This window comes from Schistocerca gregaria, chromosome 7 (assembly GCF_023897955.1).
Source record: "Schistocerca gregaria isolate iqSchGreg1 chromosome 7, iqSchGreg1.2, whole genome shotgun sequence".
Taxonomy (NCBI): Eukaryota; Metazoa; Arthropoda; class Insecta; order Orthoptera; family Acrididae; genus Schistocerca; species Schistocerca gregaria.
The window spans coordinates 215,052,270-215,196,448 of record NC_064926.1 but is presented as its reverse complement, the minus strand read 5'-3'; the positions used below and the strand labels follow the sequence as shown (position 1 = coordinate 215,196,448).

General features: G+C 43.9%; 1 protein-coding gene across 1 annotated transcript; it reads right to left on the bottom strand.

Annotated features, from left to right (window-relative positions):
- Nucleotides 1-31,391: 31,391 nt before the first annotated feature.
- LOC126281478 (glycogen-binding subunit 76A) lies at nt 31,392-98,438 on the bottom strand. The gene is made up of 4 exons (XM_049980474.1): nt 98,249-98,438; nt 47,540-47,762; nt 41,244-42,468; nt 31,392-33,098 (listed from the first exon to the last, which is right to left on the bottom strand). Exons 2-3 carry the CDS (start codon nt 47,729-47,731, stop codon nt 41,413-41,415), a joined length of 1,248 nt encoding a protein of 415 aa, XP_049836431.1. The 5' UTR covers nt 47,732-47,762; nt 98,249-98,438; the 3' UTR covers nt 31,392-33,098; nt 41,244-41,412.
- Between the last annotated feature and the right edge of the window lie 45,741 nt (nt 98,439-144,179).

Here is a 144,179-nt window from a genome sequence, read left to right as displayed (position 1 = left end):
TTGCTATTTCTACGAGAGTGTCGGATATTGGCGGCGAATTCGTTTCTGCCGCCCGCTCAAAATGGCTCAAATGGCTCTAAACTCTATGGGACTTAATATCTGAGGTCGTCAGTACCCTAGACTTAGAACTACTTAAACCTAACTAACCTAAGGACATCACACACATCCATGCCCCAGGCAGGATTCGAACCTACGATCCTGTACCACCTGCATAATGTTGACCATGAAGGATCAGGGCAGCCTGTAGATTCGGTACAATTGGAGAGAGGGCGGCATTCCACTGGCTGAGCCAGCAGGCCTAACATTCAGTCGTTATGCTCCAATTTTGATTTCTGGTTTCTACGCCCCATCCGTCTTGTTCCACTAAAGTGTGTAGGAGCATACCAGCCACCTCAGGTAGATCCGCAATTTCGTCTCCATAGTCGCAGCGTGCGCCATTACGAAGCTTTGAGTTTGTGTGTTGCTTGTGGGTCCAGATATTCCACTTGACAAACTTCCTCGTAGATAACTGAGCGGACTGACCCATAAGCAATTTCTTGAAAAACCAACACATTAGCACTCGGCCTCCCCAAGGTGTCGCTGCTATATTCCGTCTCAACGTCATGTTAAATGGTGTTAACTAGGAGATAGGGCTTATCAAAGAAGGAGACGTATGTTTTAACTGTGGCTTTATTCCGTTCGACTTTCATGTTTCAAAGAATGTAACACACCCTGCAACAAACCTTTATTAGTCTAAATCAAATAAGCAGAGGGTAAATGCACGCTTCTAACGGTATGTTTATTCTGTCGGTCTGAGAGGTCGATTTGCGTCAGTCCAACCATACTTTACTCCTGACTATAAACCAAACTTAAATTAGCCAAATCTACGGTGAATTTATGTATTCATTATCGTTGCCCTAGCTATAAACGTTGAGCTAGACATTAATTATACGATGCAGCAATCCGGTCCCACATCTTACCAACCACATATGACTACTGATTCCTTGGACGGTCCATAACGAACTGAGCGAAGATACAACATCGTGAACGCTCACAAGCTCCTGTACAAAGTTAAGTTGTTATGGTCATTCTCAACCTAGTTTTGTGGCGGTCGTTTAAACGTCGATCGTTCTAGAGCATAGCTGGACTGGAGTTTTTACGCCGCTAATTATTAAAGCTCCTTTGTTTCCAGCATTTGAAAACTACACACTTTCCCGTACAACAGAGTTGAGCATCACAGTTGCAGATCAGTCTACACACACACAACCTTAGTGCCTCTTGTAGACATACCAATTCATCTCGTCTTCTGCTCATTAGAGCTTTTAATAACCGCCAATTACCTGACTTAACAGGAGTTCTCTATCATCCGAGGTGTAATTTCAAGAACTTGTGGCATCATAATACGATTGCGTAGCATGTCAAAGATGGACTAACATTCTATTAGATAGCTGACTTGTGAGGGGATATGGTGTCCTCTGGTCACCCTGATGTGGAATTTCTGTGTTTCATTAAACTACTTTCGCTTACTACGACAGTGTTCCTGGGACCAGATCACAGCTGGTCCGTTACCATGTTTCTGTCACACGAAGCTGCTCCTCTTTCTCCAGCGACATCGATAACAAATCGTTGAAATTTCCAGTTTTCCCGTTCTAACAGTTTCACCTATTTTGTGCAGAAACTGTCTGATAAAGCAAGTGAATTTATCACATTTTTTTGTCTTTTACGAGAAGCGTGGCCACGTACTTAACCATGATTTTAACATTTGATTATTGCTTACAGTCTCCAAACAATTTATCCATTATCGTTGAAACTCTGCGGCTTTCGTAGAAGAGAGGAGGTCATCAGTAGACTGTAGGTTGAAATATCTTCCATTATCTACTGCAGCTGTTTCTCTTAGATCACACGTGGTTAAAATGGACTCCGTCATATAGTCTCCGCCGAGAACACTTCGCACTGGGTCTCCTCAACACATTGACGCTTTCCTTAAAATTAACAGATTTATCTCGTTTGAAACTATCCGGAAAGAGAATCTTTTCTCGTAACAACGGCCCTGTGTCCCCATTCTGTCGTCTTATCTCAGATAGTACTTTGTAGGTATCTGAGATAAGGGCCGAGATACTTCTTTCTTAGGGCGTGGTAACTGTAAAAAAAACGCAATCCCGAGTGTGTACGCGGAGGATGTGTTGCTTACATTTCAAGGATTTAGCAGTAATTTCCTGGTAAGAAACAGTTTACAAATCCAACGTCTGAAAATTACAGCAGAATTAATGCCTCGTGTTTCATGGCGTCATTTGCTTATAGGGATGCCACCACACACAGAATTTACGTGGCTTTACTATTCTGACATAGTTGCAGTTTACTTCCAGTGATGAGTGAAATCTGTTGTGAGGTTATACAGATAATTTAAGTCTGACGCAACAGTTACTGTTTGTGTCACTTTCGGATGCTGAACGCGTTCTCTTGCTTCAGCTAAAGAAGACTAACTCGATAAGCACGAATTAACTAACACAGTAGGTGAAGAAATAATTAATAGAAATCTAATTTATGATGCGCTAATGGTAAAGTAATAGCGGTAGTGTATGATTGGTACCACTGGTTTATATATATCCTTGTCATCGAAACGCATCACGCATAGTAATGCCACAACGAATGAGTGGAGAAATACAATCACCAGCATATTATCACGCTAGCTGCTTTTTTTTTTTTTAGAAGTAAAGCTTAATATTTTACTAACAAATATTATTTTAACTCTTCCTCCGTCCAGATAATAAAATAAGACTTTCAGTTCAGTTGCCAAATTACTTTAGGCAGTATCTACTGTGCAGCCAATAAAGAGATCATGTGCAGCGTGGTGTTCAAATGCCCAGTATGTGGCTAGAATTATCTGTACAGGAAGACGTTGAGATTTTTGGAAAAATGTTGAAGAAGTCGGCTGTTTCCCCATCAGAGGAAGCAACTTAGGGAACAAGGAAAAACCCAAATTTGGATGCGCAAAAGGCCTTCCGAATGGGAGTTTAGCGAAGTAACCACTGCGCCAACTGATCAGTGTGTATCTGTTCTGCCACTGGTGTTCATTTCGCAGACACAGGGCACGTAAATGACAGTGCACAGGGCTCCGTTTCATATTTCTGTCTCATTTCCCCCGAAACACAGTGAGTAATTCCTAGCTCCATTCCAACAGCAAGGTAATCGATGGAGTTCATATAGGACCTTGAAAGACCTGTCCAGCAGGTTCACTTGATTTTCTTCGAACCAACAAGCAACGTTGCTACCTTTCTGGAAGCGAGGTTCATATCGCTACAGTAGGAAAGGCCCAATATCATACTGTAGACTCATTATGTTAAACAAGCGAGTCTGTAAGATTTTACAAGATCATGTAACTTCATCTTTCACTCTAGCAAAAGCAATAGTCCGAATCCAAACCTATATTGTAAACTAGCGTTAAGGAATAAGCAACTCTCGATCGTTGGGATCTGTGATGGCTCTAAGCAAGTGATTCTACCTGTCACAGAGAACTGTAACTCTAATCATGAACATACCCGACCATGGTGTGTAAGTGTACATTGACATGCGATCATGTCTTCTGAGTGCTTCACTTCTTTTATCAGGCAGCGTATTTTATTATTAATAGCGTTCTTATGGGGTGTTGGTTTCATTAATAAGCACCTTATCCTCTTGCTGCTAGCTGTGTTGTTATGCCCACCCGCTGCCTAGAGTCCAACCAGACTGTTGTAGTCCAGACGGCGAGTACGCGTAACAATGTAGCTTCCTGAATAAGGTGACTGGCCCGGTCGTCGAAACATCGCGCGTAAAAATGAAATGGACACCTCTCCTGAACACCAGGAAGCACGCCAGGAAAATCAGCGTGGTCACAACTGTAATTATTGCGGCACACTGAGGAGAAAGGTAAGACCAAGAAGAAGAGCTTGCCAACGTGCTTTAGGCAATCAGAGCGACGGAATGCGGGGCAACTAAGATGCGCTACAAAACATTGCTTCACGAAAAGAAAAAAATACACAGGGAGAAGTTTCTATGAAGGCAACTGTAATTTGAAATAAGGGAAAGGCCGTATAAGTTACTGACTGGAAAGGCTAAGGGATCTATTGTCACGTCCACAATTCGTAAAAAGTATGGCTCAATGACGACTCGATGGAGGGATTCAGCAGAATACCTGCTAAACGCACTGCTTCCTGATGATAACACTAATACAGACACTGCAATACAAGTACAACTTAGAAGTAAACTAGATAACGAATACGTCAGTCAGTGATACCTTTCGCTCAAGAAGAAGTTGCTATCGCAATTTCCAAGCCCAAACCTAGAAAGGCACCTGGTCCAAATGGCGTGCGGATGCTAGGTCCAGTGATAGTGCCATATTTGATAACATTACTAAAAGATGCAGTGCAAATAGACAGGATTTCAACGGTGTGGAAAACAGCTAGAGCAGTAGTGATCAAAGAGGGGAAAAATAAAGACCCGGCAACACCGAAAATGTATAAATCTATTTTCTTATTAAATGTCTTGGCCAAAGTTGAGGAGTATCTGCTCTGAGATCGGTTGCAGGCGCACAGGTAGGCCTCGGGTATAAACCAATATGGATTCAAAAAGGGGAGTCTACAGTTGATGCGGTTAATAGAGCTCTTCAGATAGCAGACATTTCGACAACGATGCAGTCGCGTTCATGACTGACATCGTAGGCGCATTCGATAATCTTTGTGGCCTGCGATGTTCGCTCGCCCCCGGGATCTAAGGATCCCCAAATGTCTGTAGAAGAGCTCTGTAAATTATTGCAGTGGACATAGCATTCAGTGGCTTGAGGGGCAGAACAATGTAATCAAAAAGATTACCAAGGGCTTTCCTCAAGCTCCATAAGTCCTGGGATCTTACTATTGAACCCCTATTGACCTACACTAAGTTATGAAAAGTATCCGGACACCTGGCTGAAAATTACTTACAAGTTCGTGATGCCCTCCATCGGTAATGCTGGAATTCTATATATGGTGTTGGCCCACCCTTAGCCTTGATGACAGCTTCCACTCTCGCAGGCATACGCTCAATCAGATGCTGGAAGGCTTCTTGGGGAATGGCAGGCCATTCTTCACGGAGTGGTGTACTGAAGAGAACTATCGATGTCGGTCGGTGAGACCTGGCACGTAGTTGGCGTTCTTTTTTTTTAAAAAAAAAAAGTCAAATGGCTCTTAGCACTATGGGACTTAATTTCTGAGGTCATCAGTCCCCTAGAACTGAGAACTACTTAAACCTAATTTACCTAAGGACATCACACACATCCATGCCCGAGGCAGGACTGTAGCACCTAGAACCGCTCGGTCACCCCGGCCGGCGTTTAAAAACATCGTAAAGGTATTCTATAGGACTCTGTGCAGGCGAGTTCATTGCAGGGATGTTATTGTCGTGTAACCACTCCGCCACACGCCGTGCATTATGAACAGGTGTTCGATCGTGTTGAAAGATGCAGTCGTTATCTCCGCATTGCTCTTCAACAGTGGGAAGCAAGAACGTGCTCAGAATATCAATGTAGGCCTGTTCTGTGATAGTGCCACGCAAAACGACAAGGGGCGCAAGCCCCCTCCATGATAAATACGACCACACCATAACACCAACGCCTCCGAATTTTTACGCTGGCAGATGACGTTCACTGGGCATTCTCCATACCCACACCATGCCATCGTCGCCACATTGTGTATCGTGATTCGTGACTCCACACAAAGCTTTTCCATTGTTCAGTCGTGGAATGTTTACGCTCCTTACACCAAGCGAGGCGTCGTTTGGCATTTATCGGCGTCATGTGTGGCTTATGAGCAGCCGCTCCGCTGTGAAATCTAAGTTTTCTCACCTCCCGCCTAACTGTCATAGTACTTGCAGTGGATCCTGACGCAGTTTGGAATTACGGTGTGATGGTCTGGATAGATATTTGCCTATTACACATTACGACTGTTTTCAACTGTTGCCAGTCTCTGTCAGTCAACAGACGAGGTCGGCCTGTACGCTTTTGTGCTGCACGTGTTCCTTCACGTTTCCACTTCACTATCACATCGGAAACAGTGGACCTTGCGATGTTTAGGAGTGTGGAAATCTCGCGTACAGAAGTATGACACAAGTGAGACCCAGATACTTGACCACGTTCGAAGGTCGGAGTTCCGCGGAGCGCCCCATTCTGCTCTCTCATGATGTCTAATGACTACTGAGGTCGCTGATATGGAGTACCTGGTAATAGGTGGCAGCACAATGTACCTAATATGAAAAACGTATGTATTTGGGGGTGTTCAGATACTTTTGATCACACAGTGTATGTACAGGGTGGTTATAACTAAACATTCGCTGCTTGAGCCAGTGTAGACGGAATGCTTAACTAACTTCATGGGAATGATATTCAGACTGTGCGCTGCACGTTTTGCGTTGTTAGTTATGTTACTGTCATGCAATAATGGTGCTGCTCTTCGCGAGTATACTCAGAACTCCTCTTTCAGCACCAGAATTTAGAACATGATTCGGAAGATCGATTAACTGACAATTTGGGAACTGTGTCACAAGTTGTTAAAAATTAACTGTTGTCACGGCTCAGAATGCTGGACGCAATGTGCAAGCAGTGCATGGTCTGTGTCATGACAGCTCAACACTGCACGGTCCACCGTTCGAAAAGTACTGTGAAAATTGTGAACTGATATTCGTAGAAACTTCAAGGCTATCGTGGGCACCGATGTCACAGTGGGCAACGTTTACAAACTGGAAAGTAAACATGGAACGCATTTAACAGATGTTACTGTGGAAGTTAGAACGTCTTTCTTTCAATGGTTCACGCTATTTCTCTTCCGCATGTCCTTACAAATGTTTCCATGAAGCTACATTGTCTTACGATGACTTTTGTCATGGGGCCCTCCCAAGTATCGAAAGTTTAATAATAACCAGCTTGTATTTCGGTATTGCCTGTTGTGCTTGTAAAGTAGCATGGTATATCAGAAATAAGAGCGCCGAGTTTTCCCGATACAGAAGACAAACTCAGTTTAGGGATCATTGTAAAGAGCCATCTTCTAAAAGCTCTCTTAAGAAACTTCGTTAACTTACTACAATGAATTTTCCTTTGCAGATGCACCTCAATCAACACAAAGAAAACTACTAAAATTCATTATCACAAGGCTGGACCGTAATGAAAACATGGTACTTCACGGAGTAGATACAAAATAGCAAAGATTCAGAGGCGGCGCAAGGATGTTGACACAGAGCTTTTATCCAAGAAGACTACGAATTTCGTGGACTCATTGCTGAACTATTACATTTAATTGAAGATAAATCTGTCATCAACTCGAAGTTTGGTTTGAACAACTCAATGATTTACGAGGCATTGTTCTATTGGAGGCAGTATGTTTGCCTTTTTCCATGCTACCAGTCCAAAATAGTGTTGGTGGTTCGAGGAGCATGAAAATTATTTAGAAATTGCTGTCTTGGTTACTAAATTTTACAAATGTTATAGACAACCGTCCTAGAGCTTAAAAACCACATTACATACGTAGACTCTTTGTTAAAGACGTATGGAATTTTCTGTCTGGCTTTGAGTCATGCTCAGGCAGCCAAATGGTAAGGAAGCAGCTCGCGATAAGCAGGAAATCCGGGTTCGAGTTACGGTCCGGCACAAATTTTCATTGTCGTCATTCCAATATACAGCTGCTGGTTGTCCATATTTGCAACTGCGAGTGCATTTCATGTACACTACATACGTGTCTTAAGATACGATCTATGTCTGTCCTCAACGTGAAGTTGGTTCGAACACAGTGCTGTACTAACAAGCATGCCGCAATCGGGGGTGATGTCCCCAAGTCGTAGTAATACACGGCAAATCATCGAGTAAAACTGAAGTGATATCAGGTGTTCCCTAAGGAAGCGTCCTGGGACCTCTGCTGTTCCTGATCTACACTCCTGGAAATTGAAATAAGAACACCGTGAATTCATTGTTCCAGGAAGGGGAAACTTTATTGACACACTCCTGGGGTCAGATACATCACGTGATCACACTGACAGAAACACAGGCACATAGACACAGGCAACAGAGCATGCACAATGTCGGCACTAGTACAGTGTATATCCACCTTTCGCAGCAATGCAGGCTGCTATTCTCCCATGGAGACGATCGTAGAGATGCTGGATGTAGTCCTGTGGAACGGCTTGCCATGCCATTTCCACCTGACGCCTCAGTTGGACCAGCGTTAGTGCTGGACGTGCAGACCGCGTGAGACGACGCTTCATCCAGTCCCAAACATGCTCAATGGGGGACAGATCCGGAGATCTTGCTGGCCAGGGTAGTTGACTTACACCTTCTAGAGCACGTTGGGTGGCATGGGATACATGCGGACGTGCATTGTCCTGTTGGAACAGCAAGTTCCCTTGCCGGTCTAGGAATGGTAGAACGATGGGTTCGATGACGGTTTGGATGTACCGTGCACTATTCAGTGTCCCCTCAACGATCACCAGAGGTGTACGGCCAGTGTAGGAGATCGCTCCCCACACCATGATGCCGGGTGTTGGCCCTGTGTGCCTCGGTCGTATGCAGTCCTGATTGTGGCGCCCACCTGCACGGCGCCAAACACGCATACGACCATCATTGGCACCAAGGCAGAAGCGACTCTCATCGCTGAAGACGACACGTCCCCATTCGTCCCTCCATTCACACCTGTCGCGACACCACTGGAGGCGAGCTGCACGATGTTGGGGCGTAAGCGGAAGACGGCCTAACGGTGTGCGGGACTGTAGCCCAGCTTCATGGAGACGGTTGCGAATGGTCCGCGCCGATACCCCAGGAGCAACAGTGTCCCTAATTTGCTGGGAAGTGGCGGTGCGGTTCCCTACGGCACTGCGTAGGATCCTACGGTCTTGGCGTGCATCCGTGCCTCGCTGCTGTCCGGTCCCAGGTCGACGGGCACGTGCACCTTCCGCCGACCACTGGCGACAACATCGATGTACTGTGGAGACCTCACGCCTCACGTGTTGAGCAATTCGGCGGTACGTCCACCCGGCCTCCCGCATGCCCACTATACGCCCTCGCTCAAAGTCCGTCAACTGCACATACGGTTCACGTCCACGCTGTCGCGGCATGCTACCAGTGTTAAAGACTGCGATGGAGCTCCGTATGCCACGGCAAACTGGCTGACACTGACGGCGGCGGTGCACAAATGCTGCGGAGCTAGCGCCATTCGACGGCCAACACCGCGGTTCCTGGTGTGTGCGCTGTGCCGTGCGTGTGATCATTGCTTGTACAGCCCTCTCGCAGTGTCCGGAGCAAGTATGGTGGGTCTGACACACCGGTGTCAATGTGTTCTTTTTTCCATTTCCAGGAGTGTATATAAATGACCTGGGTGACAATCTGAGCAGTTCTCTCAGTTTGTTCGCAGATGATGCTGTAATTTACCGTCTAGTAAGGTCATCCAGAGACCAGTATGAGTTGCAAAGCCATTTAGAAAAGATTGCTGTATGGTGTGGCAGGTGGCAGTTGACGCTAAATAACGAAAAGTGTGAGGTGATCCACATGAGTTCCCAAAGAAATCCGTTGGAATTCGATTACTCGATAAATAGTACAATTCTCAAGGCTGTCAATTCAACTAAGTACCTGGGTGTTAAAATTACGAACAACTCAGTTGGAAAGACAACATAGATAATATTGTGGGGAAGGCGAGCTAAAGGTTGCGTTTCATTAGCAGGACACTTAAAAGATGCAACAAGTCCACTAAAGAAACAGCTTACACTACACTCGTTCGTCCTCTGTTAGAATATTGCTGCGCGGTGTGGGATCCTTACCAGGTGGGATTGACGAAGGACATCGAAAGGGTGCAAAAAAAGGGCAACTCGTTTAGTATCATCGCGAGTGTGACAGATATGATACGCGAGTTGGGATGGAAGTCATTAAAGCAAAGACGTTTTTCGTCGCAGCGAGATCTATTTACGTAATTTCAGTCACCAACTTTCTCGTCCCAATGCGAAAATATTTTGTTGAGCCCAACCTACATAGGTAGGAATGATCATCAAAATAAAATAAGAGAAATCAGAGCTCGAACAGAAAGGTTTAGGTGTTCGTTTTTCCCGCGCGCTGTTCGGGAGTGGAATGGTAGAGAGATAGTATGATTGTGGTTCGATGAACCCTCTGCCAAGCACTTAAATGTGAATTGCGGATTAATCATGTAGATGTAGATGTAGATGGCTGCAGCCGCCTTTTGTACTGACTTACAAAACAGGTACATGATGGCCCACAGCTGAACTTGGATTCTAAACCACGCTTTTCACATTAATAACGATTGAAAGAGGTGAAAGATCGATAAGTGATAGAAAAAAAACCAAGGTCTGATCACGTACCGATTACCACACATTTTGATACATAGTATGGGGCTTATAACACTAGGTACTCGTGTGCTACGACACTAACTTGCCTGTCGTGACACAAAACTAGTGTTACCCTCTGTGAGGATTTTGAGTTTTTTTGACCGCGTGTTTGTCTAATGGATAAAGGCTATCGGACAATAATTTTGAATATATTTAGTGGAAACGTGATATCCTTGTAATAACTGAACCGCAAAGTGACGATTCTACTTGATAGACAAACAAGGGAAACAAAAATTCCTTCTGAATTAAAATCTGTTGTAGTGCCGAATTCTCTTCAAATGTAAGCAGTCTTAATAATAAATCTTCCTGGCACCACTTTTCTCGAAAGACTAAATCTTCCTGGATGCTAAAACTTCGTCATGAAATTGAAACCTTTTCTGCACACCGAAGGAAAGGCAAATGCAGATATTCTGAAAAAAACTAAAATATTTCTTTGAGACTAATATTCCGCTTAAGGGCGAAAAAATGTACTGAAACGTCCATGGGCATACTGTCCGGTTATTGAATAGAAACTTGGCACAATCCGTGACATCATCCCCTTGTACTGATGTGAAGTTCTTCGTTCCGAAAATGGACGCCTACGCAACTATTAAAGCGCTTTTCTCCCGGTGGTTTCGCTATCTCCCTTCTCTTATTGTATTGCTTATTATTTACGCAACCAGACAGTTTAGGTAATTTAATTTTTGGTAAGATTAAAAGCCTAGATCGCTTGATGAGAAGTAGATTATTTCATGACGAGTTTCGACAGTGACTAGCTTTTATATTCAGATTCTGAGATCTCCCATAAATATAACTACACATCAGTTTCTGCTACATACTGAGAACACGCTCCTTTACAATAATTCAGCTTCACTCTGGTTTGCCATATATTGAAAACTTGCTTTGACAAACCAGTGTGGAGCTGTATCACTGTAACTGGACTGTGTTCTCCGTACGTCGACGAAACTGATGTGTAGTTGTACATCTGGGAGATCTGAGATTCTGAAGATGACAGCTAGTTACTGTCGAAACTGATCATTAAATAAACTATTTCACATCAATCGATCTTAACTTCTAATAACACAAATCACAACATTAGATTGCCCCGACAACATGAGTAAATTTTAATTTGATTTTATCACATTAACTTTTTCTGGACGGCAACTTATTGATCGTATGTCATCTTATTAATTTTGCGTAAGTACATAGCCAAGCCCCCCAGTGAACCATGGACCTTCCCGTTGGTGGGGAGGCTTGCGTGCCTCAGCGATACAGATGGCCGTACCGTAGGTGCAACCACAACGGAGGGGTATCTGTTGAGAGGCCAGACAAACATGTGGTTCCTGAAGAGGGGCAGCAGCCTTTTCTGTAGTTGCAGGGGCAACAGTCTGGATAATTGACTGATCTGGCCTTGCAACATTAACCAAAACGGCCTTGCTGTTCTGGTACTGCGAATGGCTGAAAGCAGGAGGAAACTACAGCCGTAATTTTTCCCGAGGACATGCAGCTTTACTGTATGATTAAATGATGGTGGCGTCCTCTTGGGTAAAATATTTCGGAGGTAAAATAGTCCCCCATTCGGATCTCCGGGCGGAGACTACTCAGGAGGACGTCGTTGTCAGGAGAAAGAAAACTGGCGTTCTACGGATCGGAGCGTGGAATGTCAGATCCCTTAATCGGGCAGATAGGTTAGAAAATCTAAAAAGGGAAAAGGATAGGTTAAAGTTAGATATAGTGGGAATTAGTGAAATTCGGTGGCAGGAGGAACAAGACTTTTGGTTTGGTGAATACAGGATTATAAATACAAAATCAAATAGGCGTAATGCAGGAGTAGGTTTAATAATGAATAAAAAAATAGTATTGAGGGTAAGCTACTACAAACAGCATAGTGAACGCATTATTGTGGCCAAGATAGACACAAAGCCCATGCCTACCACAGTAGTACAAGTTTATATGCCAACTAGCTCTGCAGATAATGAAGAAATTGATGAAATGTATGATGAGATAAAGTAAATTATTCAGGTAGTGAAGGGAGACGAAAATTTAATAGTCATGGGTGACTGCAATTCGTCAGTAGGAAAAGGGAGAGAAGGAAACATAGTGGGTGAATATGGATAGGGGCTAAGAAATGAAAGAGGAAGCCGTCTGGTAGAATTTAGCACAGAGCATAACTTAGTCATAGCTACCACTTGGTTCAAGAATCATAAAAGAAGGTTGTATACATGGAAGAATCCTGGAGATACTAAAAGGTATCAGATAGATTATATAATGGTAAGACAGAGATTTAGGAATCCGGTTTTAAATTGTAATACATTTCCAGGGGCAGATGTGGACTCTGACCACAATCTATTGGTTATGACCTGTAGATTAAAACTGAAGAAACTGCAAAAAGGTGGGAATTTAAGGACATGGGATCTGGATAAGCTGAAAGAACCAGAGGTTGTACAGAGTTTCAAGGAGAGCATAAGGGAACAATTGACAGGAATGGGGAAAAGAAACACAGTAGAAGAACAATTGGTAGCTCTCAGGGATGAAGTAGTGAAGGCAGCAGAGGATAAAGTAGGTAAAAAGTCGATGGCTGTTAGAAATTCTTGGGTAACAGAAGAAATATTGAATTTAATTGATGAAAGGAGAAAATATAAAAATGCAGTAAATGAAGAAGGCAAAAAGGAATACAAACGTCTCAAAAATGAGATCGACAGAAAGTGCAAAATGGCTAAGCAGAAATTCCTAGAAGACAAATGTAAGGATGTAGAAGCTTATCTCACTAGGGGTAAGATAGATACTGCCTACAGGAAAATTAAAGAGGCTTTTGGAGAGGAGACAACCACTTGTATGAATATCAAGAGCTCAGATAGCAACCCAGACCTTTGGAGAAAAGAGAGCCACTTGTATGAATATCAAGAGCTCAGATAGCAACCCAGTTCTAAGCAAAGAAGGGAAGGCAGAAAGGTGGAAGGAGTATATAGAGGGTTTATACAAGGGCGATGTACTTGAGGACAATATTATAAATGGAAGAGGATGTAGATGAAGACGAAATGGGAGATAAGATACTGCGTGAAGAGTTTGACAGAGTACTGAAAGACCTCAGAAAGACCTCAGATAGCAACCCAGTTCTAAGCAAAGAAGGGAAGGCAGAAAGGTGGAAGGAGTATAAAGAGGGTTTATACAAGGGCGATGTACTTGAGGACAATATTATAAATGGAAGAGGATGTAGATGAAGACGAAATGGGAGATAAGATACTGCGTGAAGAGTTTGACAGAGCACTGAAAGACCTGGTTCGAAACAAGGCCCCGGGAGTAGACAACATTCCATTAGAACTACTGACGGCCTTGGGAGAGCCAGTCATGACAAAACTATACCAGCTGATGAGCAAGATGTATGAGACAGGCGAAATACCCTCAGACTTCAAGAAGAATATAATAATTCCAATCCCAAAGAAAGCAGGTGTTGACAGATGTGAAAATTACCGAACTATCAGTTTAATAAGTCACAGCTGCAAAATACTAACACGAATTCTTTACAGACGAATGGAAAAACTGGTAGATGCAGACTTCGGGTAGGATCAGTTTGGATTCCGTAGAAATGTTGGAACACGTGAGGCAATACTGACCTTACGACTTATCTGAGAAGAAAGATTAAGAAAAGGCAAACCTACGTTTCCAGCATTTGTAGACTTGGAGAAAGCTTTTGACAATGTTGACTGGAATATTCTCTTTCAAATTCTTAAGGTGGCAGGGGTAAAATACAGGGAGCGAAAGGCTATTTACAATTTGTACAGAAACCAGATGGCAGTCATAAGAGTCGAGGGGCATGAAAGGGAAGTAGTGTTTGGGAAAGGAGTGAGACAGGGTTGTAGCCTTTCCCCGATGTTATTCAATCTGTATATTGAGCAAGCAGTAAAGGAAACAAAAGAAAAATTCGGAGTAGGTATTAAAATTCATGGAGAAGAAATAAAAACTTTGAGGTTCGCCGATGACATTGTAATTTTGTCAGAGACAGCAATGGACCTGGAAGAGCAGTTGAACGGAATGGACAGTGTCTTGAAAGGAGGATATAAGATGAACATCAACAGAAGCAAAACGAGGATAATGGAATGTAGTCAAATTAAATCGGGTGATGCTGAGGGAATTAGATTAGGAAATGAGACACTTAAAGTGGTAAAGCAGTTTTGCTATTTAGGAAGTAAAATAACTGATGATGGTCGAAGTAGAGAGGATATAAAATGTAGACTGGCAATGGCAAGGAAAGCGTTTCTGAAAAAGAGAAATTTTTTAACATCGAGTATAGATTTATGTATCAGGAAGTCGTTTCTGAAAGTATTTGTATGGAGTGTAGCCATGTATGGAAGTGAAAGATGGATGATAACTAGTTTGGACAAGAAGAGAATAGAAGCTTTCGAAATGTGGTGCTACAGAAGACTACTGAAGATAAGGTGGATAGATCACGTAACTAATGAGGAGGTATTGAATAGGATTGGGGAGAAGAGAAGTTTGTGGCACAACTTGACTAGAAGAAGGGATCGGTTGGTAGGACATGTTTTGAGGCATCAAGGGATCACAAGTTTAGCATTGGAGGGGAGCGTGGAGGGTAAAAATCGTAGAGGGAGACCAAGAGATGAATACACTAAGCAGATTCAGAAGGATGTAGGTTGCAGTAGGTACTGGGAGATGAAGAAGCTTGCACAGGACAGAGTAGCATGGAGAGCTGCATCAAACCAGTCTCAGGACTGAAGACCACAACAACAACACATAGCCAAGTATGATCTACGTTTTTAATGTCATAATTTGAATTTTAAGCTATTTTAGCATAATAATGTTCATCCAGCATTGCACAACATCTTCAGCGCATACTATTAGTGCCATTTTTCGACGGAAGCTTTCCTTAGTCCAAGAGTTACGTACGCAACGCTAGTGCATTAGCTGTACGTTGTTGAAGTACTACTCAATGACGGTTGCCTTGTTGTGCATATTTTTAATATTATGGAGTGAAATTTTACATTTTACTGACGTCATTCGGCTATATTTCAACGTATCTACAACACGTAAACCAGGAATTTTGAACAATTTTTGTATTATCAGTTTATTTTATTTCCGCCAACGATCACAAAACTTTTGGTCCTTAGATCACCGGTTTCAGTCAGCAATGACCATCTTGAGATCTGCAACAGATTATGGGAAATGGAACACAACTAGTGAAGAGATTAAGTCTTAGAACGATAAAATATGCCATAACGAAAAATTATTTCTTTCATGGATGTGAAAACATGCGCTTGAAATATAATGATGCATTTATTATACTTTATTATTGTAATACCTTATACATGTGGCTACTATACTATACATTTTATCTATTGTACTCTTCACTTATTGCCTACTGTACAGTTTTTATAATTGACAAATATGTGTAGACTTACAGCAGCGATATCTAACGAGTTTTCGGCACGAACATGCGTTGTGGCTACTGAATTGAAGTTTGTTATGACCAGAAGCGATAGAGAGAGTATGACTGCCAGAACTGTGGCCTAGATTACATCACATTTTAAATATGTGTGACAATGCTAAGCTGATTTTGTGTATATTTTCTGACGGTGCCACAATAGCTTTATTATTTTAGGAGAAGTTATAAAACAGGTACGCCTCGTTATGTTTAAAGTGCCTGTTTTCATATCCACGTATGTAACAATTTTTCGTTGTGGCATATTTTATTATTCCAAGAGATAATCTTTTCACTTGGTGTACTCAAAGGCGGTTCGCAGGTACACATTAGGGGCGTTTGCAAATTTTTAAATTGAGGTAAATATGGGAGTGCGAAATTAATTGCAACTGCTATATAACAATTACACCTGTCAGCATATTTATACTTCACGCACTGTCAGTAATAATAATATGCGTAACTTGTCTGAAAAAAGAAGAATTATTTTATGGAATTTTGTTAGTTTGTATGTAATTAAGTACAGTTTATGGCAAGAACGAAATAATGTTTAAGCTTTCCCTACACTCCGTTCGCATTTTTGTGTAAGTGATAGTTTCTCGTGCTTTTTTATTTTTTCGGACAAATGTACAAGATCCCTAATTTATGTATTAGTTTGCGAATTAACTTGTGGGCTGAAAATCAGACAATCTTACATAATAACTTATTATACACTTCTTTGTTAAATGTTCGCTTGTAATCATGCTTATTTGTTTTCGTCACTTCCTCAGACAACGGATCTGGTCTGGAGTGCCCTAGTCTCTATGCGGCTAAGTTTTCCTGGTAAGTTTCTTTTCTGTTAGCGCTTAATACAGATTCAACAGAGTTCATGTTGACACCCACAGGAAAACTCCATTCACAAACTGCCATTTGTGGAAATGATTAAATTCAAGTAGAACTGTCTACGAACAAGGCCACTTCACTAGAACACAGCCGTGCGCGATTAGCCGAGCGGTCTCGGCGCTGCAGTCATGGGCTGTGCGGCTGGTACCAGCGGAGGTTCGAGTCCTCCCTCGGGCATGGGTGTGTATGTTTGTCCTTAGGATAATTTAGGTTAAATAGTGTGTACGCTTAGGGACTGATGACCTTAGCAGTTAAGTCCCATTTCACACACATTTGAACATTTTTTTAACTAGAACACAAATGAGGCGCTGAGAGCCATTAGAGACAAAAGCACAAGGTCTTCGACTACCCTCCCCCTCCCCCGCCATATTTAAGTGAATATCATAGAAATCAATGTGACAGCTTTTCGTGAATGTTTAGATATAAGGGGCGTTCAAAAAGAAACGAACCGGAGGCATTATTACAGAAACCAGTACCTGTATGTTTGAAGTATTGACCCCGGCTGTTGAGGCACTTGTCCCACTGTGACATAAAGCTGTGAATGGCTGTCTCATAAAATTCCCGGGGCTACGATGTCAACTAGTTTTGCACGTACAGCTGGAAGTCGTCGTCTGAGTTTGCCCCTATGCTAATGTTCTTCCTTGACCAAGATGGCCCCCTTCTGATTCACTTCCTGCAGCGCAGAACAACAGTGAATTTCCAGCATTACTCGCAAACCTGGGGCATCCTTCGCCCAGCGATCAAATCAAAACGACCAGGCAATCTCACCTGTGTGGTCATTCTGCTCCACGACAAAGTAAAGCTCATACGGCCAACACAGCCGCAGTACTCGTGCAGAAATTGAAATGGGAGGTTCTCGACCACCCTCGATACAGTCCGGACCTCTCTACGTGTGATTACGCCATTTTTGGTCCCCTTTAAAGACTCCGAAGAGTGAACGGTTCACCTCGGACGATGACGTCCAGCTATACGTGCGGAACTGGTTAACATCGCAGCAACGGGAATTTTATGAGACAGGTAATCACCGCCTTGTGTCACAGTGGGACAAGTGTCTCAACAATACTTCTAACACACAGGTACTGGTTTCTGTAATTATGCCTCCGGCTCGCTAGTTTCGGAATGCCCCTTGTATACATACAATGTGCAGTGTGGACCACAGTACATATAAACCTGACACACCACAACATCAACAGACGTCAGTCACAAGTATGAATAAATGCTACAGTCTCGTAGTTGATGATTAAGTGCTTTATGCTTCTCAGCGCCTCAAATGGATTACTCTATGATAAAATCCAAAACTTAATATAATATGTCTCATTCAGAACTGCACAAAATAGGTTTTTCTTTCAGTATAACTACAACAGATACTGATGTCCGATCTAATTTTACTATGTGGAGAGTGAATTTGCATATCAGTGGTGTGTGCTACCGCCTAGCGGGATTTATGCCAAGCGAGTGTAGATAAAAGTCTGTTGCAATGTGCTACCACCTGGTGACATTGGCGTAAACTTGTAGTTGAGTGGTAAGGGCTAGCAGGGCACGCTGTGAACCGTGCACATTATTTATCAAATCCGTATGTATTTGATCTGTAAGCCAATTATGTCACGGCAGTCACGGATGCGCAGAAGCTGCTTAAAACGTGCACAAGTGAAGTTGCGCTCGCGACCCTGATGCCACATTTCACCGAGTTGAGAGGAGCAATATGTTGCACAGCGCAGTAGATTTAGTGCTGTGTATTTAAGATTACCACATCTACACAACTTTTTTTTGTCATCAATCTACTGACTGGTTTGATGCGGCCCGCCACGAATTCCTTTTCTTTGCCAACCTCTTCATCTCAGAGTAGCACTTGCAACCTACGTCCTCAATTATTTGCTTGACGTATTCCAATCTCTGTCTTCCTCTACAGTTTTTGCCCTCTACAGCTCCCTCTAGTACCATGGAAGTCATTCCCTCATGTCTTAACAGATGTCCTATCATCCTGTCCCTTCTCCTTATCAGTGTTTTCCACATATTCCTTTCCTATCCGATTCTGCGTAGAACCTCTTCATTCCTCACCTTATCAGTCCACTTAATTTTCAAAATTCGTCTATAGCACCACATCTCAAATGCTTCGATTCTCTTCTGTTCCGGTATTCCCACAGTCCATGTTTCACTACCATACAATGCTTTACTCCAGACGTACATCCTCAGAAATTTCTTCCTCAAATTAAGGCCGGTATTTGCTATTAGTAGACTTCTCTTGGCCAGAAATGCCTTTTTTGCCATAGCGAGTCTGCTTTTGATGTCCTCCTTGCTCCGTCCGTCATTGGTTATTTTACTGCCTAGGTAGCAGAATTCCTTAACTTCATTGACTTCGTGACCATCAATCCTGATGTTAAGTTTCTCGCTGTTCTCATTTCTACTACTTCTCATTACCTTCGTCTTTCTCCGATTTACTCTCAAACCATACTGTGTACTCATTAGACTGTTCATTCCGTTCAGCAGATCATTTATTTCTTCTTCACTTTCACTCAGGATAGCAATGTCATCAGCGAATCGTATCATTGATATCCTTTCACCTTGTATTTTAATTCCATTCCTGAACCTTTCTTTTATTTCCATCATTGCTTCCTCGATGTACAGATTGAAGAGTAGGGGCGAAAGGCTACAGCCTTGTCTTACTCCCTTCTTAATACGAGAACTTCGTTCTTGATCGTCCACTCTTATTATTCCCTTTTGGTTGTTGTACATAATGTATATGACCCGTCTCTCCCTATAGCTTACCCCAACTTTTTTCAGAATCTTGAACAGCTTGCACCATTTTATATTGCCGAACGCTTTTTCCAGGTCGACAAATCCTATGAACGTGTCTTGATTTTTCTTTAGCCTTGCTTCCATTATTAGCCGTAACGTCAGAATTGCCTCTCTCGTGCCTTTACTTTTCCTAAAGCCAAACTGATCGTCACCTAGCGCATTCTCAATTTTCTTTTCCATTCTTCTGTATATTATTCTTGTAAGCAGCTTCGATGCATGAGCTGTTAAGCTGATTGTGCGATAATTCTCGCACTTGTCAGCTCTTACCGTCTTCGGAATTGTGTGGATGATGGTTTTCCGAAAGTCAGATGGTATGTCGCCAGACTCATATATTCTACACACCAACGTGAATAGTCGTTTTCTTGCCACTTCCCCTAATGATTTTAGAAATTCTGATGGAATGTTATCTATCCCTTCTGCCTTATTTGACCGTAAGTCCTCCAAAGCTCTTTTAAATTCCGATTCTAATACTGGATCCCCTATCTCTTCTAAATCGACTCCTGTTTCTTCTTCTATCACATCAGACAAATCTTCACCCTCATAGAGGCTTTCAATGTATTCTTTCCACCTGTCTGCTCTCTCCTCTGCATTTAACAGTGGAATTCCCGTTGCGCTCTTAATGTTACCACCGTTGCTTTTATTGTCACCAAATGTTGTTTTGACTTTCCTGTATGCTGAGTCTGTCCTTCCGACAATCATATCTTTTTCGATGTCTTCACATTTTTCCTGCAGCCATTTCGTCTTAGCTTCCCTGGACTTCCCATTTACTTCATTCCTCAGCGACTTGTATTTCTGTATTCCTGATTTTCCCGTAACATGTTTGTACTTCCTCCTTTCATCAATCAACTGAAGTATTTCTTCTGTTACCCATGGTTTCTTCGCAGCTACCTTCATTGTACCTATGTTTTCCTTCCCAACTCCTGTGATGGCCTTTTTTAGAGATGTCCATTCCTCTTCAAACCTGGGTACGCCTTACAATCCAGTATCTGATTTCGGAATCTCTGTCTGACCATGATGTAATCTAATTGAAATCTTCCCGTATCTCCCGGCCTTTTCCAAGTATACCTCCTCCTCTGGTGATTCTTGAACAGGGTATTTGCTATTACTAGCTGAAACTTGTTACAGAACTCAATTAGTCTTTCTCCTCTTTCATTCCTTGTCCCAAGCCCATATTCTCCTGTAACCTTTTCTTCTACTCCTTCCCCTACAACTGCATTCCAGTCGCCCATGACTATTAGATTTGCGTCCCCCTTTACATATTGCATTACCCTTTGAATATCCTCATACACTTTCTCTATCTGTTCATCTTCAGCTTGCGACGTCGGCATGTATACCTGAACTATCGTTGTCGGTGTTGGTCTGCTGTCGATTCTGATTAGAACAACCCGGTCACTGAAGTGTTCACAGTAACACACCCTCTGCCCTACCTTCCTATTCATAACGAATCCTACACCTGTTATACCATTTTCTGCTGCTGTTGATATTACCCGATACTCATCTGACCAGAAATCCTTGTCTTCCTTCCACTTCATTTCACTGACCCCTACTATATCAAGATTGAGCCTTTGCATTTCCCTTTTCAGATTTTCTAGTTTCCCTACCACGTTCAAGCTTCTGACATTCCACGCCCCGACTCGTAGAACATTATCCTTTCGTTGGTTATTCAATCTTTTTCTCATGGTAACCTCCCCATTGGCAGTCCCCTCGCGGAGATCCGAATGGGGGACTATTCCGGAATCTTTTGCCAATGGAGAGATCATCATGACACTTCTTCAACTACAGGCCACATGTCCTGTGGATACACGTTACGTGTCTTTAATGCACTGGTTTCCATTGCCTTCTGCATCCTCATGTCGTTGATCATTGCTGATTCTTCCGACTTTAGGGGTAATTTCCCACCCCTAGGACAAGAGAGTGCCCTGAACCTCTATCCGCTCCACCACCCTCTTTGATAAGGCCGTTGGCAGAATGAGGCTGACTTCTTATGCCGGAAGTATTCGGCCGCCAATGCTGATTATTTATCAAACTTTAGGCAGTGGCGGGAATCGAACCCGGGGCCGAAGACGTTTTGATTATGAATCAAAGACGCTACCCCTAGACCACGTTTAACACCACTCAAAGAAAAATAACTAATAAATAGGTACAGTGTCAAAAGTTAGGGAGTTCATGTGCTCTTGTGCTCTTACACAGCAGCCGCCAATGGTTCTACCGTATTACCAACGATTTACTGCACATCTGAAGATAGTCGTTGCTGACTGAAATTGGTAATCGAAGGGCCAAAATTTTGTAATCATTGGCAGATATAAAAGGAATTCGTTCCACACTTCCTGGAGCACTTGTGAAATTTTTATATTAGTAACTAGTTATAATTGTTGCTGTTAACCTATTTACGTTGTCACTATTTTCCTTGCGAATAAGATTTTTTTTGTAAACATTGGAACATTGGAAACAATGCTTGGGGTTTAAATAAACCTTCCATTTTGTAACTGGTTGGTTGTTTATTATTCTTTCACGAAGATGTTACACATATTCGTGAATTATAATATCGGCTCTAAATTAACGATTTAGATGTATACTTCTGGCCATTAAAATTGCTGCACCACGAAGATGACGTGCTACAGACGCGAAACTTAACCGACAGGAAAAAGATGTGATATGCAAATGATAACCTTTTCAGAGCATTCACACAAGGCTGGCGCCGGTGGCGACACCTACAACGTGCTGACATGAGGAAAGTTTCCAACCGATTTATCATACACAAACAGCAGTTGATCGGTGTTGCCTGGTGAAACGTGTACGGAGGAGAAATGCGTACCATCACGTTTCAGACTTTGATAAAGGTCAGATTGTGGCTTATCGCGATTGCGGTTTATCATATCGCGACATTGCTGCTCGCGTTGGTCGAGATCCAATGACTGTTAGCAGATTATGGAATCGGTGGCTTCAAGAACTTAGTACGGAACACCGTGCTGGATCCCAACGACCTCGTATCACTAGCAGTCGAGATGACATGCATCTTATCCGCATGGCTGTAACGGATCGTACAGCCACGTCTCGATCCCTGAGTCAACAGAAGAGGACGTTTACAAGACAACAACCATCTGCACGAACAGTTCGACGAAGTTTGCAGCAGCATGGACTATCAGCTCAGAGACCATGGCTGCGGTTAACTTTGACACTGCATCACAGACAGGAGCGCCTGCGATGGTGTACTCATCGACGAACCTGGGTGCACGAATGGCAAAACGTCATTTTTTTCGATGAATCCAGGTTCTGTTTACAGCATCATGATGGTCGCATGCGTGTTTGGCGACATCGCGGTGAATGCACATTGGAAGCGTGTACTCGTCATCGCCATACTGGCGTATCACCCGGCGTGATGGTATAGGGTGCCACTAGTACACGTCTCGGTCACCTCTTGTTCGCATTGACGGCACTTTGAACAGTGGACGTTACATTTCAGATGTGTTACGACCCGTGGCTCTACCCTTCATTCGATCCCTGCGAAACCCTACATCTCAGTGGGATAATGCACAACCACATGTTGCAGGTACTATCTGGCCTTTCTGGATACAGAAAATGCTCGTCTGCTGCCCTGTCCAGCATCTCTCATCAATTGAAAACGTCGGGTCAATGGTGGCCGAGCAACTGGCTCGTGACAATACGCCAGTCACTACTGTTGATGAACTGGGATATCGTGTTGAAGATACATGGTCAGCTGTACCTGTACACGCCATCCAAGCTCTGACTCAATGCCCAGGCGCATAATGGTCGTTATTACGGCCAGAGGTGGTTGTTCTGGGCACTGATTTCTCAGGATCTATGCACCCAAATTGCGTGAAAATGTAATCACATGTCAGTTCTAGTATAATATCTTTGTCCAATGAATATCCGTTTATCATCTGCATTTCTTCTTGGTGCAGCAATTTTAATGGCCAGTAGTGTAAAGGTCCTCATACATAGTGCTAGGAAGACAAACACACTTTGCAGTCTTTTGTTTCTCGTCCGTATTTTTGCTGATTGAGCCGCTCTATATAAACCGTTTCTAGCAAAAATCGCAGTAAGAGCGTATCATTAATCTCCTTCATACTCTATTTCCGAACTCGTGCTAAGGCTGTTGTGCCACACAACTTAGTATAGTTATGCACACGCCTTTTAGAAACTACCCAGTCCTGTTGATTAATGTAATGAAATTACTGTCTTTATTGTAAAGGCTACAAAATGCCCCAACATCAAGGCATATGCATTTTTCTGTCTTCTGTTTGAATGCAGCTCCTTAATGCTAATTTCTTACGCATACAGTTCTAAACCTGGACAAGGCAAGCAAAAAGATGGGCCAGTAATCACAAATTCGGTAGTCTGCCAATGTATTTAAGACTTTCCTTTCTCACGGCTGCTTTGTCACAGTGTTACACCAACGACTAAGAATGTCTGCAGGAAATAAAAGACGATGTATGTGAACATACTTGTTGACAGTTTTGGTACCAAGCCACACCATATACATCTCAGTTGCTGGAAGGGCTCCGACTTCGCAGATATTGTTTTTAACATGCTGCAGTTTGTGTTACCAGTAGTGGTCGAACATACGTCTGTCAGGGCGTTAACTTGGTGGCCATAACCACCAGATGTGGAATGAATGGACATTTTCTCTTGAGGCATTGTCAAAAGCCTTCAGCAGACGCGGCTGCATTTGTCACTCCCATTAGCCTGATTGCTTGTAATGCTACTTTTGATGAAGAAGTGAGTTAGATCGGACTGCAGTTAACTGCTTCCAAGACACTGATCAGTTGTTCCTCAGTCTGGACTCGGCTCATCTCAGAGGATCAGACGGTGTGAGGCCGAAAGATGGCAAGTCATGAAGGAGAAGTTCATTTGAAGGGTATTTTAGATAGCGGCAGCCATATCGCCACCATATCGGAGAAGGTGTATCAAAGATGTACAGAAAATAGATGTTAGCCGACACTGCTGCTTAAGAAGCCAAGAATCAGAGGGGCATCAGCACACAAATATTGAGAGGCAAATCTCCAGGATCGTTTAGAATTCGTGTGGCGGATTAGGCAATTAGTCTGATCACTGACATGAATTTTCTGAAACAAAACCAAGCAATACTAGAGCCTGGAAGAGGTGATCACACTGCAGAAGGGTTCGGCCATTTTATACGCTTTTTAGAACGTGCTATTCAAGCACAGATTTCAGCCCACTGTTTAAAACTGAGTTATGTTAAAGTGAAGATGGGGGGCGAAACCAGGTTCAGACGGTACGACCATGAAAAAGAAAACAAACTCAGATAAAATGACAGGATTGAAGAGAAGATACGGATCCTGCATGGTATTAGACTTAGAAAGATAGAGGAATTATCAAACTTTTGTTGAAAAATGCGGAAGTGATGTTGCCAAAACCCCGCACCATAAAAAGCTTCCTATACGAATTCAGAGTGCGCGAGAGCAAAAGAAATTCTTTGTACCACGATAAACTATCCCATTCGCCTATAGGTACAAGCTGTTCCTCGAGCTTCATAGGATGTTAGACGATGGTCTCGAAATTCTTAGGATGTTAGGCGATGGTGTAATTCAACCTATTAGGTCAACGTATAATAGGCCCTTCAGGGTGGCCGAGAAGAAGGACGGTTCCATTCACGTTGTCTTAGACTCATGACAAATAAATACAATAATAGATTCGGAAGCAGATAGACACAAGAAACTTGAAGAACTTTTGCAGAATTTTCATGGAGTCAATGCCTTCTCATCTATCGATTTATGATCCAGTTTCTGGGAAATAGAACTGCATCCAGAGCATTCCTATGACTTAGCAGGTGTTACTAATTTAAGTGGCTATCGTTTGACTTGAGTATATCGTCATCTGCCTTTAGATGTAGATTCCACAATATATTGAGTGATTCTCTTAAATGGTATGTGGACCAACTGTTGGGAGGATCATAATCAACTTCTTATGAAAAACTAAGAACTTTCAAAGAACACAGTGTTACAGCTAACATCGAAAAATCCTGCTTTCAGACCTCCAGAGTAAAATTTCTGTAGAACATTATCACAGAGGCTTGTATCTCTCTGAACCCAGGTAAAATGGATACCACTCAGAATTTGTGATGTCAGCTCCTCAGAATAATTAATTTTTATAAAAGATTTACAAATGTAGACACACTGGTAACACTTCGACTCTGCCAACTACCAGCCAAGAAGGCTAAAATCGGCTTGTGATGCCGTGGCAGAACATGAAGTCAGCATTAATAAGAGGCCGATTCTGTCATATCCTGATATATCGCAGGACATCTGTATGGTCACTGGATTGGATAATGTGGTGTTCCAAGAGTAGGAAGAAAATGGGAGCATGCAACGATAAACTTTTGGTAGCCGAGTTTTAACAATGTGTGAGGTGAACCATTCAGTCAACAAGTTGGAGGCTCTGGATGTGGTCTGGGGGTTTCAGAAGTTAAGGTTTTTATGTTTGGTAGAAAGAAGAGGATTTTCATAGACCATAAAGCACAGGAATTCCTATTAACAGCAAAATTGATGCATAAGGGATCAGCGATATAGGATTTTACATCCATAAAAAACAATGGGAGACAGCAGAGCAGGGATCGAGCGCTTTTGCATTAAAACTTACGTTGAAAGACCGAAGCCAAGTAGTCATTAGATAGATCTATAGCACAAAGGAGTTTTATTCCTCTGCAGCAATGTGGAAGATCCGTCTTGCCACCTGAATTTACCTGAAGATCTAATCAACAAAGTAGTCTGGCACACACTTCTTGGCTATGGTCATTTTGGACCGAGAAAACGCTTTTTTTAAAAAAGATGCCTTGTTATTTTAATAACTTGGAGAAAAGATTTCAGAGAGTCTTGTCTGTTTGTAAATCCCGCCAGGCAGGAAAGCATTCGACGATAACAATGCAGGCACTGTTGCACCCTATCATGCCCAAGAAACTAAAGCAATTAACCACGACTGACTTAATGGGACATCTGCCATGCTCGCACAGAGGTTTCGGCTACATAATGGTAGTTGTGCAGCTAACATCTAAATTCCTCAGTCTCACGTCACGGAAGAAGGCCCCAGCTGTGGCAGTAGCACGTGCTTTATGCAAGCACTTCTTGCCACAAACAGGACACGTGGATTAGATGATTTCAGATAACAGTCCTTAGTTTAGATTGGAGAGCTAGAAGGCTGCATTGAAAAGGCTCAAATGGTTCTGAGCACTATGGAACTTAACATCTGAGGTCATTAGTCCCCTAGATCTTAGAACTACTTAAACCTAACCAACCTAAGGACATCACACACATTCATGCCCGAGGCAGGATTCGAACCTGCAAATGTAGCAGTCGCGCGGTTCCAGACTGAAGCGCCTAGAACTGCTCGGCGATAGCGGCCGGCATTTGATGAGGCACAGGATAAAACCTATAATACGTATCCTCATGTTACCCAGCCCCAAACCCAGCAGTACGAATAATTAAACAACTAGGCAGTTTACATAGAATATATTTGCACAAAGCAGCACAGTAAACGAGATATTTTCCTGAGAGATTTCAAGGATATTATGAATGAAATGGCCCATGGTATCTAAATTCTGGATCCTGTTACAGTATTAAGCAACCGCCAACCAAGAAATCTTATCTCAGGAGTTGTCAACTTTCTACCAAGGCCAAGAGCAGCACAAAAAGAGAGTGGGGAAGCACTCCACAAGATCCAGATCACAGTCAGGAAATGGAAGGGACGGTTGGAAGAGAAGGCATGAGCAAGCATATTCCATATTGGTCAGAAAGTTCTGATAACGTGTTTTCAGCTCTCAAGTAGGCAAAAACAAGTGTTATCACACATGTTGCATTAAACCATACACTGAGTAAAGTAAAAGGACATAGTTTCAGATATGCTAGGAGTATTACACTATAGTTTATATGTTATGGTTTAATAACAAGCTGAATACCCAATTGGTTTTAATATGTGGTTACATTGTAGTTAATAACGAGCAACATCAGAATGTTATTTTTAGTTGTATGCGATGTTATGCAGGTCGCAAGAAATGGTTCAAATGGCTCTGAGCACTATGGGACTCAACTGCTGTGGTCATTAGTCTCCTAGAACTTAGAACTACTTAAACCTAACTAACCTAAGGACATCACACACATCCATGCCCGAGGCAGGATTCGAACCTGCGATCGTAGCAGTCGCACAGGTCGCAAGAACCTAATCAAGACACACATTCTGAATCTTCCTGTTAATCCCAATGTTTCAACAGAAAGGATTAATGGATGTGATGCAGACTGATTAGTATGATACTGGAAACTAACCGTTTGCGACTTGATCACACAAATGTGTGTTCACTGCTTTCTTTTTATTAGCCAGACTGTTACATGGGAGAAGTTATAATACTGCCCCAGGTTAGGGGTGTCTAGTTAATTTCAGTTTCCAAGATTTGGTTGTCCTTTCGCTCGTCGGTAGCAACATTGGTGCTTTTGTTGTTGTACCATTGTGTTAGGGTGTACCTAAGATGTATTGTACTAGAGTTGTTTTCCCGCAAGAGTTAGTTTTGTACCCACGCTGTGGTTACGTGCCTGACATATGAGACGTTGGTATTTATCGCGAGTCCCATGCCGCAGTATATGTGCGGTGCCATCAGCTTTTTAGTCGCAGAGAAGTACGTTATGTTTCATGGAGAGTGTGAGCGATTGTGAGTAGCAACTGCCTGTTTTATCATAGGGAATCTTCCACCAAGAATAGGAACCATGGAGAGCATACCCAATAGCGGCAATTATCTTCTCGATCTACTAATATACAGTAATCATGGACAATGTTGTGCATTCAAAGTCTAATTGTGTATCCATTACCAGTTTGTACAGTATAATTGATGCACATACTTCAGTTACTGGTATCAGAATATGTGACGATAGAATATTACAGATAATCTGTTCACTTTGTCACCATTATTTTGTGCCCGGAAATATTTCAACTGCTTTAAGTGCTAAGAGATGGAAAAAAGCCATCAGACGAATGTTGTGAGTATTCATCTGTGGAAGATACGTAACCTCTCGTTTTTGAGTCCATGTCAGTTCAACTATGTGTATGAAATCCCATGTACTCACCTCGTGAATGTCTAAGATGAAACCTTTTGTTTTTTGTCGTCGTTTGTGTTATTAAAGAGATGTTCGCAGGTTATTCAGTAGATGAATTATGTGTGAATCGTCGTGTATGTCGTTGACTTAAAAAAGTATGTTGGTAATCAGGTAAGTATTGTTCAGTACATTGGATCGTATTTTATTTGAGCTTCTGTTCAGCATGTTAGGCTACATCATGTTTAAAACTTCCTGGCAGATTAAGACTGTGCCAGACCGAGACTCAAACTCGGGAAGATTGCCTTTCGAGGGCAAGTTTCTTATCAGCGCACACTCCGCTGCAGAGTGAAAATCTCATTCTGGAAACATCCCCCAGGCTGTAGCAAAGCCATTCTCCGTAATATCCTTTCTTCCAGCAGTACTAGTTCTGCAAGTTTCGCAGAGCAGCTTCCGTGAAGTTTGGAAGGTAGGAGGCGAGGTACTGGCAGAATTAAAGCCCTGAGGACAGATCGTGCCCCATGCTTGGGTAGCTCAATATGTAGAGCAGTTGCCAGCGAAAGGCAAAGGTCGCGAGTCTCGGTCCCACACACAGTTTTAATCTGCCAAAAATCTCATTCTGGATACATCATGCTTACTTTATTTAAAGATGGTCTATAGCGATGCTATACTCTCTTTAGAGGTGATGTTACAGTTAAGTACTTTGCATGCATGATAAACGCTACTATACTGACAGTTGGGACCTACAATCATATGCGTGGACTAAGGTACTAACTTACACTGAACACTATTACCACCATGCTCAATGAGTATTCTCTTTGACTTGCGGCGCCAGATTTACAAGTCAGAATTGATACATGCTAAATGGAAGACAAGCTGTTTGTATGATGACTTATGTAAGTGTATTATCAAATAGGTTACAGTTTATGTTGATTTTGTGTATTGCCGCCTTTACTATAATTCATGTGTACCTTGTGTAAAGTTTTGGACAATCGCCGATTTGGCATATATGAGGCATGTGCACACCCAGACCAGAACTGATGCGACATGGGCATGCTACATATATATGGTTTCCAGAGAGTGAAGAAATGCAGGTACATAAATCAAAAAAGTTTTGCATCACCCTGGTTCTCAGAACTCTGGAAGATAGACAGTCTCTTTTTTTTTGGAGTGTGTGTGTGTGTGTGTGTGTGTGTGTGTGTGTGTGTGTGTGTGTGTGTGTGTGTGTGTGTGTGTGTGTCTTAAAACATTTCTCCTCAGACTCTGAAATGGCACCACACTGCTTGGTGCTTGACACACACACACACCCCTTTTTTTAGCTCTTTAGTTCAGTACCCAGCAACTTCCTACACAGAAAAAACATTGTCATTGGAAATCAGTCACTTCAGAAGACGAACCATGGGTGTTTGTAATTTTTGGTAGCAAGCCCCTCTGCTACAGGGAGTGATTTTGCCATTTTATGGAGGGAGACTGCATGTCTGTATATGTTCATGCTGTTGGCCTAGAGAACCTGCTGTGTGTCCACTGGTAGTGTGTATATTCTGCGGTGCTCCATATGATGTGTATCCTGGGAAAGTAGGTAGTTTTCAGAAAATTATGGAAGTAGTTTGTTACAGGACCCCAATTAAGAGAGTCAGTGCAAGGATGACATGGAGAGAGGAGAGGAAATAGGAGCATACATCCATGCTCTGACCATTGCACTGGAGTCAATGGTTTGAGCCCATCCAGCAGTGCACTAGGTCACACACTTGCAGATTAGTGGTGGCAAGCAGGGGCTACTCATGAGACATTTGTTTATGGTAAGCATTTTTTTTGCAGCTCAGCATGTTTGGAGTTTTCCAGGTGCTCTGTCACACACTGCAGCATGTTCTTTCAACCTGCAACAGCACCTGCTTACCTAATGTATGTACCATACTATTACAGTTTTGTGGTTCATACTCTTTTCATAGAAGCATTCTAGTAGCATTAATATTGATACACAGAAAGGGGAAGGTGTGATGCAGAGTGTTCCATCCTTCATGCTGAATTAGTCAGTCTCATTAGTACTTTCATGATTTTGACATTTTTGTTTCAAATCAATGTGTGTTCTATTTTTGTATTTAAATGTCAAATTACATCTGATTTATTTAATAAATCCATTGTCATGATGAATAACATATAAATTAGTTTCCTTGGTCACTTAGGAGATTTTTTTTCTCTGGGGCATTGTGTGTTATTTCTCACTCTCCCCCTCCCCCCCCCCCCTCCATCTCTGTCACCTTGTCCAATAGACAGTGCCAGAGGTTACCCAAAAGTCTTAACATCACAAACATGCCTTATTAATCCACATGGAGGTTTGAGCCTCCAAAATATGTTGCAGAAATAAATGTGACTTAACTGTAAACTTCCTTCATTCTGTATCAGTAAGTCATGGTAAATCCTAAAAAAATGCTTTGACATAGATAATTGAGCTTCGGTCATTATGTTTAGCAACTGACATAATATTCACTAATATATGAGACTTGTTGCCCCAACTAAAAAAAAAGAGGCATTTTCTCCTCTCTAAAAATTAAACAGCAATCACTGATATAGCTAATAGAGTACATCGTTCAGGTGAAATATGCAAGTACTTACAGTCCATCAAAAGTATGGAGGTTTCACTGCTGAGCTTACAGATCTGTCAGTTAAAACTGGAGCAGTCACAATGTAATCATCTTACTAATGTTTCACCATCCTAGGATACACACACACACTCCGAGTCTGGCTTGTTCTGTTATTCACAGGAGATACTCACTACTACTGTGAACAGCACCTCTTGTAATCCCTGCTCATTCAGTAACTGTAACAATGATCCAGCACTGTCTGAAATATAGAGGGTTGATCTGAGAAATTAATTGAAACAATCATTTGTAACACCTGATTTATTTAGCTGCAATCCAAGTATATACAGAAGCAGAAAACTTCATACCAAAAGAGGAACATGTATTTTTCTGCAAGAAGTCTATACAGCTGTATAATAATCTCTGTCTAACTTCCATTAACATGTGTATGTCTTTACAATGGGCATAATGTGTGTGGTTTCGTATAGAAAAAGCAAAATAAAGAAAAATGTAGCTGCAATGGCAATAGCCATGCATTAAAAGTAGAACTTAGCAGATTCTTAATTCAGGAACAATAATTATTATGCTCTGTAATCAGTCTCAAAAGTTAATGACTTACTAAAAATTGATGTGATCATGTACCACCTGCTCCTCTCAGACTCATACAACACAGATTCACATTAAATACAATCATAAAAACCAAACATTTACTCCTGATGACTTATACGTTGACCACATCTTTTTACACTGACAATTTCAGTCATGTTTAACAATGTAGCTTCCAGGTTCAAAGCTATGGCTATGTATAGATTCCTTTAAAATGGTTTTGCTTATTGTAAATCTTTTGACACGGTAACATTGCTGTATAAAGGCTAGAATAGATGACAGACAGTACAAGCAACACAACTAAGATGCTGCTACAGAAATGTGAATAATTTTCCCCGTTATTGGACATGTTAGCCGTTGTTACCCGTTACCATGTGGAAGCAACTAAGCTGCTAGCTGAAGGGAAAAATATCAGAAATTAAATATTGAACATGTTTCCTCTCAGACAATATTTTCTGGCAGAGCAGTAAATCTTTCTACAAAATACAGAAATTACCCTCAGAGATGGTTTGTGAAGGCTATATATTCAATATGAAAATTTCCATAATAGCTTCTAAAACTATTTTCTTTCATTGAAAGATGTACATAAAACGTTAGACAACAATCCATGAACACGCAAATATGCTTCTGTGAATTACGAAAATAATATTATTCATTATGTATGACTTGACATCGAGGGATTGCTATACATATCAGTTCAGTAAAAAATGAAAGCAATACAATAGTATACAGCTCTTCATGAATTCGTACAACATCCACGTATTTGTTGAGCACTATGTACAATTAATGCAAATAGCATTTCACATTGTCTTCTCTCTCTATGTGGAAATATTTACAAGAGCTCCGAAGCAGATGAGAGTTTCGAAACTAAAACTCGTTTCGCGGGCGAAAAAATCGATCAGTCTTTCTGTTCTCAATTGTCTTATTTACAGCCTCAATCACACACTGCAACCACTTTGTCCAAACGTTCTCTTGCATACCACTGCTCTCAGGACGATACAGTAATCGACTGCTTAAAAAAATAAAAAATAAAGCGATCCGGTCACAGAACGAATCACACCGACAACGAAAGCCAATAAATATGACACTGTAAACAGAGGACAGCAACAACGCGGTTTCGTATACTATCTCGTCACTTCTCACAGCTCACTCGCGCCAACACTGCTTCTTTCTCGTGGTTGTTCGACGATGCTGTCACTACGAATTTCCGTTAGCAGGTGGCGGCGCATTTGACGACGTTCCCAACTGCAGTGTGGTCTGCAGCTTACTCTGGTCCGCTGGCTTGGCAGCTGGTCGACTATGGTTGGCAGTCCTGCGGTGTGGGACTCTGCAGCAGGCTGGCCATCGGACGTCTGCAACGGCGGCTTGCTCGTAGTGTTGCCAGAATGCTGCTCAGGCGGTCCTCTGGAATCAAAAGGAACAAGCAGTGGTAAATGTTAGCCCACAAGGAACCTAAGTAGAACAGCAGAGGTGACAGCAAAGGAAGGAAAAAAAAAGCACAGATGTATAGTGTGTGGATGCAGTTCCTAAGCTGAAGGCAAAGAAAAATGACATACAAGCGTCGGACGTTAGCGTATAAACCAAGAGGGAAGATTGCAGGCGCACGAAGGAAAACTGGACGAACAGAACACTTACAGAGAAAAACAGAACGAGGCAGCATTCAACAGCGACTGTGAAGGTAAACGAAGTACAAGGTAACGAAAAGAGGACAATGCCGGAAACGAGACTTTTTTTGGAAGAAATTAACTATCAAAAGGAGAAAATTGAAGGTGTTATGAAAACACTTAAACACAGTAAGTACGAAGTCTTTCAAAAATGCCACATATGGAGCCTCAATTTAGCTTTAAACGGGAAGTTCAGATGAATAAATGTGAATGCATCGGCAATGAAAATAGAAGAAACGTAATGGTAACTGACCAATGCAAATGTGTAATGGGCGCCAGCGACGCCGAGTAGTTAAGATTATACTCAAATTTCCAAATAGTGTTTACAGGGATCCCGTATAAGTAATACCAATCTACTAACACCGTATGCAGTATGTCTGTGTCACACGGAGGATACTTTTTCTGTATTAGTTACCGGTCGTTGAGGGGCACTGAGTAACTTGTTACAATTATCTTTTAACAACTTTCAAGTCTTACTTTCTCTATTGTTTCATGATGAGTATCTTCATATAGCGAAACGTAATACGGAATCAAGTGAAGCAAATAAAAACAAAATTACACAAACAGACTCTTATGATGGAGCCCTATGCCTCATTTGGGCAAAGGAATGCAGGACGGAATCAGTAGTGGTCTTCTTTAAAGAGCATTAAGTGATAATACACTAAGGAAAACACGAATCAGGATAACTAGATTTTAAGCCAGCCTTCCGCTGTACGGGTTCATTAAGCAGTTCTTTATACCACTCAGTCGCTAGGCAATGGACATGATGGAGCAGGACGTATCTATTTGGCGTCGAGGTGGCTGAAATTCGGCAATGCTAATAAACGTTTCTGAAGTGTACAATCCTTCGAATGAATGTGTGACCTTTTAGGTGACTTCAGCGAATACATAAATATCTGTTTCAGAGCTCCTACACGATCGAAAAGTAGAACTACAGCAACTGAAGATGAGCACTCATCATTTACATTGTGTGCAAAAAAAGAAATGGCGGGGCGGATCCTGGGTATCAAACTCAGGGACGAGATAAAAGAAAGAGGGATGCCGATAAAAGACACAGTGAAAATAGTTAGGGGGCTGAATGGCAATGGTGTGGACTGTAGTGCTGTACGATCCCAATAGGTCGAGCAATGAGGTGGTTCATTTGCCACACGAAAGAGTCACTGGAAGACACCAGAAGAGATTTCTCTGTGAGAAATGTTTGAAATGTTGCTGACGCGATAGCACAGATGTGACGTGGAGGAATGTGGAAGAGGCCGCCATCAGCTGTGGATAAATAATGCTCAAAGAACAAAAACGTAGGTGAACAAAGAATCAGGGCTGTTTGCCGGTGATCAGATCGCTTGGGACACTGACTTCCTCATGTAAGATGACAGCCAGCTGGTGCCAGAATTCTGGGACGAGGAACGCGATTCCGGCGCCAAGTGCGATATCTGCGGGTTGACAGAATGTTGCGTAATTGGCACGCGTCGGCTGCCGTCGCTCCGGCGTGTTCTGCTGCTGAGGGGTCAGGGGTTATCTCGGCGCCAATTCTGCCATGCGCCGCTCAGGTCCCCAACATGGCAAACTCCGGAGCATCGCTCCAACTTGATGACCCTCTTCGACCGCCGCAGACAAGTCAATGCTCTAGGAAAAGCTGAACTGCCTCTCCGATTATTTTTCACACACGCAATCGGACCACTGTAGGCAGTAGCAAGAACTGTTAGGTTATTTGCTTTCACCACTGTATAGTACGGTCACGCAATTGCAGCTCGGTTGCTCATGTGACTAAATAACCCCAGGGCGTTCAATAAGTAAAACATTTTTTTCTCGACCAGTTTCGGTTGAAAAAATTTCGAATTTGTTCTGGGACATAGTGGAATATTCCCGTTTCAGCCCTTATCGTTTCATGAAGGGGGGGAGGAGGGGTGCTACACGTTGCCTTCAAAATAGCGTCTGTAGTGGAGGTCCGTTCCAAGCAGAGGTGTCGATGTTTTTTGGCGGTAAACCAAAGCCTCGCAGATATTCAGGCGCTTGCAGAACGTCCACGGGGACCTGGCAGTGAACAAAAGCAAGGTGAGTCGATGGGCAAGGCGTCTGTCGTCATCTCAACAAGGTCGTGCAATTCTGCTGAGAATCCTGCAGTGTTGGAACGTAACGACACTCAGAAGATCGACGGATCACAAACACCTCATTGCTCAAACGGACACCTGTGCTGGCAGTGCTCCCACACAGGTCCGCCAATTGCGGTACTGAAAGACTTGTGCCCGCAGGGTTCCTCAGCGCCTGACAGATGAGTGTGAAGACCAACGAAGGACCATCCGAATGAAGGATGCGCTCCACGGGAAGCAGTACGTGGTTGATGAGCAGGTTATTTATGCAGAAAGACGTTGGCACCGACGTCGACCAGTAGATGGTTCCATATGGGCATAACGGTCCTCCCTTTACGGCACCGTAAGATCGCCGTATTGAACGGGGATTACGTTGAAAAATAGGGTTTTGTAGCCGGAAGAGTGGAGAATAATGCGGTGTATTTTAATCCTGAATAGAACCTAGTTGCTTTCAGAAAGAAAAAGTGCTCAATTATTTATTTAACTCCCCTCGTATTAATAATGCAGCTTCTGACTTGAATTCACTTTGGTCGGAGGTTTGTGTATGTCAGTATGTGGAGCAAGAATCAACTCGCAAATTGCTATTATGGTTTAGCGTCAGCTGCAGAATATTGCAGAGCAAATTAACGTTTCTGCCGAACCGGGACTAACCCGGATTTCTCGCCTGTTGCCAGCGTCCAGTGTAGCCACTTCGGCTATCCGTGCACGATTCCAGGACGGTCCAGATCTATTTGTCCTGGTGTGTGTACATTACCTAGATCGCGCACTATATTCCCGCAATTCTCGCTCTGTTTGGCACACTTTTTTTCCACATCTTATTCCCGTGTCACGGCATGAAATGCTGTAAGCACGTGCAAAAGGGTGTCGCTTCGGACTATAAAGGCCGATTCTTATTAACGTCTAAAAACCACTCAAGCGGCTTAGTTGTAATCAGAAACGTCGGGAAACACGCCAGACATTTTGATACTGAAGGTCTACTAATTCAGCACATGTTGCCACTTACGTCTACCTAAGGATGGTGAAATTTCAAGTATGCCATGTCCAGTTTTTTTAACCGCTCCTCCGACCTTAGCAGCACCCTCCACGCACTGCAGGTTGAACGTCGGATTGGCTATAGGTGCACTGTGACAAATTCCTGACTAATCTGACAGAACTACACACATCCTGACACTTCCTGGCAGATTAAAACTGTGTGCCGGACCGAGACTAACTCGGGACCTTTGCCTTTCGCGGGCAAGTGCTCTACCGACTGAGCTACCCAAGCACGACTGATGCCCCGTCCTCACAGCTTTAATTCAGACAGTACCTCGTCGCCTATCTTCCAAACTTAACAGAAGCTCTCCTGCGAACCTAGTAACCATGTCTCCGCAATATCCTTCCTTTCAGGAGTGCTAGTTTTGCAAGATTCGCAGGAGAGCTTCTGTAAATTTTGGAAGGTAGGAGACGAGGTACTGGCGGAAATAAAGCTGTGAGGACGGGGCACGAGTCGTGGTTGGGTAGCTCAGTCGGTAGAGCACTTGCCCGCGAAAGGCAAAGGTCTCGAGTTCGAGTCTCGGTCCGGCACACAGTTTTAATCTGCCAGGAAGTTTCATATTAGCGCACACTCCGCTGTAGAGAGAAAATTTCATTCTAGATACACATATCCTGTCACCCACTGCCCTATATCCGTGTTTTGCCCACTAATGCTTGGTGTGTCTTAAGCAACAGGGTTTTACGTTGCAACCGTCTATAAATCTCAATTTTATGCAGCCCCCTTTTACAATATTCGCTCAGGAACTGGACGAGATGGACTTGAATTCACCGACAGCAAGGATTTATTGGGTTTGTCTATGACAAGATGTGATAATCGTCTTCAGCTCGTGCTGGTTGCTACCGCTTTACGAGCACTGTTTGTATCAACAAATCGGGAGACTTCTTACACAGTGTCGTCATGTGCACGCCCAAAGATGACCGGTGCTTTGTGCTATTGTCGTGTCTCCATGGCGATTCAGCACACTGTGCTGATTCCGTGTAGCTGACTAATACGTACACACATACATATACCATTTCACTGCCATGGTAGTCAGGTGTACAGCGACCAGTGTGCTCTTTAACGAAGCGACAAATCTTGTTTGTTGAGCGTCATAACCATCTTCAAGGTCAACGGTACATTTAAGGCCGAAGTGTAAATTGTAATCTCAGTGTAGCTTCGACCTAAGCAGGTGTCACGAACTGCTAAAAAATACTGCTAGTATTTGTTTATAATCCATCTCTTATCTCAAGAAGAGTTTTAAATTTACAAATTATGGTGCTGTTGCTAAACCTACGAGATTTCATTATAGGCATTCTTGTTGATTTTTCCCGAACTGAAGGCTATTGTATGTTAAGCCGATCCTCAAATGATGGTACAATGCAGGCATATCGTAGAACTTCGGTGAAGATTGCGAGGTAGGAGAAGAGGTACAGGGGGAAGCAACGCTGTGCTGGCTGGCGAGTCGTTGAGTCGCGCTTAGGTAACTCAGCCCGCAAGAGCTAAAGATCCAGAGTTCGAGTTTCTGTCTAGCACAGAAACTACATCTGCCAGGAAGTTTCAGTATTCAAAATCCTTTAAGCTTGCTTCCAAAACGATTTTGTAGTTCTGTGTGCACATCGAAACCCCGGTACACGTACCCAACTGTAAGTTTCGCAAGACTTGTCATATTACGTTAAGAGGGCTACTATTTCTGGACAATGCGGCATGAGGAAATTTGAGATGATAGTTACGAAGGAGGGAAGCGGCGCTTTCGTTTGACCTGACCTAGTTCCTCAAGCTCTAAGTGGGGCAGAAAAATATCTTAAATGACCAAACCAAAAGCGCGAGAAGCAACTTGAGAACATCTGCGGAATTTCGGACAGAATGGACTAGTTCTCTTTCAGCGCAGGACAGATTTCTGATCCAAGAAGTAAGAGAAGCGCGTTTACTGCCTTCATTACTGTGAACTGGTCAGGCAGACACGATTTACCTCCCGTCGACGACTGTTTCGGAGAGAACAAAAGCTCATGTTGTATAAGAATGAGGAAGGAAAGCGGCCGTATTCAGTTTAAAGGTCCATTATTTCGTGTTTGTTTCTTCAGAAGAGAATTCGATCAAAAAAACTACTACTCTTGGACTGAAAAAATGACCAGTTTTATTTACCAGGAGTTATTCACTCATATATACACGCTGAAACCGAGTTTTTCGCAACTGAAGCAGATGTGCAGGCGCCTTTGGGGAAGGGGGTGGAAATACGTCAGTTTTACTAAATATGTGGTCTATAGTTTGAAACTGTGCAGCACAAAAGTTCTATGCAAAATAAAATAATAGTTATTAATAGTAACTAAATTGCTACCAGCAGATATTAAAGAGCAGACGATCATTTGCGGGATGACATTAAGAACTTTATATATACTGTATGCAAGAAGGAAATGGTGTATGATTACAGGCTCCCACAGCTGCAATAAATATTTACAGACACAAACTAGCAAGACTTGCTAGTAAACAGTTCCGTTTTAGCACTTTTAGACAAAGGTGAACAACTTAATTGTTGATTCACAGAATATTTTTAAATGAATTACTTTTTAATCACGAATTATCGTAAAAATCGGGTGTTATTAAAAAGGCAGTTTTTTTACCCATAACGGTCAAACAAACAATTGTTTTAACTGACAGCTGTAACACATTGAGATAGTCTGCTCTTTAGGCAATAATATGCGTTCTTTCAGCCATAAAAGTTAATATTAAGACTTGGTTACCGAGGAATAGTGATCGTTTTAGTTACTGGGAAACGTGCTACGAAGGAAAGACGTCCAGTATCAGAATCTAGAACACAACAGAGGACAACAGGATGGCCACCCACAACAAAATGGTTCCTACCCACGTACTCTTACGTCCCAAATGACTGTTTTGTAAAGACTAAGGTAAAATGCAGTTTAGTAAGGAAGTTACTGTTACTCAGCACCCTTTTTAATCCAACTGTTTTCCATTCAAAATGGATGAATAACATCAATATAAAAAATAACTTAATATTATACTTTGCATTATGGAAAGTGTTCGAATGTAAAATGTTCTGCTGTGCTGGTACACGATGAAAGAAACGGCACAGTTATCGTATTGCTGAAGGAATTTTCTATTCTGTAATAAGCACTACATGCGTGATGAGAGAGTAACTTCATTGTCCTGTATTGCGTCATACCGATTTAATGGTAATTACTGTTTTTATATGCTATCAACTGGCGCTAAAATAAAGGTGCAAGCATTTAGTAGAGTGGAAATGCTGGTTCATACTAGGTCCGTAATTTACTCCGGTGGAGAGTGTTTCAGTTACTCAACGAGTTCAGACAAATTCAATACTGGTAGCCACATGCTACAGCATCACTGTACCCCCCCCCCCCCCCCCCCGTTCCCCATTCTGTACCCAAAAAGGAGCTATTCGGCACCACACCAGACAGGTGAGAATGGCATGTGCTTGGTCTTCGCTGTCCCTTACCAATGACCTGTTTCTTGTGGATTGGTAACGTGGTTACAAGAGCTTGTAACACCGATAGATTTGTCGTCGATTACATGGAACAGTGCTTATAAGATGTAAAGAGTTCTCTGCGTGGTACACATCCCTTATGCCAGAATGCAGCAGCACGCAGGTGTCGTTCTTTCAACTTTGTGCAGTTGACAACAGATTTTACTGCGTCAGTTTTCTAAAAGGAAATTTAGGCAAGAAAACGACAATCTCATTGCGGAGAACCATTTTTCATACTAACTGCAGGTTTATTAAGCAGCACAACCGAGGCTCCACAACCTATCTCTTCAAGCAGTCTTTTCATATCTTTATCAAAATCTTTTCGTTTTAGGTTTCTTACGAGATCGATTGCTTGTTATTAATTATGAAATGCATTTGCAAACTGCAAATACGATTGGAAAACTGCTGTACGATTTACTAGTAACATAAGGAAATTTGTGCCGGACCGAGAATAATGCGGATTTCCCATTTTACGCGAGCGGTCGCGGTTGCCTTAACTGCTGCATCAGGCAAACGAAAACTACTCCAGGACGCACCCAAACTTCCAAATGTTCTAGTGTACGTCCCATAGTGCTCGCATATGAATCACGAGACCCACACAGGGAGGGACTTCGTTTTACTCGTCAGATTGCCTTGTCTTGACATGAGAAAGTAGGGCAGTGTGTGTATTTTTTTCAGAGCATGCATTTTTGCTAAATACAGACACTCCCCTACTGTATTTGTTTGAATTGTCTTGGTTCTCGGGACGAGCTTACAGTACACACACTGTAGTGGGATATTCTGAACCTACCGGTATCTCTAGTATCATTTGACTCATGATATCAAGTTGCTGGACAGAACACACGCATCGAAATCCAAAATGCGTCAAATATGCGCCGTATCAACAATTTTAATTACTCTCATGACGTCACATTCGTTGACATCGCAAAATCATTACAAAACGAAACCTTTCAACCCATACTCATCCTCGAGCTACGCAATTTGCATTCCAAGTAAATACAGAAGCAAATCAATATTGTCCGTTTTCTATCTACTTTGTCCTCGTATACGTCACGAAATTCGCCGACGTACAGTATCATTAGAGTCGGCCTATCGCTAGTTAAGAATTTATGGGAAACTAAATTGCGTCTTCTACAACGTGTGTATTTCGTTGAGTCACTCTTCACAGAAATTAATTACAGGCCAGTTTGAACCAACCTTATCCGAAAGGCAACTAAAGGACTTCTCTAGACAGAATGTATAGAGAGTGAACCCAGAACACCAATCCACCACAGAACAGCTTCCTACCTTTCAGTCGTCTCGCAGACGACACCATCCAGTTGTCCAAGCAACGCTTCCCAGTACATCAATCGGTTTTGCGACGGGTGAAGCGACAGCAGTTTTAGCCCGAGTCCCAACGAGAGCGCACAACGTGAGCTGGTCTCCGGTCTTCTGACGATCGAGCGCGGCTGTCGCTTCACCAGTAAGGCCCTTCGGTAACCAGGTGGTTCCAGCTGGCAAACTCTGACCACGAGTCGAGCTTAGCGTGAAGGGCGTCTCTGAACTTACCGGCGCCCTGGGCAGGCCCAGGCCCGGCGCCGGCGGGGACCGACGCCACCGCCACCGCCGCGGGGGCGGCTGCGGGGGCGGGCGTCGCGACGGCGGGCGCCCGCCGCACCAGCGCGTAGTTGGCTCCGCCGTTGCTGTCCCAGTACTCGTGGCCGCCGCAGCGGAAACACACGCAGAACTCCACTCGCCGCGAAGGTTCCCGTGGTCGAGCTGGCTCGGTGGTGGTGGTCGCTGCTTTAGTGTCACTAGCGCTGGAAGAACAGGATGTCGTGGGCGCAGGGGAAGAAGCGTTAGAGGCAGGTGAAGGAGAGGATGCGGAGGAACAAGTGGTTGAGCCAGGAGAAGAAGCTGATGCGGAGGAAGAATCGGACGATGAAGCTGGCGTCGCAGAGGCGGGAGACGAGGTGGACGGCGACGACTCCGACGACGACGAGGAGGAGGAGGAGGAGGAGGAGGAGGAGGAAGAGGAGGAAGGGGAGGATTCGTCCCGCGGATTCGCAGGTGGGAGAGACACGCGGAAGGAGAAGGTGTCGTAGAGCACGTAGGCGGAAGAGCACGCCACCTGGTTCTCCACGTAGGAGCACGGCTCGTCCGTGTACGTCTTCCAGCCATCCGCCGTCCAGCGCAGCTTCACCTCCTTGTGGAAGTCGAGGTTGCGCACCTTGACTGTGCCCGTGAAGACGCCCTCGGCGTCGCGCACTATCACATTCTCCAAGGAGACGTTGCCCGAGTCGAGCCGCTCGCGGAACTGCAGGTAGTCGGAGGCGGGCTGCGCGAACTCCGGCACCCAGCGCTCGGGTTCGGAGGCGGTGACTGCGGCGGGCGAAGAAGCGGCGCTCGGGACGGAGGCGGCCTCGTTGGCGGCGGCTGCGACGGCGGCGGGCTCCAGGTCGCGCATCACCTGCGCGAGGAACTGCAAGCTCCACGTGGGCGGCGCATTTGACGGTTCGCGCATCACTCGCACCTGCACAGCCAGAGGCAACGCAGCGTTAGTCAATGCCGCTCTGGGTTCTGCCGAACTTTTTATTCAGCTTTACAGGAGAGCGTGAAGAGGAAGGTGCAGTCCTTACAGTACGTCCTTAAATTCCCTGATCTCAAAACGGGCGTTGGGGGGGGGGGGGGAGGGAGAGGGAGGGAGGGAGGGAGGAAAAGGAGGCGGAGGAGCAAAGTAGGAGGGGAGGGCGTGGGTAAGGGGTCCGCCAAAATCTCACCAAATCTCATTTAAAGAACCTAGGGCATGAAGATATCACGTGAGGCAATACTGACCCTACGACTTATTTTAGAAGCTAGATTAAAAAAGGCAAACCTACGTTTCTAGCATTTGTAGACTTAGAGGAAGCGTTTGACAATGTTGACTGGAATACTCTCTTTCAAACTCTGAAGGTGGCAGAGGTAAAATACAGGGAGCGAAAGGCTATTTACAATTTGTGCAGAAACCAGATGGCAGTTATAAGAGTCGAGGGACATGAAAGGGAAGCAGTGGTTGGGAAGAGAGCGAGACAGGGCTATCCCCGATGTTACTCAATCTTTATATTGAGCGAGCAGTGAAGGAAACAAAAGAAAAATTCGGAGTAAGTACAAAAATCCATGGAGAAGTAATAAAAACTGTTTGCCTATGACATCGTAATTCTGTCAGATACAGCAAAGGACTTTGAAGAGCAGTTGAATGGAATGGATAGCGTCTTGAAAGGAGGATATAAGATGAAAATCAACAAAAGCAAAACGAGGATAATGGAATGTAGTCGAATTAAGTCGAGTGATGCTGATGGAATTAGATTAGGAAATGATACACTTAAAGTAGTAAATGAGTTTTGCTATTTAGGGAGCAAAATAACTGATGATGGTCGAACTAGGGAGGATATAAAATGTAGAGTGACAATGGCAAGGAAAGCATTTCTGACGAAGAGAAATTTGTTAACACTGAATATAGATTTAAGTGTCAGGAAGTCATTTCTGAAAGTATTTGTATGGAGCGTAGCCATGTATGGAAGTGAAACATGGACGATAAATAGTTTGGACAAGAAGAGAATAAAAGCTTTCGAAACGTGGTGCTACAGAAGAATGCTGAAGATTAGATGGGTAGATCACGTAACTAATAAGGAAGTATTGAATAGGACTGGGGAGAAGAGAAGTTTGTGGCACAACTTGACTAGAAGAAGGGATCGGTTGGTAGGACATGTTCTGAGGCATCAAGGGATCACCAATTTAGTATTGGAGGGCAGCGTGGAGGGTAAAAATCGAACTGAACTGACCGCTTTACAGGTGTGCATGCCAGGGACTCTCAGCTTTACACAAGTGCCGTGTAACTAGCAGTTTTCATCGAGGAAGTTCCCTGCCAAGCCAGTCGAAACCGCTGCGTACCAGTCGTGATATTCTGCAAGGAACATAAAGCGGATGTAATTCTGTTCAACTGACTTCGTATCAAAACTCTCACGATTTGTATGTTAAGCGGCATGCCGAAGTCTAAACACACGTGCGAGCAAGAAGTTGATCGCTTGTGGAAGGAAGGTAAGCTGAGGTTCAACCACGAGAGTTTTCTTAGTGGTTATATAAATCAAGGGAATGGAAAGCGACGTAATCTTAAGGTTCGAAGGAACCTAGAAACAATGTTTTCTCATCTGCGAAGTAAGTGAAGCTTGAACAACATTCAGTGCCAATTTTTAGGGATCGGTCAAAATGGTCCTAGCACGTTCGTGATTCCTTTTGATCCGTCCGTCCATCCAGATAGTATACACTGCGCGCACTCTGTTATATTGATGTTTGAAACCTACTTTTAAGTCACGCGACAGAATAAAGCCGCTCTTTGTACTTTACACCCGATGCGCAGTGTAGCCGATATTTTCTTATTCTCATTCATAACTTGAATTAAAAACTGGTGTAGACAATTTAACGACTTTTCTTAGGATTATACATGCAGTAATACGGTTAATTTCTCCGATGTGCCCGATATTAATACAAGTTACAGAAGTACAGTTGAGGCAATACCTTTATTGCGAGTCACTCACCCCTTCCACACGAGTATTTTAGACAAAATTAGTGTGTTTTATGCTTCCGTTATACCAGTAGAAATACTGAAACAATATCAAGATAAGCATTAGATATTCGGAAACTGATTTCTGAGAAAACTCAGTGAGTTGGATATTGACGTTCTGACATCTTTGATCAAAAATTGCGTAAGGATTTGCGGTCCATTGTATTTTTATGAGAGAGATAAAATGCCACGCACAGTTTGATGATGTGTCACAGACCTTCTTCCCCCCCCCCCCCCCCCCCCATATATATAGAATTATTTAACATGTCCGAAAGAACAGATGCCGTGTTAGTATATTCACTAATACAACAGATCGCCTGGAGGATTTATCAGCAGACCCTGGCGGAAGATAGTGCCCCTTAGACTCTGTTCTGTTAAGGAAATAATAGGGTTTTACGTCCCTTCTGCAGCGAGATCAGAGACGGAGAACAAACTGAGTGTGAAAGGAAATAGACCGTGTACTTTTAGAGGGATCCATGCTGGACTACCTAATGAATGTCCTGTGTCCTAACACAGCAGTATCTAGCAAGGCTACATAATGCTAAGTCGCGGCAATGACTTTCCACGCACAGGGCGTTGCGAGAAAGGGACACCTCGCAAGCGGTGGGCCGAATGTAACTAAGCTGGAGACGCTGGAATGTTGACAGTAGTAGTAGTCCCTCCAGCGGGCGCAGCTGCTGTGTGTTAACGAGTTGGGCCAACTAATCGCCATGGCTGTGCAAGCGCCGTGGCTGTGCCAGCAAGGTCGCAGGCGAGCGGAGTGCTGCACTAGACGTGGAGGCGAGGTCGGCCGGCATTGGCTGCTGGGTCGGCGGGGCTGTGCGAAGCGCCCGCTAATCAGCTAATCGTTGCGCCCTTAGTCCTAGACCCCATACAGCCGAAGGAAATTAGCACTAGTGGGCGCTCGGGGTCTCGCCTTCAGCGCTTCCTCACCAAGGACGTTTCAGCCCACGAAATATCACCGTGGGCGTGGGACAGCTTACTGAGGACTGCCGTAGGCATTAATTCATATTGCGTACCAGCTACAGCACGCTCTATAACATTAAAACTGTTTACCACCTAAGGATCAACAGCAAATGGAACACCAGAATACTGTAGTTTGGAAAACATTTACCGAGAGTACTATCAAATACTCTACACCGAATCTGTATCATCCCTACAGTAGACTATATGTTGACTGTAACGACTGTTAACTTCGTTATATAATGCGCAACTGCAAACAATATTTTGTCCGATTCTGTGTAATATTTCCCCTGATGGTACCAAACGCTGTAAAGATGCCCTCAAGTACTGCTGCTGTTAAGTATGCAAGGGGCTTTAACTCCAAACGAAAAGTCAAGAGCGATGTGGTTAGAGGAATGCACAGGACATGCCACTCGGGATCACCTTCCTATTGCACTTTGCCTGTCGTTGTCTGTGAGATATGCCCTGGCTCGAAGGTCAAAGTGCGCTGGAGCACCATCATTCTGAAATCACGAACTAGTGTCAGTTGCTAGGTAACGTCCCCCGCAAGTTCAGCCAAAGCCTTGTCCAGGAAGTTCAAATCTTCCGATGACGACCAGCAACGCCGTAGTAGCCAGTTCCAGCCCCCTTCAGAAGCCTTTGTACTTACCGCAGAGTTCACTGCTATATTAGAGGCACTGGTTTTTTTACCACGGGGTACATAATGGGACACTCCTTCTGGCAGACTCGCGATCAGTATTGCTGCTCCTAGGAAACTTGCGGTCAAAAATATCATCATTGTGTGCAGGACTGTAGGTCCTATTTCTGAACTGTAGCGCCTCAACAACAAAAATGACCATTCATTGGGTACAGAGGCGCTATGATATTACTGAATGAAATCGTCTACATTCTTGCTAAGAGTGGTGTCCACCAGGGAAAGAGAAAGTATCAACATGTTCCTTAGAAATACCTTCTGAAAGCCAGCAAGTAAGATCCTTATAGGATCTAAGTGGCTAATGGGATGTTCGTTATGCAACCTTACTACTGAGCATCAATGCCGACTGTGGTTCTTCCTCGGTATGTACCACAGTTTCTGGTCACCAAATTCCACCTTCTCTTTAACCACAGATGGTTCTCATTTCATCTCTATCAGCTGCAACTGATGGCCCCACCTCTATGCGATTGTAGCGTGGAGACGTGCGAGCGTCTCTGATCTCCTCCCAAAATCGAGGACGAATTTCAAGGCATTTGGCACAAACAGCAAGCCTCAACAGTACCAGAACTATGGGGTTCATAAATTCTTAGCTCCAATAGGAGCAAATATATGAGCAAAAACTGTTTCCAGTCCCCGAGGTATAGGATGACCAGCATGACAGGAATGTTGTGTGGGACTATCGGCCTGCCAAATCAACCTGTGTTGAAGGGCAGCCTATATTCCAGGGGCGGGGGGGTGGGGGGTCCGAAACTTTTTCGGAGCCCAAACATGTAGGCTGCTGTGTGTGGTGTGGGAGTAGTATTTGTCTGCTTTACTGAAGTGTATTGGAGAGACTACATACGCCGATCATGGCTGGTGAGAGAGATAAATGATGGGATGGAGGTGGAAGGCTTAGGTGGGCAGAGAGGAAAGAAGTGGTGGACATAAAGTAGGGTGGGGGCCGGAAGGATTCAATATGTGGGTCAAATGCATATGCAAGCAAAGCTGCAGAGAAAAGCATTATACAGAAATGAAACTTTACTGGCTAAAAAGTCAGTATACAATTACTATATTTCCAACACATATCAGTGTGTGTGTGTGTGTGTGTGTGTGTGTGTGTGTGTGTGTGTGTGTGGTTTTTTATGGACAGGGAATTGCAGTTACACAAAGGCATGATTATAGTAAGTAGGTTCAAACGGACAGATTATTGTAGCTACACGAGATGAATAGGCTCTCATGTGATAGCCTAGTGTGGACAGCGGCATCAAACAAGTCTTTGGGCAGAAGACTATCAGTAGTAGTAGTAGTAGTAGTAGTATAGCGATAGAGGGAATGCAGTAAGTATACGAGTAAATTCTCGTGTCGTACCTGTGTGAGCGAGTAGCCCTTGTCATCGGCGAAGACGACCTTCTTCTTGGCGGCTCTGGGCGGCGGAGAGGCGAGGCACGGCCTGGTAGGGGCTGGCTTGGGCGGCGGGGGCGGCGTGTAGCGGCTGCGGTAGAAGTAGTCCGGCGGGCTGTGCGACACCAGCACCTCGGGCATGGCGGCCAGCGAGCACATGGCGGCGGTGGAGCTGTTACTGCTTCCCGGGCTGCAACATGGCCACACATCGCTCACACTTAGCAGCAGGCACTGAGATCCTCCACACTACTAAACACATTCCGTCAAATTTCGGTTCCACGATAAACCGTGCAAGGCTGTCGATTCACCACCTAGGAATCACAATTAATAACAGCTTAAACTGCAACGATCCCATAGAAAAAGGACGAACCCAACACTACGTTCTACAGGTAGAATACTCTGAAGGTGCCAAAGATCTACTAATTTGGCTATGTACACTACGTTCGTCCGCTCTCCTTTGGTTTATTGTTGCGATGTATGGTATACAAACTAGATTAACTATTTACACGAGGCGAGTATAGACCGTGTGTGCTCGCATCGTCAAAAACAGTTACAGTACATACGTGACGATATCCCAGGAGTAATCGTGCCGCGGTAATAGATTGGAAGGTAATCAGTGTTGACGCAAGCAGAAGAAAGCAGGCAAGTGACTGCCATACAGCGAAGTAGTGACTACACTTAGCCAGTGTAATAGCAAAATACACTACTGGAAATGGAAAAAAGAACACATTGACACCGGTGTGTCAGACCCACCATACTTGCTCCGGACACTGCGAGAGGGCTGTACAAGCAATGATCACACGCACGGCACAGCGGACACACCAGGAACCGCGGTGTTGGCCGTCGAATGGCGCTAGCTGCGCAGCATTTGTGCACCGCCGCCGTCAGTGTCAGCCAGTTTGCCGTGGCATACGGAGCTCCATCGCAGTCTTTAACACTGGTAGCATGCCGCGACAGCGTGGACGTGAACCGTATGTGCAGTTGACGGACTTTGAGCGAGGGCGTATAGTGGGCATGCGGGAGGCCGGCTGGACGTACCGCCGAATTGCTCAACACGTGGGGCGTGAGGTCTCCACAGTACATCGATGTTGTCGCCAGTGGTCGGCGGAAGGTGCACGTGCCCGTCGACCTGGGACCAGACCGCAGCGACGCACGGATGCACGACAAGACCGTAGGATCCTACGCAGTGCCGTAGGGGACCGCACCGCCACTTCCCAGCAAATTAGGGACACTGTTGCTCCTGGGGTATCGGCGAGGACCATTCGCAACCGTCTCCAGGAAGCTGGGCTACGGTCCCGCACACCGTTAGGCCGTCTTCCGCTCACGCCCCAACATCGTGCAGCCCCCCTCCAGTGGTGTCGCGACAGGCGTGAATGGATGGACGAATGGAGACGTGTCGTCTTCAGCGATGAGAGTCGCTTCTGCCTTGGTGCCAATGATGGTCGTATGCGTGTTTGGCGCCGTGCAGGTGAGCGCCACAATCAGGACTGCATACGACCAAGGCACACAGGGCCAACACCCGGCATCATGGTGTGGGGAGCGATCTCCTACACTGGCCGTACACCTCTGGTGATCGTCGAGGGGACACTGAATAGTGCACGGTACATCCAAACCGTCATCGAACCTATCGTTCTACCATTCCTAGACCGGCAAGGGAACTTGCTGTTCCAACAGGACAATGCACGTCCGCATGTATCCCGTGCCACCCAACGTGCTCTAGAAGGTGTAAGTCAACTACCCTGGCCAGCAAGATCTCCGGATCTGTCCCCCATTGAGCATGTTTGGGACTGGATGAAGCGTCGTCTCACGCGGTCTGCACGTCCAGCACGAACGCTGGTCCAACTGAGGCGCCAGGTGGAAATGGCATGGCAAGCCGTTCCACAGGACTACATCCAGCATCTCTACGATCGTCTCCATGGGAGAATAGCAGCCTGCATTGCTGCGAAAGGTGGATATACACTGTACTAGTGCCTACATTGTGCATGCTCTGTTGCCTGTGTCTATGTGCCTGTGGTTCTGTCAGTGTGATCATGTGATGTATCTGACCCCAGGAATGTGTCAATAAAGTTTCCCCTTTCTGGGACAATGAATTCACGGTGTTCTTATTTCAATTTCCAGTAGTGTATATTCTGAACTGTTATTCAAGGATGATGTGTACATCAAGCTGGAAGGGCTCTCGCCAGGGAGCAAAGCATATTCTGCTCAGGGCTGTGAAGTTTTAAATGTGCCTATTCCAGCAAAGCGCAACGACGAGGATACAATGATACATGCTTCCATAATTTCGCTATTGATCCTGCTTCGCAGAGCAAACCGCTCGCAGAACGTTTTGCACACTTGAGACCACGATCATGCTACTCCCTCCGAGGTGTGCCCCATAATTTAGGGCATTTCTTCGACCCTTCAATAAGTAAGTCCGAATCCAAACAGGCTGTATCCACGGCAAATCCAAACAGGCTGTATCCACGGCAAGCCGACGGCAGTTCCTGCTAGAGTTACCAACAGCTGTGCCTGGCCAATTCTACCACAGTCAGAGATGGCTACGAAGCTGAAGTGGTTGGCGAACACAACGCGGAGAATTCGCGACTTCGCTGTCATTCTGTATGTTGCTCCATACTGTCATTCTGTATGTTGCTCCATTGCTTCAAATTTACTACTAAAACGCCCGAGGAAATGATGTGAGCTCGCGATAATACCCTACTCGTGTCCAGCGAGCCATGTGAGTCACGGAAAACAACGGAAGTTCAGAGAAACGCAGCTCGTTTAGTGTTATCACCTAGTAGGAAAGTGAGTGTCATGGAAGTAATATGCGAATTGCGACGGCAGTCTATAGAAAGCAGGCGTTTTTCGTTTCGGCGAGATCTTTTTACGACATTTCCATCACCAACATTCTTTTCCACGTGTCAAGATATTTTGTTGACCCCTGCAAACTGAAGTACGTCAAGGAATTGGGATACTGAGGGAATTTTAGAGGGCAAAAATTGTAAGGGAAGACAGACTGAAATACATCCAGAACGTAGGTTGCAAGTGCTACTCTCAGATGAAGAGGTTTGTACAGGAGAGAAATTCGTGGCGGCATCATAATACCAGTCAGAAGGTAGAAGAAATATGTAGGAAGCGTTGGAAGCTTTTTAACACTGTTCGCAAATGGTATGGTTGTCTATAGGAAAGTAGCAACACCAGAAGACAATATAGACTTGCAGAGGACTTCTGAGTGGCACAGGCTCTGACAGTTGAACCTGAACGTATTTACAATATTTCACATACATTGTAAAGATATCCACTATTGTAGAACTACACTGTTTATTAGAAATTGCTGGAAACAGAGTCAAGCGTAAAAAATTAGCAGCGACCTTAAGTGAATGAGCGTATAAAATAAATTGCAGGAAAGCCAGATGCCCGACAGATTCGTAGGAAGAATGTTAACGAAATGTAATTCATCCACTAAAGAAGTGGCTTAATCGGCGCTCTTTGGACTGGTTCTAGAGTACTGGATCATTTAGTCCGCCCGCGAGCTTTAACATCCTGAACGAACTTAACTGGCAGGAGTTACATGAGCGGCTTTATGGATCACTAAGAGGTTTACTATTGAAATTTCAAGGAAGCATTTCTCGGGAAGAGAACGTGTTACTTCCTCCCGCATAAATCTCGCGAAATGGCCACGACGACAACATTCGAGGAATTGGGGCTAATACAGATGCTTACAATCATTATTCTTACGCATCATTCACGGGAGGGAGGGGTACCAGAAGTATCCTCTGCCACACACCGTTAGGTCGCTTGCGAAGTGTTTTGAAGTAATAAAAACATCTCTTAAGTGAAGATTTAAAAGCTCATTTTTTTGCGAAGTGGTATTAGAGAGTGGGACTTTCGAGCAAGCGTCTGGAACATTGTTCTATCCTCTGCTACACACCTAAGTCTGAATAGTAGGAGTATTCATGTAGAATTTTTTTCTCGTTTTATAAGGTTAAAGTCCGATGTCGCGGGAATATATCATCGCTTCAGAAGAATGCGCTTATTTCCTTCAAGTGATGTGCTGCTGTTCTACGAAGAATCCTAAGGACATAATGTTAACACGTAACAGCTTCCTGCAAACTACTACTTTTAATTATAATGTCATTGATTTACTTTTGTGTACTGCCGCTCGCACAAGCTTCTCACGACCAGACACGATCTAGGTACCAGTTTCTGCGGCAATACTTCTCTACGGGCAATAAAACAGCCAGATATTAGATTGATCTTGATGTCTGGCGTGTGCAATTAAACAGCAGTGCTTTCGGCCCGCGCTTTGCTCCTGTGTGAACTTAACCGCTCACGATTGTTATCTTTATCCACGGCATCGTTTATTCTCACAAAAAAGAAACTAATGTAGTGGAACGAGAACGAAAACAAGACGCGACCAGAGAAGCTATAAGTGGCACGGAATGTGGAACACACGCCGCGCGCAGTACACGTATGAGATACAGAGAGCGATAGACTGCCGGGGACGGGCGATCAAAGAGCTGTGCGAAGCAGAGCGTGTCGGCGCCATGAGGCCAAACCAGCCAGGAAGAGCCCAGGAGTCGAACTCGTGGCCGGAGGCAAAGAGTGTGTGCGCGTACGCGTGTGTGTGTAACGGTGAGTGCTTCTGGGTCCACGCCGAGCATGCACGCACAGCTTCAGCGTGAATCAGCCGAAGCTTACTCTGTTCGAATTTCCCATTAACAAATAATGCATTAACAAAGCTTCACGTTACTGTCTTAATTTGTTTCTGTTCACTTGCGTAACATCGAAATTACAGTAAAGAAACAATGTAATTTTGGTTTCGAGAAATTCAGTTGTTTGTGAACAACACATGCTTAGTATAATCTCTGATACGCGTAATTTTTTCTAGATAGCTGTATTATACAGTTGAATATTTCGTCGACATGTAGTTCATTGGACACGAGTAGCCCAATTTCGTATGAGGAGGAGGAGGAGGAGGAGGAGGAGGAGGAGGATATTGTGTATTTTCTTCGTGAAACTTGTGTGATTCGCTCATATAATTTACTTCAACAGCGTACAGTCCAAATTTGTGCTTTAAGTACGTTAACTCGCTCTGCAACGGTTTCCAGTTTATGCTCGAAAGTGTTCAGTATTCGGCTGCTTATTACACCGATTTCGTAAGCCATCTCCATTTCTACCTGGATCTCAGCGGATTATGTACTACTGGTTGATAAGTCAGAAACAAGTCATCAGTAAAGTTTGTCTGTGATAATGATTGAAGCAGAAGAAACGGATTAAAATTTGTGCTGCCAACGGGACTCGAACCGAGGTCCTGTTTGTTGGGCAGAAATGCTAACCATTACATTACCACAGCACTATGGCTAGCGTTGCTGAACGAACTACTCAAGTAGAGTGCCTTCCCAACACAAACTTCAATTCGTATCTTCTGCTTATTTTCCCCTACACTGTCACTACTGCCAGGGCTCTCCGGCGTGGAATAGCACCCTAGCGTTGGACATAATGGGAAAGTCCTGTACCATCGTGAAGCAATGCTAACCATAGTGCTGTGGTGGTGTAATGGTTAGCATTTCGAAGACCCGGGTTCCAGTCCCGGCCGCAGCACAAATTTTAATCCATTTCTTCTGCTTCGATCATTATCGCAGATAAAGAGGAGACGTATGTCTCAGAGAAAAATATAAGATCAGTAAGGCTTGTAAAAACCAAGCAGAAGTTGCTCTGTTTTCCTGTTTACCAACAATGCCTATGGAAAAATTGATTACCATGACCGCGCCACTAATAAATGGACGCGTTTTGTAAAGACGTTTGCAACTTTACTATTGATACGGGAAATTGGGCTCTCGGTCCTAACAGCAATTCTCAGACTAATGATAATTACAATCAGTAACTAGACTATCTTTAGCAGACAGCTCATCTGGTGCTAACCCAAGCGAAGACTCAGATCCATAATTTACGTGTGACGGAATTCGCAAGGGTTTACTCCCAGTCTTTCAACAATGCTAACAGTTCTTAGGGGTTTTGGTACAGTCCTCTCCATTTGTCAGCCTGCGCTGTAACTGAACTCCCAGAGTTCAGCAAGGTTGAGGTCAACTCATTGCGTAGCCATTCACTTTCATTCATATCCCGTGGGAAGCTGTGTTAAGGTCCACACTTCATGAACAAAAGATGTTTCAAATTGAAAATGTTAAGAGCCGTAGGTACAGGATAGCAACAAACAGTATCGTCAGAAACACATTGGCATTAAGAACGTCTGATTGCAAGTAGGGGAGGAGACAAAAAGGTTATAGATAGCCAACTGTTCAGAGTTCTCATCGAGGTCATTGGACACTATCATTTCATCTGAACGATGGGGGTGGAAGGAAACTGCTGTGGCATCTGCCCGACTGTGGAGAGACCACGTTTAAGCTACATCGAAACTGTCTAAACGCACTCGTCCACAACAGTACAGGGTCGTAACCGCTGCGCTACCTCTTTCCTAACATATAATTAAGATCGGTAATATATTCATCGCAAGCTGCCTAAGAACCATTACTTTTTAGCCCATGTCTCATTTCACTACTTTCGCACACTAAAACCGCAAGCTGTGTGCTGCCTGCCATGTAGAAGCTTCTGGTGTCGAGAAGGTCGACGAAGTGGCAGAAGGTGAGCCCGTCTAGTCACAACCTGGCACCTGTCCTCTGCAAGCGACCCTGGGCTCGCCAATTTCTGCACGTTGGCCCGCTAGAGGGCAGGGCTGGTGATAAATGGGCTATAAATAGGAGCGCCGGCCGCGTTCGTCCGAGACCTACTTGCGTGGAGGTTCCAGCAGCTTACACCGTAGAGTTCCTCAGCGTACGGCCGATTGTAGTCACGTCAGGCGCGAACGTGATGTGTGTGGCCTATACGAGCAACCGAGCGGGTCGAACAAGCCCCCATGATGTATCCTTCACGGGCTAACGCTCAATATGTGCAATCAGCGTTCGTCGTCTAAGGCGCTACGCAGCTATTTCCATGGCCTGTGTACACTACTGTAAGCTTCTAATACCCTCATGGTCCACGCGAACGAAGAAACGAAGTATGTTCTGATAGATTTTTTTCAAATTTTCTTGGCACGTCTTTGAGAGACGTAGGTTTACTTGAGAGACGTAGGTTTACTATGATATAATACGTGCTCTTCCTGGGTCATCTGAAGAGGGTAGAGAGGAAAGTACGTCATTACATGATTAAAAAAATGGTTGCTAGGTTTAAGGGCACAGAGAAGAAAAACGCAATTTTTTTTATCTTTACCACACAACACGGCTAATTTATTTTCTCCGTTGCAATGCTTAAAATCGCTAGTGAACGCCTATCGCTTCTGATTATTCATTGTTGTTTCATTGAAGAGCAGTAATTTATTAAGGAACAAATTACCTAAATTGCCAGTTCGCACGGGTCTAGTTGAACCAGTAGAGTAAAACAATTTAATTTCCATACGTCACTAGAATTTCTGTACATTTTCTTCCTCAACTGAAACTAATTATGCCCGACACGACGAACAAAACTACTACTTGACATGGTATCTCTGCAGATAAAATCTCGTGTATAACTGAACCGATCCTTTGAGATCTTTTTTTTAATTTATACCAGTCGTTTGAAACGCTTCAAGCACTAGAACACTGAAAAGAAACAAGTTTTTGGAAGTGGAACACTTGATACCAAGCAAGTCATAAATGTCTAATAGGAAAGGCAGTAGAAAACGTTTTCAAACGGCACTTCGACGTATTATTTTTGCACAAATTTTACATTTTCTTTTTAAGCGCCACAGATACTTTCTCATTGTCGCGGTTTACAACACCAAGCTAAATTACATACCCAACTGATACTTTTGGGCGTTAGTACTTTCTGAAAGCAGGTGACACAGAAAATACATAAACTACACTATCTTCCACAGCCAATCCCCATTTCGATTGAGACACTTCATTTACACGCTATTTTATTTCTACCTTCACGAGTACACACTACTGGCATAATTTAAAGGTTTTACGATCTGCAATCGTCAGAACGCCTACTGCAAACACGACAGCTAAATTACCCAACAGAATTTCTGATCTGCTGCTTTGGTTCAGTCCCCTTGAGTGATTAGGGAGGTCGGACCGTCTATGTTTTTCGGGCTCTGGCAGATCCGCTGGCGCGATGGTGGTGGTGAGTGAGTGAGTGTTCTATTTGCGGCCGTCCTTCCTTCCCGCAGCAGTCAGCTGACGCACAAATAGCTGGCTGTCACCCAGCGACGCCCACGCCGGGCACGTACGCCGCCAGATGCCAGCACCGGCGGGATTGGGGACTTCCTTCCCGACAACGGTTGCCTATCCATCACCTCGTAGCCACTGTCAGGAGCCCGCAGCGGCGCGCACAAGTAATAGCAATGTCACAACAATATGGCCGTAGCTATAGCTGCTTATGTTGTGCTGACCCTGTTTGCAGTACTGTGAGTTGTACAACACTTGCGCGCCACATTCACTGTTGCTCGAGGAAGCAGGAATAGAATCGATGTTCCTGCCAAAGACATTTATTTGTGTGTGTGTGTGTGTGTGTGTGTGTGTGTGTGTGTGTGTGTGTGGTGTGCACGCGCGCAATGGCAAGTACGCGTGGGAGTGGTGTGGGGGCGGAGGGAGAAAATAGATGAAACCATACTTCTTAATGGAACTTAAGTTGAAGTATAAATTAACGCTGGTAGTAGACGCACGACACTGCAGCTGTCAACTGATATGGATTTAATCACTCAGCAAACTTGTTCAGTTAGTAAATAGAGTATTATGATGTATTTTTACACACTATCTTAGCACCCTCAGAACTACATAGGAGTACACGGTTTAATAGTTTATTTTGTGCAGAAACTAATGTTAATGTCGGAATGGATAGTGTCTTGAAAAGAGGATATCAGATGAACATCAACAAAAGCAAAACGAGGATACTGGAATGTAGTCGAATTAAATCGGGTGGTGCTGTGGCAATTATATTAGGAAATGATACGCTTAAAGAAGTAAATGAGTTTTGCTATTTGGGGGGGGGGGGGGGGGCAAAATAACTGATGATAGTCGAAGTAGAGAGAATACAAAATGTAGAATGGCAATGGCAAGGGCAAGGAAAGGGTTTTTGAAGAGAAATTTGTTAACATCGAGTATAGATTTCAGTGTCAGGAAGTGGTTTTTGAAAGTATTTGTATGGAGTGTATCCATGTATGGAAGTGAAACATGGACGATAAATAGTTTGGACAGGAAGAGAATAGAAGCTTTCGAAATGTGGTGCTACAGAAGAATGCTGAAGGTTAGATGGGTACATCACATAACTAATGAGAAGGTATTGAATAGAATTGGGGAGAAGAGAAATTTGTGGCACAAATTGTCTAGAAGAAGGGATCGGTTGGTAGGGCATATTCTGAGGCATCAACGTATCACCAATTTAGTATTGGAGTGCAGCGTGGAGGGTAAAAATTGTAGAGGGAGACCAAGTGATGAATACACCAAGTGGATTCAGATGGATGTAGGTTTCAGTAGGTACTGGGAGATGAAGCTTGCACAGGGTAGAGTAGCATGGAGAGCTGCATCAAACCAGTCTCAGGACTGAAAACAAAAACAGCAACAACAACAACAACATAATCACACAAATAGTTCGTGTATGCATTTAGAGATACGAGGGGGAGTTCAGCTAGTAAAGCAACATTTTTTCCTCGACCAGTTTCGGTTTAAAAACACTTGAGATTTGGTGAGGGATATCATGGAATAATCGCGCTTTAGCCCCTGCAGTTTTATGAAGTCCCGGTAGGTGGTGGCTCTGTACGTAGCGGTCAAAATGGCGTCTGAGGTGCGTTCCAAGCCGGTGTCACTCAGTTTTTCGCCAGAAACCAGGCCATTTCAAATGTTCACAGGCTCTTGCAGAATGTCTACAGACATGGCAGTAAACAAAACCACGGTGAGTTGTTGGGCGAGGCGTCTGTCATCATAGCAACAACGTCGCACAAACTTGTCCTATCTACCTACAGCCAGAATCTAGCACCTTCCGACTTCCATCTGACCAAATGAAGGATGCACTCCGCGGGATGCAGTACGTAGATGATGAGGTTATTAATACAGCGAGATGTTGGGTCTGACGATCTGTAGAGTCGTACCATGCGGGCATATAGGACCTCCCCAGTAAGGTGTCTTAAGGCCGTTTGACTCACTTACTGAACACACTACTCACAAATTTGGCGCTTAGACATTCGTCACATTTCGTTCTTTAACCGCAGTTATGGTGCGGAAATTAACTAGTGAGGAGAAGGAAGAAATTAAATCCCAAATGATTACCTCAAAAAATATCCAGCCAATCATTCATGCTAACACTTGATGTGCAGCAATGTGAAACCAAGGGCAGTGTAATTACAATATGAGAAAGAAAGCATGCAGATAATACAGTTTAACTCTTATTTATATGTGTCTTCATTGCCTAATACCAGATGAAACTAGAATATTACGCTCGAACATTAAAGATAACAAAAGCGTATCTTAAAACTGTGCATTTCATGGCGTCTCAACTTATCAGACGTAGATACCAAATTATCAACAAACTACTATACCTTTTTTGCACTAAGCATTGTGTTTTTTGTGTACATACGTTAAGGCAAGTGCAGCAAAAAATATGAGATTCGAAAATTCGGTATTTTTTAGACTTCAGCGCGCCTCAACAACGAGGGAAAACTTAATTTAAAAACATGTAAAAAGTGGAAGGGGCACTTCAAGTAAATCGTACGCCAAATTTACAACGAAAAATTGAGTAAACAGCAAACGAGAGAAACTTATGTGTACTGTATTTATATAACGACCATTGATTACGCATTGTATGCTGTTCGCTTAAGTCAAAGGAATTGATAGACTGATAAATTTTGTCATCATATAAGTTAAATTTTGTCATCATATAAGTTAAATAGTGCTATCACTTTTCGCTTACGCAACATACTGATGCCAGGATGAACAGTTTTATTTTTCTGGTAGCGTGTGACAATCGAAAAAATAAAAATTACTTCGCGAGAAACTATAGAACGATTTCGCTAACATTTTAACAGAAAAAACTGTTCTCTTAAGGTATCCACGCGGACGAATCGCTCTCTTTCACTATCTTGCATGCTTGCTGCCGGTCTGAAAGCTCAATTAATTACGTGCGAGGGGGAATGCCCCTGACCGCATAGAGGGATTAACCTAGATGCATGACAGACTACAAATTTGCGTAACACTATCCATCTCTGGTGACAGAGCGGTATAATGCTAAACACCGAAAGCGAAAATCGAGGTCAGGTTTCATGTTATTTCGCGAATATTTCGTCCTGTCATTAGGTGGGCTCTATGTACCTAATCGGTTTACATCGTAACACCTCATTTTGCAGTTCATAGTCGTGTACAAAAAGTTTTTTGCCGTACTTCCCAGAGAGACCAAGTTTGTCTTTCACCATGTGAGATATTTTAGAACCACACACTCACAGCTGCGGACAGATGACATATTTAGTGCGCTGTGCTAAGGACTATAGTCCAATTGAAGTACATCACACTATGGAAGACGGTGTATTACATGTCTGTTCGTAGATTAAGCCAGACGTAGATTAAGCGATATGACATTTCTTACTTTGAACTAATGACAGGAAGCGGTTAGCTATGCAAATACACCGAAAACTAAATATGCCACTGGCATGGGGAACGAAAGGATCTTTGACGTCTTAGAATACGCTATCTTCAAGAGGATAGTGTTTACTTCACTCTGAAGGCTATGTTCAGGCGTAGTCAGCAAGCCATTTTCAAAATTTCAGATAACACACGACACTTAATCTTCTCAGGAAAGACGTTTACCGTCGCGGGTATTAGGACGCTTATTCCAATGCAGTGCTTTCCCGCGGTCGGACGTAAATGCGCATTCATTATCAGCGTCGTTACTTGACAGGGCTACTAGATGTGACAGGAAACATTCCGCCTTACCTTTCTCGAAATGCGCTCTCAGGTTCATTAAAAGAAACAATGGTAATCTGTTAGGTGCAATTGTTGGCGTCTGTAACGTCAACTTTGCCCTTTGTCTCCACGACAGAGGCAATTACAACGCAGAAGTGTATGATTTAGAACGAAATCTCTCCAAGACCCGGTCGGTAAATGTGAAATCTAGCCTTGGGTTCCACAACCGACTGCGTGAGCTGGTTATCAGATCTAAGCACACCAAAGGTTCTCAGGTGTAGTAGCATGCTTGTGCAATGACTGAGATTTTCTAAAAAACGTTAAGATTGCAGACTGCATTTGTTGCTACTCCAACGATTACTTCACAAGAGGGTCTTTAGAGCTTCCTGCATTGACGCAGCGGTCAGTTCTTCTCAAATCAAGTCATTGAACGTGCCTTTGTCATAAACATTGCTGATATGTGCTTATGTATACCGCAACTTTACGTAATGTATTTGCAGTGACAAATAAGCATAGCGTCGAGCGACTTACACAGAAGTAAAACTGTGCCAACCAGAAGATTGGGTTGAACACCAATTATTTATTAGGCATGTACCTATTTAAAATGGCATGTCCTTGCCTTTCCCGATCTTTGAACTGCCTGACTCAGCCGCATAACCTTGCGTTAAAAGCTGATTCCTTGCCACGGCACCCTAAGTCTTATTGTTATGCAACAGTTTTAATCCATGAACCAGGCTTCTTTTGGAGTGTACAATGCAGATTATATATATATATATATATATATATATATATATATATATATATATATATATATATATATGTGTGTGTGTGTGTGTGTACACCAATGGTAAAATAAGATATGCTTTATCAGCTGTACACCTGTGTAGCATACTATTGGGCTTTGGACGTTATAGACAAACTGAACTATCTCGCACAGACGAAAGTTTTGTCCACGCTGCCGAAGAGAGGCCGTGCGCATCTAGCGCTGTCAGGTCACTTGTGTACTTTTAGTTACAGACGAATTGGGTAACGCTGGGCGAATTTTGCCCAGTGACGACGGCGCAATAAAAGCAAAAAAATAAAAAATAAAAATCAGATTACTGCAATGAAGGGAGAATAAGGTTGGACATTTCATCGAAGACGAGGTCATTAGAGATTGAGCGCACACTGATTGGATTGGCTTAAACGGACCGAACTATGAGGTCATCGGTTCCTTCATACTATATGCATCATCAGGCCGGGAACGGTCTTCAGAAAAGAAGGATGTACCAGACAAACTATGAACCACATTGCAACCGAGAATCAGTAAAACCGGGAGAGAAGCAAAGAGGAGGGGAGAGAGGGAGGGAAAAAGGGAGAGAGAGAGAGAGAGAGAGAGAGAGAGAGAGAGAGAGGAGAGAGAGAGAGAGAGAGAGAGAGATGGGCGAGTTACTACGCCCAGGAAGATGTTGGATGCCCCGGGTATTCCCTTACAAACCTTGATAAGAGCAGGGATGAAGAGGAAAGTGGGAGATTCCTTTTGATGAAAGGTCATACTACGTAAAAATTGGGGAGATCTTACGCGTATTTGAATGCATTTCTTCTCGAACGCTGCGTCAACTCGCTTCGTAAGAGTTGTTTCAACCTTCGGCAACGAAGTGTAACAGATCAGTATTGTCTCCTGCTCTGAACATTTGTCGTAATTTTTGACATGTGAGTTGTCGCCCTCCGTAGTCTCATGGTAAATAATCACTTTTGGTGTGCACGTGTGTTTGAACTGTGGCGTTACTGTGTTCTCACGAATTGTTGAAAGAAGAACAAAAACGACTAAACAGATTTCGATGCGACGAATGTGAGGGAAAAAGAAGATTTTAAACAAATTGTGCTCTTCCCTGTGCCACTATGGGACTTAACATCTGAGGTCATCAGTCCCCTAGAAGTTAGAACTACTTAAACCTAATTAACCTAAGGACATCACACACATCCATTCCCCAGGGCAGGATTCGAATCTGCGAGCGTAGCAGTGACACGGTTCCGGACTGAAGTGCCTAGAACCGCAAGACCACCGCGGCCGGCTTCATAATGGAGATTGGATGAATACTGTACGACATACACTTCGACGAAAGCACTATGAACAAGTAACAAATTTCTAGTCGAACCTATTTTTGGCTATTGCAAGGGAAGAAAAGCGAAACACTTTGCACACGGAAGCAGTGTCCTTTTATCATCTCCACACGAGATGCAACTGGACATACAGGCCGTGCACCATTGAGGATCCCTTCTTCGCATAATCAGTGGGGCTCCTGACTGAATGAGAAGCCATAGGGGAGGACAACTGCACTTCGCAGATTGTCGTCCGTGGGTAAGCGGGCGGTGCAGTCAACGCGGCGCGGCCTATTTCCACGAAGGAGTACGGGTTTTTAACACGAATAAATTGGCTTCGGTTGTGCAATGAAGGTATTGTTGGCACTAATAAGCGACACACGTATAGACACCATCATGCTTCTTACCGCTCAAGTTTACATTCCGCTCATACTCCGACGAGAAGGCCAACCCTTTGCGCTCCCAAAGCCTACGATCATGCGTCAAACAAAATCTCTGCTACTGAACACACACTACATATGACGATATGCCGTCTATACAGCTGACTCGTCTATTTCAGGAGGGTTCCACTTTTGTCATGAAGTCGTTGCAATTCGTCTCCCAATTCTTTTATGCGGTCGTTTTAACCTAATATATAAACCAAAGAATAATTGTTTGTATCCAGGATTCCTTGTTGCGCTTCTGATTTCATTCCACCAGTAAGTACCGCGAGCTCGAACCATAGAGTAACTTTCCTCTCTGCGCTTGCCACTGGTGTCACTTTGGATACTTTGCGTGCACCTGTGCGAGAAGATCGCTGTACACTGCGTACAGGTGGTTGCACCCCGCAGGGTTCAGCCCAGCTGCACCAGACAGCGGCAACGCCGGCGCAGCGCGGAAGGTGAGGCGAGGCGGTCACGTGACCGTCTGGTGGGGCTGTGCTATCGCCGACTGGTCTGGTGGGCCGGTTTAATAATAGCCGACCACGATCTGCTCTCTCCTGCGGGCGGCTGCCTGGCGCAACGGGACAACCAGAGGCGGCTGGGCTGCCACAAAGCAGGAGGAAATGCCGGTACGGCCGCACGGGGGCGTAACCCGTTGAGGCTACATTCCAGAAACAACTGCCAGGCTGCGGTTTAACACGGCGCCGCGATACGACATCTACGGTCTCTGCTGTGAATCTGATTCCCTCCCTGTCAAACTGACTTAGGCTATTTTTATCTTACCCGTAATTAAGATGGAATCTGTGACTGCGGTCACAGTAGCGTATGCTTTTAATGGAACGGCGACCAGGCACTTTACAACGTATTTTTAAAAATTATTTTTGCATTTGTGTTCGAACCTCTGCAGTTTCCCCCTCAAAAGGTATTTACACGGACTTATCAATAGCCATTCGATAAATTCACGAAAGGGACAAAATGATAGACTTCAGTTTATTGGGAGAATTCTAAGGAAATTTAACTCATCTATGAAGACTGTATGTAACACCTGTGCGACCGATTCATGAGTACTTTTCGAGTGTGTGGGATCCCCACCAGGTCGGATTAAAGAAAGACATCAAAATAATTCAGAGACGTGCTGGTAGATCAGTTACCAGCGGGTTCGACCAACATGCGACTACAGAAATGCTCCATGAACCAAAATGGGGATCTGCATTTGTGACAGTGCGCCGAACGATCCTGCCGCCAACACCAAGACCAAGAGGGCGCCAATTAATTACATGAGCTGAAAATGGGGGCAGGGGGTCTCGCAAAATCTCACCAAATCACATTAAGAGGAGGCAATAAAAACTGCCTTCAACTTTTCAATTTAGAAAATGTGAATTATTATAACAGACAATACCAGATTGCTAATCAGTCTATCGGGTCTCTGAACTAAAAAATGTTTTACACGTGTGATGCCCGGGTTTCTCCCATCTGAAACAAGTGTCACATTTCATTCGCTGTGTTCTCCGCTGTGCCGGTCGAAATAATTTCGTGTGAGTGAATCGTGATATACTGCAACGCCTATAAAGCCGACGTTATTGTGTTCAAAATCAATTTGTTTCAAAACTTTTACAATGTTAAACGGCAAGCAGACAAGTCTAAACACGAGTGAGCAAGAAATTAATCGTTTGTCGAAGGAAGCTAAGATGAAGCTCATCGACAAGAAGTCTTAGTGATCACGTAGATTCAGAGAGATTCGAAAGCTATTTAATCATACGGTTCAAAGGAAGATACAAACAATATCTTCCATCTGCGAAGTAGCCAAATGCTCAATGACTATGACTGTATGATATACCATTAAGAGGTCAATTTTTAAGGATCCGTTTAAACGGAAACACTACTTTCGTGGAGCCTTTTTGTCGGTCTATCTCTACCTGTCAGGGTTGGCGTATTTCAAATAGTGTTTTAACAACCTATTAGAATCACGTTAATGCCTTTTCTAAATAAAAGAGTTTTTGAAGTGTTTTAATCCATGTTTAAAACAAGAAATTTTTTTTACCTATTTTTACCCTACTAAGGGTTAAACCTCAGGCGAGGTGCGGGGGTCTTGCCACATTTCACCAAGGTTCAAATTTTAATGAAGCCTCCAACGTAATTAATGGACGTCCTCTAAGGACCGCGAAGACAAGACTAATCAGGGCTCGTACAGAAGCACACGCAGTCTTTTTCCTTAGCTTCGTTTGGGAGTGCAACGCTGGAAAGTAAGTGACGAGCAATAGTAAAAAGTACCGTCCACCATTTACAGCATTTCAGCTTGCAGAATATGTAAACAGACGAAAGTATTACTAAGATTAACCATGTCCCGCTGACCACGAAAAGATTGTTAAATTACAGCATTATCCCTCTATACCAAAGGTAAGAAGATACTTAACTATCTACTGTTCTGAACACCTGCTCATTTAGGGGGCAATAGAGAGTCCGATACCTTGTTAGTTCTACAGTTTTAATGTGTCTTCTCCACGTTCACCACTAATGTGAAAAATGCGGAGGTACATTACAGTTCGGGATCTACGTTAAAATATAGGTCCCCACAACTGGCTGGTTAAGTCAGTTCGATGGAAGACGACGGTGTATCACCTCAAATGGGACCACGCCTAGTAAAGCACAGTGCTGTTAAAACCAACCTTCGCACTCAGGATAGCTAACTTTAAACGATGTACAATCATCTTACGAAGGTTTCATGATCGCATGAAAACGAATTACTGTTTAGAATTGTCGGATAAATGAGTTTACCTGTTTTAACAAAAAAAATTGTTTAACATTTTCAGATTGGCAAAATCGCCAACATGAGCTGAGAAAGTGACACAAAGTCCATGAACTCCGTAAAATCTGCGTTATCTATGCCTGTTTCAGTGATAAGTATTACCAGTTGCTCTCCCACTAGATAAATTTGAGATGCAGGAACAAATATTACAATAGCGATTAGTACGAGGCGACAACGCCGAGGCAATGCTAGCAGAGGCCTCATCGTAACCATTTGCCGCAGTTACTTAATCTGGCTGCTAGAACCGCGTCTGTTGTTATGCCGCTCCCTGTGAAGTTTTATGTACTGTCATCCCGCCACAACTTGAGATAACGCCTCTTTGTCACGCTTGGGCAGTAGCTCTTCCCAGGCATATAAACAAGCTAATCTCTATTCCTAGATGCTGTCTGAATGTTTTGAGCTCACATTCAGAGATCCTAGACGTAACAATGCACTTTTAACCGTATTATTACTTTGCTTAAGTGTTGTTCAGGCTGTTGCTTTCAGCTCTCATCTCCACTGGAAAACAAGGTTGTTATCGCTTCTTACAAAATGTCACCGCCAGTGTAGTGTGAGTCAGACCAAATTCCTTCAGCGTTACCAAACTTTCAACACATTCAGGAGGGATTGGATATCACTATGTCCCCACTGTATCTAAAATCTACCTTGAAAAAAATCTTGCCCGCAAATGTTATACGTTTACCGACCGAAATTCACGTCCTTTCCCATCTCCCCAGCTTCATTTTTATAAAGACGGCAACAACTTTCTCTATAATCTCACTACGAAAATTACTTTGGCTTCATACCCAAAAAAGGCAAAATTCGTTTTTCGCCATTTCGATTAGAAAGTAAGGCATGACGTCAAAAACTCAAAGACTTACTAGGTGAATAACTCATCACGACATTCAACGTATACATATTTGCCATATCAAATACCGCGTTGCATCGTCTGCCATCTATCTCCCGGTGACGTAAACGTCTGGCTTCACACTAATTTACGGAGTGCGAAACAACCTACTGAACTGTTGACTGCAATAAACAAGGATTTCGATAATCATAGAAGAAATACGAAACTATTTTGCTTGGGTTAGTAATTATTTTTACTGTTGTATTAAGCATAAAACATTTACTATCTGCTTTAACTACAATACACTTATTTTCTTCCCCCACGAATTTACTGAACTTTTGGCGGCTGCTCATGTGTTACATTTACCACATGAGCTGAAGGCAGAATTCGGTTTTTGGAGGTGAAATTAAAAGAAAATCTTGTGTTACAGATAAAACAGAATAAGTAAATAAGTGTCTGCGCGTGATTCACCGGCAAACAAGACAGCAGCACCAAAAACTATGATAAGCTATATCAACTGCATTCTGGACAAATTGTCACTTGATACCTTTACCCGTTTTTCTAAAAAAGGCGTCTTCATAGATAGAGGGATAACTCAGTGATCCTTTAAGGGTTACGTTTCTTCAGATTGAGGTACGGAACGCCAACAAACATCGACAACACAGAAAGTGCTGATTTACCTACGGGTACAAGAAAAAAAAAAATACTGTGTGTCTTCCATAACGCGGAAACAATTTCCTTGCAAGCAAGCAGATGATAGCTACAATATCCAAAGATGTCTACCTAATATTGCTTTTTTTAAATTATGGAACAGTTACACAATGTGATTGGAACATACTGCACACGTTTTTGTTTAAGACTAAGTATCTCTGACAAGGGAACCTCCCCATGGCACCCTCCTCAGATTTTGTTATAAGTTCAAGTCTTCCTTGAGTGAAAAATTTTTCCTTCTTTATTTTCGCAAAGTTATGATCTGTCCGTTCGTTCATTGACGTCTCTGTTCACTGTAATAAGTTTAGTGTGTGTTTTGCGACCGCACCGCAAAACCGTGCGATTAGTAGGCGGAAGGACGTGCCTCTCCAATGGGAACCGAAAACATTTGATCGCAAGGTCATAGGTCAACAGATTCCTCTACGGGAAAACATGTTTGATATATTCTATACGACACTGGTGACGGCATGTGCGTCACATGACAGGAATATGTTGTCGACCCACCTAACTTGTACACTTGGCGAATGGGTAAAAAGATTCTTCTACCTTGCCCGATTTAGGTTTTCTTGTGGAAAAAGTAATGAAAACACAAGAGTTTGTCACATAAACTGCAAGAAATGAATGCAACAGTTTCACAGTCGCACAGTTTTCCCTGTGTTCTGTCAAAACATATATGTTTTTAACGTTTTCAAATTTTTCCGTGCGTAGACCGTCAAATCCTGCATATGTCGAAGCAAATCTGAACATGTCCTCGAATTTTGGAGAGCGAAGTTGATTATGTGTGAGTGCCTGAACTTTGATAAATGTCTGAAAATAAAAAAGTAAACTTTTCAGTCGACGGAAGACTTTAACCAAGGACCTTTCGTACCGCAGTTGCTCACGCTAACCACCGGATCACAGCGCTCCTGAGCTCAAATTTCCTGTTATATTGCTTATCTTGCGCATGGACTAAGCAATTTGTATATTTTGCTTATTTTTTTTCATAGTTCCACACAACTTCCTGTTTTCTAGATTGGTCCGAGTTCAGTTTTTCAAGGCCTATCCACTGTGCCAACTTACAACTATATCTGATGGGGGTGCTATGGGGTGGTTCCCTTGCGAGACATGCGTTGTGTTATTTTCTTTTTCCAAGGAGCCGAAATTATTCACATGGACTCACGGGAAACCGTTTTGAAATTACCGCACTGACTAGTTACCACGAGTGAAACGGATGGTGACATCACGATGTGGAGCTGATTACAGCTTCCAGTAAAGCGTTAAGTAATGGAACTGCTTCCCAGCAGAAACAACTGACCTCTGGTTCTGAAGGAGGACGGCCACTTGTTAACCCGATGGCCCGCCGTGGATTGCTCTTGCCAACTTCTTGTTGATGCTTCTCCACAGGACGCACCGAGTGCAATACCCGAGGCCGACGACAATTAACACAATTACTGGAAAACTACCAAAGGCTGCACTGTCCCAGAAGGGTTCGGCAACAGGGGCGTTAACTGTCCATGTACTGCTCTAGGTCTATTGTACAGCACCACATCTGCTGCTCACAGTTCACGAAACTGTTACATGGTTCCCTTTGCTTATGTTGTCAGACGGTGGGACACAAGAGTCATAATTCAGTGGTGACTGCTGCAAATAGTGTGTAGAATCCACTTGCGAAAAGGCCTCTGAGGAACTGAGTAATATGAAATTTAACCATTGCAGTAGACATTTCCATAACGCTCATTACCAAGGGGGGGAGGGGGGGGGGCGTTCCTCTATGTCCAACTTAAGCAAAATTCGGTAATCAGAATGAGATTTTCACTCTGCAACGTAGTGTGCGCTGAAATGAAACTTCCTGGCAGATTAAAAGTGTGTCGGACCGAGACTCGAACTCTGAAACTTTGCCTTTCGCAGACAAGTGCTCTACCATCTGAGCTACCCAAGCACGACCCACGACCCGTCCTCACAGCTTGTTAAAGCACTTGCCCGCGAAAGGCAGAGGTCCCGAGTTAGAGTCTCGGCCCGGCACACAGTTTTAATCTGCCAGGAAGTTGCAAAATTCGGTAATATTTGACACATTTAACACACTTTTGAAAGAAGAATTAGTGGCGTGTTAATACGGTTCACAAAAGAGTATCTTATCACACTCTTAATATTGACACACTTTCAATAATGTGTACTACCAAGGGTGGAGGGGGGGGGGGGGTTATAGTAGGGGGGGGGATGCAAGGGAGGGTACTAAAGAGATACCGACGTGCACATAAGATCCTGAATCTGAAAATGTTGAATGTAACATTCATTGGGAAAAGTGACATCTACAACAAAGTCAAATTTTTGGGTTAAGTTCAACTGAAAGACGAAACATGTGGGATCTGGTTGAAGAAATTAAGATTTTCTGAATTTTAAAATATAATTGAACTAATTAGGTTTCAACATTTCCAAAAGGTGGGAGTAAAGTACCCTCTCTGGTATTCCGAGGGTTGAATAGACTGATTAACAGATTGTTCTGTAATGCAGAAAATATTCATAAGACAGCATTGTAACTGGATACAGTAATCGGCAGAAGGGATGATTTCCTCTCCAGAGTCTTGTTTAGAGTCACACGCGGTCACCAGCGACTGAACAGTGGTGGTCAACACTATACAATAATTTCTTAAGTCAATGTGAAACTACTTTTTCTTCAGGGCAATGACGAACGTTCGATCTCAATTATTTTCCCAAAAATTTTTTGCTGGTGTGTATAGCAATAATCTAAATTAAAGGCAGTTGCAGGACGAGGAAATGTTCTGGTATCTTCTTTATGAGTTTATTCGAGACCTCTTACAAACCGGTTCATGTACTCGATGTCTCTTACATTCCGCTTGTGTATTCTAAAACAGGAACTTACAAAACTGAAGTCATGTTAGGTGCACAAAGACTTTCCAAGACGACGGGAGATTCCCCTGCCTCACGTAGCCAAGTTCAGAATCTGACTTTCATGCCAAAGTTAGTTCAGTTAGAAGAAAAGTAACGGGCAAAGAACTGAGGACAAATAGTGACGTCTCCTGGGTAGTTCATTAGAGGCTGTCACAGAATCGAGACATCGCTTGAGAAGATTAACAAAGTCACGAGGGCCCAAAAATCTGAAAATTTAAACGGTCAGCTTCAGCGTGCCCGTGATTTTCTAGACGGTTTCCCGAAGTCCCTTCCGGCAGATTTCTTTGGACAGACTTCCCACTGAAACACACCATACGAATTGCAAAACAAGAGAACGCACATGAACCACAAATTTGATCTGAATCGCCGACACAGATATAGGCTATGGAACGATAACGGGGAAACGAAAAATGTATGCCACAGACAGAGGCTTGTGCCAAAGCTGCAGAAGATTCATGCCACCAGTCGCCGCCAACAGCGAGCTGTGCAGGAAACCTCAGCCATGACAATCTAATCCTCCACGCACCACTGCCGCCGGCAATACGTAATCTTCCATCTGCAGCTTAACGCGAGGCAGAAAGCTATCTCGTTCCGACTTACATTTCCGCAATCACAGGCTCTCCATCGTGAGAAAAAACTCTGCTACGACGATTATGTTCGACTAGATCACTGTGTTTGAAGCGATCAAAGTAGCTAAAATATGTAGAAGGAATTCTATTCTAATGTGCCTTATTCTGCTAGTCACGCATTATGAATTACTTGAACGCATAGTCGATAAAAAAAGGAAATGGGACCAGGTGAGATTTTCTCTCAGGAAAACGGTACAAAGTTTAACAATTCCGGAGTGAAAGATTTTGTCCGCAAGATCGGATGCATTAGTGTGTGATACTTCTTATTGCGGGGAGCCACTGCCAAGAATTTGCCGATGTTCGCTGAAGTGAAGTATTCAGTCTGTGCGTAGTAAATGACTAACAGCAGCTGAATGCGACATACTGAGCTGCTCTGACTCTTAGCAAATTTGTCTTCATCTTTCAAGCCTTTAAGCCATGCACTGCGACGCATTTCAGACGCCCCTTGCACCGGGTTTTATTTCTAATCAGTAAGCGACGGCCTACCTTTATTTTCGTACGCGATAAATGGTATTTTGGTCAACATTTTATATTTTTTGAGACTCGTTGCTGCCTCAATACAGGCTTGCTTACGCGAATTCTCTCAAGATTTCAATATGTGAAGCTTATGATACTATTTTGACATCAAGGTTCACGGAGGAGAAGTGGAAGATAATGTGAATTCTACAAAACTGTCGTCTAAGAAATAACTAAATGAACAATTTCTAGCAGATTTTCATACAAAACGAGAAATGTTAAAGTATAGTAATGCATATAATTATTTTTCAAATGGGTTTGTTTTCCGTTACAACATGAAACTGTTTAAAGCTAAATAAATATCTTTAAAAAACCACGCCACGGTTTGAGCCAATGGCAGTCGATAAAAAATATTTAATATCTCGGAATATGCACCCAGAAAGGAAGTGGGAAGTCCAAATAGAAATAATTTTACAAATCGACTCATGCGAACCTATGGAAATCTAAAAGAACAACTGAGGAGAGAGCACAGAACCTATCTACGAGGTATATTTGAGTATTGCTTTCTCCCCCCAAACACGAGAGGGAGATACATATTGGGGGCGGGGGGGGGGGGGGGGGGCGGCAACCTATTAGCAGAGATCTTCGAGCATCCCGAGGAGACATGCCGTAAATTCAGAGAGGGTGGCTTGTATTAAGTGTTGTATGTATCTCGGAAGGATTCTACACATAACGGAAATTCAGAAGCATATACAGGTTTGAAGGAAATGGATTTCTTCAGAAGAATAAAAAAAACAGGTGTAATGGAATGTAGTGTAATCAAATCAATTGATGCTGAGGAAGTTAGATTGGGCAAGGAGACGAAAGTAGGTATAAGACGAGCTTTGTTATATAGGAGGTAAGATACCTGGTGACAGCCGCAGTTGAGAATTTAAAATGCAACTGGCAACAGGAGGAAAAACTTCAGAAAAGGACAAGCTTGTTAACATGTCAAGTAAACTGAAGTGTTAGGAAGTCTTTTCAGTAGCTGTCTGCTGGAGTGTAGCCTTTTACAGAAAGTAAAAGACGGATAGCAAACAGTTCAGACAAGAAGAAAATTAAAGTTTTTAAAATGTTGAACTGCAGGAGAATTATGAAGACTAGAGGGGTGCAGAATGAATTTTTTCACTCTGCAGCGGAGTGTGGACTCATATCAAACTTCCTGGCAGATTAAAACTATGTGCCGGACCGAGAGTCGGAATCTTTGCCTTTCGCAGGCAAATTCTCTACCGACTGAGCTACCCAAATACTATTCACGACCCATCGTCGCAGCTTTACTTCCGCCAGTGCCTGATCTCCGACCTTATAAACTTCACACAGACGAGGTACAGGCCGAAGAGAAGCTGTGAGGACGAATCGTGAGTGTTGTATAGATAGACCAGTTGGCAGAGCACTTGCCCGCGAAAGGTAACGACAGGAAGTTCTATTCTCGCTCCGGCGCGCTGTTTCAGTCTGCCAGGAAGTTTCTATTAGATGGGCAGACCGGACAGATAATGAGGATATACTGAATGACGGATACAAGGAAACTTGACTAAAACAAGGCAGAAGCTGACAGGACGCGCTCTGAGAAATCTAGGAATTTAGACAATTTGATAGTGGACGGAAGTGTGGAAGGTAAAAATAGCAGGGGGAGATCAAGTTTTACTGTAGTAAGGAAGTGTAAAAGGATAGAGGTTGCAGCAGTTATGCAGAGGCCTGCACAGGATATGCTAGCACGAAGAGCTGTGATAAACCAGCCTTCGTATTAAAGACAACCATGACCACGACCACCACTTCTCCCCACGCATCATTCGCAGTGGTTTGTATTAACTGTGCGGGAAGTACCCTCGCCGGAGTACAGATTCAGCTGTAGGAACACACGCCCTCTACGGCTGAAAGCGTCTGTGTGGCGCTCGGCTGATCTCAGGGATGACACTGTGTGCTCCGCCCAGCGCACACCACACCAGGTTTCCGGGTCGGTGCACCAGCAGCGGGCCGGAAACATAGACACGCCCACTCTGGGAAGCACGCTCCGCTATCGCTGCCTCTTCATTTCCGTCGGCGGGGATAGACCAGTAGGCGCTCGGCGTGACGCAGCCGCTGCTGGCGTCTACATACGTGTCTCGTCGCGAAAACGTCGGACCTGTCTTCACCGACGACAGCGGCCAATGGAGTTCTAACAGCCTGTATTCTGTTCACTCGGTACGAGAGCAGGTTGCCTCATTACTAACCTTTTCTTACCGATGTTAATGTTAATCTTTCCAAGCTGTTGGAGCGTTCCAGAACATTCAGCGTCAGTTTTTTACCTCAACTCGCGCTCAGAGCAAAATACGACTTACACCCCCTCCCCGACGAAACTAATCCTCATCACTACTTCGGCGTTTTATTCTTTTTTGAGAACAACGATTTTACAGTGAAGGAATGGGTATAGCATTCTTCTTTGTATGGTACAATTCAGACACACGGCACACAACGACCAGTCTCGTGGCTCGCAACAATAACACGTTTCTTTTGTCATTGTTTCATTGCAAAACAAACGAAGCAACACACTTTTTACACTATTTAAAGTTTCGTTGTTAGCTCATTTGGCATAGCCAGAGTGCTTCGTTCCACGGAGGCATGTCGAAAAGTAATGCCTCCGATTTTTTCTTAGAAAACAAAGCTTTTTAAAAAAACAAGCGTTATTAACATTCTAGATCTCTATTCATTATGTCTAAAACATACAGGGAGCGAAAGGATATTTATAATTTGTACAGAAACCAGATGGCAGTCATAAGAGTCGAGGGGCATGAAAGGGAAGCAGTGGTTGGGAAAGGAGTGAGACAGGGTTGTAGCCTCTCCCCGACGTTATTCAATCTGTATATTGAGCAAGCAGTAAAGGAAACAAAAGAAAAATTTGGAGTAGGTATTAAAATTCATGGAGACGAAGTAAAAACTTTGAGGTTCGCCGATGACATTGTAATTCTGTCAGAGACGGCAAAGGACTTGGAAGAGTAGTTGAACGGAATGGACAGTGTCTTGAAAGGAGGATATAAGATGAACATTAACAAAAGCAAAACGAGGATAATGGAATGTAGTCAAATTAAATCGGGCGATGCTGAGGGAATTAGATTAGGAAATGAGACACTTAAAGTAGTAAAGGAGTTTTGCTATTTAGGAAGTAAAATAACTGATGATGGTCGAAGTAGAGAGGATATAAAATGTAGACTGGCAATGGCAAGGAAAGCGTTTCTGAAGAAGAGAAAATTGTTAACATCGAATATAGATTTATGTATCAGGAAGTCGTTTCTGAAAGTATTTGTATGGAGTCTAGTCATGTATGGAAGTGAAACATGGACGATAACTAGTTTGGACAAGAAGAGAATAGAAGCTTTCGAAATGTGGTGCTACAGAAGAATACTGAAGATAAGGTGGATAGAGCACGTAACTAATGAGGAGGTATTGAATAGGATTGGGGAGAAGACAAGTTTGTGGCACAACTTGACTAGAAGAAGGGATCGGTTGGTAGGACATGTTTTGAGGCATTAAGGGATCACAAATTTAGCATTGGAGGGCAGCGTGGAGGGTAAAAATCGTAGAGGGAGACCGAGAGATGAGTGCACTAAGCAGATTCAGAGGGATGTAGGTTGCAGTAGGTACTGGGAGATGAAGCAGCTTGCACAGGATAGAGTAGCATGGAGAGCTGCATCAAGCCAGTCTCAGGACTGAAGACAACAACAACAACATCAACAACAACATTCTTTGTTATACTCACCCTGAGAAACATTTCTCTCTCTGCTTCAGCGCTTGATCACTATCGACGTACAGTCCTGTAACGTGTTCAAGTTTTGGAAACGAAAATCGGATGGGGGCTGCGACTATATGGTGTATAATCGATGAGAGTGAGCGCAAGGCGTCTGATTGTAGCGCAGCACTCACGTTACGTCTCGCACTGTCATACTTAAGGTCAGGTGGCGCTTTGTGTGGACGAAATCGTCGAATTCGTAGTTTCAATTTCCTCACGCAGCTAGGTAGTTTCGCTACAGCTCTCACTCCTCTAGCGTCAGACAGCTGCCAATATGTAAGAATGAAGAAAAATGATACAAAATGCTAAAAACGTTTGTTTTATTTAAAAATCTAAGACTCCGTATAAAAAAATTAGGTGGAATTATTTTTCAGCACGCCCTCGTAGTATCTCTTATGAAACTGTTGCTCATCACAGTAATCAGAATCTCTCAGTAACTTAGTTTCATCCAACTCCACTCCCGCTCTTTTTAGTGTCATCGAATCCTTAGCCCCCTCCCTTTTCTTCCTCATTTTTCTACCCCTCTTTTTGCTCTTCCTTACTTTTCCTCCGTCACGAAACCACGCTTCCACTGGTACGACGACAAGAGCACGCGCCCTGGCTACCATACAGTAATTACCAACTGCTCAGCGTCAAGGTTTCTTACCACGAACGATGATGTACGCCATCGCATCACTATTTCTAGAGCCCTTAGACACGCATTGTAATAGAGAGAGAGAGAGAGAGAGAGAGAGAGAGAGAGAGATATGGATGTTGGGGAGTAGGGGACCCGATATTACGTGATACGCGGAAGTTCCATGTGGGAGAGCGTGGACGCAGTTTCACAGAGTAGCATGTTTAGTTCTGATAAGAAACCTTCTCTGGTCACTTAAGAATCGACGTTCCCGAGAAGTGAGATACGACCTCTATTGTTTACTATATAAATGATCTGGCTGACAGGGTGGACAACAATCTGCGGTTGTGCGCTACTGCTGCTTATGTAGCTGTACGGGATGCATGAAGTTACTCTAAGAGGCTACAAAAAAACTTAGCTCTAAATGTAGGAAAATGTCAGTTAATGCAGATGAGTGCGAAAAACAAAATGTTACGATATAGCATTATTAGTGTGCTTCTTGACACCGTAACGACGCTAAAATATCTATAAGTAACATTGTAGAGCGATATGAAATGGAAACCTCATGTGAGGATTGTGGCAGAGAGGGTTTCTCAGAATTCTGGAAACGTGTGGTTCATCTGTAGAGCAAACCGTACGACCTTTTCTTGAGTACTGCTCGAGTGTTTCGGATCCATATCAGGCCGAATTAAAGGACGACATCGAAGCAATTCAGAGGCAGGCCGCTAGATTTATCACCAGTAGTTTCAGACTCTACCTAAGTGTTACAGAGATGCCTCGGAAACTTAAATGGGGATGCGTGGAAGGAAGGCGACTTTAAGGAACACTATTACGAACCGGAGTTTGAAGCTGACGCAGAATGACTCTACTGCTTCTAACACACATTTCGCTTGAGCACCATGAAGATACGACAAATTAGGGCTCATCCGGAGACAAATAGACAATAGTTTATTCCTCGCTCTATTTGCCAATGGAATAGGAAAGGAAATGCCTAGGAGTGGTACAGCGTACCCTCCGCCACGCACCGTACGGTGGCTTGCTGAGTATGTATGTAGTCTTTTACGATCAAGACAGCCGAGACCGGTATCGTAGGGGTAACAAACGTCGCTCTTAACAGTTCCAAATAAATTGGAACATAGACTGTCCATATCTAGTGAGCAAAGAGAACCGACAGGTAGACCTTATGAACATTACACATTTCGCAGAATCTAAACTGCAGAGAGGCGTGCCGAAACAGTTAATAAAGGGCTACCACATAAGAGGCCATTACGGCAGCTCGCGAAACCATGTCTGCCGAGGAACGGCGGATTGTTAGCTATTGAGCTACAAGTTATTTCGATGTCGATCGGGATCAGAGGCTGAAGGCAACTGTTTGCCTGTAACCTGCAGGCTTGTGCCGACTCTCTGGTAGGAAGCTTGGAAACAGGGAACACACGGGCAGGCGGCAGCAGCGTCGAGGTGAAGCAGCCTCGTGGCGGAGTCTTCCAGACGTTCCGGGCGCGATTCCGCAGAATCGGAGCGCCGTCCGTGACCAGACCTGTCCCCGCCCCGACGCCACGCGACCCACATACAAAGGGGAGCGACAGCCGGCCGAGTCTGCCCTAGCGGCTCTCAGCTTCACCCCAGCTCTCTTCCTCACCTCTGTTTCTGTTCTCTCTCATTCTCAGCTCCTGACAAATTCACCAAATTTGTCTGAATGATAACTTTTTCCTGTACAGGCTGTCGTTGAATGAACTAAAACTTTCGTTCGTTTTTATGAAAGTAGTCGCCACTGACTAGAAATCATTTTCACTACTGCATTTTGATCTTATTTACACGAGTGCGTCTTGCACCTAGTCGGGGGTGCGCCTGTGCTTCGCCCGATAGCGTCCCAAACGAATTCCACTGGGTTTCGTTGAAGCAAACTTGGTGGCCAAGATAAGAACGGGAGTTTATTATCATGCTATTTAAGCCAGCATAGCAAGAATCAGGTCTTTTGACATGGGCAGTTTCCTGCTGGAAGATGACAATACCGTTGCGCAGGAAGGAAAGTACGGAGAGGTACAGGTGCTTTGCAATGATCATCACTTAATCCACAGCTGTCCTAATTCCTTCGATTACTACCGCGGTGTGTTGCGGCACAGTTGTGCCTCCACTAGCATTAAACACACACACACACACACACACACACACACACACACACACACACACACAACCTTGAGATTAATTGTAGCATTGATGAGTTCTCGTGATTCCAACACAAATGTTGCCATTCTGATAGTGTAAGAGCTTCTTTACAAATTAATTCGTTCTCGCGATCTGTGTGGTTCACAAATGATAAGAAAGGCGCTCTGCATCACGAGTAGTTCGCGAGAATGTTGCTCGAAAGCGTACATGCACCTCCGCAAGTTCCATTCTATAACGTACCTTTTTGACCTTTTCGTATTGTACTGCTTTGTGTTGTTAGTAGCGCCTACGGAAAGCATTATTCGCTAAGTGGTTTCTTTGACAAAGTACTGAGGCAGGCGCCGCTTCATACATGCAGCGTACAAGGGAGCCGAAAACAATCGGATATATACGTATTGAAAATGTGTTCCACTTTACCTGCTTTCAGAGTTACCGCTTTTGTATTCTAATGTTCGTGTGAACCGGAAGCAATAGTGCCTCATCAGGCGGCTGGGATGACAATGCCAGTTACTGGCGTAAGCTACCACAGAAAGAGTTAGTTAACGTGAAAGTTTTCTGGATGTGGTGCTGCCTAATGTAAAGTAACTGTCGCTCAATACAATGAACGTTATGGTCATTTATTTAGTGGCATCTCACAAGATGACCAGGTACCCGACCCAGATAGGTTTTATGTTAACTTACAATAAACTTCTAAATGGGCTGACGAAAATCCGCCTTTACGGATAATGATTAAGTAATTCAATGCAGTTGTGAGGGATGGGAACTAACACCAGCTGGCACTTCAGTCGCGGCATTTTTTTTTTTGCTAGTTTTAACTGACCTGTTTCTCGCAAATTGACGCCGTTATCACATGCATCGACAACAGTGACGAATACCTAACGTCTTAATACCACTTAGTTTAACATAATCATGGGATCAATGAAGTTTGCAGCAGGTACGGAATGGCACCCATCTCTGACAAGAACGGTTTATGGTCGTACAGTCGTGTACTTCGAAAAGAAAGAAACAACGACAAAACTCAGTTTTTCGTTAAAGTGTATTTTATACGACCCATTGGATGATCGAAGTGAAGTTGGCAAGAAACACCCCATGTAAATCTCCAAGAATATTGATTCCCACCCTCACCAAACTCTCATGTTGATAAGACAACGAAGAATGCAGACTCCGCAACATTGCGGAACAAACACTGAGGAAGAACACTTAATTGAACGTCCGATGTTATCTCTCAATTTAAAGCTTCAGGATATCTGAAGCTTCATCGAACAAAAATATCGTGGTAATATGGAAAATTTCGGAGCGCGTCGGCAGAGAAACGGAACGTCAACTATTGTTTGAATTTTCTGAACGTAAATAGACCATGGACATCCGAATGAACGTGTTTGTAACTTCCTGAACTACGGGGTCATACGGGACCGTAACGAGACTAACAGCTGAACACATGCGGCCACCAAAATGAATGCAACTTCAGTATTAATTTCCAAGAATTTAAATCAACGTAACACGAGTACAGCGCATTTATGCCACCCTAGATACGGTTTTATAACAGGAAATCTAGTACTGAAATGTTGGTATCACCTCCCTACTCTGACGCATGGTATGATAAATTAACTGTAGCCACCACACCTAGTCAATATTTTGTCGGACCTGTTTATCAGACGTATAGGCGTGTTACCGACTAGTAGAGAGACGGGAATTAATAAAATGACGTCGCTGGTTGAGGCCACTGACATACGCTGCTGCACCTTTGTTGTTTCTCGCGTGTTATCTACTGTTTAGTCTTTTACTGCAGCACGTATGCTGTCACGCCACCATACATCTGCGTAGTATTACAAGTGATGAGAGCTCCGACCAAATGGTACCAGCAGCTGCGACGCCTCCGCAGACGAAATTGGATGATAGCTCGAGACGAAGGCGTGGGATGAGCTTATGTCTGTGACGACATTCGTTCAGCTGTTCTGGTCCACCCACTAGTAATAAAGACCCCTATTGTGGGCACAGAGTGATGCCAGGAGAAACTGCAGTTGCATAACAAACTACCAGCATGGCGTAATGGCACGACGTTTACACACAATTTCTATGATTTTTTTCATGGCAATATGCACGAAAGCACTCTTCACTGATTTACTTCAAAAACTCCTGTGTTATACTTCGTACGGCAATATGTCACAGGTACACCATGAAAATATTAAAATTAGGACAAATTAGGGGCCGTCCAGAGTGGCCGTGCGGTTCTAGGCGCTAGTCTGGAGCCGATCGACCGCTACGGTCGCAGGTTCGAATCCTGCGTCATGGAAGTGTGTGATGTCCTTAGGTTAGTTAGGTTTCATTAGTTCTAAGTTCTAGGCGACTGATGACCTCAGAAGTTAAGGCGCAAAGTGTTCTGAGCCATTTGAACAAATTAGGGCACTACAAGAAGACCGCTAGAGTTTGATGTCCTCTCAACGCTGTATTCACTACAGATATAAATGCATGTGCGCAAGGATGAGGATGTTTTATCTGTTATCATTCAACCTCTGTGAAGAAATGACTCCGCGAAACTAATCAAACATAAGTTGGCAAGACTGTTTCTATGTCACTACCCCTTATTTGGATCCACTTACGATGGCTCTGTCACTGCGCCATCTGACCTCCGGTATAAGGGCAAATGTTTATAATTCTCAGCGGATGCACCGCGTCACGTTTTCCTCGTCCTCGTCGTTAGATTAACCGTGTACTGAACACTGGCAATTATGTGTGCCACCGAAATTTCCATGTACAATTTTTTTGTTCCCGACTCATTCCTATGAATATTTACCACCGCATACTTCGCGACTGATCTAGGAATATATACAATGAGCATGTTTAAATGGTGGGTTGCTAGAAAGCTTCCAATTAAATTTTCATTCCACAAGGTGTATGTGCACATTTATCGTACCTGTTACTAAAAGCTTTGTAATTGCTACAATGTGGTTTTTTTATATCTGTGCCCTCTAACGAAGTCAGCGCCTAAGTGGCCATATTTTCGCAACTCCAACGTTGTTAAGGATGCTCTTTACGCTGTTGAAAAGTAGGCCTACTTTAACAGTGGAATAGGGTCAAAATTATGGGATTGTCTGAGTGCCAAATACAGAAAACATTTTTGTAATTATTCCTCGTGTATGTTACATAAGAAACCACAAACAGTTTTCCAGGAAGACAGTGGACCGTCTTGTCTCACAGAGGAACAAATGTATTAACATTTACGGCGATTACTTTACGTAATAAACAGCTTACTTCATTTTTCATATGCCTCACTTTCAATTTACTGCCGCTTATACCCTCCGCTATAGCGAATACTATAAAATTCTCGCATGTAGAGCGTATTGTAAGTGCGTGGGACAACATTCTACTAATTCTTTGGACATCGCGTTCAACAACGTCAGGTTACGACGCCACACATCCTTTCCAGTAAGGGTAGGGGCAGGGGCAGAGGCAGAGGCTGGTAGAGCGATTGTCGGAATTGTACCATCAAACGGATTAATTTTTTAAAATATTTTTCAATGACAATCTTGATTCACGCTTCCAAAGATTATAGACACGACAGCACCCTGTAGAATCACATACCACGTCAACACTGACATTTATAATTTACGTCCGCACTTAATGGTCGTGCGGTAGCGTTGTCGCTTCCCACGCCCGGGTTCCCGGGTTCGATTCCCCGGCGGGGTCAGGGATTTTTCTCTGCCTCGTGATGACTGGGTGTTGTGTGAAGTCCTTAGGTTAGTTAGGTTTAAGTAGTTCTAAGTTCTAGGGGATTGATGACCATAGATGTTAAGTCCCATAGTGCTCAGAACCATTTGAACCATTTTATAATTACGATGGTTTGTGAAAAATCAACCAAAGCAGCAGAATGATTTTATCCGCTTGGTTAGGCGGTAAATAAAAAATAAAATTTACTGGCAAGAGACGAGCCTCACGTGCGACGGCTTCACACTTATCACTGGCAGTATTTCAGGGCGCAAGAAGCAAGGCTGGACGATATGTTATCGTGAGAGGGCAGGTGCTTTCTCGTGTCGGCGGCCGACCTCGGTGAAAGCAAGAACAGCAGGCACGACCGGCTCTCTCCGTGTGCACCAAGATTGGTGCTCCGACGCCGACGATCGACGATCGCGTCATGCCGGAATACTGTTAACAACGTACGCCAATGAAGTACTCATCCATGAAGCGGAAAGGGATGTCTGAATCCTACACTAGCTCACGAGTTCTTCGAAATTACATAGCTGGCGCTGTTATTTAGGCACTGAACCACTGTCAGAAGTGATATTCAAATCGCCAATGTCCGTAGTGCGTGTAACTGTCAACTGATTGCTGGGATGGCGTCTTCTCTGAAAAACAGATTCGTTTCCTTCCGATTGGCCAGTACGATGCACAACTCCGTTGAATGCACGTAAACAGAACCTCTTTCGCAGCCTCACAGTTTAGATTCGCCATGAAAATACACCCCTCCCAACTCGTCCTCAGCACAATAATAGCACTTAGTAGTGCATCACCATTCCACGTGAAAGTACTGTGAAACTATTCCTCCTGTTCGCGTGGAAAATCGTTTGGTGCCATTTGACGGCTAACGTTTCTTATTCTCCTTTCTTCCTTGCCGAAGCAGCAACGACGACAGTTACGTGGAAGTAAGAAAGTCGGAAGCTGGGATTGAAGAAAGATGTGGAGGAAAACCTGTATTTGCAATGAAAGAATTTAAGGGAAGCCACCAAAAACTTAAATCTGGATGTCGTCATCTTCCGTCCGGCAATGTTTTAGCAACACTGTTTGCTTAGAACAATTCCTACACCAACGAATGGTTTACTATGGTTACAAGATCCTCACCAGTTACATTCCATTTCTCGTGGCCCAGGTACGACGGGAGGGGGGAAATACCCTGAACTGTTCCCGAACTCATACCGTGTTCCGTAATTGGAAAATGACAGCCTGAATTATTGTTGTTGTTGTTGGTGGTCTCCCCCAAGTGCAAAGACACATAGGGAACGAGCACTTAAGGTCGGTAGCAGGGAAGGCGAATGCTCGTCTTTGGAAATTTTAGAGTAGTGTAATTCATCTATAAGGGAGTCAATGAACAGAACATTTGTGCGACCCACTGTGTGTTTAGAAATATGAATTCGCGCCAGATCAGGTTAAAGAAAGACGTTGAAGCAATTCAGAGACGTGCTGTTCGATCAACACGCGATTACAACCGAAATGCTTAGTGAACTTAAATGAGATATCCTGAAGGACACTTTCTCGAAATACTGCTGACATTGATAAGAAAACTGCCATTTACAACAATACCTAACGATTCTACCGCCACCAGCGTACAGTGGGATGACAAAAATAGTGAAGGAGTATCTCCTAATATCGTGTCGGACATCTTTTTGCCCGGCGCAGTGCAGCAACTCTACGTATCATGGGCCCCAACCAGTCGCTGGAAGTCCCTGCAGAAATACTGAGCCATGTTGCCTCTATAACCGTTCGTACTAGCGAAAGTGTTGCCGCTGCACGATTTTGTGCACGAACTGTCCTGTCGACTATGTCTCAAATGTTCGATGGGGTTCAAGTCTGGCGATGTGGGCGGCCAAATCATTCGCTCGAATTCTCCCGACTATTCTTCAAACCAATCGCGAACAGACGCTGCCCTGAGCATAGTGCATTGTCATCCACAAAAACACCATCGCTGTTTGGTGACACGAAATGCAGGGATGGTTGCAAAGAGTCTCCAAGTAACCGAACATGATTTCCAGTCACTCATCGGTTCATTTGGGCCAGAGAACCCAGTGCATTGCATGTAAACACAGCAACCACCAGCTTGCACAATTCCTAGTTGACAAATTGTGTCCATGGCTTCGTTGTGTCTGCGCCACACTAACCCTATCATCAGCTTTCACCAACAGAAATCGGGACGCATCTGACCAGGCAACAGTTTTCCAAGCGTCTAGAGTCCAACCATCATGGTCACGAGCCCAGGAGAGGCGCTGCCGACGATTTCGTAATTCTAGCGAAGGCACTCGCGTCGGCCATCTGCTGCCGTAGCCCACCAACACGAAATTTCGCTGTCCTGATGGACACCTCGTACATCGCTTTTCTGCCGTTATTTCACGCATTGTTGCTTGTCTGTTAGCACTAACAACTATTCAAACGCAGCTGCTCTCGGTCGTTAAGTAAAGGCCGTAGACCACAGCATTGTCCATGGAGAGAGGTAAGGCCTGAAATATGGTATTTTCGGAACACTCTTGACACTGTGGGTATGTTAATATTGGATTCCCTGAAGGAAGGAGAAAAAAAATTTGGATCTGAGCACTACGAGACTTAACATCTGAGGTCATCATTCCCCTAGAACTTACAACTACTTAAACCTAACTAACCTAAGGACATCACACACATCCGTGCCCTAGGCAGGATTCGAACCTGCTACCGTAGCAGTCGCGCGGTTCCGGACTAAAGCGCCTAGAACCGCTCGGCCATCCTGACAACATCGGAAGTAAAATGTCCCATGCCTCTAGCTCGAACTACCATTCCGCACTGAAAGTCTTAATTCCCGTTGTGTGGTTATAATAACGTCAGAAACCTTTTCACACGTATCACCTGAGAATAAATGACAGCTCCGCCAGTGAACTGCCCTTTTATACATTGTGTACGTGATACTACCGCCAACTGTAAGTTGGGCATATAGCTATAAGACGACAACTTGTCGTCTAATGTAAGTTCTCAAATGAAATTTATGAATAAATTATATACCATGAAACTTTCTGGCAGATTAAAACTGTGTGCTCGACCGAGACTAACTCTGGACCTTTGCCTTTCGCAGGCAAGTGCTCTACTATCTGAGCTACCGAAGCACCACTCACGCCCGGTACTCACAGCTTGCCCGCGAAAGGCAAATGTCCCGAGTTCGAGTCTCGGTCGACACACAGTTTTAATCTGGCAGGAAGTTTCACATCAGCGCACACTCCGCTGCAGAGTGAAAATCTGCATTTCTTGAAATTTTATACCAATTTGAAATCATCCTCCCATTCATTTGCCTACAAATGTTCCTGCGGTGGCTTGCGGAGTATTGACGACGATTTAGATACATGAACTATTTTTCACTGAAGAACAGTAACAGACTCTTCAGACGACATTACACCTATTCAGTACAATGGATTTGGCTGCACTTTTGTTGCCGGATAATCCATGCTTGCTGCATTTCCGACCACTGCGCGTGGCGTGTCGATGCGAAGTGAGCTGTCGGGAGGCGGCTTGAGAGAGAGTAGTCGGCGATCGTCCTTGGGCGCTGACCGCTGCAGCCGCCAGGCGGACCTATTGCGGGAATTGGCGGATCGAGCCGACCACGCAGTCAGTGCGTGCACACGCCGTGAGCGGCCGGAGAGAGCAGCCACCGGTGCCAGCGAACCCGCCCAGGTGGCGTGATGCGTGCCGGGAAGGGAACGGGAATAGACGGCCAGCGCTCGCTCAGAGAGAGAGAGAGAGAGAGAGAGGTACTCTGCGCACGTCCAGGAACTGCGTATGTGGCAGAGGCGGCGCTGGGTAGATTGACGCACGGTGCGGAGTTTTAACTCGCCACACCACTAACTCAGCCTCCACAACCCATAAAAAAACATACTTTTGGTGATATAAAAGTTGGTAAGTATAACGTTAAGTATTTTGAATATTTTTCATGAATGGAAACCAATTTTTACAAATTGCAATTCAAATTATAATTAATTAAGCACTACAAATAGTAAATATCCTTAGTGTTAGGTTACTACCTAGTAGCTTAGGAGGTCCTTTTCTGCTGCAAATTTTGAAATCGCGGCATCGAAATCGATACGTTTAGCTAGATTATTTTCGATTGACGAAATTCCAAAACTAGACATTCGCGCTTCTGGCACAGTTTACCTAAGACAATACATCAATTATACTTAAGCACTTCATCACGTACCGGCGTGTACAAATTTTCTAACGTTGATACTTTTACACTTCAGTTGAAGACTGTAATTTGACAGCGACATACATACCTGATGATCAAAATGTCAGTATAAATTTGAAAACTGAATAAATCGCGGAAAGTTGACACACATGCTTGGAATGAGATGGGGTTTTATTAGAACCAAAAAAATTAAGACGTTCACAAAATGTCCGACAGATGGCGCTTTATCTGATCAGAATAGCAGTAATTAACATAAAGTAAGACAAAGCAAATATGATGTTCTTTACAGGAAATGCTCAATATGTCTATCATTACTCAACAATAGCTGTAGTCGAGGAATAATGTTGGAACAGCACTGTAAAGCATGTCCGGAGTTATGGTGAGGCATTGGCGTCGGATGTTGTCTTTCAGCATCCCTAGAGATGTCGGTCGATCACGATACACTTACGACTTCAGGTAACCCCAAAGCCAATAATCGCACGGACTGAGGTCTGGGGACCTGGGAGGCCAAGCATGACGAAAGTGGCGGCTGAGCACACGATCATCAAATGGCTCTGAGCACTATGGGACTTAACATCTGAGGTTATCAGCCCACTAGCACTTAGAACTACTTAAACCTAACTAACCTAAGGACATCACATACACCCATGCCCGAGGCAGGATTCGAATCTGCGACCGTAGTGGTCGCGCGGTTCCAGACTGCAGCGCCTAGAACCGCTCGGCCACTCTGACCGGCACACAACCACCACCAAACGACGCCCGCAAGAGATCTTTCACGCGCCTAGAAATACTTTTTTGTTCTCATTAAACCCCACGTCATTCCAAGCACGTGTGTCAATTTTTACCTCTCTATCTACATTATTCCGTAGTTTATTAAGTTTTCAAATTTATAGTGACTTTTTGATCACTCGGTATATACAAATGGCGGTAGTACCTCGTCCAGAACGTATGAAAGGGCAGTGCATTGGCGGGACTCATTTGTCATCAGGTGCTTTCTTTATGTTAGAAGTTGTTCGACGTGGTTATCACCGCAAAAAGGGAATCAACAGACTTTGAAAGCGGAATGGTGGTAGGTGCCAGACGCACGGGACATTCTATTTCGGAAAATCTGTATTCCGAGATTCACATTGTGAAGGGTGTCAAGAAAACAAAATTTCTTGCCAGTACCTCACCACGGACAACGCAATGGCTAACGGCCTTAACTACCGACAATAGCGGCGTGTACGTAAAGTTATTAGTGCTAACAGACAAGCCACAGTGCGTGAATTAGCCGCAGAGACGTGCGACACACGACGAGCGTATCCGTTAGGATAGCGGGGCGGAATTTGGCGCTAATGGGCTATGGCAGCAGATAACCGACGCGAGTGCCTATGCTAACAACACATCGCCTGATCATATAGACTGACCGCTAGACAACTGGGAAATCGCGGCCCGGTCAGGAGCTAGCTGGTAACAGCTGATCGTAGCGTTCAAGTGTGCCAGAGACCTCACGAAGCTACAGACCAAGGATGAGAAGGCACTGCGCAATCTGGTGGTGGCTCCGTAACGGTGTGAGCTGCGTGTACATGGAATGCACTGGTTCTTCTGCTCCACCTGAACCGATCACTTACTGGAAATGGTTATGTTCGGCTACTTTGACGCCATTTGCAGCCATTCATAGACTTCATGCTCTCAAACAACGATGCAATTTTTATGCACGACAATGCCCCAAGTGTTCGCAACTAGTTTGAACATTCTAGTCATTTCGAGTGGAGCCGGCCGCTGTGACCGAGCGGTTCTAGGCGTTTCAGTCTGGAACCGGGCTGCTGCTGCTGCTGCGGTCGCACGTTCGAATCCTGCCTCTGGCATGGATGTGTGCGATGTCCTTAGGTTAGTTAGGTTTAAGTAGTTCGAAGTCTAGCAGACAGATGATCTCAGATGTCAAGTCCCAGAGTGCTCAGAGCCATTTGAACTATTTTTTCGAGCGAATGATTTAGCCACCCAGGTCGACGAACGTGCATTCCTTCGACCATTAATGGGACATAATCGACAGGTTAGTCCGTACATAGAATACTTTCGCAATCATCGACGGCTGGAGAGGCAGCATGGCTTAACATTTCTGCAGGGGACTTCCAACGACTTGAGTCGTTGTCACGTCGATTTTCTGCCTGCGTCAGGTAAAAGGAGGTCCGACACGATATTGGCAGGTATCTCATGACCTGTCACCTCAGTGTAAACGATCACCCCTATTAGACTGTTTGCAGATGTTAAACGCAGTTTTTGTATCGGGACTGAGCACTGTGGCTGAAGACTGCGTTCCTTTCCAGTCCACACACACACACACACACACACACACACACAGACACAGAGACACACAGACACAGAGACACAGAGAGAGAGAGAGAGAGAGAGAGAGAGAGAGAGAGAGAGAGAGAGAGAGAGAGAGAGAGAGAGAGAGGTATGGGGGAGGTTATAAACGGTACCACAGCCAGGCGCGCCCCATTGTTCGAGGGCCACTCCCTGGTTCCTAATTGAATGTCCGCCCCGCCCCCTATTTCTCCCGACGCGGCAGCCACCGGCAAGACCACGATCGTGTCGTAAAACTGCTCGAGAGCTGTCTGCTCCACTTTGCCGCACGTTCGCCGTAGGTCGTAAATCAGAAAAGAAAGTATGGCGCCATCAACTCGACTTTGTTGTCCGACCGCACTATCTGATTTCTAAGAAGATAAAACGTTCGATATCCCCGCTGAAGGATCGCCACCGCAAAACCCGACGAAAAAGGACAATTCTGTACATTATGAGAAGCTTTTCTGAAGCCGGCCGCGGTGGTCTCGCGGTTCTAGGCGCGCAGTCCGGAACCGTGTGACTGCTACGGTAGCAGGTTCGAATCCTGCCTCGGGCATGGATGTGTGTGATGTCCTTAGGTTAGTTAGGTTTAAGTAGTTCTAAGTTCTAGGGGACTGATGACCTCAGATGTTAAGTCCCGTAGCGCTCAGAGCCATTTGAACCTTTTTTTTTTTTTAGCTTTTCTGAACTAACTTTGTGGTATCGTCAAGATATCGCTGTGCCACACCAAAGTCAGCAACACATATCGACGCCACAGATATCAGCAAGGTCTCAATGCAATCCGCAACGATATATTTGAGACGCTCCTAAAAACCAGGTGTCCCTCTTAGCACAGCGGCGCCCTGGAGATCAATATAGTGTAACACTTAGCCCCAATTCGTGACATCAGAAGGGATCAGCAGGTACAGTGTACAAAGTTGTTAAAGTTTCTGATGTACTTTTGTTTTCTGAATGTTTAACATAGTATCTAAAGAACACTTGCTTCAAGTGATTATTTGCTAGTCAATGAGTTTTAAATTACCCAATACTTCTATGGCAAAGGGGTGTGAGTTACAGTTCATACGTGCCATCCCACCGAGCAATCAAACCACAGTCATGGCTAGATGAGAAGTTCTGTCCGTTCACAACAAGCTTCTAGCCTGCAGCTCCAGCGACATACGTCTATGTCACATACATTAGACTTCAGATTCATTTGAGGATTGTGGCAACAGTAACTCGTTCCGAGTAAAGGATCTGTTACTGGCAACCGATTCTTAGTTTATTTACACCGTCCGAATACGTAGTGGACGCTAAATGCATCCGTGGTATTCAGCTGTGTGGCATGATTTTTGGCCCCGAAACAAGGACAAAGCCATTGGCTCGCAGTGGTTATTCTAGTGACCTGGTTGACGCATTGAGCAACACTAACAAGATACAGATGGCGCTCCCGACTTAAAAATATTACAATTCAAATAAATACAGGAAATAAATACTTACTGGTCCTTTTAGAAAATTTTTACGTCCAACGTTCTCAGCCCAACCCTAAGAAGTATCATTCTCATAGAATTTTTACACAAGTAATGAGCTATGTATGTAAATAACTTCGTTGAAGCCTGTCTAGGTGTTCCTGAGTTACGCTTGTTTGTCACTCCCATACTAAGCAGCAGGTGTTTTACGGATGTTTCACTGTTTAATTCTTTCCAGATAGGAAGTGACGCAGGTGCCAAGTTTGGTAGAAATTGCTTCAGAAGTTACAGAAATGCTGGTATCATGACTTACCAAACAACTTTTCGAAAATAACTCGTCAGAATTACCAACCAGATTTGACGAGACCGCTACGTTCGCAGTCCTATAGCATGTAGCTTGGTAACGATTGATTTTCAAGGAAGCTGTCCACAGTGTCCTGGATTTCCTGGTATCGCCAGATCACACTCTCGCCCGCACATTGCAGAGGGCAGAGGCCTTGGCTGGAAAACTGCCACGAGAGCATAGTTCAAATGATAACACGGTAACAGTAATTTTAATTGGCAATACAATGTATCAACATATTAACGATTGTGTTTGGGCATTCTGCAACGCTGGTCCCCCCCCCCCCCACACACACACACTAAGCCCTTGGCTGTGAGATGCAACATAATTGAACTTTTTGAACACGTTTAGTGGCTCACAGCACCTAATACTATCAGAAGAGTGAACCTAATGCTATACTGTAACGAGCCAAATTGTCGATGCCTAGCGAATTCGTACAGACTCCTGTTGAACCTCCACGTGATGTGAACCATCGCGCAGTCAATTAAAAAGGTCCAGAAGCCAGTAGTGGAGACTCACTGTTGCCCCATTGCTTTCTGCGATTCTTCACAGCAACAGATTACGCTAGCAAGGGGCGGTAAATGTTCCCTGTCGAAGGAACCATCCCAGGATTCGCCTTAAGTGAATTAGGGTATCACCAAAGACAAATACGGACCGCTGTATGGAGATTTGAAGTGTCATCCTCTAGAATGCCCAATGCGCCATCTAGCTCCATGACAGTGAGGGTAACATGCACAACCACTTATAAGATTTCATAAATCGTGTGCATTTTCGGATTTTCACGGTGTAATGAATAATTTAATACATTTTAGACGTGCAGTAATGCAAGTGGAAGATCTGCAACTTTCAAGGCTCAATGTCCGAAATTAACCTTTTTTGAAATTAGTTTCGTGGTGAATGTACAAGAATCTTACAATCCCATATCTCGCGCTAGAAGCATTAATGTTAAAATCGGCCGAATAGAAGATGATTCTTATTTGTTGTTCTATGAACACCCCAATCCAGAATAGAAACATTAATATATCATAAATTGACACTAAAGCAACGTCTTCATATAGTCAGTCCTTACTATATCAGCTGGTTGTAGCAGCTGCAGTTCGTTCAGGTGGTAACTGGAACTGCCTCTAATTTTTCCGAGGATTTTTTCCTTCTAAGATGTCTTATGAAGCTGTTATCTATTAGTATTTGTTCAGTATATTTTCTTCTAGTCCAGGATGTTTTGTGGCTATTCTCCACTTTGCTTTATTTTGTTTCCTTCTCTCGTTTCTCTAGAGTCGACGCTTCACAAACGTAGCTTCAAAAGCTCCAAATAAATTTATTGATAAGTTTCTTTCTGTATTAAGGTGGGGAGACGTTAATAAATAGCTAATATTTTTAAGTCTTCTTAAGCCATAGTAATTCTTTTAATATCAATTAGACTTACGTTACCTGTTACACGTCCTAATTAGCAAAATTGGTTTACTTGCGTTAGTAAAGTTTTTCCCATCTTAGTCTGTGCCATTACTGGTCTGTCCGATTTATCTGTCACGCTTATTTTAGTCTTTTTTGTGTTTATTTTAGACGACCAAAATATTTTAACACACTTTTCGCATTTTCAGAACCTGCGAAGACTACCACAATTAATGTTGTCAGATCTCCAGTAGGCACAATTTTAGAACCTGTAGTTGCTGGTAGAGTTATGTCACAACAGAAATTAGGAAATATTCACGGAAGCCGGGAGGCGGCAAAAGTAATCCGCCGCTGTGCTTATGTAAGACCCTCCGAAGCGCCGGTAGCGTAACTCTGCGAATAGTTACGTCATCTTGCAGAAGCGACCGCTAGTCGCCTGTCAGCTACACTACGACCGATTGGTCTCCCGAACGCGTGGGCAGACCAACTGCTCGCGGAAAACGCCCTTGGCGAACCGACCTTCCCAGAGAATGCGATAATCGCAGCTTTCTACGGAAAGCAACGGCGCTCGCCCAAATCTGCCTCGTAAATAACCTGCGTGCGAGGCAGCTGATATCGCCGCGGCTCCAGGCAGACATGCTCTGTGTGTGCGCGTGCGCGCGGGCTTGCCTGTCACATAGATAGGCAGATAACTGCTTTTAACTGATTCCGTGGTCTCCTTGATAGATCGTGCCTAGAGATCAGGACACTGCCCTTCAGTTTGTGTTTTGTCCAACATATCTTTGGCAAGGATACGAAATTGGCTACCAGGTAAACCTTTTCGACACTTGGTGATCTGCTGTTTGCATGAAGTTGAGGAACACATTTCCTAAGAAACACCTGCCGTCTCAGTTTAAATAATATCCTGCTGGTGTTCAGATTTAGCACATTATGGGAACGAATAAAATTTATTAACAAGCTAATAATCCAAATCGAATGAGAGTAACGTGTTTCATTATTTGGTAACGAGCCAAGACTTTTCTAAACTTAACAGAAACGAATCGGAGGGAGAGGCGAGCCTGGGTAGCTCAGTTACTAAGTACTCTGGCCGACCGCGGTGGTCTAGCGGTTCTAGGCGATCAGTCCGGAACTGCGCGACTGCTACAGTCGCAGGTTCGAATCCTGCCTCGGGCATGGATGTGTGTGATGTCCTTAGGTTAGTTAGGTTTAAGTAGTTCTAAGTTCTAGGGGACTGATGACCACAGATGTTAAGTCCCATAGTGCTCAGAGCCATTTGAACCAAGTACTCTGCTCGCGAAAATCAAGGCCGAGTTCGAATCACATTCTGGTACGAAGTTAAATTTCAGAGTAAGTTTCACTGAGATGTGTTTCTCAGAAATAAGAATACCAGTTGCTGCACGCTAATTCACAATTAACTACAAGTTTAGTGAAAGAGGGAATAATGGATCTGGCACGGCCGAGTCTAGATCAGGAGAGAGTATCCGCGGCAGCATGTGTGGCGAAATAGACTCCCTTCTCACATTTGCTCCTCGATTCCAATCCACTTCTGCCTTGCACGTCAAGAGTGCAAGCTACACTATGAGCGTATGAACCAACCAGTGGATACTTCCCCGAGGACTCGCTGGGTAGCGGTTTAGAGCGTTGATCTTATTCGGGTTGTGCGGGAATCAAATCCCCGGTGAACTATCCAGTTTTTTGGTCTTCTGTGGTTCCTACACCTATTATGGCAATGCCACAACTCATTTTCTTACCACGTTTTGTCCCATTCAATATGTCCGTCACTAATCTGGTTTAAAATTTTAACTGGTGTGGAATATTAAAACTTTCCTCAACCAAATGAGGTTCGTCTTTCGACCACTGTGCATTAGTCGGTAGGTTTATTGTTTTCTACGTTGTTAACGTTTATAAAGGTTCTTTTGTATTAAGCTTTCAAATGTGAGTCCACATTAACCCATTGCGTGACTACCGTACTATATATTTTATGTGGTCGAGTAACATTTCAATTTGTTACCAACTTCGTCGCTGGACCCCAATCTTCCTTTCCATTTCGCTTTCTAGTTCCACGTTTCGCACGGCTTCTCTACACCAACTGAAGCGAATGCTAGGTTGGTTCTTTTAACGGGAACAGACGATTTCTACACTCGCCCACTCTTTAGGCACTTCGATGGAGACATTACAGTGCAAGCTGAAATAATGGATAAAGGAAAAATTCTTGAGCGGCTCATGAGTTATGCGACACGGTGGTAATCATTAAGCATAAAGGATTTGGTGTGCAATTCCCAGTTCGTCCCCTATGCTCTTCCTGTCCCTTGAGATGACTGGCTTCTTGCAATGCCTCGCGGATATACATAGTGTTATGACGTGCAATGTCAATTCAATGAGAATCACTGCCACTACCATTAACGGTGGGGTTTTCCGTGCTTTAAAGCGGGCTGTGTACGGGTACCAAAGCCTGGCAGGCGGCTTACTGGCTTGAGTCTTCCTCCCCTTTGGTTGCCACTGTAGAACAAGCCCCCCCCCCCACTCCACGCGTGCCTCTACTCAGAAACCGGTGCTGAGCCGAGGAGGGACCTCCGCGCACCACACCTTGGCCGCCACCGATCCTAAATATATTTCCGCCCCTCCCCCCCAGCCAACAAAAACATACCTCCTTTTGACATCCCCCGAGTCGCAACGACGCCTTTATCCTCCCCCAAGGGAGACCTCTCCCATTCGCTCCTCTTTTTTTCTTAGCTGCGGCCGAAAATCTGAACTCCAAGGTCGGCAGCAGCTCGGCTGATAAGACGGTTGGTCTGTACTACGAGAATATTAATAGCTCAACGATGCTTTTACAGAAAAGAAAGATTTAAATTCAGAGCTTATCATCCCGTCCATATCGAACTAATCACAGAACCGGTCACTAACTTTTTTCGGTTAACAATGATTAATGACACTAACCGCGCATACCATTTCCACATCTGTAACCTGCAAGTTAAGGAACCTCTGGAAAGAAAACAGCTTACAAGACAATGATGCACGGTAACTCCTTTCGAATGCAACTCTTGCGCTTTTAATGCAGAGCACGATGGATCCTGGAGAAGTGGTATATAGGTGTAATCTACTAATGTAAAAAAAAAATAACGAAAACGTTAATAAGCGAAAAAGGTCTAAAATCTTAAGCAGCATTTTTATCTTCTGTATGTCCCGCTGAGGAATTTTATAAATCAGACGTCTTAGGAAAAGTTCATGCATCAGTGTAGAAAGTGGGCTTGTAAACCCGAAGTCTACGGCGTATTAAATAAAAACCGTAAGTTGTGAAATATCGAAAAGTTCTTGTACAGTAATTGCAATGTTTCATCGTGGAGGGACCAGTCAAGTCAGTGAATTTAACGTTACATTTTTTTTTTTCGCGTTGCACGCTCTTCAGCGCAGCAACTAAGTGCTCTGTTAACTACGAGGGACTTATAACAATTAAACGGAACTTGATGTAAAAGAAAAACCATTTACAGAATTACTTATTACTTCTCAGTATTAATAAATTCGTCCAGACGGTGAACTAGTCTTTTATACCTGATGCAAGGATGACTGTCTTTAGAGTCACTTACCCGCAAATTCTTTGACCTCTGCGTTGCCTTTCATTTTTTCACTTGATTCAATGAGTGGACCAAACAAGTAAAAATCCGAGGCAGCCAAATCTGAACTGTACGGAAGATTAAGCACACCTCCCAACCTATTGTTTGAAAGATTTCTTTGGTCAGCTGGACGGTGTGAGCTAGTAGCAATATCAAGCATTTTCTTCGAGCTTCGCGACGTTTTTCTCTCATTGCCGGCTTTACTTCATTCACCAGCATGTCAGTAGTAACAGGCACTGTTTATTGCACGATTATCTTCCAGGTAATCGCGCAAGACGACACTTCGGTCATTACAAAAGGCATCAGTAGCTGAGGTTCGACTGTCTTTGAATTGTTCTAACCACTTCTAAAAATTTCTGCGGTTCATAAAATTTTCACCCTACTGTAACATCCCAGGGAAGGTTTTAACCGGCCGTTGTGGCCGAGCGGTTCTAGGCGCTTCAGTCTGGTACCGCCCGACCGCTACAGTCGCAGGTTCGAATCCTGCTTCGGGCATGGATGCGTGTGATGTCCTTTGGTCAGTTAGGTTTAAATAGTTCTAAGTTCTAGGGGACTGATGACCTCAGATGTTAAGTCCCATGGTGCTGAGAGCCATTTGAAATGTTTTAGCCGGATTGTTACATTCAAAAAGCAAAAAAGGCTCAATGAGATCCTTCAGTAAACGTGGAAACTTAAAGCGGACACGCCATCGTTAAACGCAATATTTAAGTTTTAATCAGAACAGCTTACCCGTCACCTTTTCTGGGCTCATTCCAGTAATGCCAACAGCCATAAAAGTGCTAAACTCATCCAGCATACTGTTTCTCTTCTACGTCAGTTCATCTCACTAATTATTGTATGTTCCTTTTTCATGTATACTTGGCAAACCATGGTGTTCTTAACGGTCCCTACGAGAGCTGCGCATAGATGCCTGTAGTATATTCTTTGATTCTTCAATGTCTTAAGACGGTTTTACAACTTTGTAAGTAACATATGGTTTGCGGAATGGTTGACGTTTATCTTCAAGGGTCTGCAAAAAACTTTCTTAAAAATTTACTCACGATCGTAAATTCTGTTGCATAAGCCAATCCCGTCAACAGTTGCAGAGTTTTAGAGCGTTATCCCGAAATACATCTCCGGAATCTTTTTTGTGGCTGCCAACCATCTTGCGCACTTTTGTGACCAATGTAGGGCGCCAGCAGCTGTCTGCTTGCCTGTCCGTGCGCCAAAGCAGCAGCAACGAGGCAGGCGCCCGTGTCGAAATCTCTGTTTACTTCCCACGAGCACGTCTAGGCTAGCTAGGTGATGAAACTGACCTATCACAATTGCCACAGAGCACGTGAACAGCTCATGTTCGGCCTCGCCAAATCTTTTATTTCATTAAAACGCAGGGTGCTGCAGTCAAAATATGTGACAGATTAATAATCGGGTGTGCCATGCAGCTACAATACTGTTATTGATTTTTGTTACTTTGGGATTGTAACATTTCATTCTGAATCGATGTAATCGAAGAAATTACTGTATCACATGTATAGATACATTATTAACCAGAAGGTTCGAGTACCACGGTGCTATGCTCGGTATGTTCATTGCGTTCCTCCGACTCGGGCGAGGGAGGGAGCGGACGGGGATGTCTGTAGTTTAAGGTGGGCCAAGAACCTCGATGGCACTCTACAGTATTCATACACAGTAATCATTGCAGGAGGTGAAAGTGGTATCTGACGGGAAACCATGGAGCTTCGGATTTACAGGCTCGCTTACGCACTAAGATACCGAGCCAAACCAATGTAATAAAAATGCCGAACCTAAGATTGATTTTCATGCATCACGCCCTCTAAGAATGTATACGACGAGTAATAATTTAGAGTGCCATGTCTATCAACACGAATTCAGCTCTTGAGTCTGCATAAATTATTTCTGAAGACAATAGTTCATAAATAAGGGCAAATAGTAAGGGGAGTGCGTGGGAGTTTTAGAATGAAACCACGCCCAAGAATTATTTCAAACTATTATTTACTTTTCTGTTAGTCCCTCACTTCAAAGTATTTCTGACACAGTACTGATAACCATTTTAATAAACATTATTTGCATATAATTAGTGAAGTGATCGTTACAACAGTCCACTTCGACATTTCATGGCGTGACAACTCCATTTACTGTATATTAACGTTAGTACTGAATTTTGTTTTCCTGCCGGTAAATCGACAAAACTTATTAAAATTTACTCTCTGGGAACTAAACATGCTCTAAATGCGAATCTGATCGGAAAGAGCAACATATATATCTGCCGTTGACTGAAAACATATTGCAGGTCATGATTAACATTGGTAGAAACTTAAGTAATCTTTGCACTAACGTCGATGATAGATATCCCGTTGATGCCGAACACCCAGCTGCGCTCTACTACAAAATAAATTTCACTACATGAATAGCGCGTTCACCATTAGCTGTAAATATAAACAAACGCGTCTTTAAATTGACATTAAAAGGCGAGCTTCATGACTGAAGAAACTACAGCGTGCTGATAGCGTGACTATAATTTACAAGCGATCACCGGAAACTTTATTGGATAGATGCAAAATGTTAAAGATCGGCAAAATAAGACAACAGAGTTGCATGTTTAGTTACATTTAGTTTCTTTCTAATGTCGTTGCAAAGTGCTCTAGATTGTACGGCAAGTGGGGACTTGTTAAATAGTTTTAAGCTAATGCCGGTTAGCTGCTCACAATCTTCATAGTTATTCTCAACAGTACATAGCCGGCGTTCATTCATTAGAGACCTCGAAGCTGGCCCTGGTGTGCACGTAGCCGTCCTCACATCACCTTGCAGTTTCGTAGAGGTCACGCTCGACTGACTTCCGTGTCGCGCAAACCACTCACTCTGCGTAAAACACGCCACTAAAATGCACGACGAGACATCCTAATTTACGATAACGTCTCTATCAAACAATGCAAAGTTTATGTATCTCTACAAAAAAAATTATGGCTAAACTTCAGTATAGGGCCGGCCGGTATGAAATTTGGGTCCTATTTTTCAGTACTACCAAAATTGTAAACAGATTAAAACACTCAAGAAAATGGCTATATTGTTGCTGTACGTTCCATATAATAATCTTAAAACCTGTCACAATTAATACCCACAGAACATGTGAATGAATATAAAAGTTAAAATCGATCTAACGGAATGAAATGATCTTAACGCGGGAATATCCACTATTCATCAAATCCCTAAACTGTGCGAGCAACTCGTTATTAAGTCTTATGATCATCTTAAGTAAAATTGTTAGTTTATCTTAACAGCACAAACTAGGCTATCTACGGTTACAGTAAATGGTTCACTGTTAAATTTTGATTCATAGCTCAACTTCTGAAGAATGACAACGTCAGTTCTGTAAATGCGCTTCTAGGAAAATACTCCTACTTTATCTACACATGAAAGTCCTGTGTCGTATAATGTTTTCGGTATATTTTTTTTTTTTTTTGTCTCCTACCTATTAGAGTTTGCAAGAGTCGAATACAATATATTTCTGTCTGTCTAGCGTAAAAGTTATGTCATTGTTATTGTCTCTTCGCTGCCCTACAGCAGTCATTACGTTATCTGTTGGAACTTCAAGTATTTGTCTTTAGTAAACCTATTCATAGTATATGTTCATAACCCCTGGATTAAAAATAGGGAGTTTAATGAAATGTGAAGTAGTTCTGGAAGCAGAAAACATACTTTGAAAATTTAACTCTAATTCAGCACTATTTCGCCTCGTTACAAGGATCAAGGAAGATTGGAGATTAATGACCAGTCGGTAGAGTTGTCGAAGACGGAGCACAGGGATGTGGAAGGAAATTGGCCGTGCCCTTTTCACAGGAACGTTTGCCCCCTTGGCCTGGGAAGATTTAGGGAAATTACAAAAAGGAGCACAAACTGTAATCGCAAATGAAAATTCATGGCACACAGTTACTTGGCACTGAGAGTCTGTACTTTAAGCTCTGGAAGGCTCGACTATATATACTGCAGAAATCGCCACCTACGACGAGCTTACTTCGAACTTAACTAATGCTAAATAGAATCTTGGGAGGGGCATAATGCACTGCTTTACCGGTTCTCCACTCTAAAGTCGTGAAACCAGCTGTAGCCGATTACAAAAGATGCCAACACACCTTTTTGAAGTTTGAAAACACCACTTAGCAGACACCGGTGAATTGGTCGCAACTGCTGTTAAGTGACACATCAGCAGGCACAGCTACCGGCACCCACCGGCTTGTTTACAAGCAACACTTTGCAGTTCTCGCTGACACAGCCGTCAACACTCGCTCATCACACTGGCAGAAACTGAACACCTCGTCTCTCGACTCGCAGCTCACACACACACTCACCTTTCTCTCGTGGTGGTTGGCTGTGGCGAGACGCTGTGGACTCCCGCGAATCCTCTCCGTTCCTTCTCGTACGAGCGTTGGACACTGACTGGCCCGGCCGGCTCCTTACACCAAGTTCTTCAGCCGGCTACGCGCGCAGGGCTGCCAACACTTCCGCTGCAAAGTCACTGGTCACTGGCGCCCGTCTCCCCGTGCCCAGATACAGCCGGCAGAATATAAAGTCAGGCCCAAGACCCTCGAGCACTAATGTCTCTACGTCGTTCCATCAAGCACACGCTGCCTAAAGCGCAATCGAAGACTGCCTAAATGTTTACCGTACGAATATTACAATTTGATTTGGAGCGTGTATAATTTGTAAAGACAAGAAATCCTCCATGAGGTAATCATGAAGCATGAAACAGTTTTCGTTTATGCACGGATATAAACAAGCAATTCATACTGTGTAGCTCAACTGTGGTACGAACTAGGAAGAGAGATGAGTCACAAAAGCAGAGAGATAATATCTACCGTTAGAGTTAAGAAGTTAAACATTTGCTATGCCGCAATACGAAGCTGGTTTTATGAGTACATACTCTCATCCGGCTTTGAGAAATTACTGTGTCTCATGAAGCGATTTACAAACTAGCGTTAAGAACGAGACCCAGATAAGAGCGGGAGGAAAAAATCCATAGCGGAGGAAACTAAGAAATTTTTTCTCGCTGTTCAAGGGAAAGAAGTAGCGACAGCACAACGCTTAGTCTGGAGAATGTCCCAAGCAAAGAACGCAAACATTGTTCAAAAATTCTTTTCTGTTTCAAGTCATTTCGAGTTTAGAATCGCCATTTTTTTATACAAATGCTTATCATATTTCTTTCAAATTTTTTCTGACCTTTATAGTTCGTATCTTTGTTTACTTTTATGTAGTCATGTAACCAGTAACATTTGTCTTTCAATACATTACCTCTAAACAAGGACATAATATACCGAGTGATCAAAAAGTCAGTACAAATTTGAAAACTTAATAAACCACGGAATAATGTAGATAGAGAGGTAAAAATTGACACACATGCTTGGAATGACATGGGGTTTAATTAGAACAAAAAAAGTATTTCTAGACGCGTGAAAGATCTCTTGCGCGCGTCGTTTGGTGATGATTGTGTGCCGGCCAGAGTGGCCGAGCGGTTCTAGCCGCTACAGTCTGGAAACGCGCGACCACCACGGTCGCAGATTCGAATCCTGCCTCGGGCATGGGTGTATGTGATGTCCTTAGTTTAGTTAGGTTTAAGTAGTTCTAAGTGCTAGTGGGCTGATAACCTCAGATGTTAAGTCCCATAGTGCTCAGAGCCATTTGATGATCGTGTGCTCAGCCGCCACTTTCGTCATGCTTGGCCTCCCAGGTCCCCAGACCTCAGTCTGTGCGATTATTGGCTTTGGGGTTACCTGAAGTCGTAAGTGTCTCGTGATCGACCGACATCTCTAGGGATGCTGAAAGACAACATCCGACGCCAATGCCTCACCATAACTCCGGACATGCTTTACAGTGCTGTTCCAACATTATTCTCGACTACAGCTATTGTTGAGGAAGGATGGTGGACATATTGAGCATTTCCTGTAAAGAACATCATCTTTGCTTTGTCTTACTTTGTTGTGCTACTTATTGCTATTCTGACCAGATGAAGCGCCATCTGTCGGACATTTTTTGAACGTTTGTATTTTTTTTGGTTCTAATAAAACCTCATGTCATTCCAAGCATGTGAATCAATTTGTACCTCTCTATCTACATTACTCTGTGATTTATTCAGTTTTCAAATTTATACTGACTTTTTTATCACCCAGTATGTTAGACTTCATTTGTCATCATTCATTCCCTATTCCTGAGCGATTTTTTGAAAACCTTTTTCATTCTCTACCCCAAAGTGTAGAATACGCTGTTCAAAAAAACGACCAATTGTAAAACCAGTTGTTTTGAGCCAAGTCGTATGCAGAATCCCAGTTGGGAAATTTTGAAAGGGAGTTTCCGGTTTCGGTATTTAAACCCTTCTCACACCGTGTGGTGAGAGTGGGGGGGGGGGGGGGGGGATGAAGGGGCACCTTATTGCAATAGATCTTGACTGTCAACAAAGGTAAGCGAAAAGTTGGTAGTTTTGAGTACTTGCGCACTAAAATTTCACTAAAATACAATAAATGAAATATTTCGAGTACATGCAATGTAATTATTAGGACAGTTAATTGTTTCCACATATACAAGATTAAACTTATTTAAACCGACAGTCTGGGAGGTTGCACGGTAGACCAGAACAAATACTTTTCTCTGACTGCATTGCTCCCTAAGAGCATTATTTAATCCAGTACAGGAAGCGCTCACTCTTGAGGTATAATGAATGGTTTGTTGTAGTGGTCCTTGTTGTACTGATGGAGAGCGTTCGTCACTCTTCAGCCATAATAGCGTTTACACATTAATATTTACTATTACGTCTTGACCAAGCACACTAGTTGTTTACTAATGGAGCGATACATCTGGAGCTAGAAACTGATACGGTTTGTGCTTACGACATGGCGATGGGATCTTCAACATCCACAGTTCACTTGTTTGGAGTGAGTTTACTCACGCTCATCGCGTTCTACGTGAATGTGTGGACAGGTGTTGTTGGTGACCGATTAACTGGGCCATATCTCCTACCTAGGTAATCTAATGGCAGGCATTTTACACTTTCCTCGCTAGAGCATCGCCAGAATTGCTGGATGTTGTGCCACTCACTACAAGACAGAGAATGTGCTTCCAGCACGACGCGACGTAAGCGCAAAACAAGTCTTACTGTGCGTCGATTATTGCCGCCAACAGTTTCCAGAAAAGTAGGTCGGCAGATGTGGACCTGTACCGCGGCCCGCTCGAGTCTCTGATTTGGCCAGTCTGGGCTTCTTTGTGTTGGGAGGAATGCGCTATCTTGTTTACAAAACTCCTGTTGAATCACAAGAGGATCTGGTGCCCGGATAGTAACAGCAGCAGCAGGAGGAGAAATCAAGGTTACTCCTGCAGTCTTTCACCGTGCTAGACGGGACGTGAACCACCGTCGTAATCTTTGTTTACAAATGAATCGAGGATTTTGAAGTAATTGTGTTCTGCTAAAAATTGTTTGTGTTGCTTTTCGTCTACTGTAAGAAAGATTTGACGTCATCGTAAAATGAGGCCTAATAGGGAAACACATTAGAAAAAGTGTTTTCAGTGGCCCATGTAACCTCCCAGAGCTTGTTGGATTAATGAATCATCATCCACAAAAAAACTCCTTCTGCTAGTTTACAAAATACTCTTAAGAAAATAGGACATTAGAGAAAAACTTAAATAATTTTCACACTGCTTGTTCATGTTGTAAAAGGATTTATGCTACCGAAAATATTGTTCTTAAAAATTCATTAGTGGGTACTTAACAGTGTCTACTTGCAACTGAGTGCGCTTAACATGGGTTAGTCTTGACTTATCGCTGTTTACTTGCTGGGGGAATTAATGAGACACTCTTTCGAAACCCCTCACAAATACGAATTGTTGTTGTTGTTATTGTGGTCTTCAGTCCTGAGATTGGTTTGATGCAGCTCTCCACGCTACTCTATCCTGTGCAAGCTACTTCATCTCCCAATATGTACTGCAGCCTACATTCTTCTGAATCTATTTATTGTATTCATCTCTTGGTCTCCCTCTACGATTTTTACCCTCCACGCTGCCCTCCAATACTAAATTGGAGCGAATTATTTTAGTTTTTGATAATAACATTTGCATTTGCAATTTTTTTCAACAATAAAGCACAGAAACCCCAAAAATTAATCTATAATTTAGCACAACATAAAATTAATTTCAGTAAGCACCTTACTACAATACATGTAGAATGTTAAGGTTGCTCATTAACATTTCTACCATCAACCTACCATGCAAAATCACGTAAACTATGGTAAGGAAAAATTATATTGTGTACACGATTACATATAAATGTTTACATTTGTCTGATGAGTAACAACGTTGAAGAGCTGGATTCAGCATCGTATTTAGAATCCTTATCTAAGTTGCAGCAATCCGTAGCATCCCCAGGTTCGTACAAATCGTCCCTGATAAGCATTTTTCCTGCACGAACACCACATGCATTACTGCTACTGACAGCCATTTTTTGGCACTTATCTCTGCTTACATGCACACACCCTCACAAAGTTGTAGTTGGCGAGATTATGATACTGGAGATAGAGCTGCCATATCTCGGTTGATTGTGCTACTGTAAATTAATATAAATAAAGCACACAGCTTACCATATATTACATGCAATTACTGTGTTTCTCCCTTATCCACTATAGGTCTTCAACTTAATTCCGGGACAATTTGTTCCAGACAAAATGTATGAAGGATTAGTTCACGTATAAGTGTATTTGTTTATGTGTTTTGCAGAGTAAACTCGATGACTTGTACAACGTGTGCAGTGCGTGCTATCAATCACAGGTGATGCCATCGATCACGCACAACGATTGGGCAGCTACACACTTTTAATTAGCTACCAACTAAGGGAAATTCTGATCCATTATTACGTCAGTGTCTTTGCAGCGAAATACCGAATCCGGCCGGAGTGGCCGTGCGGTTCTAGGCGCTACAGTCTGTAGCCGAGCGACCGCTACGGTCGCAGGTTCGAATCCTGCCTCGGGCATGGATGTGTGTGATGTCCTTAGGTTAGTTAGGTTTCATTAGTTCTGAGATTTAGGCGACTGATGACCTCAGAAGTTAAGTCGCATAATGCTCAGAGCCATTTTTTTTGAAATACCGAAAGTGGTAGTTGGGTTCCTAGCTGGGAATGGTAGTCACGGGATCACCACTTCCTAATTTGGCCTACAACCAAGGTTCAAAATGGTTCAAGTGGCTCTAAGCGCTTTGGGTCTTAACATCTGAGGCCATCAGGCCCCTAGAATTGAACTAATTAAACCTAACTAACGTAAGGACATCACACACAGCCATGCCCGAGGCAGGATTCGAACCTGCGACCGTAGCAGCAGCGCGGTTCCAAACTGAAGCTCCTAAAACCGCTAGGCCACAGGGACTGGCCTACAGTCAAGGGAAACATCTCGAGAACCATGGATGGACCCGGGAGAAAAGAGCTATTTTTAATTCGTTTCTGAAAGAATATTTCCCATTGTCCCAGACAAAAATAAAAAACGCGTGTATGCATGATACGTTGACAGTGACTGGGCTGAGTGTGTGTGATTTTTTTTTTAAATTCTGTTGGTAGATCGGGCTATTCAAATATTGACCCACTGCAAAGTCTGGGACTTTTCAGCCAAATTCCAAGCTAGGTGTTACTATTGTAGGGGCGGTTGCTGTTGGGGATATTTGGTAGAGGATTTACGGTTCTGGCGTTTGCCTTACAACCAAGGAAAACCTCCAACAACGAATGGGACATTGGATTTATTTTTAATTCTGCAACAGTGTCAGTAGCCCTGAAGCTCTAGCTGGCAGAGCACCAGAATCCAGTCGTGGAAGTCGCAGAATCAACCCCGGACAGGGACGGTGATTTCTCACCGCCCTAGTCCCTCCAGCCCCCAGGCCCGTTCAGGCTGCTATCAGATGAGTTCTGAGGATCTTCCTGGAGTAAGAGGCAGCCAGGGCGATTGGCCCCTCTCACTCCCGCTCCTAGTGCCGTGGCGATGAAAAGCAGTGGTCTGCCTGTAGCTACTTTATAGGCCAGTGGCTCGGCCACGGGCTTGTGTTGCAGACTTTACCTTTACGTTATCTGGAACAAATGTCACAGGCGAAAACTGAAAGCTTAGTGTATAGGTGTGTGTATTTATTTATGTGTGTGCAGAGTAAAATCGATGAGTTGCTCTACATGTGCAGTGTCCCAATGTCGCTACTGACTTGTTCTGACTGGGCTGTTGTAAAGTACAGTTCTTAATTTTTTTCAGTAAAACTGTAGAACTGCGAGTAAGTGAGGCAGTGTGCTATTAGCGTGTTAGAGTACACCAAGGTGACAAAAAACGTCGGATACCTTCTAAAAACGTTTAGGGCCGGCTTGGGCCCGGGCTTGTGCAGCATCTCGACGCGGCATGGACTCACCTAGTCGTTGGAAGTTCCCTACGGACATATTGAGCCGTGCTGCGTGTGTAGCAGTCTATAATTGCGAAAGTGTTGCCTCTGCGGGATTTTGTGCACGAACTATCCTCTCGATTGCGTGTCATAAATGTTCAGTGGGATTCATGTTGGGCGATCTGCGTGATCACATCATTCGCTGCCGGCCGGAGTGGGCGAGCGGTTCTAGGCACTACAATCTGGAACCGCGCGTCGGCTACGGTAGCAGGTTCGAATCCTGTTTCGGGCATGGATGTGTGTGATACCCTTAGGTTAGTTAAGTTTAAGTAGTTCTAAGTTCTAAGGGGACTGATGACCTCAGAAGTTAAGTCCCATAGTGCTCCGAGCCATTTGAACCATTTGAACATCATTCATTCGAACTGTCCAGAACATTCCTCAAACCGGTTGCGAACAATTGTGACCTGGTGAAATGGCGCATTGCAATCCATAAAAACTCCATCGTTGCCTGGGAACATGAAATCCACGAATGGCTGGAAATGATCTCCAAGTAGCCGAACACAGCCATTTCCATTCAGGTGGACCAGAGGGTCCGGTCCATTCCATGTAAACACTGCCAACACCGTTATGGAGCCACCACCAGCTGGCACTGTACCTAAGTCCTATCGTCAGCTCCTACCAACCGAAATCGGGACACATTTGACGAGGCCACCGTTTTCCAGTCATCTAGGGTCCAACGAGCCCAGGAGATGCGCTGCGGCCGATGTCGTCCTGTTAGCAAAGGTACTCGCGTCGGTTGACTGCTGCCGTAACCCATTAACGCCATATTTAGCTGCTCTGTTCTAACGGATACGTTAGTCGTACGTTATACATCGATCTCTGCGGCTATTTCACGGAGTGTTGCTTGTATGTTAGTACTGACAACTCTAAGCAAATTCCGCGGTCGTTAAGGGAGAACTGTCGGCCACTGTGTTGTCCGTGGTGAGAGGTAAGACCAGAGATTTGGTATTCTCAGCATACTCTTGACGCTGTGGATATCGGAATATCGTATTCCCTTACGATTTCTGAAATGGAATGCTCCGTGCCTCTAGCACCTACACTACTGGCCATTAAAATTGCTACAGACGCGAAATTTCACCGACAGGAAGAAGATGCTGTGATATGCAAATGATTAGCTTTTCAGAGCATTCACACAAGGTTGGCGCCGGTCGCAACACCTACACGTGCTGACATGAGGAAAGTTTCCAACCGATTTCTCATACACAAACAGCAGTTGACCGGCGTTGCCTAGTGAAACGTTGTTGTGATGTCTCGTGTTAAGGAGGATAAATGCGTACCATAACGTTTCCGACTTTGATAAATGTCGGATTGTAGCCTATCGCGATTGCGCTTTATCGTATCGCGACATTGCTCCTCGTGTTGGTCGAGATCCAATGACTATTAGCAGGATAAGGAATCGGTGGGTTCAGGAGGGTAATACGGAGCGCCGTGCTGGATCCCAACGGCCTCGTATCACTAGCAGTCGAGATGTCAGCCATCTGATCCGCATGGCTGTAACGGATCCTGCAGCCAAGTCTAGATCCCTGATTCAATATATGGGGACGTCTGCAAGACAACAACCATCTGCACGAACAGTTCGACGACGTTTGCAGTAGCATGGATTACCAGCTCGGAGACCATGGCTGCGGTTACCCTTGACGCTGCATCACATACAGGAGCGCATGCGATGGTGTACTCAACGACGAACCTGGGTGCACGAATGGCAAAACGTCATTTTTTCGGATGAATCCAGGTTCTGTTTACAGCATCATGATGGTTGCATCCGTGGTTGGCGACATCGCAGCGAACGCACATTGGAAGCGTGTATTCGTGACCGGCATGCTGGCGTATCACCCGGCGAGATGGTATGGGGTGCCACTGGTTACACGTCTCGGTCACCTCTTGTTCGCATTGACGGCACTTTGAACAGTGGACGTTACATTTAAAATGTGTTACGACGCGTGGCTCTACCCTTCATTCGATACCTGTGAAACCCTAAATTTCAGCAGGATAATGCCCAACCGCATGTTGGAAGTCCTGTACGGGCCTTTCTGGATACAGAAAATGTTCGGCTGCTGCCCTGGCCAGCACATTCTCCAGTTCTCTAATCAATTGAAAACGTGTGGTCAACGGTGGCCGAGCAACTGGCGTGTCACAATACGCCAGTCAGTTCTCTTGATGAACTGTGGTATCGTGTTGAAGCTGCATGGGCTGCTGTACCTGTACACGCCATCCAAGCTTTGTTTGACTCAGTGCCCAGGCGTATCAAGGCCGTTATTATGGCCAGAGGCGGTTGTTGTGGGTACTGATTTCTCATATCTTTGCGCCCAAACTACGTGAAAATGTAATCACATGTCAGTTCTAGTATAATATATTTGTCCAATTAATACCCGTTTAACATCTGCATTTCTTCCTGGTATAGCAATTTTAATGGCCATTAATGTACTTTCATTCCGCGCTCAAAGTCTGTTAATTCTCGTCGTATGGCCATAATCACGTCGGAAACGTTATCACATGTATGCCCTGATCACAAACGACAGCATCGCCTGTGCATTGCCCTTTTATACCTTGTGTGCATGGCGCTACCGCCATCTGTACATGTGCGTATCGCTATTCCATGACTTTTGTTGCTTCAGTGTATATGGACATACTGAAGTGCGCTAGGTTGCCTGTGATTTCAGCATCCAGTTCTTTCTTTCCTTCTTCTTCTTCTTCTTCTTTTTTTTTTTTCGCTGTACTCTGTCGTGGCCTGTATCTAATAATGGGCGTTTGGTAACTAAATTCGTTGGTTCACGGACCGTGCAGTCGAGCACCAACGTAGAGTATGCCGAGTTTCCGACATCATAGCGTCGAAAAAGCGCGTAAGAGTGAAAGTTGTACGCAAAATTCGGCAGGCAGTGCGAGACTACGGCATTGTGGCGCCTGCTATCTGCGTGAACATGACCTTGGAGCTGGCTGCCTGTAATCCTCGCACGCTTTTACGTCATGCCAGAGTGTGACTTGGCGACCTACGTAGTACATTAAAAAGCCATTTACTTTGCTGATACTCTTCCTGTAGCGCGCTGCTACACGTTTGTGGGACGCTGGAGGGCGCATCTCGTATGAGAGACTTACTCCAACTCCAGTAAAAACACTCAACTCACTCTCAGAATTACTTGGATCCACTCTTACTATTTTTAGACACTCCGTGTATCTTACTTTTACCACAGAAAACCGTTTCTGACAAACCCTTACATGTATGAGCAAACTATTAATTGTGCGCGAACTCATAGTCGATCAAATTCGAAAAAGTTCAAGGAAAGGCAAAACGTTTTGTACTATCGCGAAATACGGGAGAGAGTGTCACAGAAATGACACAGGATTTGGGTTGGAAATCATTAAAAAAAAGGCGTTTCTCGTTGCGACGGAATCTTCTCTCGAAATTCCAATCACTAACTTTCTCCTCCGAATGCGAAAATATTTTGTTGACACCAGGCTACATAGGGAGGAACGATCACCAAGATAAAATAAGGGAAATCAGAGCTCGTACGGAAAGATTTAGGTTTTCATTCTTTCCGCGCGCTATACGAGATTGGAAAAATAGAGAATTTTGAAGGTGGTTCTATGAACCTTCTGCCAGGCACTTAAATGTGATTTGCAGAGTATCCATGTAGATGTAGAAGCTAATTTAAACCATTCTATGCATCTACAAGAAGATGCGTATTGTTGTCTCCAAACGCGAGTCGTTTTAACGCAATAAAGCATCATCAGAGGTTTGTAATGAATGACATTTACAATTTTGCTTTCTTTCTAGATTGAAAAACAGTTCGTTGATTTTACTTTCCATATTTTATGTCCGATTTTCTTTCACGACAGGAAACGCCGGCTGCCTGGACGTTTTTGAGGTACTCTCTTGTTCGGCACTGCTGTTTTTATGGTTGCTGTATAGAACTATACATTTCTTGACGTGAAACGCAACATAGCTTAGCAGCACTACTTTATTGTTTGCTTTCATCAGCTTGGCTGAACATGTCACTGTGTATTTTGCGTGAGTACTTGCAGTGTTGCCAACTTAACCGTTAGTTTCCGTTTGCCTTTTATCTAATTTCTTCTCCTGCGAATCGTCATATGTGAACTGTGCCGTATACTTATGCTGCTTACGTATTTGTTTAATGTGTAAGCAAAATGAAGGAGTACTGATGAAGTTGACGGTGTATATGGTGAGTATTGCTGGGAATGAGGGAAGGGGCAAAGAAGGGTGAATAGGAACTGCAAAATAATCGGATGGAAAGTGACTGGGTGATGAGATCGAGGAAAATGGGTGAAGAGTAAGCAGTGAAACTGCAAAGAAATGGAATGGAGAGTGACTTGGTAATGCGATGGAGGAAAAGGGGTGGGGGGTGGGGGTGGGGGAAGCGGTGACATTGCAAAACAGTGGAATGGAGAGTGACTTAGTAATGAGGTGGAAGAAAAGAGGTGGGGAGGAAATGGTGACATTGCAAAACAGTGGAATAGAAAGTGACTTGATAATCATATGGGGAAGAAGGGGTGAGGAAGAAAGGGTGAAATGAATGGATAGGGGAAAGGAGGAGAGAGAGAGAGATGGAGTAGGGGGTGAGAAAGGAATTTTTTTATTGAATGATTCTTGAAAAGGGAGGCATCTGTTTTTACTGATTTTTGTTATGTTCGTATCTTTTTCCATTGTGGACGGCTCACGATATTCCTGTTTAATGTGGTATACAAATGTTGAATGGTTTGTTCTGTATTTCCATGCCCTCATGAGCTTTTATACGTTATCGATGACTCCCAACCATCTAGATAAATGTAACCTACTGTGCATAAATAGATAGAAACACCCATTTCTGTTCGATTACAGTTCCGGTGATTTATCATAGTTACAACTGTAAAATACTTGTAAATAACCGATCAGAATGGCCTAAAGTGAAACAGCCACATAAAATGAATTGTGGATAATCAGATACCAGGCTGAGATTCATTGACGAATTCTGAAGTAAAGTAATTCATTCATGGCATAAGTATCTTTCAGATCTTAAGTATTGCTTGTCAGTCTGAGAGCCTTACGGAGGAGAATTTACACATGAAATAAAGAAGACCCGAAGAGGAGCAGGACGTTTCGCCACTGATTCCTGTACTATGCGCCAAAGTATCGCCAAGATGTTCAGCAAGCTACGGTGGCAGACGCTACAACAGAGGCGTTTTGCGCTAGGGAGGGGTTTACTGCTTAAATTCAGGGAAAGTGCGAACCCGGAAAAATCAGACAACATATTACTTTTTCTCATATGCATCTCGCGAAATAGCCACGGCAGGCCGCGCGGTGTAGCCGCACGTTCTAGGGGCCTTGTCACGGTCCGTGCGGCTCCCGCTGTCGGAGGTTCGAGTCTTCCCTCGGGCATGGGTGTGTGTGTTGTCCTTAGCGTAAGTTAGTTTAATTAGTGAGTATGCCTAGCGACCGATGGCCTCAGCAGTTTGGTCCCATAGAAACTTGCCTCAAATTTCCAATTTCCAAGCCACGGCAGGAAAACCAGAGAAATTCGAGTTAATACGGAGGTTTACAGACAGTCGTACTTCCTGTGTGCTCTTTGCGAATGGAACATCAAAAGCGTAAATGCCAGTTATATAAGAAATAATCTCTGCCGCACACCGTGAGACGGAGTGCGGAACGTAGATGCAGATGCACTCGTACAACACTGATACCGTGATTAAACGCCTTCTCCCCATGGAAATCAACCAGTGTGGACGGAAAAGTTGACTGTAGGCTTACTGAAAGAATCGAGCTGGTATACGTATTGCAGGATTGATAGAAACCCTATAAACACAAATCACGTAAAGTTTGGAAGATAGGAGATGAGGTACAGGAAGACCTTCGGTAGACCGATGCTTGGTGCAGGGAGTGGCAGTCTACGCTCAACGTACACAGATGTAACGAACAGTGTGTCCATAGCCAGAAAGACCCATTTCTGTATGTTTACAGGTTGCAGAATAATTATTGGAAGCAGTTACTTCCGTAAAATATCTAGGAGTATGCGTATGGAGTGATTTAAAAGTGGAACGACCACATAAAACTAATCGTAGGAAAGACAGATGCCAGACTGAGATTCACTGGAAGAATCGTAGGGAAATGTAGTCCGTTAATGAAGATGGTAGCGTACAAAACCTTCGTTCGACCAATACTTGAATATATTTGGTCATTAGGGAATCTGTACTTGATGGGACCGATAAAGGAGATCCAGAGAAGAACAGCGCCTTCCGTTATAGTATCATTTAGTAAGCGCGAAAGCGTCACAGAGATGGTCAGTCAACTCCACTGGCAGAGAGGCATATTGCATCACGTTGTGGTCTACTGTTAAAGCTCCGAGAGCGTATGTTCCTAGAAGAGTTAACAAATATGTTGCTTCCTCCTACCTGTGTATCACGAAAAGACCATGAAGATAAGATTAGAGAGATCCGAGGCCACACACAGGCTTACCGTCATTCATTCCTCCCGCGAACTATTCGGAACTGGAACAGGAAAGGGGATAAGCAACAGTGCTACACAAAGTGCCCTCTGCCACACACCACAAGGTGACTTGCAGAATATACGATACTGGACATTAAAATTGCTACACCAAGAAGAACTGCAGATGATAAGCGGGTATTCATTGGACAAATATATATTACTAGAACTGATATATGATTACATTTTCACGCAGTTTGGGTGCACAGATACTGAGAAATCAGTACCCACAACAACCACATCTGGCCGTAATAACGGCCTTGGTACGCCTGGGCATTGAGTCAAACAGAGCTTGGATGGCGTGTACAGGTACAGCTGCCCAGTTGGTGAGAGATCTGGAGAATGTGCTGGCCGGGGCAGCAGTCGAACATTTTCTGTATCCAGAAAGGCCCATACAGGACCTGCAGCATGCAGTCGTGCATTATACTGCTGAAATGTAGGGTTTCGCAGGGATCGAATGAAGGGTAGAGCCATGGGTCGTAACACATCTGAAATGTAACGTCCACTGTTCAAAGTGCAGTCAATGCGAACAAGATGTGACCGAGACGTGTAACCAATGGCACCCCATACCATCACGCCGGGTGATACGGCAGTATGGCGGTGACGAATGCACGCTTGCAATGTGCGTTCACCGCGATGTCGCCAAACACGGATGCGACCATCATAATGCTGTAAACAGAACCTGGATTCATCCGAAAAAATGACGTTATGGCATTCGTGCACCCAGGTTCGTCGTTGAGTACACCATCGCAGGCGCTCCTGTCTGTGATGCAGCGCCAAGGGTAACCGCAGCCATGGTCTCCGAGCTGATAGTCCATGCTGCTGCAAACGTCGTCGAACTGTTCTTGCAGATGGTTGTTGTCTTGCAAATGTTCCCCCGTCTGTTGACTCAGGGATCTAGACGTGGTTGCACGATCTGTTACAGCCATGCGGATTAGATGCCTGTCATCTCGACTGCTAGTGATACGAGGCCGTTGGGATCCAGCACGGCGTTGCGTATTACCCTCCTGAACCCACCGATTCCATATTCTGCTAACAGACACTGGATATCGACCAACGCGATCAGCAATGTCGCGATACGATTAACCGCAATCGCGATAGGCTACAAACCGACCTTTATCAAAGTCGGAAACGTTATGGTACGCATTTCTCCTCCTTACACGAGGCATCACAACAACGTTTCACCAGACAACGCCGGTCAACAGCTGTTTGTGTATGAGAAATCGGTTGGAAAATTTCCTCATGTCAGCACTTTGCAGGTGTCTCCACCGGCGCCAACCTCGTTTGAATTCTTTGAAAAGCTAATCATTTACATATCACAGCATCTTCTTCCTGTCGGTTAAATTTCGCGTCTGTAGCGCGTCATCTTCGTGGTGTAGTAATTTCAATGGCCAGTAGTGTAGATGTAGATGTACTGCAGCTTCAAAACCAAAGCGATGTCTTGGTGAGAATTGGTTGTTCCAATAATTATATGATGCCGTGAAATAAAGGTGTGAGGGGCGGCTCTGATTCGTGCTTGGATGCCTTAGTGGGGAGAGCACTCACCCGCAAAATACAAAGGTCCCGGTTTCGAGTGCCAGTGTAGCACACAGTTTTTGTTAGGAAGCTTCAAATCAGTTTTACTCTCTGCTGCAGAGTTAAAATTCATTTTGGACAAATCACGCAGTTGTGCTATGAAACGTCCCTTATAAAAATTATACAAGACTGTGCTTAAACTGACTTTCAAAAATCCCTACAAAAGAATGGCACTGACTAACATTAACCTATACGTTTCACAAATCACTTACCTCACCAAAAATCTTCGTTACTCGAACTACTGCAATACAACGAGCGCCACTACTGCCAGCTAAATAAAAGATTCAAACTACGGAAGGCACTAACTACTGATAGGGATAGTTAGCGAATGAAAGATTTTAATATATCAGTTCATGACATCCATTCTTAGAAATTTCAAAACTCCGCCATCTCTCTCCCCACATCCACCAATGCTGGCAGCTCACCTCCAACTGCGCAACGCTTAGCGCTGTTAACATCCAGCTGCCCAGCACTACAATGGCGAGTATTACAACAATGCCAACCAGCCACCGACTGCACACAGCACAGCCAGTGATTTTTCATACAGAGCGCTATGTGGCGTTACCAATAAAAAAACCTAAACAGCCTACTTTCATAGCCCCCATGCTCCCCACAAAAAAATTTACAAATTGTTTTGGGCAGTGGCCAATACAGATATGAAAAGTTCTAGGGGACTGATGACCTCAGATGTTAAGTCCCATAATGCTCAGAGCCATTTTGAAGCAAAATTACCAATGGCGGACAAAGCAAGGAGGACATAAAAAGCAGATTAGCTAATGCAAAAACGGCATTCCTGGTCAAGAGAAGTCTGCTGGTTTTAAACATTGGCCTTAATTTGAGGAAGAAATTTCTGAGAATGTAAGTTTGGAGCACGGTATCGTCTGGTAATGAACCATGGGGAGTGGGAAAACCGGAACAGAAGAGGATCGAAGCGTCTGAGATGTGGCGCTACAGAAGAATGTCGAATGTTGAAAATCACGTGGACTGATAAGATAACGAATGAGGAGGCCCTCCACAGAATCGACGAAAAAAGACCAATGGAAGACACCGACAAAAGAAGAGACAGGATGATGGGACATGTAATAAGGCATCAGGGAATAACCGGCATTGTACTAGAGTGAGTGTGGACTGTAGAGCAATGGTCGTCAAACTGCTGCCTGTGGTTCTCAGCCGTGTTTCACAACTGTATGCATCTAGCAACGAACGGCTGAATAAAAAAAACTAACATTCGGAGTGTAGTTTTCCTGTTCACTAACAAATAAAATACTTGCAGAGACAGCAGTATTCTAAGACGTGCTTAACTTTAATTGACGTCGATGTATTCGACCATGAACTAAGTAAAGTCGACCGCTTGTCTCAAGGACAAAGGGGTGAGTAGCTCCGGGGCTAGAGGATGTGGGAGGGGGAATGGTTTAATGTTTGTCTTACAGTGCCGACAATTGATGGGCATGCGCGACTCGTACTGTCAGCTGCTATGGTATAAACATAGATTCGTGAATGTACATTATAGACACAGTCATTTTCATTCAAATGCAGTTACAAGGAATGTGAAATGAAATTAAGGCTGTTGTAACATAATGCAATGAATAGAGGAAAATTACATTCTTCCTTCTGAAACCTTACTGCGTTTCACGTCTTCGGGCATTACGTCCAGCTGCGAAAGAAAACGAGGCTAAGTATTGAGAGTGGTAACTTGAAAGATCGTGGTTGGCGACTTTGACTAGACACTGTACCTTGTGAGTTGTTCAGCTTTATTCCACCTTACTGAGTAGGTGAACACCGAAACTACTAATTACTTGTTCACCGAATATCCTGAGACAGTGCATCAGATAGCTCCTCACGATAAAAAATGATGTTTGGTACATGCTTTCAGTATAACTTCAAATTTTCGATAAGTTGTAATCTCGGTTAAAGGAACAAGAACGGACGGTATTGGTTTCCCCACCGAGAAGGAGCCTTAACCGCTGTGAATAAGGCGATCCTGATTTTAGTACTGCAGCAGATTGTTGGTCGCAGTTTTCTCGGATACATTGCATATCACGACGTTGTGGTTAGGTTAGGGCATGAGTTTACATTCAGGGCTACAAAACGCTTGGTATGCCGCAGTTCAGTCATTTGGTCAGATAAAATCAGTTGTCAACAGAGCATCTCACGTTTCCGTCATACGTGTGTTCAACGCCTGTGTGTTGCAACCATCAGTTCACAGATATCTTTGGGATCGTGAAACATTCTGCAAAACGTTTGCAGCCACTTCCGAAGTTCGAACTGAAGGCTTAGGGCCAGTCTTAGAATCGGAGACATCGCCAGTGGACAGCCATGAATCAGTATGAATGTAAGCTTTAACTGTACACACCCCTTCATTCACAGAATTCAGCACGCTCTAGTTGAATGACTCAGAGAACAAGGAAAAGATACTCACGGAGCTTTTAAGCAACGAGAAACAACTACGACAGATAATCACGCCGGTCATGTGGTCGGAAGATTGGATGAGCGGGAAACAATCAGATCAAGGAGTGTTGCTCACATGACGGGGACGCTTTTATCTTGCACATGTTGCTGGTTTATACAGTCACTCTCAAGTATTTACGTTCAAAGAAGACGTTATTCATCTCAGGCTGTAGTATGTATGAGGACCAAAATGGATCAAATGGCTCTGAGCACTATGGGACTCAACATCTGAGGTCATCAGTCCCCCAGAACTTAGAACTACTTAAACCTAACTAACCTAAGGGCATCACACACATCCATGCCCGAGGAAGGATTCGAACCTGCGACCGCAGCAGTCACGCGTTTCCGGACTGAAGTGCCTAGAGCCGTACGGCCACAGCGGCCGGCGGTGTATGAGGACCGATCTTTCGTACACAGTTAGGAACGGTAGCACATTGTGTAGGTTCGCTGCTATCTCCATCACAGCGGCACCTCGCCCTTACGTGTGATCTTAAGGGCACCGTAAATGATCTATCAGTTTGTCCAACTTCACTTTGTTTGGATTACTTCATAATGCACGATGCTGTTTAACTTGTCTGTGAGAAATTTTGATGGAGAGAAAATTTTACAAGATGGCGCACGTTGTTTGCGTTGACGTTTCGCCGCATATTTTCAGAGAAAATATTTTTATTGCGATTTATGTATGGTGAGTTTTCACAACCTTGGGAACTACAATCAAGTATAAAAACCAAACAGCAATGGCTTTTAACAAAATTGTAGAGGTGTCGCTTCATTCCCAGCCATATATTAAGCTGGAGGAGGATAAGAAGAAAGTCAATGGGCCTATTCTACGTACAACGTAGAAGCGGGAATGTAATAAATTAAAAGGCTCGAAATTCTTTGGTTTTCCCATGGACGATGTAAAGATGTTCCTAAAAGTCTCACTGTCCATTCGGAACAAGTTGATGCAATCATTTTCAGAATGTAAAATTTCTTGAGAATATTTCTCTCTCATTTTAAAACATTTCCTGGATCAGCGTCTTCTTTTCTTCTTCTTTAAAAACATTGTCAGAGTCAATGTTAGAAATGCTTTATCAGCATTTGTAGCTAATCCCACTGTAGTCCGATTAAAATTACCTGATATTTGACCCTTCACGCGTTGGAGCTGGTTTCCTCCAATCAGAGCACTCAGCGTCACGCTCGAACCGTTTCACCGTTGTCAACAGTTGGTCGGTTCACTTCCAATTCCTTGCCCCACTTTCTTTTCTTGACGTGTTTGGATTCCGAATCATGGGTCTGGCCCTTTTATTTCGTATTTTATCACACATGATAACCACACAAAAAACAACACACACACACACACACACACACACACACACACAGACAACGATGCTAACGAACGAAATACACTCGTTCCCGCACTAACTGAACACCGCTGCGTCCATCCGCACTATACGCGACTCAGCGTCACATACACAGTTATTACATTAGACACGCTTCCCATGACATTGCGTGAACCCTGATGTCTGAAGGCTGCAATTAATCGTTGAGACTTGGTCACCTATATCTTCTGTGATATAATGGCGTAGTGAAATCGTTAGTAGATAAACCAGACCTGTGGAACGTCGTAGGTTCGAATCTCGTCGAATGTAACAAAATTTCTTATATTTCTAAATCTAATCAAGAGACTTTGGATATTATTTTTGCAACTCAATTGGCTTACATGTATTTTTTTTTATTTCTTACAATTACCATGCCATTTTCATCATTCTACAGACTTTCTTACTTGCTATTAGTTTTTTTTTCCTGCCAGTCGTTTGCAGTTTGGAATCTGGTTATGGCGTCTACAATATGCTACCAAGTGGAAAACAGGACTGCCCATCGATTGGTAACGTGGCAACTCGCGTAGCCCGTGTGAGGATAGTTTCAGGTAACCAGTGAAGGCGAGAAATTATAGTTTGCTTTGACCACTGAAACTGAAACTTTTTTGTCTTCCGTTTGCTCGTAGAGGTTAGCCTTAACCGCTGTAAACAAGGCGATCGTATTTTAGTTCTGCCGAAGATGGTTGATCGCCGTTTTCTCGGATACATTGCACAACATTACATTCAGGGCTACAAAACACGCGGGATGCCGTAGTTCAGTCATTTGGTCAGATAAAATCAGCTGTGAACAGAGCATCTCACGTTTCCGTCGTACGTCGCGACGGCCGCTTCCAACATTGCTCCGCTTTACACATAAACAACATTTGTGATGTGACTCGAAGCGTTTCTGTGTCGCCTATAACTAAGCGGTAGCCGGCAGGGGATATGGCAACACTGTACCGGAAAGCAGCAGACGTCAACTGTCAAGTGATTTTAATCGGACTGTAGTGTCAAAATGAGCTTGTGCTTCAAAAGTGAGGTTAAGTTGACAAACTTTAATGGTACGTGGACGGGCTTGTTTGACAAATCCGTGGCTAAGGCCGATATTACACTATCAAATTTCTTTGTCAAAGATTTGATCAAATATTCCGTCAAATATATTTGACAAAGATCTTTGACGTAGCGCTAGAAGCGGTATTACACTGTCATCAAATTTTTCGTCAAAGTTCAAGATGGCTGACAACAACTTGTTATTAACTGCAGCAGTTGCACGTACCGCAATTGCATTGTGTGCACATGCGGAAAAGAAGTGGGGGAAAAAAAGGAACCATACATATGAGGTTGACAGTCTTAAATTCCTGTGATTACAACTTCATAATAAATTCAGTTGGGAGGTGCACACAACAGAACTGCAGAAACGCCTTAACAAATCTGTATTTGCAATTCGAATGTTAGCAGACATGTTGTTGTTGTTGTTGTTGTTGTCTTCAGTCCTGAGACTGGTTTGATGCAGCTCTCCATGCTACTCTATCCTGTGCAAGCTGCTTCATCCCCCAGTACCTACTGCAACCTACATCCTTCTGAATCTGCTTAGTGTACTCATCTCTCGGTCTCCCTCTACGATTTTTACCCTCCACGCTGCCCTCCAATGCTAAATTTGTGATCCCTTGATGCCTCAAAACATGTCCTACCAACCGATCCCTTCTTCTAGTCAAGCTGTGCCACAAACTTCTCTTCTCCCCAATCCTATTCAATACCTCCTCATTAGTTACGTGATCTATCCACCTTATCTTCAGTATTCTTCTGTAGCACCACATTTCGAAAGCTTCTATTCTCTTCTTGTCCAAACTAGTAATCGTCCATGTTTCACTTCCATACATGGCTACACTCCAAACAAATACTTTCAGAAACGACTTCCTGATACATAAATCTATATTCGATGTTAACAAATTTCTCTTCTTCAGAAACGCTTTTCTTGCCATTGCCAGTCTACATTTTATATCCTCTCTACTTCGACCATCATCAGTTATTTTACTTCCTAAATAGCAAAACTCCTTTACTACTTTAAGTGTCTCATTTCCTAATCTAATTCCCTCAGCATCACCCGATTTAATTTGACTACATTCCATTATCCTCGTTTTGCTTTTGTTAATGTTCATCTTATATCCTCCTTTCAAGACACTGTCCATTCCGTTCAACTGCTCTTCCAAGTCCTTTGCCGTCTCTGACAGAATTACAATGTCATCGGCGAACCTCAAGGTTTTTACTTCGTCTCCATGAATTTTAATACCTACTCCAAATTTTTCTTTTGTTTCCTTTACTGCTTGCTCAATATACAGATTGAATAACATCGGGGAGAGGCTACAACCCTGTCTCACTCCTTTCCCAACCACTGCTTCCCTTTCATGCCCCTCGACTCTTATTACTGCCATCTGGTTTCTGTACAAATTATAAATAGCCTTTCGCTCCCTGTATTTTACCCCTGCCACCTTTAGAATTTGAAAAAGAGTACTCCAGTCAACATTGTCAAAAGCTTTCTCTAAGTCTACAAATGCTAGAAACGTAGGTTTGCCTTTTCTTAATCTTTCTTCTAAGATAAGTCGTAAGGTCAGTATTGCCTCACGTGTTCCAACATTTCGACGGAATCCAAACTGATCCTCCCCGAGGTCTGCATCTACCAGTTTTTCCATTCGTCTGTAAAGAATTCGCGTTAGTATTTTGCAGCCGTGGCTTATTAAACTGATAGTTCGGTAATTTTCACATCTGTCAGCACCTGCTTTCTTTGGGATTGGAATTAATATATTCTTCTTGAAGTCTGAGGGTATTTCGCCTGTCTCATACATCTTGCTCACCAGCTGGTAGAGTTTTGTCATGACTGGCTCTCCCAAGGCCGTCAGTAGTTCTAATGGAATGTTGTCTACTCCGGGGGCCTTGTTTCGACTCAGGTCTTTCAGTGCTCTGTCAAACTCTTCACGCAGTATCGTATCTCCCATTTCGTCTTCATCTACATCCTCTTCTATTTCCATAATATTGTCCTCAAGTACATCGCCCTTGTATAAACCTTCTATATACTCCTTCCACCTTTCTGCCTTCCCTTCTTTGCTTAGAACTGGGCTGCCATCTGAGCTCTTGATATTCGTACACGTGGTTCTCTTCTCTCCAAAGGTCTCTTTAATTTTCCTGTAGGCAGTATCTATCTTACCCCTAGTGAGATAAGCTTCTACATCCTTACACTTGTCCTCTAGCCATCCCTGTTTAGCCATTTTGCACTTCCTGTCGATCTCATTTTTGAGACGTTTGTATTCCTTTTTGCCTGCTTCATTTACTGCATTTTTATATTTTCTCCTTTCATCAATTAAATTCAATATTTCTTCTGTTACCCAAGGATTTCTAGCAGCCATCGTCTTTGTACCTACTTTATCCTCTGCTGCCTTCACTACTACATCCCTCAGAGCTACCCATTCTTCTTCTACTGTATTTCTTTCCCCTATTCCTGTCAATTGTTCCCTTATGCTCTCTCTGAAACTCTGTACAACCTCTGGTTCTTTCAGTTTATCCAGGTCCCATCTCCTTAATTTCCCACATTTTTGCAGTTTCTTCAGTTTTAATCTACAGGTCATAACCAATAGATTGTGGTCAGAGTCCACATCTGCCCCTGGAAATGTCTTACAACTTAAAACCTGGTTCCTAAATCTCTGTCTTACCATTATATAATCTATCTGATACCTTTTAGTATCTCCACGGTTCTTCCACGTATACAACCTTCTTTCATGATTCTTAAACCAAGTGTTAGCTATGATTAAGTTGTGCTCTGTGCAAAATTCTATTAGGCGGCTTCCTCTTTCATTTCTTAGCCCCAATCCATATTCACCTACTATGTTTCCTTCTCTCCCTTTTCCTACACTCGAATTCCAGTCACCCATTACTATTAAATTTTCGTCTCCCTTCACTATCTGAATAATTTCTTTTATTTCATCGTACATTTCTTCAATTTCTTCATCATCTGCAGAGCTAGTTGGCATATAAACTTGTACTGCTGTGGTAGCCGTGGGCTTCGTATCTATCTTGGCCACAATAATGCGTTCACTATGCTGTTTGTAGCTTACCCGCATTCCTATTTTCCTATTCATTATTAAACCTACTCCTGCATTACCCCTATTTGATTTATAGGTAACATAAAAATGAAAAGCTTGCACACTTTGCCTACTTTCATTCCATAATGTCATATGGTATAATACACTCCTGGAAATTGAAATAAGAACACAGTGAATTCATTGTCCCAGGAAGGGGAAACTTTACTGACACATTCCAGGGGTCAGATACATCACATGATCACACTGACAGAACCACAGGCACATAGACACAGGCAACAGAGCATGCACAATGTCGGCACTAGTACAGTGTATATCCACCTTTCGCACCAATGCAGGCTGCTATTCTCCCATGGAGACGATCGTAGAGATGCTGGATGTAGTCCTGTGGAACGGCTTGCCATGCCATTTCCACCTGGCGCCTCAGTTGGACCAGCGTTCGTGCTGGACGTGCAGACCGCGTGAGACGACGCTTCATCCAGTCCCAGACATGCTCAATGGGGGACAGATCCGGAGATCTTGCTGGCCAGGGTAGTTGACTTACACCTTCTAGAGCACGTTCGGTGGCACGGGATACATGCGGACGTGCTTTGTCCTGTTGGAACAGCAAGTTCCCTTGCCGATCTAGGAAAGGTAGAACGATGGGTTCGATGACGGTTTGGATGTACCGTGCACTATTCAGTGTCCCCTCGACGATCACCAGAGGTGTGCGGCCACTGTAGGAGATCGCTCCCCACACCATGATGCCGGGTGTTGGCCCTGTGTGCTTCGGTCGTATGCAGTCCTGATTGTGGCGCTCACCTGCACGGCGCCAAACACGCATACGACCATCATTGGCACCAAGGCAGAAGCGACTCTCATCGCTGAAGACGACACGTCTCCATTCGTCCCTCCATTCACGCCTGTCGCGACACCACTGGAGGCGGGCTGCACGATGTTGGGGCGTGAGCGGTAGACGGCCTAACGGTGTGCGGGACCGTAGCCCAGCTTCATGGAGACGGTTGCGAATGGTCCTCGCCGATACCCCAGGAGCAACAGTGTCCCTAATTTGCTGGGAAGTGGCGGTGCGGTCCCCTACGGCACTGCGTAGGATCCTACGGTCTTGGCGTGCATCCGTGCGTCGCTGCGGTCCGGTCCCAGGTCGACGGGCACGTGCACCTTCCGCCGACCACTGGCGACAACATCGATGTACTGTGGAGACCTCACGCCCCACGTGTTGAGCAATTCGGCGGTACGTCCACCCGGCCTCCCGCATGCCCACTATACGCCCTCGCTCAAAGTCCGTCAACTGCACATACGGTTCACGTCCACGCTGTCGCGGCATGCTACCAGTGTTAAAGACTGCGATGGAGCTCCGTATGCCACGGCAAACTGGCTGACACTGACGGCGGCGATGCACAAATGCTGCGCAGCTAGTGCCATTCGACGGCCAACACCGCGGTTCCTGGTGTGTCCGCTGTGCCGTGCGTGTGATCATTGCTTGTACAGCCCTCTCGCAGTGTCCGGAGCAAGTATGGTGGGTCTGACACACCGGTGTCAATGTGTTCTTTTTTCCATTTCCAGGAGTGTATTTTGGGGTAAATCTTCAATTCAAACAAAAGTTTTCAGAGTCAAAAAGCGTGTAATACGTATTATTTGTGGAGTAAATTCACGGACGTCCTGCAGAAACCCTTTCAAAGAACTGGTGTACTACTGCCTCTCAGTATATTTACTCCTTAATGAAATTTGTCCTAAACAATGTATCTCTTTTTCCAACAAACAACTCAGTTCATACATACAATACCAATAACAAGAATGATCTGCACAAGGACTTAAAAGCACTTACTTTATTTCAAAAAGGGGACCACTACTCAGGAACACTTATCTTCAATAATTTGCCATCAAACATAAAAAAATTAGTTACAAATAAAGATCAGTTTAAAAGGAGCCTTAAAGAGTTATTAGTGGCCAATTCCTTCTACTCCATTGACGAAATTTTTAATACAAACAATTGGTGTATTGTATTTATTCATACTATTAGTATTGTTATTTCAACTTAAAACAAATTGACATGTTCCACATCCACGAGGATCTCATCAGTACGGATGTATGGAATGAAAAACTAATCTAATCTGGGTGAAGCCATGGGTTTTACAATGACGCGATAAAAGTATTCAACAAAACTTATTACGTGAGTTTACAGTGGAAGACGTCAAGTCGTACATCAATTACTTAAGAATGGATGAGCATACATTTCTGTATGTGCTCAGTGAAGTGTATCCTCATATCACAAAGCACAATATTCACTTAAGAACTGCTACATCTTCAGAAGACAGGCTCACTGCTCACTGGAACACTCCGAGTCCTTGCTACAGGAGAGGGTTATGTTATGTTAGGTTAGGTTAGGTCAGGTCAGCTCTCCAATTCTCTTAATCTATTTTTTGTATTCAGGGTGCCTCACGTTATAAAGTGCCTCATCAGGTTCATACATGTCTATTAGTTTTGTAGTTGTCGGCACACACCGATTGTATTTACCGGCAATGTTTATAAAAACACTACAGACGACAGAACGCTGCAGCGATGCTAGCGCTCCATGTGGTAACATGGCACATTGCAGTTAACAGAAGACAAGCGACTTCTTTGATCAAATCTACAGCGAGGCCCTAGATTTGATCAAATATTGGACGACATTTGACAAAGTTGCTATTACACCATCAAATATCTTTGACAAAGATTTTTGACAAAGATATTTGACAAAGAAATTTGATAGTGTAATACCGGCCTAAGAGCTTGGTCGTTTACGAGGGCGTTTATGTGCTGTCTCAGAGAACAGCAGTTGGTATTCGAGTTGGAACAGTGCTCCTTCAAACGCCACAGGTGACGGAGCGAGCTGATTACAGGGCGGCTGTAGCCAGCTGTTGCTAATTCAGCGGCCAGGGGATTCCTCGTGGGCTGGAACACTCACAAGCATGGCGCAACGGTTGCGTGAGTGGTGGTCCACTTTTAACAGTATCTATCATTCCTGGGTGCTAAATCTTACGCATTTCTCACCGTTTCTGACGAAATGTAACTTAACTGATCTTAAAATACTGCGGCGTTCCGCTCCTGGTGAGTAGAAATGCGTTTATAGATTGATTAACCATTAGTTAATCAACTCGACCATACTCGGATTTCATGCAACCAGAGCGTAGGCCTAAGCAACATCAAAATTTTGAAGTATGATAACGACCTATTTCTTTGTTAAACTTTCAGATCTCTTGCATTGGAATGAGACTTGACTGCAAAAAAAATCGATTTACTTGTCTTCTAGAAATTGCAGTTCAGACAAAATGTCAAAGATGCTGTATATTGGTGATATTCATGGAAGAATAATAAGAGGAGTGGTCATGACTTCATATGCTTGAAACCGATATCCCTTATATGAGCTGCTTATAGTTCTGGTGGGAGGGTTTTGATAAAAGAAAGTCAGCATACGTCATTTACAGGTGTACTAATCTTTCTGATTATAATCTAAAGTATAAAGAAATCACATTTCATTCGCAAGTGGACTCATTCAATCTGTGCACAGTAAAATTCTACTGTGTATTTTAATACTGACAAGCACAGATTTTAAACTTGACATCTACAGATTTTAATTAAGTATTTTTAGAGATAAAAGTTAATTACAAAAATCTACTGAATGCAGTATGTGCATATGTAATGTAACAAATGTACCAGACGCCACCTGTTGTTACTAGTGTTATAATTAATATAAATGAAGTGCAGTCTGCTAACCAATTTTATGTGACGCAGCATGTGAAAGTTGCTGCATTTGGAAGGGTTACTCCAGTAACCGAAATATCATGTAGGTTCTGGTACATTTGACGTTGATTAGATAGGATGAGAAAGGCTTGCATTCGTGAAATAGTAAATTAGTATCATTATTGTTACAGATCTGAAGATGGCTCTAAGGAACCGAAACCGGTCATATGAAGAAACATTTTGCAATCAAGGCGGATTAAAAGCTACATTGTAATTATTAATTTGTAATTTCATGATATTAAAAAAATGTAATTTGTTATTAGTCCGTCTGTCTGTCCCTCCGTCTGATAACATTCCGTTTTCTCGGGAACGGGTGGACGTATCAAGTTGAAATTTGTGTCACACACGAAGGTCTAAGGTTCCTTGGCGGTGTAATAAACGTTATCTTTTAAATCGGTGCACTGTAAAGACACGGTCATTTGTGTCACATATTTTTATACACGGAAACTAACTCATCAAAACATACGGAGTACTCCCCGTTTACCTAGAATTATGAAATTTGGCAAGATGCAACGTTTAACACTGCAAGCAAAGGAAAAAAATTCGAAAACTGTTAATTTGTAATTATATCACACGAAAAGAAAATGTTGTCATTTGTTATCAGAATGTCTCTCTGCCGTCCGTCTCTTAAGACCAGCCGACCAGTGTGGCCGAGCGGTTCTGGGCACTTCAGTCTGGAACCGCGCGACCGCTACGGTCGCAGGTTCGAATTCTAGCCTCGGGCATGGATGTGTGTGTGTCCTTATGTTAGTTAGGTTTAAGTAGTTCTAAGTTATAGGGGACTGATGACCTCAGATGTTGAGTCCCATAGTGCTCAGAGCCATTTGAACCATTTTGTTAACACCACTTTTTCTAAGCAACGAGTGGACGTTTCAAGTTGAAATTTATGTCACATACTAAGGTCTATGGTCTCTGGGTGACATAATAGACGTTAGCTTCCAAGCCAATTCAATCAAAATATAAGGCCATTTATATAACATGTTTTGATACTCGCTAACTCAGTCATCAAAACCTATAGGCTACTTCCCATTGACGTAGGATCATAAAATTTGACGTAAAGAGAGATTTCACAGTACAAGCAAAGGAAAAAAGTCAGGACACGAAAAATTTTTGTTTTAACATTTGTCATCCAAATTAAAACATTCTCGAGCGAGTTGGAATCTCTGGGATCGATATCTTGCTGGTATCAGCGTCGATAGCAGACAAAAATCGTAGCGATCCTCGATTCGAGTTGTCTACACACATAATTACTGTAAGTTTGTACAGAACTCTCCATGGACGAGTCCTACTCCCACACGGCCAGTTTATTTTCTCTTAATGAGAACAGCGTCGATTGATGCCCAATAGAAGCAGCGTTTCGTAACAGTCACCAGTAAGATCTTTCGGCTATATCTGGCCGTTGCTTCAGTTGTTGCGGTGGATGGTTCGGCGTCTCTGGCCGTAGCAGCGAAGACTGTACTGTCGACGTACTGCAGCATGAAATAAAGAGCACGAACATTCATGCAATAAACAGTTTTAATAACATGCAAATAAAGTGTATACAATTAAATCAACTGTCTTTACATGCATTAAATTTAATTACGTCGTCTTCTCATCTGTATTCGCTAAGGTTGCAAGAACAGCTGTGTGACAGCTTCAGATATCCTGTTACATTACAGTACATGTTTTCCTTGAAGGTATTACCAGTCTTAAAAAACAAGATGTAGGACTTCCAACGGGTTAGCTGGTTATCTATCAGCGTGTTAGACAGTTGATCAGTTTGCAAGGTGTCAACACGAATACAGTATACCTTTTCCTTGAGGAAGTTATCAGTCTGACAAAAACACGATGTATGACTTCTGACAGTTTCGCTGGTTATCTACGAGGGTCATCCCAAAAGTAAGGTCTCCAATTTTTTTATAAGTACATGGGCCAGTTTATTTTTACAATGGTTTACATCACATTACAGCTTGAACGTTTAGCTTTTTTTCGACATAATCACTATTTCTGTCGATGCATTTTTGTAGATGCTGTTGTAGTTTTTGTGTGCCCTTGTCATACCAGCTCGCCGCCATTCTGTTCATAAAGTTATGAACCTCTTCTTTCACATCGTCGTCGGAGCTGAATCACTTTCCGGCCGAATGTTCTTTTAACCTAGGGAACAGGTGATAGTCACTGGGCGCCATATCAGGACTATAGGTTGGGTGTGTGATTCTGTTCCACTGAAACTGTTGCATGAGTGCAACGGTTTGCCGAGCGATGTGTGGGCGAGCGTTGTCACGGAGAATGTGTACGCCCTTGCTCAACATTCCTCTTCTTCGATTCTGAATTGCCCGTTTGCGTTTTTTCAGTCCCACAGCACATGTCAGCGTTAATCGTGGTCCCAGTGGACATAAAGTCGACCAACAATACCAACTTCCGATCCCAAAAAATGGTTGTCATGACTTCACCGGTAGACTGTGTTTGTTTGAATTTCCGAGGCTTTGGCGAAGAAGGATGCCGCCACTGGCGTGATTGTTGCTTGGTGTCAGGTGTAAAGTGGTATGCCCAGATTTCCTCACCCGTGACAATTGAGTCCAGAAAGTTGTCCTGCTCGGCTGCAAGGCCCCGAAGAAATGCGCGGGAAGCATCAACTCGTTGCCGCATGTGTAGTCGTCAGTCAGCATGCGTGGCACCCATCTTGCGCACACCTTCCGGTAGTTCAATGTTCGGGTTGAAATTCTGTGAGCGGTGCTTCGGGAAACCTCAGGATCCAACGCGCAGAGATCATCCAGGGTGATCCGCTGATCTTCACGCATGCTTTGCTCAACCTTCAACAGTGTCTCCTCAGAAATTGACGGTCTCCCGCTCCTCTGTTCGTCGTGAATTTCGGTGCGACCAGCTGCAAACTCTCTACACCACTTACGAACATTTTTGACATCAATGCACGACTCACCATACACTTCCGTCAGTGCCCTTTGCGTTCAAAAGCGGAATAGCTGCACCAATTCGCACTTGGCGGTAACATCCAACGGGAGCTCCATTCTCAACCGTTGCTAATCCAAGACCGAGCGCCTCAGCGCGGCGTGCGCATGTTTACACACAGCCCGTGAAGCACTCTTCATTACAGTATGACCAACTACCACACAAACAGAGTTCTGTACTTATAAAAAAATAGGAGGCCTTACTTACTCGTATAACCGTGTTACACAATTGGTCAGCTTGCAAGGTGCTGACTCTAACTTCAGCTCTTTCGATCGTATCTGTAATCTGTTCCGGCTAGACCAACCGTAAGTCAGATTGCTCTCCACAAATTCAGATACATAACTAACAAATCGCATACTAAGAAAGGAAAAGGCCATGGCAAATAAATTCTGCTTGTCAGTTCTTACAAAAGTAACGAGGATTAATAAGTGGGTAAAGGTATCTGTCTACTGTATTGATAATATGGTTTACATTAACACCAGATGGGTTCGCTTTTTGTGAGCAAACACATCAACAGGAAGCACACATTAATATGATTTAGAAATATAGAGTGGCACACATAAAACCGGCCCTTGCGCTGAAAGGAATATGAATGAAGAAAATCAACGCACATCATCACTTTCTTACATTTTTATTGTACCGTTTCATTATTAAATATGTAATTAACAGTTTAAGTAACAGTTTTACCTTTATTTGTTTAATAAGCATATTTTAGAAAGGAATTTAAAGTCTGTGTTCAACATGTTCTCCGCCAACATCCAAGCAAAGTTGTGCACGTCGAAGCATGTTAAGGAAAACACTTTTCAGTACTCTTTGAGGAATGTTCGAAATTTCTTCACATATGTCGTTTTTTAATGTGTCAAGTGTTCTAGGATTGTTGCGGTAGACTCTAGCCTTTAGAAATCCCCAGAGGCAAAAGTCACATGGCGACAAGTCGGGAGAGCGGGGTAGTCACAAGCCCTTACTAACCGTCTTCTCTTCTGTAAAATCAGTATGCTTACGAGCTAAAGACAAATCCGGCATATGAGAAGTTGCCCCATCTTTCTGAAATCGTGCACAACATTTTTAGTTTGGAGTTAACAGAACCGAAAATTTATTGTAGAGTTGCAAGGAAACATGTGTGTTGACAGTGTGAAGAACAGTGGCAAAATAATTCTGTTACCAGATACAGCACACCACACACCAATTTTTAAATCGTGTAACGTCTTTTGCAGTATGCCATGGTGATTCTCTGTAGCCCAGTGTCTTGTGTTTTGTGAATTAACGTAACTCGACAGATGAAACGAAGCTTCATCCGTCGAAAAAAAGGAGGAATGTATCAAGATGTCCCCCAGCGACATTTTCCAGCAACCACTTGCAGTAATGTGTACGCTAACACTTGTCCTCTTCTATTATTTGCTGAACAACACTCACACGGTAAGGTTTCATTTTTAAGCCATGAAGGATGGGTTGACATGACCTACGAGATATTCCACATTGCTGTGACAATCGTAAGGACTTCTTTCAGTGTGTGCCATCACGTTTGCCACAACTTCAGGTGTACTTACAGTCGGTACCTTATCTCTCTTTGAATTAACAACACTGCCTGTCGAACGCCACTTTCTCACTAGATGCTGAATCGTTGATTTTGCAGGAATATTACTTTCATGAAAAGTGTCACGAATAACTTTAATGGATTCAGACAGCATATATTCTTCAACAATGTACACACGTTCTTCAATGGAGTGACGCATGACAATGAAGTAGACGGTTTATAACGACTACTTTCCGTATGAGCTACTCACACGCTACTGCTGTTGGAAGGTGGCAAAGAAAGTGACAGGCCAGTAATGCTACTCGCTCGTGTTCGCATTCCGGTTCGGGCCGGTTTTATGTGCGCCACGCTGTATAAAACAAGAGACGGAAATACAAGAAGTGAACATCGGGATAATTGAACTGCATCTTAAATCTATTAAACAGGTCTGCAGCGAATGGATAAGCTAAGAGCGATGATCATCTCAACAAGTCCTCTACTCAAACGCATAATCGCTGTTGAGTGTGTGGTAATTGCTCTGATCTTATCAGGAAATAAGGCACACTGATTTCACGTGCAAATATCACGTGCAGTAAGTCATGGATGAGACTCCTACTGTAAGACTTAATTTCAAGCTGTGTTATCTGTCGATATTTAAAATAAACAAAATTAAATCCTAATCACTCTTCTCTCGTGATAGCCCACTCTGCAAGCTACTCTCGCCAGATGAAGACCCAGGGCAGTAAGAATTGCTTCCACTGAGCCTTTCTGGCCGCTGCAGCGCATGAATCATAAGTGACGAGCTGAATGTCGAGCGCAGGTCCGTGTCTCTGATCCAAGTGCCTCCATCAGCGTCACTCTTCTAGCTCCGGCCTAGTGATCGTTCCCTGCTGCCAAGTTTCCTGCAAAATTCTTCCTACACTTTCCTTCAGCAAAGGGAAAGCCCCTCGAATCATTACCCAATGAAATTTTAAGAAACGGAACTTGACCATCCCTCCTAGTAGACACTCTTTTAAGCTATTCAATAAGGTGGTTTTCCATGCCCGGGGAGAAAGAATTTTATTGTCCACGTTGTTTTGCGTCCAGGTTCCTCCCCCACAAAAGAAGAACAACTTTAACAGTAACTGCCACACAGCTTTCCCACGTGAAAACCGCCAGCTCGCTCTCTCTGGCCCAGCAGGACTCCCTCCAGTTTTTTCTTGGAAGGCCATTGGGCTAAAAACACCCAATCTGCGTGTTCTTTTAACAGAGATAGTGGCTCGTAAAGCAGTTTATTTTGCAGCGGCCCGACGCGCTGCATTGCTCCAAAACCGAGTTGTTTAGAAAGTTACACAGCGCGCTGGACAGGCGCACTTCGCAATTCTAGAGACTTGCAGGCGCATGCGCCTTGCCACAAATTCTGCCTGGTGGTCAGCACTCGGGTTTCTGTCCGCTGCTCTGTTGGACCTGGAGTTAGAAGTCTGTCTGTTTACTCGTTCGCTTCCTCTATGGCAGTATGCGACTCTATAAATCAGGAACATAGCAATAGCCGGCCGATGTGGCCGAGCGGTTCTATGCGCTTCAGTCCGGAGCAGTGCGGCCGCTGCGGGCGTAGGTTCGAATGCTGCCTCGGGCATGGACATGTGTGATGTCCTTAGGTTTAAGTAGTTCTAAGTTCTAGGGGACTGATGACCTCAGATGTTAAGTCCCATAGTGCTCAGAGCCATTTGAACCATTTGAACGTACCAATAAATATACTATGCGACAGAATTAAAGGATCACTTTTTAACCCCGTAATTCCTGTCCACTGCGATCTTAAATTTGAAATTTGGCTCAAAGGTGCATAAAACCTTCATCTGCAATGGTACAAAAGCGTGTTGCTCTTTGGCTTCATCCTTTGGCTCGAAGACGCTTCAAAAAAAGGGTTCAAGTGGCTCTAAGCGCTATGAGACTTAAAATCTGAGGTCATCAGTCCCCTACACTTAGAACTACTTGAACCTAACTAACCTAAGGACATCGCACACATCCATGTCCGAGGCAGGATTCGAACCTGCGACCGTAGCAACCGCGTGGTTCCGGACTGAAGCGCCTAGGACCGCTCGGCCACAGCGGCTGGCACGACGCTTCAAATAGCATTGTGTCGTCACATGCGAAAAAAAGACTACAGTCCAAAAGTTCATATGACTTGTAAGGTTGGTTAATGATGTCACATTTCAGTAAAATTCTCCTCAACGCCACCGTGAATACATCACACGATAGAAAGGTCGTCACAGCGTCTCTTACCCAAATTTCACGTCTTCTTTTGACGCCTTTGTGATGGTCGTTAGAACCGCGACTCCGAGCATCATGCGTTTTTACAAGGGGCGTTCAAAAAGAAACCAGCCGGCGGCTGTATGTTAGAAGTATTGACCCTGGCTGTTGAGACACTTGTTCCACTGTGACACAAGGTAGTGAATGGCTGTCTCATCAAGTTCCCGGGGCTGCAGTGTTAATCAGTTCCGAACGTAGAGCTGGACGTCGTCGTCCGAGGTGAATCGTTTTCCCCTCAGAGCCTTTTTAAGGGGACCAAAAATGGCGTAATCACAGGGAGAGAAGTCTAGACTGTATGGAGTGTGGCCGAGAGCCTCCCAATTGAATTTCTTCAGGAGTGCCGGGACTGTGTTGGCCGTATAGCGCTTTGCATTGTCGTGGCGCAGAATGACCTCACAGGTGAGACTGCCTGTTCGTTTTGATTTGATCGCTTGGCTGAGGGTGGTCAAGGTTTGCGACCGATAATTTTATGGGACAGCCGTTCACCGTCTTGTGTCACAGCTGGACAAGTGTCTCAACAGCCAGGGTCAGTACTTTTAACGTACAGGTACTGGTTTCTGTAATTATGCCTGCAGTTCGTTTCTTTTTGAACGCCCGTTATATAACGGTTGGCCGAGGAAAACATTCATAGACACACCGCCGCTGAGAATCAGCACGAGCAGGTCACAGGGATTGGGATAATATGCGACAATGAAACCACCCCTTTTCCTGGGGCGTTGTTTCACACACACTTCGGTGTGGAAAGTTCTCAGTGCGATGGGCAACAGGAAGACGTTCTCGACAGACGTTGGCACTGCTGACAGCCTCGGATGTTTCAGTCCTTCTCTAAGGACATCTTGGGGTTGTATCACCATTAGACATGATCTGATGCCTTTGGAGCCCAACCCGACCCCAGTCTTTACTGTCTTGTCCGGGTTGGAACCACTAGAAACCGTTCAACACGAAATTTGAACGTGATTGGAAGCAACGGAGGGTGCTTATCCTTTTTCGTCCCCCCCCCCCTCCCTGTTTCGCGTCCTCCCGTGGCGTGATCGGGTGTGGGGGCGGGGAAGGGGGAGGGGGGGGGGTAATGAGAGCGTGAATAAAACGGCAAAGGATCCTTCAAGACCCCCCAGTTCGGCAAAACCATCTGTGCCACCCATCCGCATTTGTTTAGCAGTTTAAAAATATATTTGTACAGACAGAACCCATGACGACACTGCCAGGCATCTCCAGATAGCTACGCTGCTGCTCTTTCATCGCTACACTGCTGTTCTTACATCTGATAGTAGGCCATCCGGAATCTGAGTGTGTAGTAGAGGTTATCAGCCTGGAAGCGGCTAGGATTTCGTCACGGGTTCTGTCTGTACAGGAACATTTTTAAAATTCTCAATAAAGGTGGGTGGATGGCGCCAACAGTTTTGCTGAACTGGAAAGTGGGGAGGGGCTCAGAGGGACTCTTTGCCGGTTTATTCACGCATGTGTCAGATTGCGTACCCCCATCATCACGCCACAGGACACACAATAGGAGCGCTGGAAAAGGTTATGAACAACGTCTTCTTGTTGGACATCGTATTACGAACTGTCGGTTTCGACCATGAAATGTGTGGAGGTCAGCACCCAAGGGAAAGGGGTGGTTTCATTGGCTCGCGTTATGCCAACCTCTATGGCCTTTCCGTGTCGACTATGAGCGGCGGTTGTGTGGAATGTTTTCCTCGGTCACTCATGAGAGAACCAGACGATGTCAACACTGGGGGCAACGGTTCTAACCTCCGTCGCAGCGGTGTCAAAAGAAGGGGTGAAATGCGGATAAGAGGGGTTGTGCCGACCTTCCGATCGTCTGACATGTCCACGGTCGCAATGGGGAGTGTTGTGGTGAAGTCTGGTGCCAATATGATACAATTAACCCAACTTAAAAGTCAGATGAACTTATGAGCAGTGGCCTTTAGAAGCGTCGGCGATCAACTAGCAAGCCGTCCCGGCCTCACGCTGGTAGACCTAAATATCTACAACTGGACATCATGTCTGGCATAGCAACAATTTTGTATACAGACTACTACGTAGAGATACGATTAAAATTCTGACAACGTCGGCCTGGAATTTCATTGACTGCAGTAGAATTGTCTTCAGTTGTGAGACCCATTTCGAACTGAGCCCCGATGACCACCGAAGAAGTGTCTGGAGACGCCCTCGACAACAATGGGATATCACCTTGATTGTCGCCAGAAATTCAGCCCGACAACCAGGATTAATGGTGTATTGTGCCATTTTTTAAATAGCGTATGGAGGTGTCCTTCTGCTGGGTGCCTAGTCATGTAGGAATATGGGGCAATGAACAGGCCGATCGGGCTGCCAAGGAGGCCTGCAGAGAGCAGAATGTGGTCCAGTGTCTTATTCCCTTGCAGTCTGTCATTTCTGCACTCCACAAGAAGTGCATGGAGTTGTGGGAGGAAGAATGGCTAGCGGTGACGACCAATAAACTGCGGTTGGTGAAGTCAACAACTGCGTGTTCAGCGTATGGGCGTGGCTCATCGTACTGCAACTGCAGCAGTAATCAGATCAACAGTTGGCACCGCAGTGACACAATTAACTGTAAGAAATCGGTTGCTTTAAGGACAGCATCGAGCCAGACGCCCTGTAGCGTGCTTTCCATTGACCCCAAACCAACGCCATTTGCGGCTTCAGTGGTGTCAAGCGAGAGCTCAATTGTAGCATTGTTGTGTTTTCTGATGAAAGCTGGTTCTGCCTCGGTGCCAGTGAGGGCTGTGTGTTGATTAGAAGGACTCGAATTGAGGGCCTGTATCCAGCCTGTCTACGTGCTGGACGCACTGGACCTCCACCTGGATTTATGGTCTGGGGCGCGATTTCGTATGACAGCAGGAGCACTCTTATGGTTATTCCATGCAAAGCTGTGCGTCAATCTGCTGATTCGACCTGTTGTGCTACTATTGATGAGCAGCATTGCAGGGGGTGTTTTCCAACAGAACAACGCTCGCCCACATACCACTGTTGTAACCCATCATGCTCTACAGAGTGTCGACATGTTGCCTTGGCCTGCACGATCACCAGCCCTGTCTCCAATCGAGCATATACGAGACATCATCGGACGAAAACTTCAGCTTCATCCACAAACAGTATTAACCGTGCCTGTACTGATCGACCAAGTGCTACAGGCATGGAACTCCATCCCACAAACTGAAATCCGGCACCTGCACAAAACAATGCACTCAAGTTTGGATGCTTGCATTCGACATTCCGGCGGCTACACCCGTTATTAATGTACATTTCACATCTGCAATCGCTTATCTTGCGCTTACATTAACCTGTGATCTAGCAATGTTAATCACTTGACTATGTTACCTAGACAAATATATTCCTGAAATTTCATTACTCTACATTAATTATTTTTTTGGTCTTGCATTTTTCCGTCAGTGTAATTACACTACTGGCCATTGAAATTGCAACTCCACGGAGATGACGCGCTACAGACGCGAAATTTAACCGACAGGAAGAAGATGCTGTAATATGCAAATGATTAACTATTCAGAGCATTCATACAAGGTTGGCGCCGTTGGCGACATCTACAATGTGCTGATATGAGGAAAGTTTCTCATACACAAACAACAGCTGACCGGCGTTGCCTGGTGAAACGTTGTTGTGATTCCTCGAGTAAGGAGGAGAAATGCGTGCCATCACGATTCCGACTTTGATAAAGGTCGGATTGAAGCCTATCACGATTGCGGTTAATCGTATCGCGACATTGCTGATCGCGTTGGTCGATATCCAATGTCTGTTAGCAGATTATGGAATCGGTGGGTTCAGGAGGGTAATAGGGAACGCCGTGCTGGATCCCAACGGCCTCGTATCACTAGCAGTCGAGATGACAGGCATCTTATCCGCATGGCTGTAACGGATCGTGCAGCCACGTCTCGATCCCTGAGTCAACAGATGGGGACGTCTGCAAGACAACAACCATCTGCAAGAACAGTTCGACGACGTTTGCAGCAGCATGGACTATCAGCTCGGAGACCGCGGCTGTGGTTACCTTTGACGCTGCATCACAGACAGGAGCACCTGCGATGGTGTACTCAATGACGAACCTGGGTGCACGAATGCCATAACGTCACTTCTTCGGATGAATCCAGGTTCTGTTTACAGCATCATGATGGTCACATCCGTGTTTGGCGACATCGCGGTGAACGCACATTGGAAGCGTGTATTCGTCATCGCATACTGGCGTATCACCCGGCGTGATGGTATGGGGTGCCATTGGTTACACGTCTCGGTCACCTCTTGTTAACATTGACGTCACTTTGAACAGTGGACGTTACATTTCATTCTATCCCTGCGAAACCCTACATTTCAGCAGGATAATGCACGTCCTGTATGGGCCTTTCTGGATACAGAAAATGTTCGACTGCTGCCCTCGCCAGAACATTCTCCAGATCGCTCACCAATTGAAAACGTCTGGTCAACGGTGGCCGAGCAACTGACTCGTTACAGTACGCCAGTCACTACTCTTGATGAACTGTGCTATCGTGTTGAAGCTGCATGGGCAGCTCTAACTGTACACGCCATCCAAGCTCTGTTTGACTCAATGCCCAGGAGTATCAAGGCCGTTATTACGGCCAGAGGTGGTTGTTCTGGGTACTGATTTCTCAGGATCTATGCACCGAAATTGCATGAAAATGTATTGACATGTCAGTTCTAGTATAATATATTTGTCAATGAATACCCGTTTATCATCTGCATTTCTTCTTGGTGCTCATTTTTAATGGCCAGTAGTGTATTACATTTGTATCTATTTGTTGTTGTATCTGCTAGTGGTGGGAAACCATTCGTGCGTAATTGGCAGGTAAGCTGTACTCGGGGTCGGTTTTTCGTGCTTCACCTTACACTTTGTGTGACCTTGGAAACGCGTGGACTCGCGTTATCGTGGGGCAGATTTAGTCACTCCGTGAACAGGCCAGGCCGTTTGCTCTTGATGGACTGACGTAGGCTACAGCGTTATCTCACGGTACACTGTTAGTAGTTTTTCCTTGCTCGAGGAATTCGATGAGTATCCGGCCTCGGACATCGAAAAAGACGGTGGGTGTCACTTTGCTTGCTGTGGGCACAGCTTTGAACTTTTTTTAGGGAGCGGCGACGGCCCATGCATCCATGCATGCTGTTCTCTAGATCTCACTACATTATTCCAATGAGGCAATGCGAATCACAGCCGGTTTCATTGTTACGACGTTTCGTCTCTTCTCATTTGAACTTGGCATACCGCGAGTATTCAGGTTTATTTGGAAGCTTGCGGTCTTCTTCTTTTCATTCTTTCTTTCTTGATTTGCCATTTGCTATTTAGTCTACCATATAGACATCCTTCCTACAAAAAATATCATAAAGCAATACGTGTTTTTAGTATGTTATAGGACTTACATAAAATAGACCTATACACAAGTAACACAACAAATTTCCCTCCATGGTACACATTTTAATTCACATTTTAATTATTAAATTCTAATTATGTAGTAAATTGATGAGCATACTGAGAGTAAAAAATCATCCAGAAGTTTGGTTTTTTTTCCTTATTTAATCGTATGGCTAGGGTCCCCCGTTGGGCAGACCATTCGCCTGGTGCCGGTCTTTCAATTTGACGCCACTTCGGCGACCTGCAGCCGATTAGGATGATAGGATGATGATAATGGTAGCACAACACCCAGTCCCTGGGCCGAGAAAATTCCCCGACCCACCCGGGAACCGAATTCGGGCCCAGAGGATTAACACTCCGTTACGCTGACCATTCAACTAACGGAGGCGGACTAGAAGCTTGGGTGACAAGCTATGATAAATTTGTATGATGTTTTGTACTCATATGTATGGTTCCCAAGTGGTAAACTGGATATATCACAAGAAAACTGGATAGCTGATTTTTCAGTTAACGGGTTAGCCTTTTCCTACGATCCTCATATTTAGTGTTGTGGTTGGCAGGAGAGCGAACACCGTGTTACTAGAGGAGGCCGAAGGGCAGGCGATTTAGCTCACGCAGGCTGGCGCGAGGTCTGGAACAGGACAAGGAAATTAGAATTTAGAAACAACGGACGTAGCTGGTGGAATACTTAACTTTAATCCATTAATGACGAACGTCGCTCTTGACGCTACATGATTCATAATATCAATAGCAACTGAATATGGCGCCTTGCTAGGTCGTAGCAAATGACGTAGCTGAAGGCTATGCTAACTATCGTCTCGGCAAATGAGAGCGTATTTTGTCAGTGAACCATCGCTAGCAAAGTCCGCTGTACAACTGGGGCGAGTGCTAGGATGTCTCTCTAGACCTGGCGTGTGGCGGCGCTCGGTCTGCAATCACTGACTGTGGCGACACGCGGGTCCGACGTGTACTAACGGACCGCGGCCGATTTAAAGGCTACCACCTAGCAAGTGTGGTGTCTGGCGGTGACACCACATTTAGAACATGCGGAGAACATAAAGTTTATGTCTCTGACAGAATCTCGTAGTAGTATGATTGAAAGTTAACCACTACACCAATCCTGAACAGATGAGTTGGGAAACTGCCGTTACCGAATCTAATATTTGTTAGCCTTGTGACAAGACATCTGCTCATCTTGTTTTCGGTGGATCAAAGATTAAAAGGGAGGCTAGCGTACTACTTGCCTTTGATATCATAAAAATAATTTTTCAGATTTGCAGAGCTTTGTTTTTCACCCTAGGTGTACAATCGTACCGTGAAAGAGTTTTATTTCAGACAATTCTTGTAGATGAAGTGTCTTTTGCCAAATAGTCAGCATGTTTATTAGAAACTGTCCATGTATCATCTGGTACCCATAAAAAGGCAGAGCTTCTTCTGAAAATATTTTCACTGCCGTATGTACGATATCCGCCATATAAGAGTTCACTTTAGTGTTCAACTTTGTGTTTCATATCGACTATAATGCGCCTTTAGAGTCTTTCGTGATTAACATATATATACTGTACGTCTTCTGAAAATTAGTGGTTTCTCGACATATCGGCGGCCTATGACGTACGTATGAAAACTTTATTGGGCAAACACCGCCCTCTTGGGATATACGACAAATAAAAAATGGTTCAAATGGCTTTGAGCACTATGCGACTTGACATCTGACGTCATCAGTCCCCTAGAACATAGAACTTCTTAAACCTAACTAACCTAAGGAGATCACACAGATGCATGCCCGAGGCAGGATTCGAACCTGAGACCGTAGCGGTCGCGCGGTTCCAGAATGAAGTGCCTAGAATCGATTGGCTGCAGTGGCCGGCTTACGAGAGACCAATCTGTAAAAATTTTAATAGAGGTTGGAGGGACTTCATAACTTGAAGTTTGAATATTTTCCTGTTTAAAACTGCCGTAATGTGGCACCGTGTTGTTTAACGCATTCGTTTATACATTTATTTCACCTAGCTTCAGTCTCACTCTTTTCGCTGACCAGACAATCTTAGTAATTAAACATTATAGTACGTGTAGTGCATAAATTATAAATGATAATAATAATGACAATAGTTATATTAACGAAAACAAGGTATTTCAGAAAATACAGTCTTATTTTTATTGTGTTAAGCAATTTCCTTATTGAGTGCCTGCTGAGTGGAACGGTGTACTAACAGAAATGCATCGCAGCAGCACAAAGAAGTCAAGTCTGGAAAAGAGATTGACTGTTCTGGGAAAGAGCGAGGCCGGGCGTCGTGACCGAGCGGTTCTAGGCGCTCCAGTCTGGAACCGCGCGACCGCTACGGTCGCAGGTTCGAACCCTGCCTCGGGCATGGATGTGTGTAATGTCCTTAGGTTGGTTAGGTTTAGGTAGTTCTAAGTTCTAGCGGACTGATGACCTCAGATGTTAAGTCCCATAGTACTCAGAGCCATTTGAACCATTTTTTTTGTAAGAGCGAGAAGTGGTAGCGCAGCGTCAGCAGATGAGGTGAAAGATAGCAAAAAATAAATAGATAGAGAGCAAGCGACCAGTATTGACACCGTGACAGGAATACTGGTTCACTGTTGGATAGAATGGAGACAGCTGGGATGTCCTGACAGTTGTGGCGATACCTGTAAGACACCGCTAGCCCTCGCCTCTCGCGGTGTGCGTTTAACCCCATTTAAATGACGCGCCAAGCGCGCGCCCAGCGGCTGTACGATTAATTAAATAATCGGCGTGCTAATCACAGTTGAAATCTCTGGTCCAGAGGGACGTGAAGAGGCTGTGGTCCAGAGAGAGAGTAGAGTCAGTCGAGTCTTGTTCAGTCTTAAGAGTCAGTCGAGCTAGAAAGTGTCTTGTGAAACGATCATTCTGTGGATAATATTAGTGTGATGATTTCTTTTATATGCGTTGTGTTGTCTTCTTCGATGAGTAAAAAAAAAATATAGGTAAAATAAATTTTTGTGATGTCCATCAATAAGTTCATTCCAGTAAAAATAGAACCACTTCCCTTCACCTTTATTCACCCTTTTTTCTTTCTTTCCTTACAACAAAACAAAAACAAAAAATTACCACCCCCCCTTTTTTTTTTAATTCCGGACATCACACAGTGTAGCTACTCCGTTGGAATCTGTGTGCTTATCCGAAAAGAATTCCAACAGTACATTTCTGGGTGAGGTGTCCGTTTGCATTTATGGGTTCTCCTGCCGTTATCTGTTCGAGAACCTTTCGGTGTGCAAGAAAACGCCGATCATTTGATGCATTGTTGACGATGCTCGGCAACGACCAAACTGGCAGTCAGCTGTTTACAGTCGTACGTGATTGCCGTGCGGGAAACGGGGAAACGAGTGGGCAGCGATCGATTGAATACACTGGAGAAGTATTAACGTGAGTAATGTAGCAGTAAGGTTTGTGTAGTGTAAGGGTACAATGCAGAAGAGTCGAATTCGAAATGTGAAATTTTGCGGGTACGGGCAACATGTGCGGACGCATAGTTGTATTTACGTAAAATGAGAAAATCAGTCTTTGTGTTTGTATGGTGAACATACCATACGTTACACAAATAGTATATCTGACAACAAAAACAAATTAGTTTTAAGCTCCTACAGAGGACATGTAGCTAATAGCACATCTTAAAAATACATCGTTGTTGCTAGATATAAGTTCACATATTTTAACTTATTAGGGAAAAGTTGATAAATAACGATACAAACACACTGACGTGTTCTGAAATGAAACTGCTACATAATCATGGGCAACCATGAGTAATTTTGGTACTAGCTCGTACGGAAGGAATTTTGGCAACGATATGCAAGGGTTGTGCTAACGCTGCTTCCAGGTGAACTGCGAACTAGTTTCGAATACTCGTAGATGTAGTGCCTATTGGGAAAAATATATGAACTAAATGGTACTTATTAGGATATTATTTCGTAAAAAAGTTATTACTCTGATATGCAGTGACACGTTATTAAGTTGCGTAAGGCATTAGTTTCTTTGTCGAATTTTTGCGATTTCGGTGTTGATGATTCGGTCTGGATCTAATAACACAGTTTAAATTTGGTATGAGTGAAAACAGCTGCAATGAAAACTGCAAACGTGTCACAAATTTATCGATCGTTCTTTCGGAATATGTCGCGATTCCGAGGTGTCGTTATCTTTACGATGAATGACGAAATAATTTTGAGATTTCACGACGAATGAGTCTGGATACACATGCTACTAGTTAATATCCATCACATGTTCTGGTTTCCTTGAAACTGGTTCTGAATTTATACCGTCCGTTTGAAGACGCTGGTTGAGAGTCAGGTTACCGAACTTTTTTTTTTTTTTAAAAAGTGCAGATCGTGGGGAGGGAGCAGCGGCCGAAATTTGTGGTTCATATTGCTTAGTCTCTTGCACAAAGCAATTCCTGGTCGCTTTACCATTTTTTCGAAAATAATGCTTAATTATTATTATTATTATTATTATTATTACTCATACTACAATTACCTTATAAATAAAAAATGTACAAAATTTACAGACAATTTATTAACATAATTGAATGCATCTGTTCTAGTGTTCTGACATAACAAAGAAACTATGAATATATGATCGACGAATTTTCTACTGAAAGAACATCGTAGGGTAACAAGACCTGTGTCTTCCGTTCCGAGATGCAGTTAGTAGATACGTGATGTAGGATGGGAAATGGCTGCCTGCATTTCTATTCGATACGGAGAGCGGGAAGGAAACTTGGTGTGGTGACAGACTGACCTGTAGCGAGGCCCGAGGTCGGGATTAGGTTGGAATGTGACAATCTGATTGTGAGTTGGCGAAGCCAATGAACCTCAACACAAAAGTACGATTCGTCGTGTTCACTTGCGGTCATTAATTTCGCAGTTACCAACTGCAGCACGCAACGGAAGACACAAGTACACAGTTACTGCGCTTTTGCCACGCTGTTATCTGTTTTACCTGATTTGAGTATGGTCAGTTCAATATGCACGTATAAAATTTTAGTAAGCAGTATTAGGTGCAGAATATAAAAATATCCTGCAGTCCTCTACGTATTGTTTCCATATGGATAGTAAAGACAAAATTAGTGTAAGTACACCACTTTCAGAGACATTCACAGAGCTATTCTTCCATACACTACTGGAGTGGAAAGAAACCCCCTAACACTTGGTACCATGCTAATTGTCCTATACCATGCACTTCATGGTGGCTTGAAGATTATGTACAATAAGGCGGAGGATGCGCACAATTCATATGCTCTTGATCAAATAGTTTCCAGGGTACGAATTTTGAGGGCACTCTTCAATAAAATGTCTGATAGTCTGCTTTGGAAAGCCACATGCGCAGTCTGAAGTGGTGGACTTCCTGTACCTGTACAGTAGGCCACCACATCTCCCATCGTTGGTCTGGATCCTGTTGAGTGTAATCCATGTCCTCCGGGGCAGAGAAAGCTATGGGGCTATGGTTGAATGTTAGTATGCCGATATTGTGTCCAAGTCTCATGGAGATTGAAGCTAAGGTCCACCCGGTTGCTAACTGTTCTGAATGAGGAATGTCTGGAGCGGTGTCTGTTGCTTGGGATTGCAGGTAAGTCCTCATGAATTGGCAGCTGCTAGTTGTTGCAAATGTGTTTATATTCCCTCAGAATAATATTATTTCATCTTAGATTAGGTAGCGGAATGCGGTTCAGGGCAGTTAAGCAGAATACTGGAGCAGTACCAGTAACAGCCCACAACTTATGATGTAGTTGCGCACCTACCACCTTCGTGTGGCTACCGTTTACTCAGACAGTGCTGTAATATTCTGCGACTGAGCAGACGGATCCAAGGGCAAATGATCGTAAGGCCGAAGCTGCTGAACTCGCTCTTGTACCATATAATTTGTGCAGAATATTGTTTCTTGACCTCAGGTGATCCACATTCTTCGGTAGACGCTGTTTAAATGACGACGTTCTGTCAACTAGAACTACAAGGTGCCGTGGATATTCGTTATTTGAATGACATCCTGATGTTGAGGCACACGGACAGACTAAGGAGTCTCTGCTGTCTATACTGTGGAAGTGCTTCGAAAATTTAGCGTTTTGGAAGCGCATCATTATGATAAATGTCAGATGTCACCTACCGCATGCCCATTTTGTATACCACGATGTTTTGTATGGCGTATGCTGTAAATTATAGAACTGGAGGCTTCTGTACCGTGGTATTCCTTCATATTCCTCTTTCCTCTCCTTATCCGCCATCGCGTTAAGTTTCGGAATGCAGTCAGATGCACTGAAAATTGCTTTAAGCAAGTGCAAGTTCTGCGTTGCGTTTTTTGTGAAAAGATTCGCGTACTCGTTTTTATTAGTGCGTTTGTGCTGCGATATCCAGGGGAATTTCATATCTATGTTCGTAGAAAACACTGTTTTCTTTTTGTATTGCTGAGTTGGGTATTAAGAGGTAATAGTACGCTTACAAACTCCAATAAGATCAAGATTTCGTTCAGTCTGAGCGGCCTGTCGAACTGGAGAGCTTGCATGAAAGCAAATGGCTCTATATCTACATATGTTGTTTGATCAAAAGTATGCGGACACTCCTATGTAATGAGGAACTAACCACTGTATGTCAGAAGAGGATGACCCATCAATATAAAAGGTGGTGGGAATGTTGTGTTGCCAGTATAGGAGCAGCAGGAGCGCAATGGAATGGTCAGGAGAGATCATGTACTGACGGACAAAGATCATCGATCATTGGGGAAGGTGGTTGTAAAAGATTGCACGAACTCAGCAGAAGGAATCACTCGTGCATTGAAAAACTCTGTCAGCAGTCCAGCAAGCAAAATAACTGTCAAGTCATTAAAAAGAATGGGATACAGTGGTCGAACATCTCCTCGTAAGTTAAACATTTCTGTAGTCGATGCTAACCAATGCTTGTGGTATCGGAAAGCCCAACGCCACTGGACAGTGGACGATGAGAAACGAGTGACTTGGAGTGATGAATCATGTTATGCTCTGTCGAAATCCGATGGAAGGGTTTGGGTTTGGCGAATGTCTGGAGAAAGTTAGCTCCCTTCGTTTGTATGCCAACAATGAAGACGGCACGGCTATGTTTTTCTTGCTTTGGTTGCGCATAAGAAAACGCTAAATGTGTAAGGATACGAACACATCTTACAGCATGGTGTACTGCGTCCAGCAGAGGAACGGTTCGGAGACGATGATTGTTTATATCAGCAAGACAATGCACCCTGTCATATACCATAACCTGCGAAGCAACGGTTTGTGGACAATAACATTCTTGAAGTGGACTGACCCGTCCAGAGGAAAGACCTGTACCCAACGGAACAACTTTGGGATGAATCAGAACGCCGAATTCGCTCCAGACCCTAGCGTCCAACATCGCTGCCTTCTCTGGTTTCGAGTCTTGGGAAAGAATGGCTGCCACAGCTCCACAGCAATTCAGATACCTTATCGAAAGTGTTCTCGGCACAGTTCAAGACATCATAAAGGCGAAGGGTGGGTACATCCTATATTCATGTTTTGATCAGATGGTTTAGATACTCAGAAAACCACTGCGAAGAACATGGCAGAAGATAGTTGGAATGGTTTCACAAGTTAAGGTAAGGTCTCTTCCCCTTCCAATTGCTTATTGAACGCTGGTTCAATGATTGCATTAACGCTTATGTGTGTGCTCTAATTAGTCCAATTTGGTCTTAATGGTCCATACAGGAGACATACATAGCAGACTGAAGAATATTTTTGTTTTGTGTACTTAATAATGGTTCTTGAAATTTTGTACGTGGGCTCTCAAGGGATAGTTCACGTATTTAGATAATTTAGATGTAGCAACATTTCTGTGACGGTCGATGCCGCCCTTCTTTGTAGATGTTCAGTATCCCCTGTTAGTCGTATTGTATGAGTTCCGCAAGAGCAGTAGTCTAAGATGGAACGCAGTATTACTGGAAACTCTAAAGTATTTCTGTTTGCTGATGTGCGAAATTTCCTCGGTTT

Coding starts and splice junctions, on each gene's coding strand:
- LOC126281478 (XM_049980474.1), bottom strand. CDS start 47,731: ATGTGCTCGCTGGCCGCCATGCCCGAGGTGCTGGTGTCGCACAGCCCG. Junction 42,469..47,539: donor AGGGCTACTCGCTCACACAG/GTACGACACGAG, acceptor CTGGCTGTGCAG/GTGCGAGTGATGCGCGAACC.